The sequence below is a fragment of the Camelus dromedarius genome, chromosome 8 (assembly GCF_036321535.1).
Source record: "Camelus dromedarius isolate mCamDro1 chromosome 8, mCamDro1.pat, whole genome shotgun sequence".
In the NCBI taxonomy this organism is placed as follows: domain Eukaryota; kingdom Metazoa; phylum Chordata; class Mammalia; order Artiodactyla; family Camelidae; genus Camelus; species Camelus dromedarius.
Window position 1 is genome coordinate 60318343 of NC_087443.1, and position 143572 is coordinate 60461914.

A 143572-nucleotide genomic window follows, 5' to 3' on the forward strand; every position below is an offset into this window, starting at 1 on the left:
ATCTACTAGCATTGCTATTTCATGAAAGACAATTGTAACACCAAAAAAAAAAAGAAAAAAAAAGAAAAGTAGGAAAGACATAATCTCAGAATAAAAGACAGGACTTTAAATTAAATTGAGCTTAGTAAAAGAAAACAACACTACCCTTTTCTGGTTTTTCCACTTCATCTTGAGTCAGTGGCCGAGGGCCAGCCCTGGTCTGTGACTCAGCATTTGGCTGACAGCGCTTTACAGGCCCTTGTGAATGTTCCTGGACGCACAGGCCATTATAGCGAACCACCTCCCTGAATGTCCAAGCCTCAAAGCCAGGACTGAACATCCCAAACTTTGCAAAACTGAAGGCATTTGCTAATGATCCCAGAGAGCACTGCTGTGCTCAGAGGCGATGGGACACAGGGAAATGGGGAAAAGTTATTTTAGTTGTTCAAATAGCATTTGATGGGGTCATTTAGAACCATGGCTCCAATTCCAAGGAGCCAAGAAAGATTCAGCTACCCAGTGTTGTAGGAAAAAACCTCCAATTTCCACCTGTGTTTCTCCTTTATTCTCACACCACTGCCACACTCAGGACATGTCTGACACCAGATGTGTGGGGTTTTTCCCCACACCAAGCAATTCTCTGTGACACAGTGGAGTGTTCCACAACTGAACTCGATTCTGATGCTATAGCATCAGATCCCATGGGTTAAGGGCTCAGTCCCAGGAGGCTGCCCCCACCCCCACCAGGTTCAGATGCCAATCACAAGTATTTGGCCCCCGGGTTACCGACAACTTCTGTCTGATTTGGCTACAAATTGGAGGTTCCCATGACCTCCTCTCCCTTGGATTTGATTATTTGCTAGGGCAGCTCACAGAACTCAGAGACACATTCACCTACATTTACCAGTTTACTAAAGGACACAATAAAGGATACAGATGAGCAGCCCAATGAAGAAATACACAGGGTGAGGCCTGGGAGAGTCTGAACACCGAAGCTTCTGTCTCAGTGACGTCAGGGTGCATCACAGCCTCCTGATATGTGGCTGTGCTCGCCAACCTGGAAGCTCCCTAAACCCCATACTTTCGGGATTTTTATGAAGGCTTCATCACATAGGCTTGATTGGTCATTAATTCCATATCCAGCCCTTCTCCTTTCTTAAGAGAAGGGGGGCAGGGCTGAAGATTCCAAGCTTCTAATCATGGCTTGGCCTTTCCAGTGACCAGTGTTCATCCAGGAGCCATGCAGGAGCCCACCCAGAGTCACCTTGTTAGAACAAAAGATACTTCTGTCACCCAGGAAACTACAAGGGTTTCAAGGCCTCTGTGCCAGGAACCAGGGAAAGAGGCCAATATATGTTTTCTGTATCTCACACTGGGTGGGCAGAAGGTTTCTTCCCAGACACAGTGAGAGGCCACGACAGCGGGTCAGGACCGGGGGCTGTCATGCTGACCCTGCTGCTAACCCACTCTGTAGTTTCTGGTGAGGGCCTCAACCATTCAGAGATGTGTATTTCTCTTCTACAAAATGGAGGCAGCAATGCCTGCTCTGTATTTCTCAAGGTCATTTGGGAGTCAAATAAATAACAGCTGTGAATACGGTGTGACATGTGAAAGTACCATAAAGGAACGTACATTTGTGACTCTCAGACCCCACCACCTTCTAATAAGGGCCCCAAGTTTCCTTACTGAGTTTACACTAAGAATCCTTCCCTCCTCCTTCTCCTTCAGCCTGACTAGGACTCCACAGTCCTCGGGAGACTCCTAGGCCTTGGGTTAGAGCAGTGGGGTAGGGAGAAGCCATTTTTTTTTTTTTTTTTTTGGTATCAGAGCCCTGATCCCTCAGGTCTCTCTGGGACGAAGCGAGCTGTTAAGTATTAAACACTCAGGAATCCACAGATACTCTTGGAATTCCAGCTTAGAGAGCTTGTCCGATAATGCTTCCTGCTAAACTAACAAAGGGTGATAGCAGAAGAATGCTGAGAGACATTCCATCCCCCCCGGCCTCCGAGGAACCCTGGCCACTCAGCTGGTTACACCAACGTGTCCTATCTGGAGGAAACTTTAGATCAGTGGTTTTTAAGTCTGGCTGAACATTAGAATCATCAAGGGAGCTTTTAAAAAATACCTTAGCCTGGCTGCACTTCACATCAATTAAATGAGAATCTTTGGGGGAAGGACCTAAATATCAGTATTTCTAAAGCTCCCCAGGTAGCTGCAATGTGCAGGCCAGTTTGAGAACCACTGCTACAGATGATTCAGGTCAAAAATCTCACTTTACAGAAGGAAAAACTGAGGCCCTGGGAGTTTTAAGAATTTTGTCCAAACTCAGAAAACTGATTAGAGTTTGAGATATCAATTCAACAAGTTTGTCGTAATAATAGCTCATTTTTGTTGAGCATTTACTCTGGGCTAGAGTGAACACCAAGCACTTTACAAACATGATCTCAATACATCATCACAATAATTTTATGAAAAACCAAGGCCTAGGGAGTTTAGCTAGTTTTCTCAAGGTCAAAGCAACTGAACAGGGGCAGAGACCCCAGTTCAACTGTTCAACCAAGTTTGAGCAGCATGCAGATGACAAGAAAAAGACAGGGCCCCTGCTCTTAAGGAGGCTATAGTCTACCTGAGGGGACAGGACACAGATGAGCCAACACTTAAAACACAGTCTGATAAATGTTATAGTAAAAATAAACAACGGAAGGACAAAGAAGGAACCTAATTCTGGGAAAAGTCAAAGAAGTCTTCCCAGAGGAGGAAGTACTTGAAGAAGTCTTAAAATGTGAATGAAAGGTAGTTTAATGAAAAGCCACGAGGAAGAGGAAGCGGGAGTGAGGCAGGGAGTAGACAGGATGAATGTTCAGAGGTATACAGTAATTCATAATGACTTGACACGTACATTTGGGTGGAGCTATTACCAAGAGGTGGGACTGAAGAAGTACAGAGGCTAGATCATTAAGGAGTTTGAAAGAGGGAAACATAGCAGGATTACAAATGGACACAGGAAAAATATAAATTTATGTGTTTAAAAGATTATTGGAGTATATGACACCAAAAGCACAGGAAACAAAAGGAAAAATAGATAAAGTGAACTACTTCAAAAACTTTTATACATCAAAGTATACTGTTAAGAGAGAAAAAGGGGGATTCATGGAATGGGACAACAAAAAAACAAATGGTGGGGAGGTTATAGCTCAGTGTAAGAGTACGTGCTTAGCATGCAGGAGGTCCTGGGTTCAATTCCTGGCATCTCCATTAAAACAAACAAACAAACAAACAAATACCTAATTACCCCCCCCATTAAAAAATGATTTAAAAAACCCAGCTTGATTCATAAATGGACAAAGGGCTTGAATAGACATCTCTCCAAAGAAGATACACACATGGCCACAACCACATGAAAAAATGTTCAATATCACTAATCATTAGGGACATTCAAATCAAAACCACAATGAAATACCACTTTACAGCCAGTAGGATGGCTATAACGAAAAAAAAAAAAAGAGTGCTGGTGAGAACGTGGAAAAACGAAACCCTTGTGTATTGCTGGTGGGAATGTAAAATGGTGCAGTGTGGTAGAAAACAGTAGGGCAGTTCCTCAAAAAATTAAAAATAGAATTACCATATGGTCCAGCAATTCCGCTTCTTGGTATGTACCCAAAGGAACTGAAATCAAGGTTTCAGAGAGATATTTGTCCACTCATGTTCTTGGCAACATTATTCATAATAGCCAAAAGGTAAAAGCAATCTGAGTGACAGATGAATAAATAAATAAAATGTGGTATATACATGCAGTGGAACATTATTCAGCCTTGAAAAGGAAGGAAATTCTGGGACATGCTACAACATGAGTGAATCTTGAACCTTATTATGCTAGGGGAAATAAACCAGTCACAAAAGGACAAATACTGTATGAGGTGCCTGGAGTAGTCAAAGTCTCAGAGACAAAGCAGAATGATGGTCGCCAGGTGCCAGGGGGACTGGTAATGGAGAATTACTGTTTAATGGGTACAGAGTTTCAGTCTGGGAAGATGAAAAAGTTCTAGAGATAGATGGTGGTGATGATTGCACAACAATGTGAATATACTTGATGCCACTTAACTCTCCAGGCTAAAATGGTAAATTTTATGTTATGTGGATTTTACCACAGAAAAGTTACTGGGAAAAAATTATTGGCAATAGCATTAGTAGATTAGTGGGGTGAGAACTCCATGAGGAGACCAGTAAAAAGAAAGCTAATGCCTAGGGGCAAAGAACCAAAAAGAGCCTGATAATATAAGCCAGGGGTAGGGGGAGATGCAGGGGACAGATACTAGAGATTTCTAGGAAGGCAGTGGCTGGATGGGGTGTGAGGAAGAATGAGGAGCCAAAAGGCTACTCCCACAGTCCTGACCTGAGGGACTGACGAACAGTGGTGTCCATCACCTGGACAGGGCCCGCACAGCTGGTGGCGGAGGGACAGTTGTCTGAGAGGGTAGTGAGTTCAGCTCTGGATGAGCCAAGTTTGAAGTACCTGGAGAATATCCAGGTGTCAATATCTTAAAGGAATCAGATATACTACAAATTGATCTCAGAAGATTGGATATTTGTTTAAGTATGATAATAGTACTGTGGTTATTTTTTTAAGTTTGTATCTTTGGTAGGGAATAGGGGTGAATGGGGCAGGGCTAGCCATGGGGTGATGGTTGTTAGGGCTCAGGCTTGGGTACATGGAGATTCATTATCCAATTCTGCCTACTCTGGGGACTGGTCAAAAATCACCATAATGAAAAGTTTTAAAAGCAATAATAAAGAGAGGTGTAAACATACAGGGCAGAGATAAAGACACTGTTATATTATTAATAATACAAACTGCTACCATTTAGGGAGTCTCTGTAGGAGGCACTTTGTTGGGCCTTTTATGCACATCCATTGTAATTTTCACAACAACTCTCATTTTACTAAAGTTCGCAGATGGACGGTTTGTATAACAAGTGGCCAGCTTTAGATTATATGAGCTATATCAGAGGGAGCAGATAAAAAAAGAAGATAAAAGGGCTAAACAAGGGAAAGTGAAGACTCCTGACATTTGAGCATAGGAAAAGGACCCCAAAAAGAAGGCGGCTGGTAGAGTGATTTGCAAACCAAGGAAGAACAGAGATTCAGGAAGAAAGGAGTGGTTAAATGCCACACAAAGTGTAGGCAAAGTAGCAACTAAAAACTGTTCATTGGATTTTGCCATTAGGAGGTTGCTGTGCTCTTGGGAAGAACCACTGGGGGTTGGGGGGGGGGCGGTGGGCAGACAGAAACGGGGTTAGGAGTGAGTGGGTAACAAACTGGGCCTGCTCTTCTGATAAGCTATGCTGTGAAGGGAACTTGATAGATTAGTGTGATATTGTGATTTATAATAAGAAATACGTATTTGGTCCTCATCTGTTTCTGGCACAGAGCTTCTAAAACCCTTGGAATTCTCTAAGTAATGAAAGCAATAGAAGTGTCTTTTGTTAATGAGGTGACTCTTGGACCATGACTAAGGATGGGGACTGGCTGCCAGGAGAACCAATCATGTGTTAGAGGGGTGGAACTTTCCCACCCTCTAACCCCAGGGGTGGGGGGCTGGAGGTTGAATCAACCACCAGTTGCCAATGATTTAATCAATTGCATCTATATAATGAAGCCTCCATAAAACCCCACAAAAACAAGGTTCAGAATGCCTCCCAGCTGGTGAACACGTGGAGGTCTGGGGAGAGTGGGGTGTTAGGAGAGGGCATGGAAGCTCTTCACTCCTTCCCTATACCTTGCCCCCTGCATCTCTTTCCATTTGGCTGCCCCTGAGGTATATATCCTTTCATAATACACTGCTGATCTAGTAAGGAAAACGAGTCTCTGGGTTCTGTGAGTCATCCTGGAAAATTAATCAAACACAGGGAAGGAGGAGGTTGTGGGAACCTCTGCTTATAGCCAGCTGGTCAGAAGCACAGGTAACAACCTGGGCTTTTGACTGGCATCTGAAGGTGGCTGGGCAGTCTTGTTTGTGAGACTGAGCCCTTGACCTGTGGGATCTGATGCTGCCTCTGGGTAGACAATGTCAGAACTGAGCTGAATTGCAGGAGACTCAGCTGGTATTGAAGAATTGCTTGGAGGTGTGAGGAAATAAATCCCCACACATTGGAATTGGCTCCAGACCTTAACTGGGACCAATTAATAGCTAGAGGAAGGAAGCCACAAAGGTGAGAGAAGCTTGACTATGTTTATGTGTGGTAGGGCAACAGTCAGAGGAGAGACTGAAAATGGAGGAAAGAGGGGTGATGAGGTTGTGCTGAGGAGTCAGGAGGGATGGAGTCCAGGGCCCAAGTGAGGGATTGCCTGGCACAGGAGGAGGGGAACCTCCCTGCGGAAGGGGAAGAAGAGAGGAGGCCACCTGTGGGCTGGGACTCAGAAAAGAGCTCAGGGAGTTATGATGTCAGAGAGCAAGTGAACTGGGAGTGGGGGAAGTGAGCAAGCTGAAGGCAAGGGAGTTCTGGCCTGAGCTGAAGCAGTCATGACAAGGTCCAGGGTGTGCCTGGCTGAGGTGGCAGTTATGGCACTAGTTAAAAGGTCAGCAATTATGAGATGGATGATCCCTAGGAACAACTCTGAGATGGAGAAAAAGTCTGGTGGGGTCTATCCTCAAATAGATCAAGAGAAAACAGTTCTTTGGTCTAAAACAGAATCACATTTTGAGATTTTAAAAAATAATTCTAAGTCCTAACTCATAGCCAGTCTAAATACCTCTCACCAAAACGTTAATCCGTAGCTTCCCCAAGAGTAGACCAAATATTTAGATCAAATAGCAGACCGAAACTGTGAAGCAGGAAACCTGCACGATTAACCTGGCTCCATCAGCTACAAAATGGGTTAAATCTACTTTTCTGAGTTAGACTGGGGGTTAGTCTCATTCATGCACTCAGCAAACATGCCTTCTTTCTGCCAGGTACTCTGCTAAGCCCGGGGTATTAAAAAATGAATTATCATAGTCTTTGCGGAGCTCACGAACAAGCACAAGGAGCCACACCCCGGCAATATGAAAATTCTAGAGCAGAGGTAGGTAGAAAGTGCAGTGGGGTTGCATGACAACAAAGAAAAGAACCTAGATTTGGGGGAAGCAGCACAAAAAGAGCTAACTCGAGATGAACCTTAAAGAAGGAGGAGAGTGCACCAGCCTGGGATGTGTAGGAAGGGCATCCTAGGAAGAGGCACAGGATGAGAAAGGGCATCGAGGGCCCAGAGAGTCATGAAACTTCACAATCTGGTTGGGCAGAGCAGTAGTTCTTAAACGGCAGCTGGCACATGAATCAGTCTCAGTATCATCAAAATGCAGATTCCCAGGCCCCAGGTGCAAAGGATCCAGTAGGCCTGGGAACCTGCATTTTAAAACAAGTGTCCTCAATGTTTCTGAAGAAGGTGGTCCATAGTTCATACCGAGAATCCTTGGGCTAGAGTTGAGGGTACCCAGTGGGAGGAAAGAGTTGGGGTTGGGATGAGGTAAAAATTTTGGTCAGGACCACATCATGCTAAGGAGTTTGAAGGTCAGTTTCTAAGTCAGTCAGGCACCTTTTGGGAGTGCCCTGATGACATCTGTTCTGGAAATTCCAGTCTGGAGGTGGTGAGGACAAGACCCTGAAGAGAGGGTGGGTAGCTGCATCCAGGCGGGACATGAGGGGCTTGATCAAGGGAAAGCACATTATTCCGGGATCAAACCACAACAAGGACTCTGATTTTACCACCCACCCGTTGGCTGGGGGCTGCCAGGACGTCCTTGGGCTCCTAGGAGACAAAGTCTCCCCTGAGGAGACAAACAGCAGCAGCCACAGTGGCCCGCACAGCGGAATCCAGGCTGGGGGGCTCCCTGGGGTTCTGAGGCCTGTGCTGGTGCTGAGTCATCTCTCACTGGATCTTGCTTCACATGCTGCTGCTTGGCTTCCCCTTGGTTTCCAGGCCAAGGAAGGAGAAAGAAGAAATATTAACCAAAGGTGTTGCTAGGGCTGGGTGCCCAGGGCCCCTACCTTTGCCGCTCTCCCCTTGCTCCCCACCCTGGAAGCTAGGACAAACTGCTGACTTCCCAGTTTTGTGATCCTCTGGGTCGCTCCTTCAGAGAAAGGGCAGAGGTGAATACCTCTTGGAAAACAGCGGTGGTGGGGAGGGACTTGATGATAACCTGTATTCTAGGTGGGGCCCCTGGCTGGCTAATGTGCAGCTCCTGTCACCACCCAGGCCTTGCTCCCACCACACCAGACTGCTTCTCAGAGCAACTTCCTGGCTGCTTGGCACAAAGGGTGACCTTGCACAAAACCACTCCCTTTCTTGGGCTTTGGTTTCTTTTGTAAAAAATGATGGAGATGGGCTCAAAGAAACTTATCCAGTCCTGTGACTCCTGGACTGATTGCACTGAACTGATTGGGACTGAGAATCCTCCCTCCAACGTCCCCAGGAGGGCCAGGAGCTGGCTGACGCACTCTCAAGGCACACCCTTCTGTTTACTTATTATTTCCTGAACACTCTACTATGTGCAAATAAGAATGGCCATAATTCTCAAGTACTTACCATGTAGTGGCACTATGCTAATTATTTTACACTTATATAGCTTATTTGCTCATCACAACACGCTATGAAGTAGGTACTATTATTATCTTTATTTCACAAATGAAAAAACTGAGGCTCAGAGAGATGAAGTGTCTTCCCCAAGAACATTCAGCTGGTAAGGCAGCAGAGCCTGTGTGAGCTCCAGGTCGGTCAGCTCTGAAGACCATGGCCGTTCCACCCCACCACACTTTACAATGCTGGTCAACCCAGGATTAGTCAGGTGCAGGGCATAGCCTATTCTGGAAGTTGTGGTGAGGAAGAGAAGGAGGAAGAACAGATCAAATGATGAAATTATTTGTTAATGGGAATCATAATAGTACCTACTCAGTTGGTGGTTGTGAAAATTAAATGATTAATACATTCATAAACACTTTAGAAAGAAGCTACTAATATTAACATTAAATATTATTACTAATGCATGTTTTATATATACATTGGTAGTAATTGCCATTTTTAAGTTGTGGTAACATATACATGACATAAAATTTACCATTTTACCCATTTTTAAGTGTACGTTCAGTGGCAAAAGCACATACACACTGTTGTGCAACCATCACCACTATCCATCTCCAGAACTTTTCCACCTTCTCAATCTGAAATTCAGCCATTGGTTTTTAATAAGTATTAATATAACTCATTGTTATGCTAAATATTTGTGTGCTTCTATCTCCTTGACAAAAGGTTGTAGGCTGTAGCAGATGATAGCCCTGAGTTCAAATTCGGAGTCCCTCATAGTCTATTTGCACCTAAAACCCTCACCGTTTGCTCCTCCATGGAGAAGGAGACCACACAGGGTTGTGGTTAGTATTAGATGAGATCACCGAGGGAAAAGTACATTGCAATCTCCATGCAAAACGCTCCACAAACGTTAGACCCCTAGATTGGTAGGTAGATACTTTTAAGCTCCCACCTCAGCTCTTGGTACAAAGTAGGAATTCAGAAAAAGTTCTAAATGAACCGGAGTTCTAAGCCGTTTGGCCATACTGCCCCCTGGTGGTAACCCAAAACCGTGCAGCGTCCCTAATCTCCCGGGTGCTTTTTTGGGCTGATTGGGTAAAACCGGGGCCTACAGGAAACCCAAGGGAAACCAAGGGTTTCTGCCTGGGCGGGCTTTTCCTTCTCATCTGAAGACTCCTTATCCTGAGACCTTCGCCAGGCTCAACTCCACGCTCCAAACGGGTAGGTCTCCTTTCTGTGCTGTTAACTTCCTCTTACTGCGTTTGCTCACTTGCACCACTTCCCCGCCTGTGGCTTATTCAAACTCTAAAACTCCATCAGACCTGCTCAGATCCTGCCACCTCCAGAAGGCCACCTGCGAACACTCCTCCAAGCTCTCCTCCACCCCCTACCCCAAACTTTAAAAAAAAATTGTTTTTATTAAAGTATAGTCAGTTTACAATGTTGTGTCAATTTCTGGTGTACAGCACAATACTTTTTTTAACCACTACGGAACTTGTACTTAATTATCTCTGTGTGTAGTTCTCTCCCAGCTTTGGTTTCTTGATATTATTTCCTGGTTTTCTTAATGTTTCCCAGGGTCTCCAGAGCATGAACTGAAGTTATGGACGGGCTCCTTAAAAGTTGCAGTTGGTTTTTGGTTTTTTTTTTTTTTTTGGTAAATAGTTGATTTGCAATATTATACTAGTTTCAGCTGTATGACACAGTGATTGAAAATGTTTATAGATTATACTCCATTTAAAATTATTATATAATATTGGCTATATTTTATATAGCTCTGTGCTGTACAATATATATCCTCATAGCTTACTTATTTTATACATGGTAGTTTGTACCTCTTAATCCTCTACCCTTACCTGGCCCCTCCCCTCTTCCCTCTGACTGCTCCAACCACTAGTTTGTTCTCTATATCTGTGAGTCTATTTCTGTTTTGCTATATTCATTCATTTGTTTTATATTTCAGATTCCACATATCCATGATAACATACAGTATTTGTCTTTCTCTGTCTAACTTATTTCATGATACCCTCCAGGGCCCTTCATGTTGTTTTAAATGGCAACATTTCATTCTTCTTCTTTTTTTTTTTTTTTCAAAAGCCCAGCTCTTGGTTTCATAGATTTTTTTCTATTTTTTTAATCTCTATTTTACTTATTCCCTCCCTCTTCTTTATTATTTCTTTCTTTTTGCCAACTTTAGGTTTTGTTTGTTCTTTTTCTAATTCTTTTAGGTGGTAGTTTAGGTTGTTTATTCAATTTTTGGGGGGAGGAGGGGTAACTAGGTCTACTTATTTATTTACTTTTAAGAGAAGGTACTGGGAATTGAACCCAGGACCTTGTGCATGCTAAGCATTTGCTCTGTCATTTGAGCTCTACCTCCCCCTAGGTTGATTAGTTGAGATTGTTCTTATTTTTTTAGGAAGGCCTGTATCACTATGAACTTTCCTCTTAGGACTGCTTTTGCTGTATCCTATAGATTTTGTGTGGTTGTGTTTTCATTGTCATTTGTCTCAGGTATATTTTCATTTCTTCTTTGATTTCATCGTTGACCCACTGGTTTTTTAGTAGCATGTTTAGTCTCCATGCAGTCGTTTTTCTCTCTCTCTTTTTTTTCTCCTCTCTTTTTTTTTCTCCTGTGGTTGGTTTCTAGTTTCATGCCATTGTGGTCAAAAAAGATGTTTGAAATAACTTCTATCCTCTTAAATTCGTTGAGGCTTCTTTTGTATCCGTATATGTGGCCTATCCTAGAGAATGATCCATGCACACTTGAAGAGAATGTATATTCTGTTTTGAGGGGAATGTAATGTCCTAAAAATATCAACTAAGTCCACCTGTTTTACTGTGTCATTTAATATCTCTGTTGCCTTGTTGATTTTCTGTCTGGAAGATCTGTCCAATGATGTTAGTTGGGTGTTAAAGTCTCTTACTATTATTGTGTTCCCATCAATTTCTCCTTTTATGTCTGTTAGTATTTGTTTTATATATTTAGGTGCTCAAAATTTTATTCTTTTTTACGGCTGAGTAGTATTTCATCGTGTGTGTGTGTGTGTGTGTGATCTTTATCCATTCACCTGTTGATGGACACTTGGGTTGCTTCCATATCTTGGCTACTATAAATGATGCTTCTATGAACACTGGGTTGCATGTCTCTTTTTGAATTACTGTTTTTATTTCCTTTGGATATATACCTAGGAGTGGAACTGCTGGATTACATGGTAGTTCTATTTTTAGTTTTTTGAGGAACCTCCATACTGTTTTTTTTTTTTAACAGCAACATTATTTATAATTGCCAAGCTATGGAAGTGTCCTAAGTGCACATCAATAGATGAATGGATAAAGAAGATGCAGCATACATATGTAATGGAATACAACTCACCCATAAGAAAAAAGGATATTTTGCCATTTGTAGCCCTTCATTCACTTTTTTTTTTTACTTCAAAAACCAGAATTTTATAACTGGCATAAACATTTCCATTGCATCAAAAACAACAAAATACCTAGAAATAAACTGAACCAAGGAGGGAGGAACCTCCATACTGTTTTCCATAGTGGCTGTACCAATTTACACCCCCAACAAGAGTGAACGAGGGTTCCCTTTCTCCTGCATCCTCGACAACATTTGTTATTTATTGTCTTTTTGATGATAGCCATCCTGACAGGTGTGAGGTGATATTTCATTGTGGTTTAGATTTGCATTTCTCTTATGATTAGCAGAGTTGATCATCAAAAGCTATACATTTTTGAGTGCCTAATATGGACCAGGTAGAGCTCTGGGTTCTTTTACAAACACGCCTTCAACCCTCATGATAATTCTAATGCAACTCTATGGCAAAATACATATATTTCAATTTATAGGTAACAAAACTGAGCTTCAGAAACTCATACAGCTAGTTAAGTGGTAGAGTATGAGTTTGAACCCATGTGTGCCTGCTTACAAATCCACAGATTATATTTCATCTCCCATACTGACTCCTCTCAATTGTTAGCACCTGCCTGGAACAGCGACTTGGGAAAGAATTGAAAACACCTGGGCTTAGAGAGCTCTGTGGTGGGTTTGATTAGCAATGTCTGCCATGAGTGAGGAATGGTGAGTGGTGATGTATGAGCCTTGTACTTGACGTCCTTCGATTACCCTATGCTGGACAGGTCCATGGGGGGATACTCCATCTTATTCTGAACATGGTTTTAAGAAGGCATAATATGTTGAATAAGCATGAGCTTTAAAGTAAGACTGACCTGTATTAAAATTAAGCCCCATCAGTTTCTGGAACTTGGAAATGTGACTTGGTCCTTTCTTTAAGCCTTAGATTCCATATGTGTGAGATGTGTATAATTCACACATGGGTTGTTATGAGGGTTCACTCTCATTCACCCTGGGTTGTTATGGGGGTTTAATGGGATTAATTCCATAAACACCCTTGGCATGGTGTTTGGAATGAGTAAGTGCTCAACTGGTGTTACTTCCCTCTCCCTTCCTATTAGACAGAACCTGATTCATCTCATGCACTAGTTTGGAGGGTACTGTCTTTCTTAGGAAATAATAACTGTACATCAAAATTATCACAAATATAAGGCTTTAACATGATGAAACCAAATGTGAGAAACCAGGAGGGACAATACTGTCTATGTGATATTCCTCTCCTAAGTCTCTAACTTGAATCTAAACATGAGGAAAGAATCAAAGACAAAACAGTTGGCCTGGAGGCTGAAAAAAAAATCAATGTAAAAAATACCAAAAAGACCGGAAAACTGTTTCAGAATAAAGAAATTAGAAGAGATGCATCAGCAAGTGCAATGTATGATCTAAAAACAAAAAACAAAAACAGCTATAAAGGACAAGCAGGGGAATTAAAATATGAATAAATATCAAATGTAGCTTTATATCAATGATAAATCTCCCAAGAATGATAATTATGTTGTGGCTATGTGGAAGAACATCCAAGTTCTTGGGAGAGGTTTGCTGAAGTATTTAGGAGTGAAGAGTCAGGATGCCTACAACTAACTCAATGGTTTAGGAAAAGGTGTATGTATGTATATATGTTTGTATAAAGAGTTAAAGCACATATGGCAATAAACAACGAATTCATGCAGTAAGCACAGGGAACTATATTCAATATCACGTAGTAACTTAGGGTGAAAAAGAATATGAAAATGAATATATGTATGTTCATGAAAGACTGAAGCATTGTGCTGTACACCAGAAATTGATACAACATTGTAAACTGACTATACTTCAATAAAAAAAATATACAAAGAAAAAAATGTTAATGCATATAAAATTTCAAAAAAAGGCAAATATGGCAAAATGTTAACAATTCAATCTAAGGAAAGGACATCCAGTGTTCATTGTATTACTCTTAACTTTTCTGAAGATTTGAAATATTTCAAAATAAAAAGTCAAGAATAAAAATATATATATTCTAGTTAGCAAAGTTTTAAAATTATAATGCTCCATGTTGGTGAGGGTATGGTAAAATGAATATACTAATAAATTCCAAATGATAAACTGGCACAACTACTTTAGAAAACAATTTCATAACACATGTCTGTACACTTTAACACAGTGATTCTGCTTCTGGGAGTTTGCCTTAAGTCAATAACTGAAATGAAGGGAAAAAATGGAAAAAATATTCAGTGCAATGTTTTTTACAGTGGCAAATATTGGAGAACAATAACCCTAAATGTCTAGCTACTGAGGAATGACTAACTAAATTGTATCAACTTGATGGAGTATAATGCAGCTATTAAAAGTGAAAATTGTGAATAATAATTTTTAAAATATTTGAAGATTGGGAAAAATGAAAAAGTTAAATTTTACAAAAGCAGAATAGAGAATTAGAACAAAGAAGTGGGAGGAAAAATAAACCTTTGTTCTTTTTACAAGCCTGGGTGGACGCTCAGTTTGAGACTGATTTCTGTCATTATCACAAAAGCCCGAATTCTGAGAGAATCTCTGAAGGAGTAGCTATGGTCTACCTAAGACTTTGAACCTATTTTTATGAGAAAGAGGGAATACATCATTCTAAATGAAGAAACAAAAGGGGAAAATGCATTTGAATGCCTAGGTCCTGACACCGCCTGCGTGTCCAGGAAACACTTTAAATGCACCAAGTCATTAAACATGAGCTCCTAGAGCAGGAATAATCCATCCTAATTAATTTATTTGAGCAATAGAAATGATGGATCACTAAACATTCATTACAGAACACTCAGCATGTGTCCAAATACAGGGACTGAAAAGAAGCAACAAGGATGGAAAGGCTGGGAAGAAAACTGTCTCAAATGATGAGAAAATCACTTATCTGTGGTGAGCGGGAAGGGCACATGGTCACATTTTATAGGATACTAAGATACACAGGGGCAGTCCTCTCTGAAGTTTGAGGGCCCTTCTGTTCACTTTAGGATTCCAATTCTCCACTATCCTAGCCCTGCTCTCCAAAGAAACAGGGAAAGAAATAATGACAAAAGATATAAGGCAATTGTTTCTCAGAAGCCCAGTTTTAATTTGTTAGTAACCAGTGTGACCAGAAACAACCAGGATCTCCAGCCCAGGAGACAGATAAGGTCACATCTCTTCTACTTTTCAAAAGAAAACCAGCTTGCTCACCCTCATGCCAGATGAACAAAAAGTCCAATATCCCTTTCTTCCCTTGAGTTGTCCAGCATCCCTGGTTTCACACAAACCAAAGGGGCCAGTGTTGTTTCTAAGTGCTTTAAGGACAGAGAATGGAAGACACGTTTCCATTCACCAGAAAACCTGTTTTGGGGAGCTGCCGCCTCTGTCACTGCCACATGTGTGGCTGATGAAAACCCTCCGGAAAACACATCTCCGCTTCTTCCTGCTGCAAGGAGCTTGTTGCTCTGAATCTCTGTGGTGCTCTGTGCTGGGCTCCCAAAGTCACCCCCACATGCTGAAGTGTGCACCCCCCACCCCAATTCATGTGTTGAAGTCCTACCCACCAGTACCTTACAATGTGAATGTATTTGGAGATAGGATCTTTAAAGAAGTTACTAAGGTTAAATCATGTCATTGCTGTGGACCCTAATCCAGTATGACTGGTCTTGTAAGGAGAGGAGATAAGAACATAGGTACACACAGTGAAAGACCAGGTGGAAACAGAGGGAGAAGATGTCTATCTACAAGCCATGGGGAGGGGCCTCAGATGAAATCAACTCTGCGAACACCTTTATCTTAGACTTCCAGCTTTCAGAATTGTGAGAAAATATATTTCTGTTGTGTGAAGCCATCTAGTCTATCGAATTTGTTAGGGCAACACTAGCAAATGAATGTAGGTCAGCTTTGTTCCTATGTATGCATCTATAGTGTTGTCCCAAAATCACTTGTGGAAAAGACTATTCTTTCCCCATTGAACGGTCTTGTCAAAAATCAAGTGACCATACATGAAAAGATGTTCAATGTTGCTAATTATTAGAGAACTACAAATCAAAACTACAATGAGGTATCATCTCACACCATTCAGAATGGCCATCATCAAAAAATCTACAAATAATAAATGCTGGAGAGGGTGTGGAGAAATAGGAACCCTCCTGCATTGTTGGTGGGAATGTACATTGGTGCAGCCACCATGGAAAACAGTAGGGAGGTTCCTTAAAAAGCTAAAAATAGACTTACCATATGATCCTGTAATCCCACTCCTGGGTATATATCTAGAGAAAACTCTAATTTGAAAAGATATATGCACCCCAATTTTCATAGCAGCACTATTTACAATAGCCAAAACATGAAAGCAACCTAAATATCATCATCGACAGATGAATGGATGAAAAAGATGCGGTATAGATATACAATGGAATATTACTCATCCATAAAAAAAGAATGAAATAATGCCATTTGCAGCAACATGGTTGGACCTAGAGATTATCATACTAAGTGAAGTAAGTCTGATAGAGAAAGACAAATATCATGTGATATCATTTATATGTGGAATCTAAAACAGTGACACAAATAAATTTATTTACAAAATAGAAACAGACTCACAGACATAGAAAACAAACTTATAGCTACTAAAGGGTAAAGAAGGGGAGGGATAAATTAGAAGTTTGGGATTAACAGTCTTGAGATTCAAGACTGAAGAAGTACACACACACACACACACACACACACACACACCCCTGAATCACTGCTGTATACCAGAAAATGACACATTGTAAATCAAGTGTAATTCAATAAAAAAAAAATCAAGTGACCTTAGATATATGGGATTCTTTTTTTTTTTAAACGGGATTCTTTCTGGACACTTAGTTCTATTCCATTGATTTATATGTCTATCCTATGCCAGTACCACACTGTTCTGGTTACCAGTTTTGTATAAGTTTTGAAATCAGGAACCATGAGTTCTCCAACTTTGTTCTTTTTCAGATTGGTTTGGCTATTCAGGGTCCCTTGCAATTCCATGTAAATTTTAGAATCAGTTTGGCCATGTTGAGCTGCAAAAAAGGCAGCTGCAATTTTGATAAGGATTGCGTTAAATCTGTAGATCAGTTTAGGGAGTATTGCCATCATAACAATATTAAGTCTTCCAATGCATGAATATGGGATATCTTTCCATTTATTTAGCTCCCTTTTAATTTCTTTTAATAATGTTTTATAGCTTTCAGTGTGTAAGTCTTGAATTTATCTTGTTAAATTTATTTCGTTAAATTTATTTCTAAGCACAGTTGACAACATGGATTTGAACTGCATGGATCCACTTGTATATGGATTTTTTTCCAATAAATACTATAGTACTACATGATCCACAGTTGGTTGAATTTGTGGATGTAAAACTCCAGAGGGCCATCTATAATGTTACATGAGGATTTTCAACTGTTAGCACCCCTAACCCCCACATTGTTCAAAGATCAACTGTATTTATTCTTTTTAATGCTACTGTAAGGGGAATTTTAAATTTTTAATTTTCAGAATGTTCACTGCTGGTTCATAGAAATACAACTGATTCTCGTACATTAATCCCTTACATCCTGCAGCCTCAATGAACTTGCTTAGTAACTCTAATAGTTTTTTTGTGGATTCTTTAGGATTTTCCACGTATAAAATCATGCCATCTGTGAATGGTAGTTTTACTTCTTCCTTTCTAATCTGAAGGCTTTTAAATTACATTTTCTTGCCTAATTCCTTAGCTAGAATTTCCAGTACATGTTGGATAAACATGGCAAGAGTGAATGTCCTTGTCTTCTACCTGATCTTTGGTCTTTCAGTCTTTCACCATTATGATGTGAGCTATGAGTTTCTGTAGATGCCTTTAGTGAGGCTGAGAAAGTTCCTTTCTATTTCTAGTTTGTTGAGTGTTTTTATCATGTAAGGGTGTTAGATTTTGACAAATACTTTTTCTGCATCTACTGAAATGATCATGTGTAAATTTTGTCCTATATCCCACTAATGTGGTGTATTGCATTGTTTGATCTTCATATGTTGAGCCACCACTGCATTGCTGGGATAAAGCTCACTTGGTCATGAAGTGTAATCTTCATGTACTGCTTCATTCAGTTTGCTAGTATTGTATTGAGGATTTTTGCATGTGTATTCATAAGGGATATTGGTCTGTAGTTTTCTTTTTATGTATTATTTTTGGCTTTGGTATCAGGACAATCCTGGCCTCATTATAATGAGTTAGGAAGTGTTCTCTCTTCTATTTTCTGCAAGAGTTTGAGAACGATTAGTGTTGATTCTTCTTTAAACTTTGGTAGAACTCACCAGTGAAGCATCTGGTCCTAGGTTTTGTTGTTAAGAGATTTTTTGGATTACTAATTCAATCTCCTTATTTACGGGTATATTCAGATTTTCCATTTCTTCTTCAATCAGTTGAGGTAGTGTGTGTGTTTCTCCACTGCGAAGTTATTCTTTTTCCTTTCTGTATGCTCTTACAGAAGTCAGCAAACTATGGCTAGAAGGCCAAATCCAGCCCACTGCCTGTTTTGTAAATAAATTTTATTGGTACACAGCCACACTCAATTTTTTTAAACATATTTTCTGTGGGTGCTTTCATGTTACAACAGCAGAGGTAAGTTGTTGTGAAAGAGACTGTATGGCTCACAGAGACCAATATAATTCCTCCTTGGTTCTTTGCTGGCTCCTGCTGTATGCATTAGAAATCTATCACTAAATCTAGCCCACATTTAAGGGGAGGAGAATGAAAGTTTACCTTGTAGAGCGAGAAGTATCAAAGCATTTTTGGGGAAATGTTAACATCAAGATAATTAAATATTGTGGGGTCTATACTTTGAGGCTGTGCAAATATCATGTTTCTCCTGAAAGCTTTTCTCACCGCTGTTAGCTTCATCATTAGATCTTGCCTGAAGCAGTTATTACTGTGGTGCTCTAATCATGATTTTCTGTTTCTCTCATTCCTTTCACATGTATTAATTAGAATTCTTCTGTAAGGGAGGTTTGTTCCTCTTTCCTTCTTCCCCACTTATTTACTTATTCAGACTTTTAATTACCTCAGTATGGGCTCACAGATATTTATTTCAGTCTTTGGGTCATAATCCATTACTGTCACAATTTATTTCATGGTACAGGAGTTGAGGTACTTTCTCTAGTTGGAGAGACACCTGGTACAATGGAGAACACAGTACAAGGTTATATGTTAGAAGCCTGAATTTGTAATTTTTAGGCAAGTCCCTTGACCTCTCCTTCTTTTTATCATCAGCAAGATAAAAATATTAATAGCCACCTCACAGGATTCTTGTGAAAATGCCATTTGAACTAGGAGACAGGATGTAAATTTTAGATTCTTTGGTAATGTACTTCTGTTACTCCCATTTTCTTCTTCACTTTCCTTCTCTCCCCCTTTCCTTCCTCTTTTCTAATTCCTCCTTTTTTCCCCTCTGCCTATGTTGCACCCAACAGGGGTCCCCTGTGCCCTAGGGGTGAAGCCAGTGGGGTCTGAGTCACAGTACTTCTTTGAAGAAGGGCTTCACCAGGGGCCAGCCCAAATAACCAGCTTCCCTTTGCTGCAGTCCCCAGGAAGCCACTTCAAGGACTCCTTTGCTATTCTAAGCAGACTCCTTCCTGCACACATGTCCTTCGTACACCTCATCCCCTGGGAGGCAGAGACCTTGCCTTACATCTTTTGTAATTCCCTTTCCTCCCTTACTGCACAATGCCTTTCAGATAGTCTTCAATCAACCTGGGATGTGGATTTTAACACACACGTATTCTGCATTTTAACATACACATATTCTGCATGTTTCCATAATGCAAAACATAGGCATGCTACTACTGGCAAACATCACCACTGAAATTCATTTGGTGGTTTCTATCATTTTCCTGGAGTTTCATTCCTAGTTTGGAGATATTAGACATTTCACATCAATAGTCATTAGCTATGTGGGAGGCTATAAACTGAGTCAGACCTGCATGGTACTAAATCTCATGAGCCCACAGTACAGTTGGGGTGAGAGAATTCTGCACAAATAACCAACCACAGATTGTCAAGGACTTCAGATGAGACTGGGTGTGTGCAGGGTGGTATGGCTGTAGACAATCAAGGACTTCAAATGCCAGATATCACATGGACTTTGTTCAATAGGCAGTGGGAAGCTAGTGAAGGCTTTTGAGGACAAAAGTGATTCAATACCTGTTGAGAAAGTAGGAAGGCTGAAATGCAAGAGCCTGGAGACACTGAGGGGTGCAATTAGAAGGCTTTTGGAATGGCTCAAGTGAGAAAAAATATATCCCAATGACAGTAAGAATGGAAAAAAGTGGACAGAAACTTTGCCTAGGAAAAGTCAACAGGATACGGGTCAATTAGGAATCAGAGAATCTTAGAAGGTGACCTTTGAGACTCTCTGGGGCAAGTCTTAGGTTTCAGAAGAAGAAGATGAGATCTGAGGACCCTGTTACCTTCCCAAGCTGACACTGTTGGTTAGTGAATGTACCAGTCAAGGGGACACAAGGCTATGCTGCAGTAACAGTCAAACCTCAGTCTCCAGGGCCTAACCCATAGAGCTTTTTTTCCTACTCACAAAAAGTCCTCTGCAGGCCAGGAGACTTCCCCCTTAGGGCAGCACCCCATTCTAGATGATGACTCAGGGATCTAGTCTGATATTGTGCGTTATGCCAACCCAACTTATACCTTCTAGGAAGAGAAATTATGGAGAACATGTATCCCTTCCTCTCACAGCCCTTTGGCAGGATTAGTCTCATGCCCCAGCCTAGCTATAAGGAATTGTAGAGGGAAGAGAGCTATCCGTGTGCTATTTCACGAGCACTGCATTCTCCATCACAGTCACAGAACTAGGACTGGCCTGATTCCTGTGATCTGGGCATTTTCCCCACAGTTTATAGGAAGTGGAATCCACTTCGTGGATTTGCTAACACCTCAGTGTACCCTGTGTTCTGAGTATTTTCCTGTTACTGCAGATTTGGCAAGAGAACTGAAAACAGATTGTCAGTCTTGAGAGAAACAACCCCATTCAGAAACTGTAAGTGGGCAGCTTGACATAAGTTAGGGATATTTCAAGCAACTCCAAACTACGTATTACCATATGGCAATTATTTGTACAGGCATACCTTGTTTTATTGTGCTTCACTTTATTGTGCTTTGTAGATACTGTGTTTTGGTTTTTTCCTTTTTCTTTTTCCTCCTTCCTTCCTTCCTTTCTTTTTTCTTCCTCTTCTTCTTCCTCCTCCTCCTCTTCTCTTTCTTCTTTTTTTTTAAACAAATTTAAGGTTTGTAGCAACCCTGCATCGAGCAAGCCTATTGGTGCCATTTTTCCAACAGCATTTGCTCACTTCATGTCTCTGCATCACATTTTGGTAATTCTCACAATATTTCTAACCTCTCACCAGCAAAAAAAAAAAAAAAAAAAAAAAAATGTGACTTGCTGAAGGTTCAGATGATGGCAACAAAGTATTTTTTAATTCAGGTATGTACATTTTTTAGATATAATGCTGTTGTATACTTAATAGACTACAGTATAGTGTAAAAGTGACTTTTATATGCATAAGGAAATAAAAAAATTCATGTGACTCACTTTCTTGTGTTTTTTGTTTTATTGTGATATTCACTTAATTGCAGTGTTCTGAAACCAAACCCCCAATATCTCCAAGGTATGCCTGTATAATCTAAAAATAAGTACAGAAATATCTGCATAGTACACATCAACCCAAACATTTACACCTCTGCTCCATGACTTGAGAAGTCACAGATGTAGATGCAGGCCATAGGGTTAAAGTGCAAAGACATCCCCATAAAAGAGGTGGGGGAACTGATGAAGAAGAATGAAGTCAGTGACTCTCTGGGTGTCTGCCTGCTGGGCTCTCAACCTCCTCCTGAGAGAGGCAGGTCATTACCACTAAGAGCCATACTGAATAGCATTGGACTTAGCACCCTGGCCACAAGTGATCAGGGCAGAGGAAGATGCTTGACTCGAAGGCAGCTAATTTCTGGGCAGGCAGGTGGCTTGGTGGTATGGTATGAGACAACTGGAGACTAACTAGGCCAACCAAAAAAGAGAATCAGATCATGGGATAAGGTTTGTCAACTGACAACAGTCACCAGAGATGAAGGGCACAGAGGGAGAAAAGACAGCATATCACTGAAGTGGTAGAACTCTGGAGTCAGCAAGAGCCTGAGCATTGCTTTTCATAGAGTAAGAAGTAGGTAGTGCCAGACCATACAGAAGCTGGGGAAGCAGACTACTAAGATGGCAAAAGGGCCAAGCATCAGGAAACAGCAAATTCCTGCCACTACAGAAGCAATGAGATATTTTGGTCCCTAGAGCTGTGCTGATCAGATTCCAAACTATATTTATAATCCCCAGTAAGCCCAGCCATATGGCTACTCCTGAACTTCTAGCCTCGTGGCTGAGATTTCTGTCTTCCTTAATTCTATAAGGTTGCTTACAATAACCCCTCATTACTTCTTGTGGCCTGAGTGAATCTGTCCTTTGCAACCACAGGACCCCATCAGGTCATAAAAAGAAATGAAGTTCTGGTACCCATTACAACTTGATGAACCTTGAAAACATTATGCTAAATAAAATAAGCCAGACACAAAAGAACAAATACTGTATCATTCCACTTATATGAGGTACCTAGAATAGTCAAAATCAAAGAGACAGAACATAGAATAGAAGTTACCAGAGGCTGGGGGCTCAGGGAATTGGGGCGGGGGGAGTTATTATTTAATGGGTCAGAGTTTCTGTTTGGGGTGATGAAAAAGTTCTAAAAATAGATAGTTGTGATGATTACACAGCATTGTGAATGTACTTAATGCCACTGAATTGTACACTTTAAAATGGTTAAAACAGTAAAATTCATGTACCACACACACACAAAGACCCTATTAGGGATACAGTGTGATGGAAAGAATACCAGCTTGGAGTCAGGGAAACTGGGTTCAAGACCCAGTTCTGTCATTTTCCAGCTGTGTCAACTCTCAATGTCTTGGTTTATTCATTTGGAAAATGTACGTAATAAAACCCTTTCTAAGTTTGTTGAGGAACAATGAAGACAAAATGCAGTAAATCATTACATAACTATATTTTGAAAATGAGTCTAGTGAGTCTTGCTATGTGTATTTGGAAGAAGAGGCAACAAGCTTCTGTTTTCTCATTTTAAGAAAATGCAAGGCTTCTTCTTGGACTCTCTGTCCAGGGTATACTGGTGTGAGCAGTGTGAAGCTCTCCACGCCTGACTTCAAAGACCCCAGACTTCTCTGAATGCCCCTCTTCTCCACTTCACCCTGCCATTTCCTCTCCAGCTGCTTTTGGGCTCCCAACGCTCTGTGCTCTCTTTTCCTCTAGTCCCTTAGGAGGCATTATTTTCTCATTCAAACTGGAGTCGCCTTGTTTCCCTTCCCACAGCATATCTGTATTTAGGCCACATCTCTTTCTAGGTAGGAAAAAGCCTGATCCATAGAAGTCTGCTGAATTGAACTGAAGGATTTTTTTAGGCATCAGCAGACACAGACGCATAGAAAATGCTGGGGGAGAGGGAGCCCTCCAAGTCCTTTGTGTCTCCCACAGCCAGGTAGTTTATAATCCTGAAATATTTGCTGAGTGGGATCCTTTCTCTAGGCATCATCAAAAGGCGGGGGGGGGGTGGAGTGGGGAAGGAGGGGTGGATCAAATGGTTTCTCAAGTTTGATTCCATTCTGACTTTCTTTAAGGACTAAAAAGTAGGCACCCAGACCAGGAAGGCTGGGGAGCTGTCCTAGGTCCTGAAGTGTAAGAGTGGGCGAGCCTCCCTGTTTCTCCTATTCCTGGGGCCCGGCAACTCCGAGTCTGCCTAAACTCAGATTTAGAATAGGTAAACGATGAGCTAATTCTGGGAAAGGGGAAAGGATGAGAGAGAGAAGTATACAAACACACAGCTTTCTGGATCAGCCTAAGCATGGAGAGATTGCTAAAGGAAAAACATAGAAACTTTCACTTTTCTTTTATTTTTAAATAAGAATGGTTACCAAGGAGCCCCTAAGCAAACATATGGAACAAGTGAAAGGGGACAAAAGGCTGTGCATCAAACAATGCAACACAAAATTGTGTAAGCACCAATCTGTGAGCAAAACTACAACCACATAGATTGTTGTGTCACCATCAACTGAGCCACACCAAAGGACTCACAGCTCTTTTATCTTTTCTTGTAGATTAAAAACAGTTTACTTTTTATGGACAGAGGACAAACAGGAGTACGACTTGGCTTGGTGTCATGTTCTTTCACATGTCTTTGTTAAAAAAAAATTCTCCCTTCTCCAGAAAGTCTGGGGCATGATCCTCCCCAATTGCATTACTGATATACTCATGCAAGCATCTTTTCATGGGGACTGAAGAAACTTTGCTGAACAAATATTACGAGTGTAAAACCAGACACAGAAAAGGGGCGGATTTCCCTCTAAGTACTTAGCACATATGGTCTGCAGTCAAATACATACAGCTTTATGTAGTCCGTAAGTTAGGACTTCAAATTAACCATAACTCTTCAACTAATCATAAGCTCCTTAGAGGCAGTGACCATGTCTCATGTCTTCTCCTACACAAACTGACACAAACAGCATAAACATGTAGCTGGGCACACAGTAGGTGTTCAATAAATGTTGGTTGGTTGACTAATTAAAGCAAATTAGAGCTGGAGGCTGTATATCACTCAGGTAATGTATTATCTTATTCTTTCTTTTTGAAAAATCAGGGTATTTTTTAATAGAGAAAAACTAAAAAATAATATAAAAGTCCAAGAGACTGATTAAATAACTTATGTCACATCCACATAACTGAATACCACACTGAACTGTAAAAAGAAGTAAGTAGATCTATATAACTGATGTGGGGAAACAGCTACAACTTATGAAGTAAAAAAATGAATGTTGTAGAACAGTATATAAAATGCATATGATTCTATATTTACTAAAAATTTAATTAATTAAGAAAAATGACACTTCTAGCTATACTTATTGTTATAATTCCAGAAGCAGGCACATAGCCAGGGTTCAGTAAATAATTGTTAAATGGCTATGGTAACACCAAGGACTCAGAATAGCACTTAAAATACTTCCAACAAATTCTGACCTTTTTCTACGACTCTCGAACAAGCAGGATTTTCCTATCTTTGGCCAGGAAATGGGGAGAGGACTTTATAATTAGACAAAGTTGGTAGAACCTTAGATTGAAGGTCATTGGTTCAATCCCAGATTTGAGTGATGTATTCTTTTTTGCTTACTTTATCTATCTAGATACCTATCTATATACGTATTAATCAATTTTCATAACTTTTTATTCTGAAAAATTTCAAACCTATAGAAAAGTTGCAAGGCTAACACAATGCACATCTGTATTCACCAACTGTTAACTTTTTGCCACATTTGCTTTATCTCACCCATCTGTGTGTTTGTGTGTGTGTGTGTACTGTTTCTGCCAAACTACCTGAGAGTAAGTTATATAAATCATGACATTGCAAACCTAGATACTTCAGCATATATCTCCAAAGAACATTTGCCTATTTTTTCCATGTATATGATTTTCAAAGAAGTATTTCTCGCTTTGAAATATTTTAAGACCCACAAGAAGTTGAAAAAATAGTACAGAAAGTTCCCAGTACCATTCACTCAGCTTGTTCTCCATGATAACATCTTACATAACCTTAGTACAATATCAAGACCAGAAAATGACACTGACACAACAAATTTATTCAACTACAGATCTCGAATTTCACTAGGTTTCTTGGTTTCTCTCTCTCTTTCTCTGTCTTCTTTCATTCTATGAATTTTTATCATGTGTATAGATCTGAGTAACAAAACTGTTCTGTCACAAAAAAACAACCTTCATGTTACCCCTTTAACATCACATCCTCCCCCAGCCTTAACCCATCAACCACTGATCTGTCCTCAATCATTCTGTCATTTCCATAATGCCACATAAATGGAGTCATATAATATTAACATTTTTTCACCCAGCATAATGCCCTTGTGATTCATCCAAACTGCTAAGAATTATTCATCAATAGTTGATTCTTTTCAATACTGAGTCATTTCCATTGAATGGCTCTATTATGGTTTGTTTATCCATTCACCTATTGAAGGGCATTTGGGCTGGTTTTGTTTTTGTCTATTATAAGGAAAGCTGCTGTGAACATTCATATAGAAATTTTTCTGTGGATGTAAGTTTTCAGTTTCCTAGGCTAAATATTCAGAAGTGAGGTTGCTGAGTCACACAGTAAGCAGAGGAACAGATGAGACAGAAAAGTTAAGATCAAGAAGTGGGCTGAGATGGAGAGGCTAGAGGGAGATGATATGTTCACTTTTAGATAATAGCACTTGAAGAGCAGCCAGCATTTATGAGGAGATGTCCAACAGGCAGTTGGATATGTGGGTTTGGGGTTGGAAATTTGAGGGAGAAGGGAAATAGCTCAGTGGTAGAGTGCATGATTAGCATGTACGAGGTCCTGGGCTCAACCCTCAATAACTCCATTAAAAAAAAAAAAAAAAGAAGACAAATAAAACTTAAAAAAAAAAAAACCAGAAGAGTATAATGGAGTTGGAAATTGGAAACAGGGATTTTAGAATCATCATCTTCAGTCAGGCCTTTTGTTATATGCCCCACAGCAACGTGTACTCTCCTTCAGAGCACTTGTCACAATTATAATTAACAATTAACTGTGTAATTGTTTAATCTGTCTCTCCTGCTAGAATTCCAGTCCAATGGAAGCAGAGTCCTAGCACCTAGTCCAGTGCCTTGTACTCAGTAAATATTGCTGAACGGATGAATGAAAAAACTTGCTACTTCCAAGAGCCACCATTTATTGAGCATGCACAGCAGGCACTGTGATAACCATTTCATATACGTAATCTCATTTAAACCCTACAGTAATTTCATGAGATGGGGGTCAAGGGTTCTCAAACCTAAATTCAATGGGTCTGGGGTAACTCCTGGGAATCTGAATTTAAGTTCCCAGGTACTTCTAAAGAGCAGTCAGGTTTGGAGACCACTCAGGTGGATGGTTTTATTGAAATTTTACAGATGATGAGACTAGGGTTCAGCAAATAATAGTGACTTGTTCAAAGTCCCATGGCTAGGAAGAACCATGATGCAAAACTAGATCTCTTAGGGAGAGAATTTTACCACAAGCCTCCCTGTGGTAAAAAAAAAAAAGAGTTTATGAGGAAAGAGCAGAAGGCCAAAGAGGGAGTCCTTGAAACCAAGGAGAGTAGTGAGCACTGCCAAATGCCACAGAGAGGTCACAGAGGATGTGGTATCAGGGAGAACCTGGGGACGACCAACCAGAGTGTCTGCAATGCCTGGGTCTGACATTACAGGAAGATGAAGACATAGCTCATATAGGACAGGGCACTCCCTCTGGAGACCTGGCCAGCTGGAAGGAGCTGTGGTTTGAGGCTCAGCCAAGATCACTCCTTGGTAGTAAATCTTTGTGCTAAAATTATTAAAGTCAAATATCTGGGCCTGTGAGGTGGTATGCCAAGAAAGGAGGGGCAGGGAGGCTTAAGTCTCATGGGGGAATTTCAATTTGGAATCTCAAGTAAGCTATTCAGAAACTGCAAAATGCAGCCCACTTCAGATTTTCCAGGGCCACTACTCCTTTGCTGGATTATTCAGGCCTTGCCTCACTTTCTTCTCCTCTATGTGTGATTTGCCTTTGGATTACTGCTTCTATTGGAGGATGGAAGGAAGAAGAAGGTTGAAACTCCAACTAGGACACTTTGCTGATTTTTGGTAGTCCTGAATACCATGGATGAAATGAAACTAGAATGATAGCTCAGAAGTAAGACCTTCTAATTATCTGTTTCCACATAGCCACACTCATGTTGGCCCCTGGTACTATAAACATTCAAGGTTGACAGTATTCTCTCTCTCAAAGGGCAGCCTGGAGACCTGTGCAAGGATATGGTGGGTGATAACCCCATCACTAAACCCAACTCATATGCTGTTGATGGTAGATACAAAGCAATGTGTGTTATTTGAAAAAGGACAATGATGACAATAACCCCTTATACCTGTACAAAGCACCTTCACATGCATCAACTCAATCATTCACGACCTTGAGGAGATAGGTATTGTTATCCCCACACTTAGTGAGTGGAAGGAGCCACAATTCAAACCTATCACCTCTGATTCTTTAAATTACAAACCAGCCTGCTACTTTGTTATTGGTCAAAACTTTTCTGAAGCCCACATAGCCTTATTCTGGCTGCATGGAAATTAAAGAGACATTAAGAGTCTCATTGCTCTAAGAAGGAGAATTATGCAGTGAGGGAAAAAATATATGTTTGTTTGCTAGTGATCTCATGCAGAGTGCTGCAGCTAAGCCTTGGTTTCTTATCTGTAGAATGGGGGTAAGGGCCACCTTGAAGAGTGGCCAGAAGGAGGTAAACCTATGCAAAATTCCTGGCACAATGGCTGGCAGAGAACATTCATTCAGCAATGTTAGCACTAGCACTCTTCCATTCTTCAAAGCACCAGGTATTTCAGAGCCCACAAAATTGAGAGCTCTCACAAACTCACAATTGAGTCCCTCTAGCTTAGGTCTTGGTCTCTGATAAGGAACCATGGGGACAGGCTGTGGCAGGGCCTGACCATCTTACACAACATAAAGCACAAAGCCAAGAATATGCTCCAAAGTCCCATAGGACTTCATCCCCCTCCCCTTCCTTTAGTGGTCTGTCTCAGGTAACACTTCCCTCATGAAGGTAAAACTTATCCTAGAGCTATATCCTTCAGATTCCAAATTCCAGAAGGGCTTTCAGTTTGGAATTCTGGAATCTACTAAAAATTCTTCCTTCTCCCTCTCCAAAGCCATAGCCACATCCTGAAAGATTATAAATTTGAAAGTGAGTGCATACTGCAGACCCCACACTAACTCCTCCCAGCCTTCATCTCTACAGGTCGCATTCTATGATTCCCACCACTGTGTGATGATGATGGAGGCCAGCTTAATCACCAGCACTATCCCCCACTTTTGGAGTTTAATCTGTTTGCAGGGACCTCTTTTGTTCAAAGACAGATCTCCACAAGAAGGGGTCCTCCTGAGCCAGATGGAGATTTACACAAACTGAAATCTCAAATGCCTACAGGGCCAGGCAGGTAAAGTAGACGACTTAAGAAGGCGGACATTATTCAGTGCAGAGTGCTGCAGACTGTGGTGAACAAGAGAGCACACTTATACAAGTGGCAGGGGAATCTCAGCTCTGCCCACTGCAGCCATCCAGCTCTTTCCTCCGCTTCTCTCCACTCTCTGCAACTCAGGCCCACGCTCTTTACCCACCTCCCTTCTCTTCCAGGGGCGTCGCAGGCTTTCAGCGCAGCCACCAGCCCCGGGCGCTCCTGATAGCTACAGAGGAACAGCTGATGAGCTGCTCTGACGTAGACCCACTTTTCCCCTGGGAACCCCGAGCAGGCCGAGGGAGGGGACAAAGCCGCGCCCTGAGGGTCCCCACTCTATCTGGGAAAACAGGGCCTCAAGCTTGAGAGCTCTGGGGTGAGGATGAGCGAACAGCACACCTCCCAGAAAACACTAACCTCCCGGTGGCTTAAAGGGGACAAGGGGGGTAGGGTCAAGGGACGCGACAGAGCCTCGTGGTTTCTGGATGGGAAACGCACATCGTTTAGGCACCCCTCCGCTCAAGTCGCTTCCAAACCAGGTGATTCTTGGGGAGGGGAGTTTCGGACAGCGGGGGGGGGGGGGGGGGGGCTACGCAAATGGCTCTGTCCTCGGGCGCTGCAGTAGTCACTGCGCTTCCCCGCCCCCGCTCCAGAATGCCACCCTTCCCTCTCTCCGCCAGACCCAGAGCAGGAGCTCCGCCCCCAACGCACCGCCCCAGTCCCCCTCCCCCGCCACGCCTTAAAACCCAGTGCACACCGCCCAGGCGCGCCCTGCCCGGCGCACCTCTCCTCTCCTCTCCAGCTCCAGCCGCTCTCCCGGCCCTGGACCCGGCACCATGAGTTTCGGCTCCGAACACTATCTGTGCGCCGGCTCCTCCTACCGCAAGGTGTTCGGAGACGGCTCGCGCCTGTCTTCGCGCCTCTCTGGGGCTGGCGGCCCGGGTAGCTTCCGTTCGCAGTCGCTGTCCCGCGGCAATGTGGCCTCCTCGGCCGCCTGCTCCTCGGTCTCGTCGCTTGGCCTGGGCCTGGCCTACCGCCGGTCTCCGGCGTCCGACGGGCTGGACCTGAGTCAGGCGGCGGCGCGCACCAACGAGTACAAGATCATCCGCACCAACGAGAAGGAGCAGCTGCAGGGCCTCAACGACCGCTTCGCCGTGTTCATCGAGAAGGTGCACCAGCTGGAGACGCAGAACCGTGCGCTCGAAGCCGAGCTGGCCGCGCTGCGGCAGCGCCACGCCGAGCCGTCGCGCGTCGGCGAGCTCTTCCAGCGCGAGTTGCGCGATCTGCGCGCGCAGCTGGAGGAAGCGAGCTCGGCGCGCGCGCAGGCCCTGCTGGAGCGCGACGGGCTGGCCGAGGAGGTGCAGCGGCTTCGGGCGCGCTGCGAGGAGGAGAGCCGCGGGCGGGAAGGCGCGGAGCGCGCCCTGAAGGCGCAGCAGCGCGACGTGGACGGCGCCACTCTGGCCCGCCTGGACCTGGAGAAGAAGGTGGAGTCGCTGCTGGACGAGCTGGCCTTTGTGCGCCAGGTGCATGACGAGGAGGTAGCTGAGCTGCTGGCCACGCTGCAGGCGTCGTCGCAGGCCGCGGCCGAGGTGGACGTGGCTGTGGCTAAACCAGACCTGAGTTCGGCGCTGAGAGAGATCCGCGCTCAGTATGAGTCCCTGGCCGCCAAGAACCTGCAGTCAGCCGAGGAGTGGTACAAGTCTAAGTTTGCCAACCTGAACGAGCAGGCAGCGCGCAGCACCGAGGCCATCCGGGCCAGCCGCGAGGAGATTCACGAGTACCGGCGCCAGCTTCAGGCACGCACCATCGAGATCGAGGGGCTGCGTGGGGCCAACGAGTCCTTGGAGAGACAGATCCTGGAGCTGGAAGAGCGTCACAGTGCCGAGGTGGCTAGCTACCAGGTAAAGGCTGGAGTGCTGTGTAGGGCGGGGCACCCTGTTCTCCCCTGCGCATATTTCCCGCACAGTTGCGGCCCTAGGAACCAGGGGGAGGATAAGGGAGGGGAGAGAAAGAGTCCCGCCTGGAGGCGTTGGCAAACAAAAAGCCCTGGAGTCTCTCCCGCTAATTTTAGGGGTCTGGACGCTCTCTTTCCTTGCCCCTCACTTACGTCCCTGTCCGAGCCCTTCTAACAAAGAAGCCATCAAGCTTCTGTTCTTTGGAGTCTGGAAATCTAACTCACGCCTCCCTGTCAGCAAATGGGCATGAACACACTGGCGACCCCACCCCAAAGTATGAGTGAGCCCACAGCCTCCTCTCCATGGTTGGCGGTGCTGTTTCCGCTGTCTGGCTTATTTGGTCGACCTCGAAAGGCTTTCGGTGTGCTCTGGAAATATTTATGGAGTAGGTCTGCCCTTGGGTTGGGGGAAGAATGCCGGACTGAACTGGGAAGGGTCCTATCCCATTGTCTTGAGTTGTGCCCTCAAAGGAGTAGAGATTTGGAGTGAACGAGATGGGTGATTGGGCTAGTAATAACCACCCTGCTCTGTCCTCCCCCAGCACACAGACGGTTCCCTTGTCTCCCGACTGATGGTATTTCTTCCTAAAGAAAGCTTTACACGAGAATGGTCGGGCGCTGTCCTCGGTGCTGATCTCGAGTTCGGCGGCTCAGAAATTTACCTCCTGTCTCATGTCCCAGTTACTACTCTCTAGGCAATTAACTGCTTTAACTTTTTTTTTTTTTCTTCTGCAACACCAACACATCAGTCTTGGTTACCTGCAATCAAAGGTCACCTCGTGGACAGCATCAATTTGCACTTTCATGGATGGCTTAGCACGTAACAAAAACCACTTAATCTGCTCAGCAGCAGTGACGTCCCACTTGAAAATGCCCATTTCCTTAACATTTTTCCATCCTAAGTGCATGTAGTAAATCACAGAGATAGGTTCATCTTTCTTATAGGCCACTTTTTTTTTTTCCATCTTTGCCTGTCCTCTAAGCTCCTGTGAAGGTTTTGATCGGTTCTTTCCTCCTTTTCTCTCCAAACAAAGGCCACTGCATCTTCGGTTTTACTATATAGAACATTCTGGGCTTATGACCACAAAGGGCACAGAGGCAGGTGAAATGTGTAGAAAAGAATCTAAATAGTGTGGTTCAGTTTCAAGGTGCAATAAAAGCTTCATTGGATAGAATGCTAATAATTTGGAAACTTGCAGTAATCCATTCTAGCCAAGATCCAAGTTTACATTTGATGAAATTAATAGGATTTGAGAACATTAATAAAATGTAATCAAGAAAGGAGTGAAACCTCAACATACTATTTTAGTCTGGAGCTAAAGAATTATTAGTGGTGTGCAGTATTTGCTGTTCATTATACATGACTCCCTTTGATAAAGGAAGAAAGCTTGCTTGGACCATTTGTTTTGGTGTTGGGAATTACAGTAATACTCAAATAAATACTTCTATTCTGCTTCAAAAATCTGTAACTTGAACTTTTCACTATGTGGCCTAGCTTCTGGATGGCTTGAATTAATCACATTTAGTTAATTGAGACTTCATGTTTTCTTCTAGAAGCTCAAAGGATGAGCTAGGTGGTCTTCTGAAGGGCTAGCCCAGTATTTCTACAAAAAGGATAATTTATCCATCAACTACCATCTGAACTGGACTTTGCCATGTCCTCTGTTTGCTTGTTAGAGCTCCTACATTCTAAGAGCTAGTGATAGTATTGTCTGGCTTGTTTTGTTTGCTTTAAGGGCTTTCAATGCTAGACAATAGTAGGGTCATCCAGACCTAATCTGCAGGAAACAAAAAACAGAAACTGTGGCATCTGCAGCTCTGCAGTGCTGCCCCCATCAGCTTTAGCCTCAGAGCCTCAGTGGACCTGCTATGAGTGGAAGAGGAGTTCAGACAACAGATATATCTTTATAGATATATAGAAATATCTTACCCTTTGGGACCTAAGGCTGAGGAGGGGCTCACATTGTCACATGCGGATCCTGAAGGCCTGAAGCCACAAGGGTGTCATCTGGCTATTCTCTCTAACAGTCTTAGCAGTGCTGACCGAGATGAGAAGCGTCTTTTCCCATAGTGAGATTCAGCCATTGTTTTCTTGCCCTCTCACCCCCTCCCCCTCCCCTTTCACTGCAGCAATGGGAGGCTGTTCTCTTTCTTCTGCTTCAGAGATTAGTGGTAGGCCCATTTTCCTTTGCAAGTTTCCCACCCTCTTAGAGGCAGAAGAAGGCCCCATTAAAGTCACATTTTTCCTGCCCCAGAGAGCTGACAGCCTACTAGAGGAAAGAAAGCTTATTACACTTTTGAAAGGGTAAAGAATGGTTCAGGGTGTCTTAATAAGCATACAATGGTGTATGAGAGAGACTGAATCAGGCAACAGGAGAAATTATGAGGCACTAGGGTGGTTGTCTTCAGAAGCCAAATGCAGCCACCCTCTTTAGCTGAAGGCTTTTTCATTTCTGACATAGGGTGATTCTGGTTCAGGTCATAGCTGCTTCACCACAATTAGAGTGCCTGTTCTGCCAAAGATGTCTAAGGACATCTTTGAAGGACATCTGGGGGCCCTGGCCCTTCACTATGGTCAGTCTTGGAAAGCTTCAGCTTTCCTTGAAAGACCTTGATGAACAATCAAGATCACTATTAGTTAATGCTCTCCAGGGAGATGAGCAAGTATGCCCTCTTCTCTCCAGTATGAGATTGGAATGCAGCCTAATTAAATAGCAAGAAGGGGTTGGCCCCTTGGAGATTGGGGGTGGCAGTGGCTGCTTATAAATCTATAGCTTGATAGATCCATTTCTGAAATGAGAATTCAAGGGAAAAAAAACCTTCCTTTGGTCCCTATCTCTCTCTCCTTTTTTTTCGCCCCAACTCTTCCGTGTGCTTTTTGCTTTGTGTTGTTCTGTTTTTGCCCCTTCTATCTCACTGTATTATTGTCACCTGAGCCACCGTGATAGCTCCTTTACAGAAAAAAAAAAAAAAAAAGCCAACAAAAATCTCAAAGAAACTAGTGGTTCCTAATAAACCCATTGACCAACCAAGGTTACTTAGGGGCTTAACAAAAAGATTCTCAGGCCCACTCCCAAAGATACGGATTCAGTAGTTCACAGGTGGGGCCCAGAGAGATGCAATAAAAGCACTGTGTCCTGTCATTCCTCAGACTGATTTTTGGGGTGTACTGACTTAAATCACATTTTCCAATGTAAATCAGCCTATAGGAATACATAAAATGCAAAATTTTAAAGTATGGTAGAAAAAAAAAAAAAAAAAAAAAACAACCAAAGATGGGATGAAGCAAAGACAAGAGTGAGAATAAGGTGACCTGCAGGTGTACCACGTATAGAAATCCTCTCTCCCCACCATCGTTTATCAGTCAGAGCAGTAATTCTGAATGGCCTCTTTCAATCAGATTGTGCTGCACTCACTACTGCTCACCTGGCTGAAGGCCCCTAAAAGTGATGGGACCCACAGCACTGTTTGCTGTTCCCAGTCTCACTGCAGATGCTAGTGTGGCCAGTTCTCTTACTCCCACATCCTTCCAGCCCTGAGGAAGATGCTCAGCACTTATATCAGCTACTCCAGGAGAGACCCCCGCTGGAGCTGGGAGTGCCTCTCTCCCATTCCCTCAGGCTAAGCCAGCAGCAGCTGCGTGGTTGGGGGAGGGGGCAGACTGCAGTGCTCTGCTCAGATTTCGAGCTGGAGGCCATCTTTGGCAGGGCTTTTGAAGGGCAATGCAAGACAGCCTCTTGTGGGGAGAACGCAAACAAAGAGACTAGACGTTGAAGAGCAGTGGTCAGCAGTCAGCACAATTCCTTCTGAAAGGAGCAAAGTCGTGCTTTTTGTCTACTCTGATCCATAAAATAGACATGTGAAATATGTACCAGAAAAAGTTCAAGAAAATTTCATCACTCTAGAACTCATGCCCCCAACAACCTCTTTTGCAGAAAACACAGGTATGAGACAAAATAGTTTTTTTTTTTTTTTAAAAGGGCCTAATTAACCTACTGATGAGACAAAACGTCATCTGTCTCTAAATCACATATCAGGAGTTGGCCCTTCTGGTGCCCCAGATTATTTATTGTCACTTTACATGATTCTAAAGCACTTTGTTCTTTGGATTTCAAGCCTGCAACAAGACACAGAAGAGGAACCACTGGAGTCAGGCCTCATCAGGAATGAGTAGCAGCAGATTAGTTCAACTTTCAGGACGAAGAAAACAAATAAGTAGCAAACACTAATTCAAACACTGCTCTAAAGGACCATTTAGGGTAGAAATGAACAGCCTAATATACCTTAGTTGACCTAAAAGATAAAAGACATTACAGGATTATAGAAAAATAATTGATCATTACATAACCCTTAGTTGCTGAGAAAGTTTGCATTATGTTTAATGTCCTAAGTAAGAATAGTACAAACCACTTTAGAAAGGTTTTTATTTTAAATTTTTATTAAAAATTCTTTTTAAATTATTTTTGGGGGGGAGGGAGTATTTAGGTTTATTTATTTACTTATTTATTTTTAATGGAGGTACTGGGGATTGAACCCAGGACCTCATGCATGCTAAGCACACAATCTACCACTGAGATAAGCCCCTCAAATTGTTATTTTTAAAAAATGTGTTATGAAGATGTACATCTTCGTGAAAAATTAGAAAATAAATATCCGATGCTTTAAGGGATATGCCTCCAACTTGCCAATATTTAAGTTTTATTATACATTGCTTTCTTTAGTTATCTAAGGGGTTGTAGGGAGGGCTCAGGATTAGTTTGTCCATATCATGAAAAGGGTAGAGAGTCACCTGGTATGATATTAACAATAATAAAAATCACTAACGTTTTTTGAGCAGTTCCTATGTGCCAAGTGCTGTTCTAATGCCCATTATCTAATTTAATGGATAATGGACTCATCATATAATAATGTGAGGAACATTAAAGTGGAATCCTAACTTGAAGATCTCAGAACACCTCAGAAAAGAATAAACATTATAATTTCCCATATACAAAAATGAAAGTTTTGAAGAAAGTAAAATATAGAAAACTGACTGAGGTGTGTTAGATGTTTGTGGCAGAAGTGCAAGGGGCAAGAAATGCAACCCAAAGATCTTCCTGAAATCCTCTTCTTTTCTTCATATAACATTTCTCTTGCTCCTTTGTAGAATGAGAACATTTCCTTTTTCTTTTACCCTAGGCTCTTTCCCCTCTAAGCAGAGTAATGTTGATTCTCTTACCCCTAATATATCACTAGTAGACTTGCCTGTAAGTTAGTTTAACCTCAAATATAACAACCATCAAATAAAATTTCTTGGTGAAATTCCTTTTAAACATTTTGGAATATTTCCATCACTGTCCAGTGTATCATGTATTTTCCCCACTGCTTATCATCCCTTGCTCTGTACCTATCATTTGAGTCTCTTCATTGCAGTATTCCTGTCAATATTTACAGAACAGATAGGTGGGATGAATTTTAATTCCTTCTGCAGATACCCTTGATTTGTAAGTTTGCACCGTCTGATGTATCAGCCCTGCCTTTCACCATCACTTTATCACCTCCACACAAGGGTCTCTTAGCACTTGCTTTCTTGAGGTTTCTGATATGTTTATCTGCATCACTGTTTCATGAAAATAACTGTCAGTCACTTTGCTCTTCATGTTGATAAGAGTTGCAGCTGAACTATATGAGTTATTTGCTCATACTTTTTCAAGTCATAAGAAAAGAAATGTTTATGTAGCATTATTCAATCATTCATTCAACAATTATTCACTGAGTATCTGCAGTATGCATTTTGCTAGGCTGTGAATTTCCAGAGGTGAACTAGACAGAAAAGGTCCCTGTTTCCATGTAACTTACACTCTAGTGTAGAAGTTTCCTAACAGGACCGATTTGCCTGCTCCGGGACGTTCAGCAATGTCTGGAGACATTGTTGGTTATCTCAATCGAGAGGGAGAGCAGGTGCTACTGGCATCTAGTGGATGGAGGTCAGGGATGCTGCTAAAAATCCTATAATTCACAGGACAGACCCCTACAATAAAGAATTATCCAGCCCCAAATGTCAGTAGTGCCCTGGTTGAAAAACCCTGTTATAGAAGGAGGTAACAGAAAGTAAGTGAATAAGGTAATTTCAGATAATGGTAAGAGCTAAGAGCAGAGTGGCTACTTTCAAACAGGGGCTTTTTTCTAACTGGTGAGGACATTTGAACTGAATCTCAATATGACGGGAAGTCAGCCATGTGAAGACCCACCCCAGAGCATTCCAAACAGAGGAAGAAATAGCCAGCCTAAGGGGCCTGGGATAGCAATGAACTTGGTATGTTTAAGCAGCAGAAGAGAAGGCCAGGGTAGCTGAAACACACAGAGAAAGAGGAAAAGTATAGGCCAGGCTGAGCAGTTGGAGGGTTTTAACCAGATGAGCAACAGGATCTTCTGTGTTTTTAAAACATCCTCTGGCTGCCCAAGGATCACAGATTTAAAGCTATTTTTCTTCTATGCCTGGGTTTGCACCTATAGGAACTTAAAGCAAAAGTATTATATAAATTTACTTTCTTTTTAAATAATATTATAATTTCAGTCTGCCATTTGGATTAAAAAAAATTCCTTGGAGTATTTATGCTTCCTCCCTATCTGTCATGTGAAACGCATTCAGTAAAGTGATTGAGTAGCAGATTTCCAGGAAACCATCAAAACGAATGGAGGCAGAGAAGACTTCCCGTCCTCTCTGTGCTTTCCACAGTTGGAATTTTCTGAATCTAAGCTCCTAACCTGAGGCTTTGGTTTTGGAAAGGACATGAACCAACTGAGTGACTCAGCAGTAATACAACAAGCAAGGGAGGGATGGTAAGTAAGTAAAAAATAAATATCTCCCTGGTGTTCAGTTGAGACCCACGTGCCCCGTGGTAGAAGTTCCTAACCCTCACCATGTGTCCACATGTGTTCTGGGGACCTTTATGAAAAAAATGCAGATGCTTGGACCTCACCCCAGAACAAATGAATCAGAATCTGGGCTGGGGGAAAGGTCTGGATTTTTCATATGCAGTCAGGGTTGAGAATCTGTGCTTTCTCAAGCTCAACCACAATGAATTTCAGCTGGTTTGGCCTAAGTATGTTGAACATGTTGCTTTTCAGGATAACATTGGGCAGCTGGAGAATGATCTGAGGAACACCAAGAGTGAGATGGCACGCCACCTTCGGGAATACCAGGACCTGCTCAATGTCAAAATGGCTCTTGACATTGAGATAGCAGCTTACAGGTACTCAAAGGGCATACTCACCCAGGCAGATCCAGTCACCTGGGCAATGCTACCCAAATAAGTGGTTTTAGTCTCTCCAGCTTCTGATGGGTGAGAGGTGGGATGAGGAAAGACATCATGGCCCTTTCCAGGTGAGCTGATCTCTCTGCCTTCAACTTGGTTATATCCCAGCTCCACGTTACTGGTCCTGGAGTAGTCTACCTACCTCTGCTAGGGCTTAAGGAGATAATGTGAGTACACAGAGGTTAAAATAAAACCCATCAGACCCTAAAAATAGGTTTCATATAATATAGAAAGTCCCAATAGGTAAGGTATCCCCCTGGATTCCACATTTACCTTTATGAAAGTTAAAAAACAGCAGGTACTATTTTTTGAATGACTACTGTGTGCCGAGTATTATACTGCATATAAATTATCTAGGTATCAGGTCATATTCCCATTTTGCAGGTGAGGAAACTTGAACCACAGACTGACTGTGTAACTTACTCAAAGTCACAGTGCAGGTAGATGGAGGAGCTCAGACTCAACCCCAAATGGGAGAATTTTTTTCTTTTTTTTCCTTACACTATGTGTACTACTTTAAAACAAAGCTCCAAGAGGATTTGATAGTGTTTTGAGTTTCTGATTTAAAAAAAAAAGGATGAAAGGATGATAAAAATAATTAGGGTCATGAGAAAAAAGGTATTGGGGGCCATTCTTTTATGATGCTGTTTAGGCCAGGCTGGGGGAAACTCTGGAATCTGAAACAGCAGTATTCACTGGTTTCTGTTATTGTTGATTCCATTTCCTTTGCACCCTAACACGTTGGAAAAATACAAATCTCAAGTTCAGGCTGAATTAGGCAGTTCCTTTATGGACCTCTTATCTTCTTATCCCTGTTGCACTTAAGGTGTTAATTAGTAAAATTACTTCTCCTTAGAGCTTTGTAGACTCTAAGTGCCAAAAATGGGTGTGATGAGGCCAAGAGGAGTTGTAGATTTTTTTTCTCAAATGTATCTACGAATAGATAGGTTTCCCGTTGACAGTGGCTTAAATGCAGCTGGTGCTAAAGATATGTGAGTGATGTATGTGAGTAATGTGTGTGAGTATGTGTGTGCACGTTTTGGATAAAGTCCAAGTCTTTAGCCTTAGAATTCAATATTTATTGGTCTCAATCTCATGAAGAAACTGTGAAATCTCTCTAATCTGGAATGAATAGGGGCTGGAGGGTTAAGTTCTTTAAAAAAAAAGAAGTTACAAGCTGATTTCCTAAGTTTTTCTCTGTCGGATTTACAGGAAACTGCTGGAAGGCGAAGAGACACGTTTTAGCACCAGTGGATTAAGCATTTCCGGGCTGAATCCACTTCCCAATCCAAGTTATCTGCTCCCACCTAGAATCCTCAGCTCTACCACCTCCAAAATCTCATCCACTGGGCTGTCTCTTAAGAAAGAGGAGGAGGAAGAGGAGGCTTCTAAGGTAGCCTCTAAGAAAACCTCCCAGATAGGGGAAAGTTTTGAAGAAATATTGGAGGAAACAATAATATCTACTAAGAAAACCGAGAAATCAAATATAGAAGAAAGCACCATTTCAAGCCAAAAAATATAATTCTGTTGCTTAAAAAAAAGTTAATGCTTAAGAAGAGATAATATGCATTTAACTTGCTAAGCAGCCTATTCCTGATCCAAAACACCCGTCACCATGATACAATGTCTTCAAGGCTTCAGTCTCATATTTAGCATTAAATACTTTCTTTCTCTAATAAGAAAACCACACCTTAGATTGGAGCAAACCGCAGTCCTAGAGCAATCACAGAGGAGTCATCTAAGTGTACAGCTTTCTCACCTAAAGCTCAGGCTTCACAGCGATAGATGATTCAGGTACAGAGGAAGTACAAACTGAGGTGCTAAATCTGTGATCATTATCATTTTGCTGTGAGTTGAAATTAAAAACTGTATTCACTCACTATACCCAGCCGTTATCCAGCTATATAATCTCACTCTAGATACCTAAAACATAAAATCACTGCCAAAGATAAACCCACGGTTCACACCCAACACCACTGACAGAATTGTTTCACACATGATAGGTGTTTGTGTAATGGACACTTTCCCTCCCACCCCCCTCAAGTCCATATATCCTTTTCTTCCATATGGGGGAAAAAAGGCTAGTGTAGTTTTTGTCCCATTTAAACACATTTAGATTCTTCTCAAAAGAACTTGCCCCGTTTAGCTCTCTTTGCTCAATAGGTAGGATTAGATGCATGCTGACCATTTCTATGATTCGTGTAACGACTTCTCCCTGCCCATTTCATATCCTTCTAATTCTGTAGTTTAAAAAAAATGGCAGTGATAAGTTGTAAGGGTTGCCCCCGACAAATAAAATAATGAAAACTGTTCCTAGATTTTAGGCTCTCAGCTTATTCAAATCCATTTAATTAGGAAAAATGAATACTTTATTAAGAATGTAGCTTTTCACTTTTAGAAGCACAGTCTTAGTTAATTCCAAACTGTGATTAAGCTGACCTTAGATTTAGCAGTATAAGCTGGAAGAGGTATTTGTATGAAGGGGAAAAGCCAAGGTCTCATTTATCTGTGTCAGTTCATTTGTGGTGGTAAAGAATTAGCTGTTTCATGCCCTTACCCTTAGACAGAATCCACATATTCCCCTTCCCACTAGTCCAGGTCCTAAAGAGGCCTCGTTTTCACTCCTATGCCTTTTAAGAGTGTTAAGTGTAGATCATGTTATCACTAGGACACACTGCTACTGCCCCAAAGTAAAAGAAGTCACTTCTTGTCAATCATTACTACCAGCAAGTATAAAAAAGAAATATTTCTCTTTTCTAAAAGAGTCTTACCCAACAGTTTTCCCACTGATACACGGTTGGTAGGGTCTCCCTTCACTGTTGGAGAGGAAGAGACACTCAGACCAGAGAAGGGCACACGTGCTCCTGCTCACATGCAAGGAAGTAGATTCCACAGAGTCAGGTTTTCATCTGCCCTACTGTGTAGCAGCTGCATTGCCCAGCCTTCCACGTTTGCCCAGTTTGATGCAGGATTAGTTCTCTGTTGGAGTCACTTCCACCAGATCTAAAGAGTTGCTATGTCTCTGTCACATCTCTCCATTAAGAGCTCTGTGGTGATGAGGACGTGATGCTTTTACTGAACTTTCTTATTCTAGCACCTGCTTCAATTATTCAAGGAAACTTGAAAGAATACTTTTCTCCCTTTCCCTTACTCTATCCCTGTCTTTACTCCCCACACTTAACTGTAAAACAATAGTAAAATAAGAATTAAAAGTCACACGAATCCCACCAACATAACTTGTGTTCTGTGGTTTCTGCTGCTTCAACTGAGAGAAGTGCTGTTTTGCTTCAGGGAGACAGTTGTATCCCAGATAACTCAGAAATCATGTTCTCTGTTCCATGCATCCACATTTAGTTTTGTTTAGTGTTTTTTTTTCCCCCCTGCCAAAGCCTTGGGGCTACAGTCTGCAGACTGTCTGGTCTGAAACACATAATGCACTAAGTGGACAGTTCATGGCAGGAAGTAGGAAATCAGATCAGATGAAAGATAATAATGCATTCTGTGCCTGGATGATTTAATTAGCTTGGTGAAAATTTCTGGGAATGAACTGGCAGAAAGCACATGATAAAAAGTTCTTCAAAATAATACGAATCTTTTCCTTCTTTGAAAATGAGGCTATACTTCTGCAGAACCCAGAAGGGTTCTACCCTTTAGGCAGAACATGGGCAGCAGTAATGGAATTTGCCTCTACTATAATGATTCTTAAACTTTTTTGGGATTAAACAGCTCTTGGAGAAAGCTGTGAACCATTTTCCCAAAAAAGTACACACACAAAACTGTACCCATCAAGGGGCTTGTGACATCTCTAGGACTATCTACTTCTGGTATCTAGAATGTGGACATCAAGTTGAGGCTGCCTAATGCCGTGCCAGGATCCAGGATGGAGACCAGAAGTGAGGGGATAAATGCAATTCACAGCTGATGCTGATGGTTGAAGATGGAGCTTGCTGAATCCTGAACAGTAGCATCATTCTCAGTCCGTCTGCCTAAGGGAACTTGCATAGTCAATGGTACTGCTAGTGAAAAGAGTAAGTCATACACTAACCATGAGCAATTTATTATAATCAAAATATCTTTTAGGGCCTCTTAAGGAACAACAATCTCATCAATACATTTGCAGTATAGACACTGGTTGCCACTTCTAAGAGTAGTACTATATGGTTAATGGATCCTTCTCTATGCAAAACCAGAGAGCTTTTTATTAATTTACATAATTTCTGGCTCTGACTAATTTGTGTCTCCTATTTTCAGTGAGTCACCACTAATTGCCATGAGCTCATTTATAAAAGAAAGACATTAAAAGCATTTTATGGAGTTGATAAATTATTAAATCAGAACAATTATAGTAACAGGGAAGCACAGTGTTCAAAATCATAAGGCAGGGAGGAGGAGGAAAGGGAAGCAGCAACATCAACTGTTATGATGGAACAGGACAACAAAGGGAAGCTTTCCTGTCCACAAAGCACGTGAGTGATACCCAATATGACTTTCAGAAGCACTCAGTAATGAGATCCCCTGCATCCTGGGCCTTATTAACAACAGCTGTGACTTATTCAGTACCTATGTACTGCGTGTCAGGCACTGTACTAGGCGGTAAACATAGATGATCTCATTTAAACCTCACGACCCGTTAGCTGTAGTGTTTGTATACCTATTTGACAAATGAAGGACTAGAGCCTTGGAAGAACAAGGTTAAAACCCTCCTCTGATGCCACACAGTGAGGAACACAGCCAGGAGTTGAGCGTTGGTCTTCTAACTCTGCTGTGCTTGCTTTTCTTTCCTGTGTTACCTCTCTACGTAAAAGAGCATCCCCTCATTTGAGGGAACAGAAATCTTTCTATCTCCTTTTTCACCCCTTCCTCACCAGGTTTCACTCAAGGTTTCTCTGCCCCAGAAATCCGTGGCAAAATCAAATCCCAAAGGGAAACTGCTACATTTTGCAGACTTCCTGAGCCTACTGCCCTTCTGCACTGCAGTGAGGTGGTAGCAGCCCCGTACTGGGCTCTGGGCCCATCCAGCCAGGAGTCATCTCTGCTGCTGCTAACAATTACAAGAATTGGGTGGTATTTAACTATTTTTTAAAAAGGGGTTTCAAAATATAATTTTGCAAAGAAATTCTGTAGTTCAGTATCAAAGGGCCTGGAATTAAGGGAATATTACAGAAGGGACAATTTCTCAAGAGGTAATAAGTCCAGGATACTTACAATTCATTTTACTGGACTGGCTAAAGACGGGGGTGAGATTTGAGCAATTGTCTGGAAACTAGTGTCTAAATTTTACCTCCAGAGATAATGCAAGTTACATATAGTCCTGGGGATAAACTTCTAGAACTTACCTGTGAACATAAGCAGGGAGCCCAGAACCACCAATCATGACTCTAAAGGAAAACATGAAACAGGTTTAAAAATGTATTTAAAGTTCATTGGAACAGAAAGTAGATTGGTAGTTGCCAGGGCTAGAGAAAAGGGCCATGGGGATAGGATTTTATTGTGGAATGATGGAAATGTTTTGGAACTAGATAGAGGTGGTAGCTACACAACATTGTGAATGTACTAAATGCCACTGAATTGTTTACTTTAAAATGATTAATTTTATGTCACATAAATCTCACCTCAATTTAAAAAATCCATTGATAGAGAATTTATGAAACTATCAGAAAAATAAAATTACAAAGTCTCCCATACCTTCTGCTCCAGCTGAGACCATTATGTACAGCCACCTGGGTCAACCCAGTTAGAAGGAATTCCATTAGGACAACATTAGCCAGATCTAATAAGAGTAGTATTGATTTCAAAACAGAGTCTGGAGAAAAAGCCAGAAATCTCCTCGGATATAAGCAAAAGAAAGAATAGCTAGAAATATTGCTTGCTTATAAGCAACAATCACTGATTTCCAGCTAACTTTATTTGTATTATTATCAGAAATCTCTAAGGTTCTTAAAAGCATCTAAATCATAAGAATACATTTTTTTTTCTTAAAGCCAAATAAATTGGTATACCTGAACGCACAGTACTAATTTAAAATGGAAATAACTGAGGGGGAGGGGAGGAGCTTTGTAGGATCTTAAAATAGAGCTCCTATGTGCAATTTTATTTTTCCTTATAAAATATATGTTACTGGCTTTGCTGCATGTTCAAATTTAGTGTACAGGTTAGACTGATGTCTTTGTTATTTTCAAATATCTCACATGGGTACGCCATTTGCAAATGGGGTGAGTGCTCCTGAATCCAGCCAAACAAAGGACTGTTTTTATTACATTACCAACCCCTGCTGCATGCACTTAAAGGGTGAAAAGAATGGTTACTGTGTAGATCAAGGGCTTCTGTCCTCCTCTATTGATTTCCTAGATGATTTGATTGCCCTCACATTTTATGCTATTTCACAAGCTTACAAGGTGAGAGGGGGGAATTGCTAAAATTTATAAATTCTTTCTTACAGTCCCTTGCAATACACACACACACACACACACACACACACACACACACACACACACACACACACACACACACACACACACACACACACACACACACCAGGACTGTAATAAAATGGAGTGAGTCACACCACAGATATTTAAAGATTTATGTTTCTTCCATGCTTCAGTAATTCTGAATAAAACAAAATAGAAAAAGCTCAGGCTACAAAGAATAATGAAGATTGACCTTGGAAGGGTCTCCAGCCTCACTTTCTCATTGATTAATTACTGTAGGTCACCGCAAGGCTACTCTCTCCCCTGATGAGGTCTCTGTGCTGAGACATTTCATTCCGGTTCTATCATACGCTCCTAGGGGTTATAGAATGCTCAGCAGAGTGTAACCAAAATCATTAGCATAAGGGTGGGAATTTTCGTATACAATCAGTAGCAGGTCTAGTTAACTGCTGATTATTGCACAGGACAAAAAAACATTTTTCCCTAAAAGTGCTTATTAAAACAAATTTAACTCAGTTTCATCTGCTATGCCATAAGTATGAATAAATGAGAGGGGTAACTTGCATCCCCCATGATTTCCTGGCATAAGGATTCATACATGACATATAGATTTCCTGATGTCCTTTAGGGCTAGATAATCTTTTTATCTTAAGCCAGACATGAGCTTAACAAAAGGAACTCCTTTCTGGTAACTGAAAGTTTCCATGGACTAACCTAGTCTGAGAAGTAGAAATACCAGAGCTAAGATTAGATGTAGGGTGAAAGCAGAATTCAGATCTGACTCCAGAGTCTATATCCCCATCCTTTTCCCAGTTATTAATAGGAGGTGGATAGAGAAAATATGTAACAAAGAAGGAAAAAAAACAGACGGTTTAAAATCAATCTTTTAATATTAATAGACCTACTTATTCATTAGAAACTAACTCTGCAAAGTAAGAAGTGACCACATAAGGACCATATATGAATTTGAAAATAGGCTAAAGCCAGACACTGTTCTGAATGCTTTACATAGTCAGTAATTCTTATAACAAGTCTTTGAGTACCATTGTCCCCATTTACAGTTAAAGAAAACTAAAGCTCAGAGAAGTTATATAACATGTTCAAGATCATATAGTTTGCAAATAGCAAAGCTGAAAGTCAAAGCTATGCAGTCTGACTTCACAATTCATATCCTTAACCACTGTGCATACTGCCCCTGTGTCTTTTTTGGGGGAAAAAAAAATCTGTTCCTGGTAAACTTTGTCTTCTTTATCTTTTAATTTAAAGTTTTATTCAACCAGCTTTTCTCTTGAGAAAACATTTTCTTAGAAACATTGGAAGAAAAAAACTTTTCTCACTTAAATGAATGTAGTATCATAATAATAACCTCTGTAAAACCACAGACACCATCAAAAGGAAATCAAAATAAGGTAAAGATCAAACCACAATATCCATTCCATGTAAGTAAATACTTGGCAACCTTTCAGAAGATCAATATGGCATTTCATTTGTGTATGGACTATTAATCTCAATAGGTATTAAATTTAGATTTCATCAGCCCAGTTTTGAAGAGAGGCCAATAATCAAACTCACATACACAACAACATATTAAAAAAAGGTTAAAAATGAGTACTTACCCTTTGGTTATGATCTACTGAAGACAGCAAAGGTTAACACTAGGAACCAGTATCTGTTGAATTTTCTGTTGCTAGGGCTTTCCAAGATAAAACACACCACAGAGGTTGCAACTATTAAAACTTTGAAGGGGAAACATTTTTTAAATTAGTCACACGTCTAATAAGCAATTATGACCTGGTCATCCTTCAAGAATATTCATCCTGGATCAAATCACCAAGTATATACTTTGGGCAGGCTGAATAGGACATGTAAACTCGTGAGTAGCATTACTTTCAAGAATCCAAAGTCAGAGTTGCTGTAGGAGAGTCACTATGTGAGTGTGTGCAAGGTCTGTGTTAACTTGGAGTCCAGAGGAGGGATCATCATGGATAAGAATGTATCTGACTCAATCAGAAGGGAAGGGCAATGAGTGGAAGCAGTGGGGAAGCTCAGTGAAGCCCAAGGTCAGAGGAAATGACTTGGGTCAATACTAGAGAGAAAAGATTGGGATGGCATCTGGGGAGGAACTGAGACATTTGCCAAGCACACGTTCTGCCAAACTACAACTACCACAGACTAGCAGCCCTCTGGGCATCTTTGCTCAGAGAGGACTTAAGCAAAAACAAAGGGATCTGCAAAGCTGTGCCAATCAAACAAATCTTTCTCTAGCCATTGATGTTAGGCTCTGGAATCTGTACTTCATATAGTCCTATTTGTGAAGATTTGGGCATTTAGTTTTATTCCTGCTTATGTTCCTAGCAAAAATTCCTCTTGAAAAACATTTGATCCTATCTCAGCTAAACTAAATACATGCTGCTTGTGGGGGCAGTAAGGCTAACTCAAGGCAACAAGACAGGGCATTTGTTTGTTCTTGCTTATGCTTTTCCCTCGTCTAAGTCTTTGACCCTCTGGTTATTTGAAGATAGCTACCATTGCCTCTCACCGTTTTTTTGCTTCTCCAAGATAGACAGCAATTGTTCGATGCTTACTCTTGTTTTGTCTCTCCCTCTGTCTGTTCCCTATCCCACTGCCTTCCCTTCTGTCAGTATCTTTGAGGTATGCTAACCAGAACTGAACACAAGATGCATTAGAGATTAGAAGTATTAACTATCTTGATCTGAAACTATTTCTTTTGATGTAGCCCAAGGTCACATTGGTTTTGGAAGCACAGATTTGTAAACCAGTCAATCAGCATTCTTACTTAGTTTACTGCCTGGTGGTAACAAAAGACCAAATAGAAATAACCAGATACAAATTCATTCTTGGGGTTCTTGGGGGTCAAGCCCAGGAGGGAAGGAAAAAAAAAAGAAAGTGTAAAGTTCTTTGTGACTCTTACAGTATTTACCAGTATCTACCCTTTGTTAAGATTCTGAGAGACATATGTAACCCACAGGCTGTGATTTCCTTGAAGGTAGATCACCCTCCTTTAATTTTAATCTTGTTGTCCACACAATGTGTAACAAGGGATGTTCTTTTGACTTGTTCACTGCAGAAATGTTTACCAAATAATTACAGTTAATATTCTACTTTAAAAAAATAAGTGCTTTCCCATGTTACTATAAATCATAAATTTTAAGCCCTTGGAATATCCTGTCTTTGTATGCCTGAGTCCTTGGGCTGCACCAAATAGTTCATGCTGACAATGTGATTTATGGTAAAGGCCCATTTTTGTACCCCTGGGGCTCAGGGACATGTTATATCAGTTTGACTGCTGGGTAGGTGCTGGGGTCTCAACAGCTGAGTCAAACACAGGCAGTGCCCATGTGACTGATTCCCAGTAAAAACTCTGGACACTAGCACTCAGGTGTGCTTCCCCGGTTGGCAACACTTCACATATGCCACATGTCATTGCTGGGAGAATTAAACACTGTTCCTGCATCTCTACGGGGAGAAGACAAATGGAAGCTCCTGGCTGGTGTCTCCTGGACTCTACCCTATTCATCTCTTCCCACTGCTGATTTTAATTTGTATCTTGTCATGGTAATAAACTGTAACCACAAGTATAATAGCTTTCTGGATCCCATGAGTCCTTCTTCTGAACCATTAAAACTGAGGGTTGTCTTGAAGATCCCTGACACAGGTATATTAACATGAGACAAGAATAAAAGTAGTAAGTAATTTGTGCAAGAAACATTTAAGAGGCAATGAACTCCATAATTGCTATTCTGTCCGTTGTCAAATATAGGCATCTAGTATAGTCAGTGAAGGTAAAGATGTTTATAACATATCTATCTGATGGCACAGTTAAACACTGATTCTGATACCTTGTCTCTTAAAGAGTTTTGGTTACTTTTAAAAAATCTATCATAAACATGAACATTTTTCCAAAATAGGTTAAAATAAATTTTTATTAAAAAATTGTATTAAATGTTAGAAGAGATTTATACTCCACAAATTCTTTATAAAACAATTGCCAATCTTTATCCAATTGTAATTGTTTTTATGCAGACTTGAAAATTTTGCAGTGAAGTAAGGTCTATAAAATATTTCTTTTAGAAAGCATCACAACACTAATTTTAGGCAAATAATGTTTAAAAGTGAAATCTTTGCATGCAAGTGAGTGAGCTCTCAAACACCCGTATTCTTTATCCCAGTGACAAAGTAATGGGAAAATAATCATTAAGCTGACTTACTGAGAAAACAATGAACATATAACAAGCATTCTGTAAACTTCTCAAATTCAAAGTTTTAAATTACTTTCAAAAGCAGTGCCATTACAAGGTACTGACAAACACTATGTACTCAAAATGAATGTTAATTAACAGTCAAAGAATCAAATATTGTTGCAAAGAGGCACCCTTCATTGTAAGATATGTTAAAGAAGTCTTTTACTACATTGAAGGCTTATGGTACGGGCCATAAACCCCAAAGGAGACAGTCTCTTCACACAGAAAAATTATAATTCATCCCTTTTAGAAGTGAATAACAACTCTTTAGTAGTGTTGCTGGTTGAAAAACCAAACCAAACCAAACAAAAAAAAAAAACAATTTCAAAATATGATGGCGACATACAAAAGTGGCCCATAGTTTTGGTCTTGGTCTCAGAGGTACATTCTGTAATTTAACAAAGACTGGTTTTAAATCTTCAGTTCAAAAGCTCTTTTCTTTACCAAAAGGATGACTGCCCAACTGGTGCCATTCCAGAGAGCAAACTCCTACCCAGGAACTTGAAAGGGGTATGGCTCAATGAAGACAAAAACAGTAACCAATTAACCTCAAAGATTAGGAAACAAAATCAATGTCAAAGTATTTGAAATCACAAAGAATTTAAAAATTCAATGCTTTAAAATTTTCCCCCTGAGCTGCAGATGCTTTTTATAGATAGTCTCTAGTAAAACAGATGCATTCTATCATTCCAAGTTGTACTTATAAATGCTATGATTCTTGGTGCTGAAAATAGATAAGTTATGTCTTGAACAGCACAAAGGGATAGCAATTACACGTTTCGTGGAAATCTTTGGTGAGATGCAGTCCTGCAGAAGCCTCCTTGTTTTGTTTCCCTCCCATCATAATCCTAGAATCTTCAAGTAATTTTCAAAGGAGAAACCACAAGACCATAATGAAGAACCAGCAGACCATCCTGAAAAGTAAAACAAAAAAGAGTGTTTCGCAGTTATTTGAAAACCCATGTAAATGATCAAGTCAAAGATAGTTTATTTTTTATAACCTAACACAAACGTGAAACTCTTTGATTTAAAGAGAATAAAAGGTCTCAGATAAATAAACTTGCCTATTTACTCACCTCATCACCAATCCCTCCCTGTCAATGTGCCTTTTTAATGACTCTCAGAAGAAAATTCTGAAACTACCAGGTATCCAAAGTTAGCCAGGACTGTTATGGCTAAACAGTTCTCCAAAAAGAACTAAAAAAGATACACCATTCCTTCTGCACAGACTACTTAATGTATCATCCAAGCATTGGGCTTCTCTAAAAAAAGATTCAATTATCATAAAGTAAATGGATCTGCTAAGAAATAAAATGTTTATTTCCTACATAAATGCAGCTCACTACTAAAATAAGTGAGAAAACGTTGGAACTCTTACCCATTTAATGTCATATATTTTACTTCCTCCTCGAAGACTGTTCAATACAATTTACCCTTTCTTTGACATCCAGAGTCATCATCATGAACAGTAACTATACTGTGCTGTAACACAGTGATGGCCTCTGGGGTTGTTGGGCAACTTAACCATTAGACTTTAGACTAAATGACTCCAGATATCATGTTTCTGAGTCTTTTTATGTCTCCTCTCTTGATATCAGGTCTTAATTCTTTGTGCTCTCACCGAGGCTGCATCTAGCATGCAATCTAACCTTTTAAGGTGCTATTTCTAATCTATCATAAACCAGAACACTAACTTAAAAGGAAGACTCATTGGGGAAGTGCGCCATGGGCAATGGGCCCACCTGGAGCAACATACAGAGAGAGTGGTGGCAATGCATGCTTTCCATTTCCAACCCTGCTCTAGCTATTACTCTTTCATCTTTCCTAAGCTTTTTCATGGCTCCACTTCCTCATTTCTCATTCACTACTCAACTCATTGCAATCTGGCTTCTGTTACTGGCAACTCCAGCAAAAACTCACCAGAATTCTACAAAGGGGTTCACAAATTCAAATGCCCACAAAGGCTAGAAAAGTAATATAAATGAATATGTGAGTTAGGTATGTGAGTCAATAGGGAATGTTGAGACCAGTGGTAAACCAGAGAGCAGATGCTTAGCTAAAGGAACTTAAACTTAAAAATATTTAAAACACAGAATAAGTCAAATAAAGCAGAATCCCATACCATGTTTGGCCCATAGACCATAAGATCTGATCTAGACTAATTAGTCTAATCAATGTAAATGAATTTGTATTCTAACACAAATGGAAAGATTCTATTAACATTTTAACATGAATACAAAATACACTTTACATAATGTGAATTTTTTGCATATAGTTATGTTTCAGAATTACAAGCTGTTTCAAAATCTCAAAACAACTTCAATACATGCATAAAATCACATTCTATGAAATAATACTTTGTAATTCAAATTTATATCTACATGTCTATTATGTTTATATTCTATATAAAAATATAGGAATATATAACTATTATATATATTTTATATTTAGATGTCTCTATTTATGGTCTTCTTAAACTATCCACCAGAGTGAATTTTCTAAAAGGCAAGTCAGATTATGTCACCTCTGTCCCTGGCTCAAATCTCTCCAATCAATAGTTTTCCACTTTACTCTATTAAAATCCAAAATTCATACTATGGCCTTTAAAGTCCTACATAGTTTTATTCCAACTGCTCAGATCTCAGCTCCTACCAATCTCTCCCTCACTTGCCACATCCTAGTCTTCCCACTGCAGAGATAATGTTATTCATTTAGCTAAGAGGTCCTGAGATTCCATGACACTTAAAATTGTTATCAATGAGGACTTTAATTGTATTATAGGCTATTTAAGTTCTGGGACTTGCTCATCTCTGAATCTCCCCATCTGTCTAGAATAGTGCTCTGTAAAGATTTTTTGAATTCAAGTCATATTTCTGCCCACTCCACTGACTTTGGAGTTTTACTCCTAGATTTTTACATTTCTAATCAAGCTTTTTTCGGAAAACTTACCCATTTTATTGATGCATTGCTATTGCTCTACATTTTACCATATTATGTAGAAAATACTGAAAATACAAGCTACTTTGTAAAACCAAAGACAAACATTGAATCCAAAGATAAACTATGTTTTACACAATGGACCCTTTTCCCCTAGTTAGTATTAAGTTTTAGATATCTATTTCTTTTGTTAAAATGATTATTTTACATACTCCCTAAGTACATCTGCATTACAAACATAGCTCAGTAATTCTCAGAAACTGTTTCTAGAGGCTTGTTGTAAAAGGAGGCACACAACCAGAAAAGGGAGAAAGCAAAAAAAGTTTAAAATGCACACAATAATGAGCATATCAAATACATTTAACAAAGTTGGAATCCCATTGCAATATCAAGACTTCAAAGCAGAAATACTAACATTACATATAATGTGCATAAAATGTACTGCTACATGTAGTAAGATTATTTTTCAAGCTGAATCAAAACCACACATATAAATAGCACAAACAACCATGTAGACCTGCTGCACCACCCATCAGTTTAAAAAAAAGAAAATCGAAATAGGAAGCAGGCTTGGGTTATTCCTGTCACTGAGAGGCAATTTCATATCCTATCCTAAAACAAACCATCCTAACCAGCGGGTATTTGCCTAATAATGCTGAATGAAACACACATTACTGTGCTTAATGAAGCTTAATTTTTAAAAAGGCAATCATTTTCTAAGATTTCTGAAGTTTGATTTTGCAAAAATTTTAGGAAATATTTCATATGCCTCTAAATACACTTTACTTAGCTAAGAAATAGTTTTGCTTTTATGTTTTATGAAGAATCTTTTGAATTATTTATTACTAAAATGTAGACAATTGGTATGGTGCTATATTTCTAAAAACATGTAAGAAAATCAAATAATCATCTGAAAAAGTATTCAGCTACCCCTCTATTAAGAGCCTGAGCTTTAAGTTCAATTTTTTCAATAGGTGAATCTTGATTCTACTACTAACTAGCCAAGTGACCTTGGGCAAATTACTTAATCCCTATATACCAGTTTCTTCATCTATAAGATCCACCAATGGATTTTAGAATTTAAGGGCAAAGTTTCAGAAGAAACAGGATGTCTGCATAGTTTTAAAGTATCTCTTTCCCACAAGATATTTATTAATTACAAAGAGAAACATATACCAGTAGGAAGACAAATTGACAACATGTATCCTCTGATATGATACTCTGAGAAGGGCACATCACTTTTGTGGCATTCTTGGCAAAAATGCATAACCTCAATCTAGTCATAAGAAAACATCTGACAAACCCACACTGAGGGTACTCTTCAAAAGTATCAAAGTCATGAAAAACAAGGAAGGACGAGAGTAGAGGGAGAAGACACAGAGACATGACAAGTAAATACAACGTGGAATCCCAGATTTGGATCCTGGGGCAGAAAAAAGACAAAACTGGGAAAACTGGCAAAATCCAAATGTCTGCAGTTTTTATTAACAGTATTACAGTAATGCTAATTTCTTAGTTTTGATGCTTGCACTATGGTTATGAAAGAAGTTGATATTAAAGGATGTTGGGTAATATTTATATAGGAACTCTCAGTACTATTTTTGTAAGTTTTCTCTTGTCTTAAATTATTTCAAAATAATATTTAGAAAAGAAAAAAGGGGATATTGTTCTTATCTTTTAAGATTGCTGTGAGCCTTACATAAGTAACATATGTTCTTTTACACCTAGAATATAGTATGTTGGATACAGTTAGAGCTCAAGAAATGTTAATTATTATTACACTGTCTTTCTTCTAGCTCCCAGAAATTTCATATATGTGTTGTTTCTCAGTTAACCTGGCAGGCTTATCAATGGATTTCCCTTTTTCTTTTCACTTTCCAACCGAAATAGCTTGAAGACTTTTTTTTTTAATGGATGTACTGGGGATTGAACTCACGACCTTGTGCATGCTAAGCATGCGCTCTACCACTGAGCTATCCCCTCACTTCCGAAGACTTTTTTTCAGTAAGTTCTAACATCATCTTATTCTATCACTAAGTTGGCTGTATTGCAAAGATAGTTTATATTTCATGCTTCTTCATGTCATTTTTGGAAATAAGAGAACTGTTTCTCAATGGAAAAGCCAGTCTCTTTTACAAAGAAACAAAAAGATGACTAAGTCCCCTCTCTTCTTTTTAAAAACACACATAAAATACAAGTTAGTAATAATAGCCATTTAAAAAATATGATGGTCTAATCATTTTATTGCCAATTATCTTTACTATTCTGGACAAACTATTATCACAACGTAAGTATGCCTATAATTTTTATCAACAAAATTATCAAAACTTGTGATTTCTTTAAAAACTCTAAATATCATTAAAAAACAGTTATGAAAAACTGTAAATGACCATGAAAGCACTACTAGTATTAATTTGGGTTCCAATAAAATGTTAATGAGTAAGTGAATATGTAAGTATGGAATCCTCAAATAATGAGGATCAGCTGTATATTCTTTTGGGCCTTGATGCTTTTGCTATTATGCCTGTGAGATTCATCCATGTTGCTGCATACGATAGCTGTATTTAATTGCATGTACATGCCACAATTTTTCACTCATTCTTCGTTGGATTTCGAGTTGTTTCCAGTTTGTGGCTATCATGAATAAAATTACTATAACCCTTCTTGTACATGTCTTATAGCAGACATATCATTCATTTCTATTGGGTGTATATGAAGGAATGGAATTGCTGAGTTATAGAGTATATATACACGTGGTTTTAGTTGATGCTAACACCTGAGTTCCACAGTAATTGAATCAGTTCGCACTTCCACTACCAATGTATATAAATTCTAGTTGCTCCACATTCTCATAAGCACTTACATTGTGAGTCTTAATTTTGGCCAATTCTTTTGCATTTTGCTGGGTCATCTTAGCCAAATTGAAACTATATTTCCAGGAATTCTCTTCTCTCTTGGGTTAGTCAATTATTTAGCCAATAGAGATTTGCACAAGACTTGGAAAGTGGAAGGAAGCAGAAGCCATTACTCTCAGAAGGTCCGTATAGGGTAGCACTTGCCCCTCTAGCTTATGCATTGTTGCTGTGGCTCACATTGTTGGCATAGGGCAGCAGCCAGGCCTGCAACTCCTCCTGCCCCATCAGAGCTCCATCTTCAGCTTCTCTGAGTTCCAGGCCAGCACCATGGCAAAGACTGCTAGCTTTGTCTACAGATCACCCACATCATTGAGGACGGAGGTGATGAGACACAGATTCCAGTTTCTCCTTCTAGTTTCCAGTTTATTCTTGCTCTTCCCCACTTCATGTCCATCTTTTCTTCCAACTGCTGCCCTTCTGGTTTACAATGACTACTGTAACTACCACCAGATGCAGGCAATATCTTTCCATACACTTCTTTACCAATCCCTACAATTATTTAAGGGGTAATCCCTTATTCCATAACATTCATATTGGTTATATTTCCCAGATGGAATCCTAATAGTTAAAACTTGTGAATCCAGGGAAAGAGTAGATGGATGTTTACTGTACTATTCTTATGACTTTTCTGAAGGTTTAAAATTTTTCAAAGTACAAAGATTATATTAACAAATACCTCTGTAACCAGTACTTAGTTTTATTGAGTATTAACATTTTGCCTTGTTTGTTTCAAATCTTTTTTTAAAATGATAAAAATTTAACATCTTCTTATCTATAATAGCAAAATGTTGATACTCATTAAATCTGACTGGTGGGTACAAGGAAATCTGTAGCAAACTAGCAAAAAGAAAATCAAACAAAAAAATGAAATAAAATTCTCCACAATAAACTATAGTCAATAAGGCTGCAGAAATTTCAGCCATAGTTCTTTATAGATTGGTGGTAAAGCAGTGCCACAAAAATCACAGGAAAATATAGTGATTCTTTGTTTCCTGTCAAACTAAACATAAGTCTTCCCTATGATCCAGTAATTCCACTCCTAGACATTTATCCAAAATAAATGAAAACATATGTTCTCAAAAAAAAAAAAACTGTTTAAAAAAGAAAATGAGAGGGAAGAGGAGGAAAAAACTTGCATAAGAATGTTCACAGCTAAACCATAATGAAGAAGGAATATGAAAAACAATGTATCTATGCACAACTGAGTCACTATGCTGTACACCAGAAACTAACACAACACTGTAAATAACTATACTTTAATAAAAAAATTAAAAACCCACTAATTTTTAGAAAATAAAAGAATGTTCATAGCTGCTTTAATTATATTAGCCTCAAACTGGGAAGAGCCGAAGTGTCCATGGATGGCAGAATGGATTCAATATGGCATATTGTATAATGAGATACTATGCAGCAATAAAAAGGAACAACTACTGCTACATGCAACTACATGGATGAATTCCAAAATGTATGCTAAGTGAAAGATGCCAGACACAAAAAGAGTACATGTTCTTTGGTTCCATATTTATATGACATTCAAGAATAAACAAAACTAATCTGTGGTAAACATAGGTATAAATACTTATAACCTTGGGTTAGGCAATGGTTTCTTAGATATGACACCAAAAGCACAGGGAACAAAAGGAAAAACAGATAAATTGGACTTCATTAAAATTAAAAACTTATGTTTCAAAGATCACCATGAAGAGAGTGAAAAGACAACCCACTGAATGGGAGAAAATTTTTATAAATTTATGTCTGATAAGGGACTAGTATCTAGAATATATGAAGAACTCTTACAACTCAATAATAAAAGGCCAAAAAAAAAAATCTAATTTTTAAAAATGGAGAGAGGATCTGAATAGCTATTTCTCTAAAAGATATACAAATGGCCAATAAACACATGAAAAGATGCTCAATGTGATTAGTCATCACGGAAATGAAATCAAAACCACAATGAGATACCAATGAACACCCAGTAGAATGGCCATCACCAAAAGATAGATAATAAATAAGTGTTGGCAAGGATGTAGAGAAATTGGAACCCTTTACACTGCTGGTGGGAATATAAAATGGCAAAGTTGCACTGGAATCAATCTAGTGGTTCCTCAAAAAGTTAAATATAGTTACCATATGACCTAGCAGTTCTGTTCCTAGGTTTATATTCAATGAAAATAAAAACATGTCCACACAAAAAGCTGTAGATTAATATTCACAGCAGCACCATTCATATTAGCCAAAAAATGGAAACAACCCAAATACCCATCAACTGATCAATGTTTAAGTAAAATGTTGTACATCCATATAATGGTATATTATACAGACATGAAAAGAAACCAAGTACTGATACATACTATAATACAGATGAACCCTGAAAACATTATGCTAAGTAAAAGAAGCCAGTCACAAAATACCGTACAATGTATGATTCCATTTCTATGAAATGTCCCAAGCAGATAAATCCACAGAGACAAAAAATAGCACAGTGGTTGACAAAGGCTGGGTGACTGGGGTTATTTGGGGAGTGAGCACCAAGTATGGAGTTTCTTTTTGCTATGATAATGTTCTAAAATTGATTGTGGTGATAGTTTCAGAACTCTTTGTAAATACAACAAAAACCACTGAATTGTATACTTTAAATGGGTAAGTTGTATGGTATGTTACTTCAAAACAAAATAAAACAAACAAAAACAGGAAAACATTTATCTATGATGAGAAAAAAACCAGAACAGTGTTTGCCTCAGTCTTGGAAAGAGGGATTGACTGGGAAGGGGCATGGGAGAACTCTGAGGGTGATGGTAATGTTCTAAATTTCAAGAAGGGTTCTGAATTAAATAGGTATATGCATTTGTCAAAACTCGGGCCTTTCATTATACGTCAATTAAAACACATATGTATGTATGCAGATAAGAGTGTGTGTGTTTCTGTGTAGTTGTTCATTGAGCATAGGCAATTATGGCAAAACAAAGATTTATATTTCTAACAAGTTAAAAAATTGTTAAGCTGAGAGCTGTTCATCAAATCTTTATCAGTACTTTATAAGCTTCTCAGAGACATACAGCTCTTAAAACAATTTCTCACTCTAGGTTCAGTGATATGTTAGAATATGTGTATCTTGCTTTTCTCTTCATTAAAATAGTATATCCTATCTTGCTTTTCATTTATCCTAACTAGACTTCACATTATAGGCTAATTAAAGTATCAAAACAGTTACCATGGCTTCTTACCTATTGTGCAAGAAATGGTATGTAAATCTCTACAGCCTAATGAGTATCTGCAAATTTTTCTTAAAGAAATGTCCTAGCAGACATATTTGTCCAGGAATCTTCAATGCTCCACTACAGTACTGGACAGAGGAAAAAGAGCAAGGCCTCCAGAATCAAACTGCCTGGCATTTGAGCCCTGATTCACCCACTAACTCACCATGGGTAAGTTATGTGTCTTTTCTGGACCTTGGTTTCCGTATCTTTAAAAAGGAGGATAAAAGAATATCTACCTCATAGAATTGTAAGAAGTAGGAGAGCTAATCCATACAAATCACTTAGAAAAGTGCCTGACACACAGTAGTCATTCAATAAATATTAACTTTATTACTTATAGTTCAGGTAATTTTAAGAAAGTTATAGAATATTTATTAAAAATTTATTGATAACATGGAACTTCTTTCTTTCATTGAATAACGTACCTGTTAGGCATAGATATCCTGAAGTCTAAGACCTACCTGCATTGCTGCATCACCTATTGCACGTCGAATTTCCCTTAGAGTTTGATATCGCTCCAACAGGTGATCACCACAGATGATATCTACCTACAGGCAAACAACAGTATAAGATTGCTTTCCCGCTTCAAAAAAACCGTATGAAGAAATTAAGAAAAATCAACATAATTATTTCTAGACTAGATTTTGCTTTTTAGACTGATTAAACATTCTCAAGAAAGATTTTAGAAACTTAAGTAAAATAAAAAGAGCATTAGAGGACATTGCAGAAAAACAAAACACTAAAGCAGATATTCAAAAAATGATTTCCTTGAATCTGTGAGAACAAGTTAAATTACATCTGATATATTCATCATAAGAGGAAAAGGAAAGTATATATATTTTAAAGTTCCATGATATAATGGTTAAAAGGGTATATAATGCTTAAAAAGGCAATCTTTAGTTATGTGAAATTTTTCTTATCAAGGAATATCTCATTTTCCAACAGTGGAAAGTCTAACACTGACATAAATTACACAGTAAGGGAACTGTTTTATGGATGGAACAACCTTAACAAGGTCTTTTCAGCCTTTTAGGAATGTCAAAGCTCTAAGATAAATCTACTTTTATGTAAGATTCTCTAGAAAGAATGATATGGTAGTATAGTTATATACTTTAGTAATATGATTCCAGAATACTTGCTTGCTAAGATAGAAATGCAAATCCTTATTTCTTCTCTTTCACTGAATACTCCTTTCCCATTACCTTAAAATGGGATCAGGTCCTCAACATCTTATTAATATATATCACTTAACTGGCTCCATCTTCTAACGTCCCTATTTCGTTTATAGCATGAAATTTATCCTTACTCTAAATAAGAGTATCACCTCTAACTCCTATTTCTCCTTTTCCTTTCTTCTCACAACCAATCAATCAGTTACCAAGTCCTGTTGCTTCTTTCTTCATAATCTCTCTTAAATTCGTATCACTCTTTTAATTGCTGCCCTTAGGCTTAAATCACTGAAACCACCTCCTAACCAGAACTCCTTTCAAATTCTGTTTTACTCAAAACACTGCCAACATGTTAATCTCCCTAAAGCCTTTAGCATGGTTGAGTAAGAATAGTAAAAGCAGTTGCATTTAACTGAGCTGCCACTGTGTATACCACATGTTCCACTATGTACTTGACATATGTTATCTAACTTTCACATTCCTGTAAACTAGGTATTATAATTCCCATTTTACAGCTAGGGATACTAAGAGGTAAAGACAATAAATTTTCCTAAGGTCACAAAGCAAGTAAGTAGCAAAGCCCAGATCTGAACTCAGATCTGTCCCCAGGTCTATCTTTCTCTGAACATAAGTGTGTCAGGAGTTGGCAAACTTTCTGTAAAGGGTGAGATAATAAACATTTTAGGCTTTGAGGGTCATAGGATCACTGTCACATGTGCTCAATTCTGCCACTGTAGCATGAAAGCAGCCACAGTATGGCTGTTCCAATAAAACATCTCATTTATAAAAACAGATGGCAGGCTAGATTTGGCCCATGGGTTATAGTTTGTCAAGCCCTGCATTATCTCATAATGCATAACCTTTAATTAGTAACAACTTTTGTACTTTATGCTTAACCGTTTTAAAGCTGGCAGAGCAATACTTGTTTGCAAAATGACTTGAAAGCAGATCTTTCATACAGAAATTACCTCCATGAAAAATTTAAGAATTTGGAAACTAACACTATGTTTTTATTAAATATTCAACAACCCAGAGACCATCACTTTTAGTAGGCTTCACCACATGGTAAACATTTATGATTTGGTTACTACATTTTTTTATCAACTTAATCTTAACCCCTAGAAGTTAACCATTTACTAACAATTTAATGTGTATGTTCCTAGGTGCTCTTTGTGCATGTAGGGTTTTTGTTTTCATAAAAACGGCATTATGCTACATATTTTGTTCTGCAACTTCTTAAAAAAAACAAACAAAAACAAAAAAACCTTAATAGACCATGGACATTTTTTACAGCACATAGTAAGCTCTCTTTAATAGCTACATACTGTCCCATTTTATGAATATATCATAAATTATACATTCCCCTGATAAACATTTAAATTGTGTCTGATTTTAACATGCTTATTTTTAAGTCATTTGACTGCAAATATTTCATAAATTAGTTCACTTAATTAGTTCATTCAGAGTCACATCTCTGAGGGTGCTGCAAACATGACCCACATATTTGGTAATTTGCTAGAAGGACTCACAGGACTCACCATGATCACAGCTATAATTTATTACAGCAACAGAGCAATGATACACAGTCAGATCAGTAAGGTAAAAAGATGGAGGTGGAATTTGGAGAAATCCATGCATTGGCTTTCTATGCTCTTCCCTCCCAATCCAGTAGGCAATACACCCACAATATTCCCTTCTCTAGCAGTGGGAATGTAGCCAGCTTGTGCAAAGTTTGTGCCCAGGGAAGTCCCTTTGAAGCTCAGAGTTTAGGGTTTTTACTGAGGGCTGGTCATGTTGGCATTCTCTACCAAGCAACCACCAAATTCAAGACTCCCAGAAGCAAAGCAGGTATTCATCATAGATCCATTGTTTGTACAGTCTAGGCACAGTGAAACACTCAATAGTTAGGGGATTTTCGTATTAGTGCAGGAAACTTTTTGCAAGTCAAGTTCCCAGCTGCTAGGCAAGGGTCAACCTTGTAAGCCGGCCCTTCTAAAGGCAGCAGCCTCAGGTCTGCTTTGTTAACTCTTTTCTGCATAAACTTTCTTCCCTCTGGAGTATCAAGTCTTAGATATACAAAATTTCTGAATCTCAGAGCAGAAATCAGAATGTGAAGGTAGTCTTAAGGGAAGAAAAACCCTTATCTTTTTAAAAGCAAGATCACACTAAAGCTTCCAAGACAGGGTTTTTCACTGAATGAGCCAGTGCCACCACACTCACTCCTCTTTGTTCATACTCTGGTTTTTTTGTTTCTGTTTTTGATAGAAAGTTCCTTTTTCTTTGTCTGTCTGGCAAAAAAAAAAAAAAAAAAAAAAAAATCCATTCTTCAGATCCATTCTTTGACCGTCCGAAGTTAAATCATTTACCCTTGTGCTCTTGTGCCATCATATCCTTTTGTCAGTCAGTTGTTTACTTCTATATCTTCCTCACACAACTCTGACTCCCCTGCCGGCATGAATTTTTTGTCTCATCTTTGTACTAAGGTCTGGTACAAAGATGCTCCATTTAGTATCAATGCGTAATAAATGAATGGTAGGGCTACACCATAGGAAACTCTACTATAAAAAGGAAAGAGCCGGAACTGGGGCTCTAGAAGCTCTTTAACAGTTCTCATAGCCTCAGCTTCTCTCTGACACCCACAGATGGTCATCAATGGCAGTAAGAAACAGTAAGTCAAATGTGATTAAACTGGGGGGTCGGAATCACCGTGCACCCATATTCAGTTAGCATTCATAATATCCACAACATCATAAAACAAACATGATTGCAAGAAATCCTAGAGACAGTTCTTTCTTCAGTATGCTAAAGGTAATCCCACAACTTCTCCTGTCTTTTTACACACATGGACTCTACCTGACAAGCTGGATCAAGACCCATTTTTCTTCTGAGGAATTTTTCTACATGCCCAATAGTTGCTTCTCCCGAAACTCGGACAAACTTCTTTTCCAATGGCTACAAAAGTGAACAACAACAAAAAAATCTATTTTCAGATTAAATATACATAAAATGTATAAACCTTAAAGAAAATTTTATAGCAAAGATGATTCAATAGATTTATTACAGAAAAGTTACTAAGAAATTTGAGTTAATTTACCTATCAAAGGAAAAAAAAAAAGAATTTCTGCTCAGTTTCCCCTCTCTGAAAAGTGTCACCAATTTTTTTAATAGAAAAGCTTACTGATTTGTTTTAATACCTCGTTAAAAATAAAACTTAGAGTTAAACTTATTGACAGAATACCCATGATTAAATGTCTAAAGCAATCTGCTTTCTTCAACAAAAAACTGCAAAAAAAGAAAAAAAAAGAAAAGACTAAAAAAGATAGAAGGGCTATAGATAAGACATGTATCAATCAATATATATATCTTATGTGGATCCCAATTTTTAAAACACTTAAGAAACAATTTTCATGAGACTATCTAGGAAATTTAAACAGTCAATAGTATATGGATATTTGGTTATGGAAATTACTGTTAATTTTCTAAATTATAGTATCATTATTATGTTTTTATAAAAACTCCTTATCTTTTAGAAACAAACTGAATTATCTGCTGATAAAATGACACAGTCTGAGATTTGCTTCAGTATTATACAGGAGGAAAAATGATGAAGACATAGACGAAATGAGATTGGACATGGTTTTATAATTATTGAAGTTAATTGATGTGTACATGGGCATTCATCTTACTAGCCTACTTTAGTATGAGTTTGAAAATTTCCATAATAAAAGGTCTTCTTTTTTTTAAGTGGAAAATAAAAAGATTAACATCTAGATGTATATGGCTGGAATCTGATTCAATGGTCTGAGATGACAGGTAGAGAGATAATAGGATTTTAAAGTAGAAACAAATGCTTACTCAGCCACTCTCTCTGAGGTAATTTTAAGGATACTACTATTAACACAAATGAAAAGCTGCAGAAATGAGAACTAAAAGGGTAATTTTTAGAAAAACTTGAACCATATGTTTCTAGCACTAGCAGAGAGGGAACCCAGAATTGCTACTGAGGAGGTTGTTCCATATAACAGCACTCAGCTCTCTTATCTGTAGTTTGGTTTCTTAATACTGAGCTATAATATGAAAAGTTATAACTACAACTCCATTATAAACACAGAATTAAAAGAAAAATGGTAAGATTGCCAACTTGCTAGCCAAGAAAGTACAAAAGACTGTTTCCAAAAAGTAAAAATAGTCTCAAAATGCAGAATAGGATGTTTCTGAAACAATACACTCATTACCTCTCACAGACACAAAGCCTGCAAATTAACATCTGTATCATTGGTTAACAATAAAAACTTAATGCCTCAAAACTATGAAAACAGTATAATAAACTCCTATATACCTATCATCCAGCTTTATCAACTCAAAGCCAAACTTGTTTTAAATATACTTCACACATTTCCTACTCCAACTACTTCCTGGTTCCCATTCTCCAGATTTGTTTTGAAGCAAACCCAAGACACACCAAATTTCATTTGTAAATACTTCAGTATGCATCTCTAAAAGATAAGAACTCTTTTTAAAAACATAATATATTATTATCATATATTAAAATTTCTTGATATGGGGGGTGAGGAGTGAGTATAGCTCAGTGGTAGAGCACATGCTTAGCATGCATGAGGTCCTGGGTTCAATCCCCAGTAGGTCCACTAAAAAAAAAAAAGAAGAAGAAGAAGAAAAGAAATTTCTTGATATCAAAAATACATAGTAAATGTACAAATTTCACCAATTGTCTCAATTTTCTTACCTAGTAGAAATGATTTTGCTTTTAGGGCTGTCATTACAAAGAGAATAAAAATAAAACAAAGATTCCACATACAAAAAATATAATAACTACTGATGGACTCAAGCTAAAATTCTAATTTATGCATATATTATTTTTATCAGATATATTTTTATATTCTCAAAATATATCATAAACAATGCTTCTATTCAAAGTTTCTATTGGATCTTGGCTTTTTTTTTTTTAATGTAACAGCTTTATTGAGGTATAATTTACATATCATTAAATTCACCATTTTAAAGTGTACAATTCAATGGTTTTTAGTATATTTAGAGAGTTGTGCAACTACCACCATTATCTAATTTCAGAACATTTTCATCACCCAAAAAGAAACCTGTACCAATTAGCAGTCACTCCTAATTTCTCCTCTCCCCCAAGCATCTGGCAATCACTAATCTATATTCTGCCTCTATGCATTTGCCTATATTGGACATTTCATATAAACAGAATCATACAATATGTGATCTTTTGTGCCTGGCTTCTTTCACTTAACATGTTTTCAAGGTTTATCCATGTTGTACATGTATCAGTACTTCATTCCTTTTAATTGCCAAACAGTATTCCATTGTATGGATATACCATACTTCTTAAATTAATCACCATAAATTTGGTATTTTACAACTTGGAAGAGGTTAAAAGTTACCAAATCTAACACTGCATTCCCTCCATCACACTGATCTCTGGGAGAAACCTATAATATACTTCACCCAGAGAAGTATCCATCTGTTCCTGTGCTTCAACTCAAGTCCTAAGCCACTGTTGTCACAAAACACTATACATATGTATAGTGTTTTGTGACAGGTATAATTCATCCTAATTTTAGAATAGACTTTGACAAAGTCACTGAAAATCTAAACAGATCAAAGTCAACTATTTTCTTATATATTTACAATCCCAGGTAACAATAAGGCCTGATTTACCCCTTTTTAAAAAGTCACTTTTGTTGGGGAGGGTGTAACTCAGTGGTAGAGTGTGTGCTTAGCATGCACAAAGTCCTGGGTTCAATCCCCAGTACCTCCACGAAGATAAAAACAAACAAACAAATAAACCTAATTACCTTCCCCCCAATTTTCTTTTTTTTTAAAAGTCACCTTTTCCTGAGTGACTCATTCTATAGGAGCAACACTGTTTACAATGGCACCTGTGATACTGAGGTCTTTAAGACAACTCTGAACTTAAGTATGTTACAAAGGAGTTTATTCTTACCTCTAAAGTTTCAGTAAATGATTGAAGTAACAACTTAGGGCAGGTTAACTTGAACCAAAAATGTTACATGCAAATAAAATTTTAAGCTCGTATTTAACTCCAAATGCCAACTATGCAAAAAAATGCTTTGAAAAATTTTTTTTTTACCACCAAACTAACACAGTATTTGGTTTTAGTATTAAAAATCATTCATTTTTCATTAGACCACAGTTTTGAATCAATAACAAATCCCTACTTAATAACTCTTTTTTATAAAGCTATTATAAGAGAGCACTATTGAATGTACTTCATATTTCAAAAAGTTTTATTTATAAAACACTTTTTACTGTAATTGATGAAAGTCTTCATGATTGCTAATGTGACTTAAATTTGTGCACTTAGGGTCCTCTTGTGAAGCAAATGAAAAATAAAAGTAAAATACCTTAAAATGTCCCGTGCCTTCATTAGCACTGAAAAAAGAAAGCAAAATTAATCAATATTTTAGACTATATGTTTAATTATACATCAGAGAAATAACATAAATATAAACACTTGAGGAACATCATTTTAATTTAAAACAGGGTCACCTAACTCTTTATGAAATAAACAAATGCAGTTAATTCTCATATCTGCCACCTAGTGGTAAGGCAAAGGCAGTTTAACCAAGTATTTTATATTGTTTTGAGTATTTACCTACAGCAGTTAAAAGTATATTCTTACTAATTAGATTTCTCCACATCTAGCATTCTAACATTTTCCAGCTTAAAGTAAAACTTCTTTTTTCTATCATAATTAATGTGGTTTTTCTCTATAGTAACCTTTACAAGATAGAGTTCTTGCAAGCAAGCTGCTATATTTCCTGTTGTTTTACTTGTAGCAAAATCACCTGGGTATGATTTACTCAATTTGCCTTTCCCCTAGAAGTGCAGGTTTTGATTAAACCAATTACTTTTATATCATGAGAAGACAAGGAACAAACTTCGTTGAACATCTACTAAGTACCAGGCATTATATTAGGTCTTTACATATTATGCATGTTTTTCATTCAGTCCTCACAGTAGCCCTGTAAATCAGGTTTTAGTCCCCATTCAACAGATGAGGAAAATCAGTCTCAGACAGGGTGAATAACTTGCTTAAGGTCACAGAGCTAGCAAGTAATAAAGCTGTACAAATCAAAGCCCTCTTTCTTCCCTTTCATGCTGTGAAGAATACACAAGACCACAATTAAAAAAAAAGGGGGGGGGGACTATATTCAGTATCTTGTAGTAACCTATAATGAAAAAGAATATGAAAAGGAATATATGTATGTATATGGACTGAAACATTATGCTGTACACCAGAAATTGATGCAACACTGTAAACTGACTATACTTCAATAACAAAAGTTAAAAAAAAACCACAACTGCGTCATCTACAGAGTATTCTTATAATACAAACATAATAGAATAGTACACTAAACTGTAATATATGTTATATTATAAACATGTATTTACAGAATATATAATAAACATATATGTATGAAACAAATTTATACATACATATTATGTATAAATGTAAATCTAAGATTATAATATAAACTTAAGAGTTATAAAATAAAATATCCTATTCTTTATTGCAAGAATTGTCTCTATAGAATCCATGATGTATGGGTATCTGGCTTCTGCTTGAATACCTAAAGAGATAGCTTAACTGACAAGCCAGGTCATTCCATTTGTGGGCAAATTTATTTATAAATTGCTTGCTTGCACTAAATCAAATATGTTTCTCCCTGTAACTTATTCCTATTGGTCCTAGTTTGATAATAGTTTAGACGTGTTAGGAATACTATATGTTCATTCTTACAACAGTCCTGTGAGTTGCTTTTATAATCCCCAATTTAGAAAGATTTCTCTCCCTTTAGGGGTCTTTAATATCAGTTAAGAACACAGGATAAATACATAAAGATAAATACAACACAGTACAAGATAGGTACTAAATAAATGATACAAGTAACCTAGAGTTACAAGAAGGAAGTGACTGAGAAGTCAAATAGTCATCGGTGACATAAAATAGAAAATCTAGATTTTCCAAGAAAGGCATTTTATTTTATTCTGCAAACTATGTAATTATTTTGAAAACTACAGTTTGATACAGGCCAACTCCATGATGACACTCTGCTTAACAATGTAGCAGTATAATGGAATACACTATATGCTACAGTGTTTGAAAGAAGCAATTTACATAAATTAGGGAGATGTCCAACTACTTTACAGAACAATTTGGTAAAACCAAGTAAAGTTGAAGAGGAACATATCCCAAGACTAAGCAAATCTACACTCTCAGAGAACTATCTCACATATACACAAGGAGATATGTACACAATGTTTAAAGCAACACTGTTTACAATAGCAAAAAAAACTGGAAATAAGAGTTCCACAGTACAAGAAAAGATAAATTATGGTATATTTATTTTAAGGGAATACCAGGGAATGGTGAAAATGAGTGAACTAGAGCTACACATTTCAACATGATGAATCACACAATGCTGAGTGAAAAAGCAAGTGGGAAAACACAGTATGATAACATTTAAAGTTTTTAAGTGGGCAAAAGCAATTCTACATACTGTTTAGGAATAAATACACATGTGGTAAACATATAAAAAAATGCATGGGAATGATAATTATTACTTTTAGGAGAGTAGTTATTAACCTTTAAGGGAAGGGAGAATGAACAGGAAGAGGTAGCCAAGTGCCTTATGCCATATTAGCATGGTTTATTTCGAAAGCCAGGTGATAAGAGGTATAAATGGTTATTGTACTACTCTTTAGACCTTTTCCTAAGTCTTAAATACATTAATTTTTTTAAAGGATATCAGAAAAATTTGATGTTACCTGAGTTCAAGTTAATTTCATAACTGTTGGAACTTAAATTTTTTTTTAAAGTTTAGAGGTAGAGATTTAGGGTACTTACCCAATGAACTCTAGTAATAAAGACATGTCAAGTTCAGGTGGAATACGAAACACTGATTCTAAGACTTTCTTAGATCTTCCTTTGCTTGAAGGGACTGGCTGTGGAACAGCTATTTGATAGCCAAACAAAAAAGCTGAGTTAGAATAAAAGTTCCATGAATTGAGATCTTTGAAAAATAATTACACAGATTTAACTATGTTGACTATTTAAAAGATCATAAAGCACTCAGTCTCCCTTTCTTCAGTAACATCAGCTAATCTGTCAAATCCAGTGAACTTAGAGACAAGCCTGGGGACCACTGCGCAGACACGTGTGGCTGGTTTATTGGGGCCACAGAGCTCAGCACAACAGCAACATCAATTGTAGAAGCGCTACTATGTGCCAGGGCTCATGCTCAGGAGTTTACATGCACCATCTCTTTTAACCTTTATTATAATTCCATGACATAGGTTCTATTGCTACTTTTTTTTTAACTGTAAAGAAAATGAGATTACTGTTTAGTGAGATCAGGCAATTTGCCTAAAGTCACACACATAGTAAGTGTAAGAACGAGGATTTAAACCCAATCTATTTAACTTCCATACTACAGCATTACCATCATCATAAAAACTAATATTTGAGCAGTTACTATGTTCCAGGCACTGTTTTAAGTGCTTTGTATTACTCAATGTAACCTTACAACAATTTTATAAAGTGCTATCATTATCCCTGCCTTACAGAAGAGGAAACTGAGATGTTGAATAATTTGCCAGTCATACAGCTAGTCAAGTGGCAGAGCCAGGGTCACACTCAGACAATTCTGCTCCAGAGCCTGCATTCTTTAATGCTTGTAAATAATTAAATTGGATTACAGTAAATCATTAGCTTCAAAATCTTTCTCTCTTTGATCATAAAATAACCAGCTACCAGCAAAAAGAACCTCAAAGGGAGTAAATTTTATTAAGTAAGTATTCTTTAATCTATAAATACATTATGGTATACACCCAAACTTACCAGGTTTAGGTACTTCTAGACCTCTTTCTTTATAGAAATCATGCATTTGCTTTTTTTCTCCTAAAAAATGATAAAACACAGACTAAATTACACTTAAAATGTAACTCATAGAGTCAGCATTGATTCTGGGATTCACAACTATGTAATAAAATAAACTTACTTTCCTCTAGATTGATCACTAATTTGTACACTATGTCTTGTAACTGTCGGTCCAACCTAATAAAAGGAAAGGATGGAGAATGCCTCAGAATTCAGAAAAAATGCACTTGGTACAGAGTGAATGATGTTCTTTGTAAGTAACTGTTTTCTCTTAGAAGTGGATGTCTCCTTTCTCAGAGATGAGTTGCTTTTAGGTAGCACTCATGGTTCTCATCTCTGAGAACATCAAGTAATTATAACTCTTGAGCAGTTTGCTAAATTGTTCCATGTGTACTAGTCCTATTCCCTTGATAAGAATGTGAGCTTGAGGGCAGAGACTGTGTTTTGAAATTCTGTCAACTGCAAAGCACTCTTCTAACAAGGTAGTAAAAACATAATAGCATTTGCTAAACAAATGAAAGTAATCTACTTTCAGTATTTTTCTTCCCTTAGGAAACTGAGCATGAACTGAAAATTTGATTAATAAGCCACAATGACCTATGATAGTTAGGTTTTTCTAAAGAGGCCAGTTATTTCAAGTATTAGTTTTAAAAATAGAACTCCAGATATACAGAAAATGACAAGCCTACTTAAGCCTCATTAACTTGAGTGATAGAACTAAAATTCTCAAGAAGAGGCCTGTGCCTCTTTTTTTTTTTAAGTCCCCAGCAGATATCACAGTGCCTGGTACACAGTAAGTACTCTATTTGTATTTCTTTAAAGAATGTGTAGTTCCCTTTCTCATCATTTTGAGATTGGTCAAGATTTTATTACCAACTACATAACTTCAAGCTTTCAGAAAAAGTATACTTAGAATATAAATTTTACTTATATAGTTTTCTTACCTTATGTTATAAAGAGGTTGTGTCTGATGTACCACTATGTTGCATTTTGGACATCTGTTGCTATAGTAAAAGTGTCTTACAATGCAGCTTTTACAAACTGTTGGAAAAAAATGTTTAAATTAGGATGCCTTCAAGACATTTCATAAATTGAATACATTATTCGAAAATGTGATGAACTATTTGCTTACATGTATGAAGACATTCTGTAATGGTAGTTGCATCTATTAAATAACCTTTGCAAATGGAACACAAGATGTATGGGGTCAGCTCAGAGAGATTAATCAGGCGCTGCAAATGCAATGGAAACAGTTTTAAAATACAAGTCCTTGCCTTCTCAAATTCTTAAGCCATAATCCCCAAATTATATTATCAACAATGTATAGCTTACTTTGCAACATGGATAAATGTTACAGTACCGCCAACCCTTCAAAATACTGCTCAAATTTACACAATATAAACCAATGTTTCAAAAAGATCTCATTCTTTTGGATATACTGTATCTTGCCAGATCTTTTCATGACGGGCATCTTACTTTAGGAATTATTGCAAAATGGACAAACTTTCGGGATACTGGTGTTTAAAATATTAATTCCTACTGGCTAGGATTACTGCCTAACTTGATGAAGTATGCAATGCCCCATTAAAAAAAGGAAATCTTTCCAATTAGAAATCTAGGTGGCGAAGGGTTGACCATCCTCTCAACATCCTGTAGAAATGGGCTGTTCCTCTCGTCCCACTGAAAGCTCCTGGAAGGCGAGAGGACGGTACCCTCGGCGCCTACCCACCCTGGTACGCAGTAGCTTCAATAATGACTTGGACCCAGAGAACCTAACTGACTGCAGGAACCTCACAAAATGAGTCGTTAGGGAATCCGGCCGGGACAGAAGGCCAGTCCGCGCCACAAGCCAGGGAGACGTGGGGGTCCACGAAAGTGCCAAGGGCTGCAGCGGCGAGCTGGGGATCCGGCCGGGCCCTGACTGAGGAGGCCCGGCGTGGTCGCACACGGGCTTTATCAATACCTCCTCCTCGTCATCGGACTCCGGCCGGCCCCCCTCCAGCCTCAGCGAGAAGTGGCTCATCTCTTCCTCCTCCTCCTCCTCCTCTTCCTCCTCCAGTTCCTCATCCTCTTCCAACTCCTCGTCCTCGTCCTCGAAGCGGCCCCTCAAGCGGCCCAGGCTGCGCTCCGGCTCCAGCTCAGGGGGCCGGGAGCCCGAGCAGCCAGGAGCCCCCGCCTCAGGCAGAGATCGCGGGCCCTCCTCACCCGCTGCGGGCGCTGGGGTGAGGGCAGGCGGGGAGGCGGGAGATGGGGGTGGCATGGCTGCGGCTCCCTCGGCCTTGGCCGCGCCCGCGTTCCCTGCCGTTACAGCCGGGACCCCCTCCATGCCCGGGGTAGAGACCAGGCGAGGCGAGACCGGGTGGCTGGATAGCGCGGGAGTTCCGCCCGCCTGCCTGAGCTACCAGTGCGCAGGCGCGGGAGACCTGCAGGGCCCGCTGGGAAGTGTGGTTCACCGCCTCTCACCTAAGTCGGGGAGTAGGCGGAGCCGCTCAGGTATATGGGGCGGGGTTTGCGGGCAGCATTTTAGAGGAATCGCACCCTTTTTTTTTTCCTTTGAAATGCTGACGCTCTCTTCACTGCCTGCTAAAAACGACAGAACTGGTACTTTCAGACAATATTCTGTTTGCATCGACTGATGCGCAGAGCACTGAAATAGATGCTAAAACGATGTTAGGTTTTTAGATGGGGTTTTTTTCAAAAAAGATGCTTAGAAAAAATTGGTTGGCCATTTCACAAGGAAAGAGTTAAAATAGCAGGTCTGGTTGCTTATTCTTCCCTATCTTCAAGGGAACCTAGAACCACAACTGACCTTTTGGAATATGACCCTCAGATTGTTTTTTCGTGTCACTGATTGATGATTTTGCTGTGTACACCTGGAGCAATGGACCATGCTGTCCCAGCTTGTCAGATTGCTTTGCACAAACATCAACACCGATGATTTGTATGCACCTGATTTCATTGCTGGTATCCAGTCTGTTGCCACAGTTGGCTGTGTAGCAGGATATGCCTCCCACATGACCAGCTCCCTCCCATAAAAGACTCAGACCCTAAATCTCAAACAAGATTCCTTGGGCAGAGGCATAGCACATATGCTTGTAGTTTGATGCTAGAGAGAGCACATCCCATGTGGCCCTGGATGGGAAAGATGCAGAAGCCTGTGTTTGTCCTCTCTGGACTCTGCTAATGTATATCTTTTCCCTGCTGCTTTTGCTCTGCATTTTTTGCTGTCATAAACGTTAGCCTTGAGTTTAACCCTCAATTGAATCTGGTGAATACCTTTTTTTTTTTTTTTGCAGAACTTGAAGAGGTTATGTGACTTCTAAAACAGTTTTGAAAAAGATAAAGTTAGATCCATACCTTACACCATATACAAGATTCTGTCCCAAACTGAGCAGAAAGCTAACTAGAAACTATACAGGCTCTAAAGGAAAACAGGAGTGAGTTCCTTAACTTGGGTGAAAGAAAAGGATTTCTATCTAGATTTTAAATCCAGATAAAAATAAAGATTGATAAGTTTGACTTACTAAAAAAAAAAACCTTCTGCATAGCCCTCAAAATATAAACAGTATCAAAACACAATGGAGAAACTGGGAGAAAATATTTGCAACAGTTATCTTGAATAAAGAACTAATAGACCTAACAGATTAAACAAATTTTAAATTAGAGGAAAAAAAGACAAAACTTGATTTCCCAAAGTAATATAAAAAACAGCTCCCCAAATATAAAAAGATGTTCAAACTCTCTAACAATAAGAGAAAATATAAATTAAAATGACACTGGGTTCTGGTTCAGATAATAAGCACTTTATTTACTTTGTACTTCCCACTGAATACAGGTAAAAACTCTGGACAGAATACATGGAACAGCTACCTGAAGACTGTAGAATACAACTGTTAACAGGCAGGTTGGGGAAGGAAACCAGAACTCAGAGTACTACTGAACCAAAATGGAACTGTGTTCTCCATTTTGTTTTTCCTCTGATATCTCCTGGCTTGGACTCAAAAACAATCTGAAATCCAGAACTGCGCATCAGACAGAATTCCAGGAGAAATCCTCTATTACAGTCTGAGGGTCAGGAAAGGGGGCCTCTTTAGGTCATAGAAAGTGAAGGGAATCCAAAGTTTCCTTTGTTTTTGCTTTCCCATTCTCTCCCACACCAGTCCATAGGCAAATCCACATTGGCAATGGAGGGAATGATGTGGAGGCCAGGCCGGTACCTAAAACTGAGAGGAGAACTCTGATCCCAAGAGCAAGGGGGCATCCCCAGTGATGTTTTCACTGTTTACCCTCTTGCTTGGTCCCAAGGCAGTTGCAGTTGCAAGGAATGCATGGCCCAGCAAGGAAACTAAACCCTACTCCCTTTCCTAGCTAGAGGACCAGAAAGTTAATTGTTGGGGAGATTAAAGAGATCAATAAAATGGCCCCATGGAGTTGTGTATGAACTTCTGGGCTCATCTCCAAGTTGCATGTGCATAGACCTGAATCTAATCAATGTTCCACAGGTTTTGAGAACTAAGATACAAGGTATATCACTGCCCAGGAATTTCCTTAATTGGATAAAGGGCATTTATAACCCTACAGTAAACATTATACTTAATAGTAAAAAACTAAATGCCTTCTCCCTAAGATAAGGAACAGAGCAAGCAAGCACCTCACCACTCATATTCAACACCATATTGCAAGTTTTAGCCAGTGCAATAAGGCAAGAAAAATAAAAGGCATACAGATTGAAAAGGATATAATAAAAACTAACATAATTAGAAAGATATATTTTGTTTCTGCCCCCCCCCCCTTATTCCTTGGCATACAACTCCTAAAGCCTTTGGAATCTCTGAAATAATAAGTGTCTTTTTGTATGCCAACAACATAACTGGTGGCTGAGGACTCCTGGATAGCCTCAGGATGGTCTAGTTGCCAAGGGAACCAAACATGTGGTTAGAAGATTGGGACTTTCAGCTCCATCCTCCTGATCTCTGGGAGGGGATAGGAGCTGGATGCTAAGTTAATCACTAATGATCATGATTTAATCAATCATGCCAACATAATGAAGCCTCCATTAAAAATCCTAACTGAAGGGGTTCAGAGAGCTTCTGGGTTGGTGAACACATGGAGGTGCTAGAGGGTGGTGCACCTGGAGAGGGCATGGAAGCTCCATACACCTTCCCCCATACCTTGCCCTATGCATCTCTTCCATCTGGATGTTCCTGAGTCATAGTTGTTTATAATAAACTGGTAATCTAGTAAGTGAACTATTTCTCTAAGCTCTGTGAACTGTCCTAGCAAATTATTAAAGAGGAGGCAGTTACGGGGACCCAAATTTATTAAGTGATTTAAATAAGGTCACAGGATACCAGGTCAACATGCAAAAATCATGATTATTCCTATATACTAGCAAAGAACATATTTCTATATACTAGTAATTTGGTATTTTGTTATGCCCCCTAGGAAACCAATACAGAACAGTGAAAAGATAAACTGTGGTAATCCATACAATGGAATTTAACAATAAAAAAAAAAATGAAACACTGAAACATGAAATAACACGAATGAATCTCAAAGGCATTTTGCTGAGTGAAAGAAGCTAGCATCAAGAAGCTACATACTGCATGATTCCATTTATACGACATTCTGGAAAGGGTTAAACTATAGGGGCAGAAAAGAGATCAGTGGTTAGAAGTTGGGGAAGGATTTGACTCCAAAGAGCCAGCATGAGGGAGTTTTTCAGAGTGACATAATTGTTCTGTATCCTGAGTGTGGAGGTAATGACACAAATCTACAAGATGTGTTGAAATTCACAGAACTGCATGCCAAAAAAGAGCCCAATTTAATTATATGTAAATTAAATAACAATGTTAATGATGTTGGTGATAATAAAACCACATTGAGATACTACTCTCACCAATCAGAACGGCACAAATTAAAAAGTAACAACACATTCTATTCATGAGACTGTAAGGAAACAGTCATTCTTGTACATTGCTGATGTGCTTAATTGGTACAAAACCATATGGAAGAAAATTTGGCAAAGTCTAGGAAAACAACACGTGCATTTGTCTTCTGACCTAACAATTGCTCTTCTAGGAATTTATTCTGACATGTAATTCAACAATACGAAAATACACATACAAAAGGTTATTCACTGCAGCTTTGCTTATAATTGCACAATTTTGGAAACCAGCAAATATGCCCATACACTGAAGAGTTGCTGAATAAATGACTGAACATCCACCAGATGGAGTACTATGCAGCTCTTAAAAATGACAAAGTTCTCTAAAAACCTTTGTGGAGTGATTTCCAGGATACATTGTTAAATGAAAAAAACAGTACAAAAGAGTATGCACAGCATGCCACCCTTTGTTCAAGGAAGGAGAAAGAAGAAAATATACATGTACCTGCATATCTGAGCAACAATTAACACAAGAAGGATAAGCCAGATACTATTTAAGACTTGTGTAACCACCACCACACTCAGAGTGTGGTTGGAACCGCTGGGTGTGGTTAGAATGGGGTGGAAAGGATAGAGGAAATGGATATGATACTTCTCTGAATATACCTTTTTACATAGTCCTGACTTTCACATTAAAAAAAAAAAAGAAATCAACAAGGATGGGGGAACCTTTTAAAACTGAATAGAAAGAGAGAGAAATGAATCAAGGCATATTTCCAATGAAAAAGATAACCACTATGAAGGGTGTGGAGGGGGAAGAACTAACCCAAATTACTTTTGAGCACAGGTTTTGGGCTACATGCCCTTAGGCTAAAGACAAAAAGCATAGAAAGTCCTCACTTTGCTCAGTTCTAACATGCATGAATTTCACTTTCCACAGGTTAGTCAAATAAGACCAACCCCCTAATTAACAACACTCAAGTTTCAAGTTACCATCATATAAGCACCATGAATAAGCTTTGCCACCAGTGCTTCACTTCACAAATTTCTAAGTAAACAGCAGAGACACATCGTGATCAGTGACACCTCACTACTTTCAAAATTGGCTGGTGAGTCAGAATGGCCATCATTAATAAGTCTACAAACAATAAATGCTGGAGAGGGTGTGGAGAAAAAGAAACCCTCCTACACTGTTGGGAATGTAAACTGGTGCAGCCACTATGGAGGACAGTACGGAAGTTTCTTAAAAAAACTAAAAATAGACTTAACATATGATCCAGCAATCCCACTCCTGGGCATATATCTGGATAAAACTATAATTCGAAAAGACACATGCATCCCAATGTTCACAGCAGCATATTTACAATAGCCAATTCATGGAAACAACCTAAGTGTCCACTGACAGATGAATGGATAAAGATGTAGTATAGATATACAATGGAATATTACTCAGCCACAAAAAAGAATAAAATAATGTAATTTGCAGCAACATGGATGGACCTCGAGATTGTCATATTAAGTGAAGTAAGTCAGACAGAGAAAGACAAATATCATATGCTATCACTTATATGTGGAATCTAAAAAAAAAGATACAAATTTTGGGAGGGTGGGAGTATAGCTCAGTGGTGGAGTGTGTGCTTAGCATGTGCAAGGTTCTGGGTTCAATCCCCAGCATCTCTATAAAAAAATCTATTAAAAACACAAATTTTATTTACAAACCAGAAATAGACTCACAGACATAGAAAACAAACTATGGTTACCAAAGGGGAAGGAATAAATTAGGAGTTTAGGATTAACAGATTCACACTACTATATATAAAATAGATAAACAACAAGGACCTAGTGTATCGCATCGGGAACTATATTCAACTTCTTGTAATAATCTATAATGGAAAAGAATTTGAAATATATATATATATTTATTATTATTATATTATTTATATATTATTATTCAGTTATATATATATATAACTGAATTGCTTTGCTGTACACCTGAAACTAACATTGTAAATCAACTACACTTCAATAAAAAAAATTTTTTTTTTAATTGGCTGGGATTGGTCACTGCACTTTTATTATCAGTTGTAGTTGTCTCCTTATCTACCAGTGATATACTCACTTAAAAGTTTACAAAAATGGATAATTGAAAGAAGAAATTGGGCAACAAAGATGAAAGCATAGCAAAAAAGGCAAAGTAATAATGCTGGAAGGGAAATTCCAATCAACCACAAATAAAATCAGTGAAAGCAAACTTACGGACAGAGAGGAGGAAAATGGTTGTGATGAAAAATATGATGTCCCACTGGGATTTCAAAACGTAGAACAGATAAACAAGATTGTACTGTGTAGCACAGGGAAGTATATATATATAGGATCTTGTGGTGGCTCACAGTGAAAGAGAATGTGACAATGAATGTATATATGTTCATGTATAACTGAAAAATTGTGCTCTACACTGGAATTTGACACAACATTGTAAAATGACTATAACTCAATAAAAAATATTTCAATAAAAAAGAAAAATATGATGTCCCAGAGGAAGTCACCAGCATACATTTTTATACTAAAGGAATTCTCGAGATATTTCACAACATTGAAAATACAAAAGATAAAATGTTGGAAGTTGATCCAGACTTAGAAAGGAGTATGACAATTTGCCAAGGCATAGAAAAGACGTTCTGTATTGTAAGTTACATGAGAGAAAGCAAACACTACTCAAACTAAAGGTTTTTTTTTTAAATAAAGAAATAAAGCACTTTAATCTTCATTATTTCTAAAGTTTTAAATGACAGTGTATCAAATAACTATTAGTTTTATTATGTTTTCATTTCTCTATACATTTATAGCCATCAGTAATACAGTGTTTAAATTTTTTGAGGCATAGTTTTAAAGGTAATGGAAAAATTGTAATGTTTCCCATTAATTATTAAGATCATTTTGCATGGTTTCAACATGCGTAATTATTTTCGTACCCACACACTACTTATGCAAAGTGAGAACCGCCAGCACTCTAATAATTATTGAACTCTTAATCAGTAGACTTCTTTTTTGTAGAAATGTAGGTTAGCAGTTCTGAAGCTGTTTTCTATATATCCTAGGGTTGAGCAAATAAGTAAATGTATTGTGAATGACGAAAGTCAGATTTTTCACTATAAGAACAGGGTGTTAAAAAATATGGAAAAGGAGAAGGAAGGATAAATTAGGAGTTTGGGATTAGCAGATACACATTACTGTATATAAGATAGATAAGCAACAAGGATTTACTGTATAGTACAGGGAACTATATTAAATTGCTTGTAATAAGCTGTAATGTAATAAGCTATAATGGAAAAGAATCTGAAAATATGTATGTGTATGCACATGTATAACTGAATTGCTTTGCTATACACCTGAAACTAACATTGTAAATCAACCACACTTCAATAAAACTTTTAAAAAATAAGGAAAAGGGAAAGGATAGAATAAACTCTACTTTGCTGGATTGGAACTGGATATATTCAAGGTGAACTCAGAGACAGACAGAAATGGATATAGATGTGTGTATGTGTATACGTACATACATATGTGTACTTCTCAGCTTTGTCAACTGAGAGAGACTAGAAGCAATGACATGCCTAGCATCTTGTTCTTGGTTTCTAATACCAATAAAAGGAACCAAGTTTCCTTGGAGAAATGGCTGATTCCAGGTCTGGAGCAGGGAAAATACTCCAAGGGGAACCTAGAACCTCTTATTGTGCTAAAAAGGAAGAAAGTGCTCAAAGAATGATGGCCTAGGTCAAAAGGACAAAGGAGCCAGTTTGAAGGAGCTTCTAAATGCTAAATCTGGGACAACATGAACATCAAAATAAAAATGATGATAGTAATAGATGATAATGTATTGAATATACTAAGAATCCATTAGTCCACATTGATAATAACTAACTGAAAAAATAAATAGGAAAAGAGAAAGCTCTTTCTTACATTAGAAAGCCAACTGATAAATGCAGAAGAAATGATGGATTAGAAAATCACCATTTGGTAACTACATTAATAATTTATGTAGGCAAGAATCATCAATGGATGCTAAAACTAGAGAGTGAAAGTTTGACAGGTAACAGAATATTTATATAGTTTCAAAGTATCTCCCTATAATATGGTTACAATGGAGAAATCTGGCAGTTGCCACTTTAACCAAATTATTAAAGTTAGCATTGACAGTAATGGCAGTAATCCACAGCATATGCTTCCTGATACCATGCACTAGGAAGAACTTAGCATCATTTCTGTAATATGCCTGCCAAAGATACATAATCTGAATCGATCCATAAGGAAACTTAATACAATCTTTAATTGAAGATCATTCTACAAATTAACTGGCCCATACTCTTCAAAAATGTCAGAGTTATGAAATGCAACAAAAGACTCAAATTAAAGGAGGATAGAGATATGAAAACTGCATGCAATGGATAATCCTGGATTTTCTTTTGCTATTAAGAATGCTATCTGGACAACTGGAACAATCTAAATGAAGTGTGTAGACAATTATTGAGACAGTAGTGTTGTAAATGTTTATTTATTGACTTTGGTAACTGTCCTGTGGTTATGTAAGAGAATGCTTTGTTTTGAGGAAATATACAAAGAAGTATTTAGGGATAAAGGGATAAAATGCCTACAAATTTTCATAAATCAGAAAAAAAAATGTATTTTTTTTCCTGAACTACAAAGAGTAAGTTGAACTGAACTGAACCACTAATAAGTCTGAACTCTATATCTACATAAAGAGCGATCTCTCTCTCTATCTAGAGAGGGATAAAGTGTATGGAGGAAATGTTAACATTTGGGGAATATGGGTGAAGGGTAATTAGGAATTCTTTGTACAACCCTTGCAACTTTCCTGTAAATCCAAAATTGTCAATTTTTAAAGTTTTAAAAATGAATTAAATCTGGGGGGAAAAAAAGTGAGGTGGAGGAAGAGGGAGTGGCAAGGGAAGAGTCAAGGAGTGGCCAGAAGAAGCAGGAAAACGAGGAAAGGTTTCGGTACCAAAATTGAAAGGAAAAGATAAGTTCAAGAACATCTGAGTGGTGCCTGGATTTGTCTTTAAATATGGATGCTCCTCAGAACTCTGTTCTAGACCTTCTTCATTTCTTGCCCTGTACACTACGTGGAGTAATCCTATTCACTCATATGACTTTAATTACCACTGATACACTAATTTCCAAATCTCTGTTTCTTGTCCAGATTTCCCCCTTTACTCCTAAACCATATGTGCTTCTGTCTACTGCCTGGCTGTCTTGCACACCTCCCAAGAATCTCAAACTCAACATGTCAAACTGAATTTATAATTTTTCTCCCTAACCAGGTTCCAACCAGGATGGAACTATACCACCATCCTTTCAGACACCTGAACCAAATGCCCGAAAGTTACTCTTTTTTTTTTTAAACACTTTTTATTGATTTATAATCAATAAAAATATAAATGTTGTATCAAATTCCAGTGTAGAGCACAACTTTTCAGTTATATATGAGCATATATATATTCATTGTCACATTTTTATTCTCTGTGAGCTACCATAAGATCTTGTATATATTTCCCTGTGCTATACAGTATAATCTTGTTTATCTATTCTACATTTTGAAATCCCAGTCTATCCTTTCCCACCCCCCTGAAAGTTATTCTTAATACAATCTTTGCCCTCATCTCTCACATCCAACTATGAAGTCCTTTGTCTCCAAAACTTACATATTTTGTGGATTTATTAACATGTCCTCCTCTAATAATACCGCTAATAATAGTCTAGTCTGGGGTTTTCAAACAGCAGATCAATTTAAAATTAATTAAACTAAAAGCAATTTAATGAGTCACACTCAACGTTTTATTTGAAGAATAGAATATAAAATATAAGAATGCATTTCATGTGGTAATTATACATATTATTGTTTCAGAAAACTTTAAAAATATCTTATAAATATCTACCTACATATGTGAGTTTTGGGTTATGATGTTAAATATATTTCTTACTGTGAATCATGGCCAAAAATGCCTCAAAGATATTGGTCTAGATCAGTGCTGTCCAATAGAAATATAAGATGAGCTAGATATGTAATTGAAATTTTCCAGAAGCCACATTAAAAAAGCAAAAACAAACAGGTAATTAATTTTAAGAAAATACTTAACTCATATCAAGAATACTATCCTTTCAACATTTTATCAATATAAAAATTATTGAGCTATTTTACATTGTTTTTGTACTAAGTCTTTGAAATCTAGTGTGTATTTCACATTTACAAAGCATCTCAGTTCAGAACAGCCACATTCAGTGGCTGTGGTCAATAGCCACATTGGTGGCTACTGTAGCAGATAGTAAGGTCAGGTTTTACAACCACCTCCTAATTGAACTTGCTAACTCTAGCCTTGCTTCCCTCCAATCCATTCTTTCAATTTAGCCTGAGACATATAAACATATAAATCTGTTTATCCCCTTCCTCTGCTTAAAATGTTCCAATGGCTTCTTATTACCTTTGGGATGGAGTCAGAACTCTTGAACAGGATTGATGATTTATGTCAGGACCCAAACCTAATTTATCTTTCTAGTCTCATCTCTTCTCTTTTCTCATGCTTGATGCTCCAGCCATAGAGTATTGTTCCATTTCTTAAATATGCTCCCAGCTCTCTCACCTCTGGTCCTTTGCACATCCCACCCGCACCCGCTCCCACAGCCCTCTGCCTCAAGGTTTCTATCTAGCATGGTAAACACTGTTACTGACTGGGATCCATCACTCTCTGTTTGCCAACATACGTGCACATGTGTAAGCACAGACAGACAGGCAGATAGACATAAAAACTCCTCAGTAACTTCCCTGTGGTCAGTAGCTACCCTAGACATTCCTCTTCCCAGAGTGAGGTGAGGATGAGACAAATGCAAATAAAAAGCTGTTTCCCAGACTAACTCGTGTTTGTGGTCCCCTGCCCCCTTCCATTTTGAGCTGCTATTAAACACACACACATGTTCATGCACAAACATCCTCAGGGTTTTCACAGTTTTCACAGATCAATTTCAGTGCCATCTCTAGGGTTGGGTATGATGGGGAAGCCAGCCACTGGTGTGAGTTTACACCTAGGAACTAAACAAGATAGTAAACTCACACCAGTGGCTAGCTCCCCCATCACACCCAACACTAGAGATGGCATCAAAATGGATAGATTTGTGAAAAATGTGAAAATCCTGAGGATATGTGTGTGTGCATGTGTGTGTGTGTTGATAAACAGGGAGTGGTAGAGCCCAGTGATATCACAGGCTTTCCTGCTTCGGGTGCATCCCTCACCTTTTCCCTATGCTGGGCTTCAGTCTCTCCCTCTGGGTATACGTATCAGTCAGTAGCCCTCCAGGGAAATGCAAATTCAGGGAGAAGAGAACGAGACGTTGAAGGAGGTGCAATTCCCATTAAAGCAAGAAACTGAAGAACCTAGACGAGAGGAAACATTCAATGCGTCGAATAGAAAGATATCATATACTCAAAGTGAAAAGAGTTCATGTTGGTTACATTGGGGTTTCTCAACCTTGGCACTATTGATATTTGGGGCCAGATAATTCTTTGTTGTGGTGCGGGTGGGGCTGTTCTGTTTATGGGACATTATGGGACGTTCAGCAGTCTCTGACTTCTACCCACTAGATGCTGGTAGCACCACCTCAAGTTGTGACAACCAAAATGTCTCCAGATATTGCTAAATGTCCTGGGCAGGGGGTGAGGGCAAACACTCAACTGGGTTACATGAAGCAGGAACAATGAATCATGAGGAACCAATTCAAAAAACTGTGAAAAATATGGTTGAAGTAAATAACTCAATAAATGGGTTATGTAGCAATATGGATCTAGGCCAAGAATGAATTACTGCACTGAAAAATCCGGTAAGGAAGTCTTCTAGGAGGGATCAGGAAGGGGTAAACATAAAAATATGAAAGTTAAGGAATCTAGAGGATAGAATTGTAAGTATTAATATCGACATCATAAGAATATAAGAAGGGGAGGAAGGATAAATTGGGAGTATGGGATTAACAGATGCACACTACTATAAAACAGATAAACAAGGATTCACTGTATAGCCCAGGGAATTGTGTTCAATATCTTATAATAAACTATAATGAAAAAGAATTGAAAATAAAAGAACATAGATATGTGCATATATGTTATAACTGAATCACTCTGCTATATACCTGAAACTAACACAATATCATAAATCAGTTATACTTCAATTAAAAAAAGAATATAAGAATAAGGGGAAAAATAGAAGGGAGGAAATATTTGTAGATACAATGCTTGCTAAATTCCCAGAATTAAAAAAAAAAATCTCAGATTGAATGGGTACATAAATGGCTAATCAGGATAGACAGGAAACATCTACTCCTAGATATGTTAGAGTGAAATGAAAGACCATCAAGGAGAAAGAGAAACATCCAAAGAAAAAGAGCAGCTCTCCTATAAAGGAACAAGATCCAGATTGACACCAGACTTCAGAAAGTAGTCCAAGAAGACAGTAGGAGAATGGGAGTAGGGATCAGAAAGGAAGGGGAAAAGAAAAACAAAAATTAAAGGTGGGCTTTGTAGGCATTCTGCATAAACTTATCTCTATAGTGGTATAACAAAAAAACCACTCTACTTGGGGTAAATAACCTTGGCTGAAGCCCCAACCCAGATTCTTTGGAACTTGAGACAAAGCCAGGAGAAAGGTCAGACCCCATAGAAGGAAAGGGGGTGGCTGTATTTTTGTGAGTCTCAGTATTTGGGCTTCAGCTGTACAGGTGGATCCAGTTTCTAGGACTTGATTCATGAGACTGACATATGCATCAGAATGTTAATTTACTCTTTCTAATGCGGTAAAACATCTTTCCATGGAATAGTAAACACATCTGGGCTTGCTATTCGTGGCATCTTTCATCTATCTAAGTGCTCAATTAATTACCAACTAATTATATACCAATTAGTGAATACTGAATCAGAAAAGTTAGTTAAATGATCCTGAGGAAAAGGATGAATTCTGCCCATCTAATAAGGTTAGCATCTGATTTTGTCTCTCTCTTGGCCAGTGCTGATTAAATGCTAACCAGTTCTTGCTCACCTCCCACCTCCCACCCCCCAGGTTTCATTTTTCTTCTTTAGGTGTCCAATTAGATTAGTTTTGTATTTCAGTCTTGAGATCACCCTAAACATCATGATTGGACTTTCTTACCAAACATTTACAGAACACCTCTTAAGGTTAAGTAAAAATAACCAATAGTCATTTATTATGTGTTAAGTATCATATATACATTATCTCATTTAATCCTCAAACAACTCTGTGAAGTAGGTACTATTACTATCCCTATTTTAAAAATTGGGCAACTGGGGTAGTGTGAGTTAAGTAACTTTTCCAGGTCATTCACCTAGTAAGCAGGGTCAAGGAAAGCCAGTAAGACCTCAAAATCAACAATTTGCATAACTTCCCCATATCCCAGGCTCACTTTTCTTGTCTGCACCTAACCCACAGAGTTGTGAGATTCAAACGAGATAAAATATGCAGCAGGGTTTTATAACCTATGAAGCATATTGCAAATGGTCACATACAATCTTAAAATATACAATTAAAATAGTCTATTTGTAATGATGGATAACGTAGCACAAATACAAAATATACTTACCTTACAATCACAAAATTCAGGTCCCTAAAAACTTTTTATTGAAAAATAATATATATCTTGTAAAGTTCATAAAACTTAAGCATGCCGCTCAATTTTTACAAAAGTATAAATTGCAAAAAAAGAAAAAAATTAAACATTACCGAGATCAAAATATAAAACATTACCAGTATCTCAGAATCTTCCCTTTGGTAAATGGTATATGCTTTTAAGTTAAAGGCCTGGACTGGAATCTTGATACTTTCACTTTCTTTTTGCGTGATTTTTTTTTTTTTTTTAACCTCTTTGGGTCTTTGTTGAACCATCCTGTAACGTGATGATAACAGTACCTTATAAGATTGTTAAATTAAAGGAGGTCATATGTAAAACTTTTATCGTAGTGCCTGAATATAGCTTGCGTGCAATAAACGGTAATTATTGGGCAAATGCAACAGGCCGTACTCAACTCCCACTTCCTGCCTTTTTGTCACTCACTTTTAAAAGTTGCTCCCGCTCCTATTCCTTCTTCTTCTTCTTTCTCGCCCCTCCTACTGCCGTAAATTGCCTCCCAGAGCTGTCGTAAAACGCTCCTCCCCGCCCTCCATGTGGCGAAAACGCAATCACGCTTGACGGCGCGAGGTGGCTAAGCCGCAAGATGGCGGCGCTGGCGGAGGAGCAGACGGAGGTGGCGGTCAAGTTAGAGTCTGAAGGACCGCCGGCGCTGCTACCTCCACAGGCGGGGGACGGCGCTGGCGAGGGTGGCGGCGGCACAACCAACAACGGCCCGAACGGCGGCGGTGGGAACGTTGCGGCGTCGTCGTCGGCCGGCGGGGATGGTGGGACCCCCAAACCCACGGTGGCTGTCTCCGCCGTTGCCCCGGCGGGGGCGGCCCCGGTGTCCGCCGCTGCTCCAGAGGCTGGCGCTCCTCACGACCGGCAGACTCTGCTGGCCGTGCTGCAGTTTCTACGGCAGAGCAACCTCCGCGAGGCCGAAGAGGCGCTGCGCCGTGAGGCCCGGCTATTGGAGGAGGCAGTGGCGGGCTCCGGAGCCCCGGGAGAGGCGGACGGCGCCAGCGCTGAGGCGGCTAGCACGCTTCTCAGCCGGGTCACCGCCTCGGCTCCTGGTCCTGCGGCCCCCGACCCTCCGGGCAGCGGCGCTTCGGGGGCCGCCGCCGTCCCGGTCTTAGCAACAGGTCCTGCAGCTCCGGGGAAAGGTGAGCCGCGGGGTCCCGGAGAGGCAGGACCGGCACGGAGGGGAGCTAGCCGGGAAGGCAGAGGCTGGCAGGCCTGCACCTCTGCGGGCTTGTTTTGAATTTCCTGGGCCCGCCTCTAGGGCCACATGCCCGCCCCTTTCCCTAGTGCGCCGGCTGCGCAGTCAAACCCTCTTCCGAGCTGTCAGTTCCAGCGAGAGGCTGTGGAGAGCTCTTGAGCCTAGGGATGTATGAGGACGGTGGGCTCGGAGAGGCAGAGACCTTCAGGCTTTCGGTCCCTTTCCTCTTATTTGGGCTTTTGAGCCTTGGGCAGGGGTGCATTAACGATATTTGTACAGCTCTGTACTACTGTCATTTTACTATAAATACTTCAAGTTATACACCTTAATTCTCAGAGTTCCACTATGAGGTAGACCGTACCTCTATTTTAGAGACGAGAACACAGACTGAGAAAGGCCAAGGGACTTGCTTTGGACCACACAGCCAGGGAGTGACGGAACATAGTGTAGCCAGTATTTCTCAAAACGTAGGCTGACTATCGTTAGTTTAAATCATTTAAGGGAATGCATTTTCTGGGCGTCACTTCAGACTTAGTGAGTCAGACCCTGTGCAGGTGGAGTCTGGGAATCTGCATTTTTCTAGTCCATCGCCTTAACCTCTTGGCCATGACTACAGCTTGGGAATCTGCATTTTTAAATAAATTCTTCCAAGCGGGTATTGATGTATGGCGAAGTTTGAAACCATTCATTTAGGAACAATCTTTGGTTGGACAGACCGGAGTTCAGTGTCTGTGTTGCTTTTGCTTGTGTGGTGCTGATTATTATTCTTCCAAAGCTTGAGCTTTTTTTATTTCCCTCTGTTAAATGGGTTATTGTGAAATTTAGTTATAATATATGTAAAGTGTCTGACACTGATAAGCTTATGCCTAGTATCCATTACTGACACCTGAGGCTCCCCCTTCCCCCCTTTTCCCAGCAAAACAACACAAAACACTATAAAGTCTCAAAGGTGATCCTGAACCAATAAGAGATGTAGAGCCTCTAGCCAAATTAATCTGTATTTATGAGACCTAATCTTTGCAGCATTGCCAGAAGCGAATGAATACGTAGCATTGTAAGCCATAAGTAGAAATGTGTGCAAATGTGATTGAGAGAAATCTTTCCTAAATGCAGAGTTTTGTGAATGAACTATAAGATGGATGAATTATGTTGTTGGTTATTTTGCTATAATCTTTCATCTCTTCAGAAACGACCTATTTTTTATACTGTATCTCAGAAACCAGTAAGGAGGAAAAGAGGTCATCAGAATAACCAAAAGTACTTATAAAATTTGTGTAGTAAAGAGCATAACAGTAGTGTAATTGCAACTTTAAAATTTCCAACAAACTGATTCAATTGACAGATGTATCATAGTTTGTTATTGCTATATTAGAAATAAATATTCATGTTTTCTGCTTCAAATGGTGGTTATAGAAATGTTTTAAGCATATAAAATAGATTTATCTTTTAGAAATATAAATAAGGCAAATTCTCCTCACTATTAACATGTTTATATTTTATACAGAATGATAGATGTACATATGTGAAGGTAACACAGTATGGGATGTGTTACGGGAAAGTTACAAAGTACTTATGTAGCTCAGAGAGCTAGGAGTGTTAAGCCAGGGCTTGGCTTGGTGGTAGTGGGTGCCATTTGCAACTGAGCCTTGAGAAAAGATTAATACACTTTTTTGACTTGCACATACCATGTTTTATAAAATTTGTCTTTAAAATAAGTAGCTCCAGGAAAAATACTGAATCTTTTTGTTATTGATTTGAAAATTTTATTTTAAGATACGGACATACCGAGGGAGTTTTGAATGGGTGACAGAAACAAAGTGAATCCCATTAAAAGATTATGTGATCGTGTTGGAGAAGAGAGTTTGAAAGGAAAGGGACAAACATGTGAGAAACAGTTCACCTCTGGACCTTAGCAAAACAGCCTTAGTCTCTTGGTACGTGTCAGGTCATTTTCTTGAAAGTTGTTTTTTGTTTTTTAAACAGTTGGAAGTGTAGCTGTGGAGGACCAGCCGGATGTCAGTGCCGTGCTATCAGCCTACAACCAACAAGGAGACCCCACAATGTATGAAGAATACTATAGTGGACTGAAACACTTCATTGAATGTTCCTTGGACTGCCATCGGGCAGAGTTATCCCAACTCTTTTATCCCCTATTTGTACACATGTACTTGGAACTCGTCTACAATCAACATGAGAATGAAGCAAAATCATTCTTTGAGAAGTATGTGAATTTATATATATATAAAATATGTATATATAGCACATATATATAATGTATATACACATCTGTAACTCCACAAATGTAAGATTGCAACTCAAAAAGTACTTTATGAAGAAGAGGTACCTGGTATTATGAGAACTACAGTGAGGGGTTTGATCTAGTTGGAGAAGTCAGGGAAGGGTCCCAGAGAAGTGATGATTGATATAAGGTCTGAAGATTGGGTAGGAGTTAACCAGAGAAATAGAAAAAGGAAAAGCATGTGTGACAGCTCTATGGCAGGATGGATCATAGTAGGTACAGAGACAAAAGAAGACCAGTGTGGCTGGAGGAGAGTATAGGGGTGGGGGGGTGTGGTATAACATGAAGCTGGACAGTTGGTTAGGGTCTGGAACAGGCAAGTTCTTGGGCCATGCTAAGGGTTTTGTTTATCTTAATAGCAGTAGCGGGTTATATTGGGTAGGATTAGATTTGGCTGAGATTCGCTGAAAATTCAAACAATACTGACATAAATAAAAGTTTATTTTTGCTTTTATCCTAAGAGCAATATGAAGCTGTGTTAAATTAGACTGAGAGTAACTGGAAACACAAACAATAGAGGCTTAAATATGATAAAAATTTGTTTCCCTCTCTCTTGAAGGTAGGCAGTCCAGAACTGGTATGGAGTCCTTGATTATCAAGGACTTAGACTCTCTCGATCTTGTTGCTTTAACATCCTTGTCATACAGTTCCACCTGTGGTACAAGGTGACTCTCCAGCCCTAAGCACTCACGTCAGTGTTACAGTCTGCTGTAACACTGGAGGGCATACATCCTTCCTGGAAGTTGCATATACTTTTCCCTTTTTAATGTCATTAGTCAGTGGCCACACCTGCCACTGGAGGTAGGAAATGTGGTCTTTATGTAGGTGTCTGTGTGCTCAGCTAATATTCAGGTGTTCTGGTGTGGAGGAAGAAAGAAAAAATGGGTATTTGGGGACAGTGAGACATCTCTGCTACAGAAGTCATTGAAGAACCTTGTCCTTATTAGATTTCCATTTTGAAAGGATCTTTATGCAGTGAGGAAAACAGATGGTGGGGGAACTATAAAGTAATTATAGATTGACCATTTTGGAGGTTATTGTTGTGGTTCTCAACTGGGGGTAATATTATTCCTCTCTCCCCTAGGCTATTTGAAAGTGGAGATGTTTTTGGTTGTCATAATGACTAGGCTGGAGGATCAGGTGGCTTAGGGATACCAAAAGTTCCAGTATGTGCAGGTAGTCCTTAGGAAAGAATTGTTCTGCCTCAAATTCTATTAGCACCCCTGTTGAGAAACAGTGAACTAGGGTGTGATAGTGTTGGTGAAGGGAAGTAGACATATTTGTGAGGCACTTGGTGAAGGATTGGCTGTGGAGGTAAGGGAGATGAAAGTGTAATTGATTACCCCTAGGTTTCTGGCTACCCTAACTGAATAGGGGTGCTCTTCACTGAGATAGAAAGCCCTAGAAGAGTACTGGGTTTGTCAGGGTTTGGAATAATCTGGAGTTTAGATTTGAATATGCCTTTGACTCGTTTAAGAGATGTCAAGTTGATAGATGGATGATATATAAGGCTCTGGATCTCAGAGGAGAAGTAGAGATGGAGCCATAAATTGGAGTTGTGTGCAGTATTGATGGATAGAGATGGGCTTGTCTAGGAGGCAGTATGAAATAAGTCAGTGAGTGGGCTAGGCCCGAACCTTGAGGAATTCCACCATTTGGAGTAGAAGAGATGGCCAAGTAGAAGAGAGATAAAAGGAGAAGCTAGTAAAGCAGGAAGAAAACTAGGAAAGTGTTGAGTTAAAGAAGCCAAAGAAAAGGAGTGTTTAAGAAGGAGACGGTGCTTAACAGTCTGAATGCGAGCTCTTTAATACAAGCATTAGACCCAGAAGCTAGGACTTGTCAGGTAATGAAGGCTGTGGTAATAGAGGAATAATAGAACTCAGGACTCCTGCTTCTGTGCCATTATATTCATTCATCATTCTACAATGCCTAATAGAAGGTATATAAAGCAAATGTTCTGTAGCTCAGTGTATTTGGAAAAAAAAAAAATTAAGGCTGATGGTGACAGAATTTGTAAGCTAATTTTTCTTACTGTTATTGAAAAACCTCTTCCTCTTCCAGTGTCATGGTGCAGTCATCTCCTTACATAGGAAGCTGGAATCTCCTAGGGGATTCTGTCTCCTTGTCATGGACAGTCTCAGCCCTTGCCAGGACCCCATGCTCAGTGAGGTTATGAGCAGTGACTAATATAAACACCAGGAGGCTGAGATTTCTAATTTTATTCAAATCTTGGACAGAAACTTGTGTCTTGATGAGTCATAATAGAGTAACACAGGTAACAGTTTAGGAATCCATAGGCTATGTGTCTTGTCAGTGCTAGAGTCCTAGTATCTTATGTTTAATCATTGTTTTCTAAATGTTTTTGCATTGTTTACTGTTCTTAGTGAATGTCAATATATGATCTTTACATTTGACTTTATTAGGAATTAAGATTTGTAGAAATAAAAGTACATTTAAATTTACTAATTGTCATCAAAGCTGAAAGCTTTACTTAATTGCCTTTGGTAATGATGGTAATGATGAGTAAATGGGAGTGCTTACTCTTTGATATCAACATGTTTGTTCTTAAGTCATGTTATTAAAATAGTGATGTTTAATATTTACATCTGGTATTAAGATAAGAAATTATTACTAATGGTTGGTTTTATGAGCATGTCATGCATTAATTATGGGTGAGAGGCTGGGTGATTGGTATATTGAGTCATTATACTAGTTTCTACTTTTGTATATGTTTGAAATATCCCATAATAAAAAGTTTTAAAAAGTGGGTTTTGAGAGAACATAAAATTTAGTAGAGCAAAGATTCTAACGTTTTCAAATGTCTACCAATGGTGGCATTCAAATTAGACTGTCTACCAATGATGCGTATCTTATCATTCATTCACTTATGGTATTTATTTCAAATTCTCTTAAAATGTTTCTAATGCATTTCATTAGAGAATTAGATTGGTCATTTTTAGGATGAATTCAGAAATGAATTGTGATCATTTTGAAATGTGTTACTTCTGATCCTACAGCTTAGTCCAGGATTATTCAGACTACTACGTTGAAAATATTCTAGGATGTTTATAAATATATGGGGGAGAGGCAGATCCCTTAATGATTACATTGAAAAATGACTTTTTAAAATCACTGAAACAGGTTCCATGGAGATCAGGAATGTTATTACCAGGATGACCTACGAGTATTATCTAGTCTTACCAAAAAGGAACACATGAAAGGGAATGAGACCATGTTGGATTTTCGAACAAGTAAATTTGTTCTGCGTATTTCCCGAGACTCGTACCAACTCTTGAAGAGGCATCTTCAGGAGAAACAGAACAATCAGATATGGAACATAGTTCAGGAGCACCTCTACATTGACATCTTTGATGGGATGCCGCGTAGTAAGCAACAGATAGATGCGATGGTGGGAAGTTTGGCAGGAGAGGCTAAACGAGAGGCAAACAAATCAAAGGTATGGGAATAAACCTAAGAACTATATAATGCAGATTATGAAAAACTGTAGCATTTCCATCTACATAATTTACACATTTTTCTTATAGCTAGTTTGGGAATAATTTTACACTGTATACTAAGTTTCATGTTCTAAGGATGATGTATATATTAGTAAGAATTTGGGAATGGCTGCCTTTAACAGAACCCTGACTGCAATGGCTGAAACAAGTAAAATGAATTAAAGAGGAAGACCCTCCTAGACTGGTGTGAGGGCTCCATAGTGCCCTCAAGGACCCTGGCTCCTTCTACTTTCTGCTCTGCCATCTTCAGAATGTGACTTTCTTCCTTGTGCTCACAGATGGCTATTGCAGCTGTAGCTTTACAACTGTGTTCCAGGAAGGCAGAAGGGGGAGGATGAGAGACATATACCTGCTGAATCTCTCTCTTTTTATCAGGAAAACAGTTTTGTTTTCTAAAGCACTGCCCAGTATATTTGTGTGTACATCTGTTGACCAGAATGATATTATATGGCCATTCCTAGCTGCAAGGAACTTGGAACAGAAATGATTTTAACTGAGCATAGTGCTGCTCCAACTAAATCAGGGTTCTGTTAGTAAGGAAGAAGGGGAGATTGGCTATTGGGTAGACAAGTACAGAATCTGCTTCAGGATAATAATGACCATACTGTAATTGTGATTCCTCCTATCAAGATAGGAAAAGGATGTATTAATGAACAAAAAGGTCATTTTAAAAAATTGGCTCTTTTTACTCGTAGGTATTTTTTGGTTTATTAAAAGAGCCAGAAATTGAGGTGCCTTTGGATGATGAGGATGAAGAAGGAGAAAATGAAGAAGGGAAACCTAAAAAGAAGAAGCCTAAAAAAGATAGTATTGGATCCAAAAGCAAAAAACAAGATCCCAATGCTCCACCTCAAAACAGGTGAGGGAAAAAAACCTCACGAACATGTGTAGAGGTATAAGGCGATACATTATAGATGGTTCAAGTTTCTTAATACTCAGAGTAATTTCTAGTCTGTTTTTCTTTCACAGAATCCCTCTTCCTGAGTTGAAAGATTCAGATAAGCTGGATAAGATAATGAATATGAAAGAAACCACCAAACGAGTGCGCCTCGGGCCAGATTGTTTACCCTCCATTTGTTTCTATACATTCCTCAATGCTTACCAGGTTGGTAAAACAGTTGGGCAGTGTCTGCCTGGAGAGTCATGTTAGAATGGTGATTACCATTAAAAGAAACTTAGATGTGTTAACTAAAATGGAGTTTTCTTATTTAAACTCTTGATGTAAATATGGCTTAAAGCAGTTAGGGAAGGAGAATTAGATACTGCTCAGAACAGATAGAAGGTAATGTTTGAAAGACCTTTAACAACTTGTAGGTCCTAAAATCTTGCTTATTTGTGGCCTTTGTTTCACTGATCAGAATTCTGCTAGCCTTTAGAAGAAGGAAGCTGTGTGGTTCATCTCTCTTGAACTTGACTTTAAGTACTTACTGTAAACTTAATAATTCTTCGTATCTTTATAGACTCTATATATAATAGGGTGCGAGGATATATTTAGTGAAGTACAAACATGACTAACATCTGCACTCCAAACTTGGAGGGCAAAAAGCGGGTAAATGATTGTATGTTCTCAAAGTACATGCTTTCAAACGATGGATTTCATAGGAGAATGAAATCTCAAATAATCTTTTATATGAGAAAAATGCCTATCATTATGTATTCTCTAAGATGTGATTGTAATTTTTTCCCCAAAAACAGTGTAAGGCTTTTTTCTAATTAAAAAATTTTTTTTAACATTTTTATTGGCAGGGTCTCACTGCGGTGGATGTCACTGATGATTCTAGTTTGATTGCTGGAGGTTTTGCAGATTCAACTGTCAGAGTGTGGTCTGTGACACCCAAAAAGCTTCGTAGTGTCAAACAAGCAGCAGGTAACTGAGATGACTTGTCAGGATGTAAATTCATCATTAGTTTACACCAATCTTGATCCCATGGAATATACATAAGACATTGTAATCTCAGCAGACTTTCACTTGATTTTACTTTTAAGTCAAAATGGCTAACAACATTCCCAACAGTGAAAAGTGCATTGGAGTGGCAATCAGGAGACTGGGGTGCTACACTGGTTTAACTTTTTTGAGCCTTGGTTTTCTCATCTGTAGAATGAGGGGATAAGGCTAGAAAACTCCCTAAGGTTAAAACTCTCCTATTTTGGTTGTTTTTTTGTGAATTTAAAAAAAAACCTTTAAGTAAATGGGAGAGTACTTTCTGTTTTAGCCATAAAAATGGCTAAAATGAACTAATAAGGTTAGGATTTCATTTTAAAGAAAGTTTCTTGCTAATTGTGTTGTTTAAACTAGATAATACATTTTTGATAATTTAGTATTTCTGTAGTTTTATAAATTTTTGAAACATTGTGATATAGTTGACAAATTTGAGTTTCAGTTCTAGTTTCAACACTAAGCTGTGTGCACTCTGGCATATAATTTAACTGTTCTGAACCTCATTTTTTTCTCTTATCCACTGGGATGATAGCAGCTAATTTAGAGGCATTTGCACAGTGGTTGGTATGTAGGAGAAACTGTTCAAATGTTAGTTGTTCTCTTAAACTGTGATGTAATTGTCTTAAAATGTTTTAATTAATGTCCTTTTAAAAATTAATATTTCTGGACCATTTTAGATCTTAGCCTCATAGATAAAGAATCAGATGATGTCTTAGAAAGAATCATGGATGAGAAAACAGCAAGTGAGTTGAAGATTTTGTATGGTCACAGTGGGCCTGTCTATGGAGCCAGCTTCAGTCCGGATAGGTAAAATACCAAACAATAAAAATTAAATACTGCAGTATTACGTTGGGACTATATGAGTGTTAACTACTGGAAACATTATGCAAATGTTGGGGAAAAATCTGTTAGAAAAATCTCATGGTTGCCTATTATTCATTATCTTTGAGAATCTTGCCATCTGCTAATTCATCTTGGGGTACTAATATACAATACCCAAATTTACAGAATCAAGATGAATAGCTTCAGGGTTTGCCAGTTATAAAAATTAGCTTCAGTTTTGTAACTCCAGTAAGGGTTGAATTGCTTCTTTGGGTTCCTGCCTTGGGTTTTGTGGCTACTGCTATCAATTGACTTATCTTTGTATAATCAGAAGAACTAGGGGAATAGTGTAAAGGGAATTTAAAACCCACAAAAGGTGTTTGCCTATTTTTCATGATCTCTAACATTCTGTAGAAATGGGGGAGGGTATTTTGTTTTCATAATACTACCTATATCTTATTGGATAGATAATAGCTTTCAATCCATCAAGATTTTCATCTTTATGAAACTGAGAATGAGGATTTTTGTTGTTTTATAGGGTTTAGCCAGATAGTACATTTTTACTCAAGGGAAACTTCTGATTTCAGTGAAAACCTTATTACTTTCTGAGTAGTTCAGCTTTTGTATTTAGCCCTGATGAAGGTAGGGTATTAATGGCATGTCTGTAGTGTTGTTTTTGCTTTTTTTTTTTTTTTTGGTCCAAAAGATGTTTACTTTAAAATTCTTACACAACTTGTACAGGATATGAAAATTGCATCTCCATTTTAAAGTAAAAAATTTACTGAGTTTTAAGTGACATATCACATTTCTTAGAAGCCCTTCTCAGTTTACCAATCTGACCGTACTTTTTGTCATTACCTGTTGGTATTTTTTTTCTCCTAAAGAATTGTGATTTTCCTTTTAAGAGATATGTTTTTAAAATAATCTAACCTCATTTAGTAGGTACTCAGTAGATACAGTGTTACGACTAACAGTAGTTAGTACTTTCAACTCTTGTTATCTACTGTGGATTTCATGTATAAATTAAAAGTGAGATAAGTAGCATGTCAGTTAGCTACATTTAATACATTCAAATATATGCAAAAGATGGACAGGTAACTAAATTATTTTAGGAATCAAATATATTACTTTCTCTTCTCTCAGGAACTATCTGCTTTCCTCTTCAGAGGATGGAACTGTTAGATTGTGGAGTCTTCAAACATTTACTTGCTTGGTGGGATATAAAGGACACAACTATCCAGTGTGGGACACACAGTTTTCTCCATACGGATACTATTTTGTGTCAGGGGGCCACGACCGAGTAGCTCGGTAAGAATGTTGTGATCTTGTGACGGGGTCTGTTCAAGGAACAAACAGAATTTTTCTTGTGGTAATTGCAAACTCCAACCAAACTCATTTTCACTTTTATTCAGTAACAACTTTTTGAGAATGTCAGCATTTATAGGTCCTTATTTGAAAATGAATTTGGGATAGGACTCTTACCTTGTCTGCAGTCATGTCTGTAGAGTCCATGCTCTTCCCCTGCCCGCCACCAGATGCGAAACTGTCTTTCACAACCACTGTGAGCACCTTTGTTTTCCTGTCATGTCCTTAAAAGTTCAGAATTGAGGTAGCATGGGTTATAAACCATGTGGTGATCAGAACTAGGGAAAAATACTTTTCTGCGGGTTAGACTAAGAGTTGAGTGAGGTACGGGGGTGTACATACAGAGAACTAAAGGATTATAGGATTAAAAAACTTTTGTACCAGATCAGTTTAGTTCTTAAGAATGTTTAGTCTCAGACATTCCATCTTTCTTCGCTCAGGTAACTAATGAGGGGGACCCATTTGGAGCTAACATTTCACTTGGATGTTTCTATATTTATTTTGGATAGGATTTTGGTATTTCACAGTTAACTGCTAATTATCTTTTGTTTTCAATTTTTTTTTTTTTTTTTTGAAGGCTCTGGGCTACAGACCACTACCAGCCTTTAAGGATATTTGCTGGCCATCTTGCCGATGTGAATTGTACCAGATTCCACCCAAATTCTAATTATGTTGCTACGGGCTCTGCAGACAGAACTGTGAGGCTCTGGGATGTCCTGAATGGGAACTGTGTAAGGATCTTCACTGGACACAAGGTATTTTACACCTTTATTATTCCAGCATTCAAGGTTCTTTTTGAGATAAGTTTAAAAAATAACCAGTGAGACATACACATTAAAGATACTGTTCATACCACTGAACTTTGTAATTCTAACTTTTGCCTTACTTTCTTAGGTATTTTTAACCCTACTTCTGATAACCTTTTTTCCAACTTTTCTAGGGACCAATTCACTCCTTAACATTTTCTCCCAATGGGAGATTCCTGGCTACAGGAGCAACAGATGGCAGAGTACTCCTTTGGGATATTGGACATGGTTTGATGGTTGGAGAATTAAAAGGTCACACTGATACAGTCTGTTCACTAAGATTTAGTAGAGATGGTGAAATTTTGGCATCAGGTAAGTGACTAGAAATGGCTTTGCAGTAATGGGTCAATGGTACATTTAAAGGAAACACAATGTTGACAATTGCAAAATTAAGGTCTGCTGTTTTAGGTTTTGCTTCTCCTTAGCAATGATTCCAGAGTGTCACCTACATGTATATTGACTTCTCAGGTTAAACTACTGCTTGAAATGCTTCTTTAGAGGGAAAAGAGTTGTTAACCAAGTTCAGATTTCTTCATCAGAAATACACAGTAAATGCATAAATTACTTGACAGAATGTCAGCATCTAAATATGGTAGATGCTACTAAATGATTTCCTTTGATTTCCTCTTAGGTTCAATGGATAATACAGTCCGGTTATGGGATGCTGTCAAAGCATTTGAAGATTTAGAGACTGATGACTTTACTACAGCCACCGGCCATATAAATTTACCTGAGAATTCACAGGAGTTATTGTTGGGAACATATATGACCAAATCAACACCAGTTGTACACCTCCATTTTACTCGAAGAAACTTGGTTCTAGCTGCAGGAGCTTATAGTCCACAATAAACCATCGGTATTAAAGACCTCTGGAAGCTACTGTTTTAAAAAGGGAGACTAAAAGCAAATACCTCAGTGATTAATATTTAAGCTACAAAGAATGTTTTGTCTATATGGATCTGGAAGTATGCTGCTTGGAAAATCTGAACAGGACAGTTCCACGTTTCTATAGCAACCACATTTAACTAATTTCCGTTAGTTGAATAAGAGGTATTATGTTCGTGGAGGGGACATTTATGGTGCTTTGGATTGTGTGGAAACTATGCATTTTCTGTTCAAATGCTATTTTAATTTATTATGTCTAGAAAAAAAATCAAGTGATTTCAATAATTCATCTTGCTTCAAGATTCAAATTGAGTAATAATAATACCATCTTGAATTTTAGCTGAAGAATTCTATGAGCATGTATGTTTCTGCTGTAAAAATGTAGTTACTGTATGGCACTCAAGTACTATGTTAAATGATCCACTAACATTTTTGCTTGGCTCATGATTAGTGGAATGTACGTAACTGGGTAGGTGAACTACAGTTCCTTTCTGAGAAATAGATGAAGTACAACCATCCACTGACATCTGAATTTATACCTTTTGGATTTTGAGTGCACCCAAACAAACATTCTATAAACCAGGTGAAGAAATTAACTTCCATGTTCTACTTCAGCTAAAATGGCTACATACAACCTAGGACACTTGAAGTCAGACAGACATTTCAGTTGCTTACCTCCAGTACTGAGCCTTGCTTTGGGAAACTAAGAGATTTAGACCAAGTCACTGCCAGTTTTTTTGCCTTTGTTGCATTTTGTACAATTTTTATATTTTTGATATCTTGTAAATAAAGACAACCAGCTTTTCCAGGTTCATAATTTATTGTACAAATTGAGTATCACATGATGAGCTGACATTAGCTTCTTCAGGCGTGGGAACTTAACAGATGAGGTACAGTTTAGGATCCTATAAACAAAGTAAAAATAGTTTAGACACAAATGTGTTCAACTCTACCTTTAAGACTTAGTAATTACTCGTACAGGACTATCCAGGAACCTCCCCTGAAATTAATGCAAATTCATTAGAATCTCAAAGGAGTCAGTTACCCCTCAAAATTTAGGTGTCTCTCAGCTTAACACAGTTTAACCTAACACTCCATCTTGAACAAAAAGCTGCCAATAATTCAGAATGATCCTAATCATATACCATTGGAAAAGCCTAGTACATAAAGTAACATTGTAAACACTAGAAAACAGAGAAGGTGGTAGTATCCTCATTAGAAAAACAAAATTAGGAGGTACCTAATAAGAAAAACGGGGCAAAAAACCACCTGTTTGTCAAGAATAAGTAACGGACCACACAGCATTCTAGGATACGCAGTCCCCTAAGTCAACAGTTTTGGGATTGGAAAAGCTTTTAATAGTGGAAGAAAATTTTTCTGTTATAGATAACTACATTAGATCTGGGTTTTGGGTTTTTTGCACATCATCTGCTAACACACCAAATATTTATTCACTCAAGCAAGGGCAAATGGAGACTGGATGGCACTATAAGAAAACAAAATCTGAGGGATTTAAGGAAAAGACAGAATTACTTACATAAAAATTTGAAACTAGCAAGCGAACTAGTAAAAACATTTGCAACTGATTTAAAAGGTTGATTAATTACTACAAAAAGCATATCGAGAAAGGTCTTCACAAAAAGAAAGTCCCCATTGTTACACGAGAAAAACACATGAAGAAAATGTTAAAAATACAAATGGCAAACAAAAATATACAACTTCATCAAAAAAATTATTTTTACTCATCAAGTGAACAAAAATCAGAAACTGACATTATTCAACATTGCCACACACAGAGAATGTTAAAAATGTAAATGGTAAACAAAAATACACAACTTCATCAAAAAAAATTTTCACTCAACAAATTAACAAAAATCAGAAACTGACATTATTCAACATCACCTGGGGCACAAAGCTGGGTGCCCCACAACGCTTTGGGAAAACACTTCAGCCTAAGAGAACAATCACAGATATAAAAACTTCATGCTCTAAAGTGTTCACTGTAATGTTATTTATATTTAAAAAAATTCTAATAGGAGACATTTCCTCTGTAAAATAAAGCATATATCCATGAGCACTCATGCATTCAAATTACAGAAAACACATGTTGTAAGACAAAATTACAGATATGAATCATAGCCATTGGAAACCAAATACATAAAAAAAAGTTAACACAAGTTTTCAGGGTAATGGGACATGGGCAATATTTTTCTATTTTTTTCTTTAATAAATTTTGCACAATGACAAGACACTTTTATGGTGGGGGGGAACCCTAACATCAAAAGGCTTAGTTATAAACTTTTAAATGTTAACTCCTTACCATTTATGTTGCTTTCACAGCTGGAGTTTTTTTAGACCTTAACTTGAAGTATAAGACTAACAAAGCAATGCTTCCATACGTGGCCAGAACACACTGAAAAAGAAAGGAAAAAGTAAACAAGGCTGTTGTCACACCTGTATTACTCTAAAACATAACTGCTTAAAGGTATCATTAATACTTACATTCATTCTCCCTGTGAGAGTGTAAGAGTTGAAATATTTTTTGATGCCAGTGAAATGGAATTGGGCATCAGTTTCTGGACCTGCCATGATTTCAGTCTTTTAAGAAAAGAAAGAAAGGAATACATTGGTTTGGATGCAATTTAAAAGAAAAATTTTTAATTAAAAAATTCAAAAAGTCATTGCATATAAATATTGCAAATTTTATATATGCCTCACCCAACAAAGCAGCAAAGTGGTGGAAAAAAATCTTGCTGATAAGAAATTTTTGGAAAGAAGGACTTTGTCTTGGTTGCTATTACTCAACACTCCAGAATATACATCAAATCACTCAGCATAGGAGGAGAACACAGTAGTCTCTTAAGTCCATCGTCCAACCCAATGTAACCTGCTTTCATTGCTGGCTCTATCTATGCCATAGTGTACTGTACATGGAATTAGTCAGTTTTAAGACTAGTTGAAAGCTAGTGGAGCTTGTGATACTTTTCAAAGTTTCTCATAGAGGTAGCCAGCAACTAAACAGCTCACCTTGCAACCCTTCTTTTTACAATTTTTCCTATAACTATTTTAGGACCTCCATGTGAAGGGAGAGAAGGGATCATTTACTAGATTGAGTTGATACATACTGCTGGTGGTGAGGAAGCTGAAACCAAAAATGCTGAAAAATACATGGGTAAATATTTTAATCATCTTAGGCAAGAGAAAATACAAAGGTGGCCAAAGTAAAAATGTGAAACATAGAAAGATAAACGCATGATCAAAGAAATGTAAAATGAGACTAAAATCTAACTATCAGAGTAGAAAAGATAAGTTTATAGTAAGCAGTAGTAGTGAGAATGTGGGAAAATAAAGTCCCTCTGTTGCCTGGAGGGAGTGTAAATAAACTGGTGTAACATTCTTAATGTGCAATTTTGCAATATCTATCAAATTATAAAATTCGTAAACCCTTTCATCTAGCTGGCTCATTTGTTCTCTAGGAATTTATCCTTTTAGAAATGTTACAAAGTGGAACGATGCTAATGGTTCAAGGATGGTAACTGAAATGTAGTTTATGAAAATAAAAAACTGGCAGAACCAAAAATCCACCTACAAGAGACATAAATGAGTTTCCATTGGAGGAAATAAAATGCATATAGATCTTTATATATAGACAGGGAAAGATATTCCCATGCACATAGATCTTTACGTACTGACACAGAACGATGTCCCTATGTAATGTTAAACATTAAAAAAATCCTATTTCTGGACATTATAGAGCACATCAATGATTCTCAAAGTCTGGTTCCTAGACTGTCAGCATCAGTGAAAATTTCTTAGAAACCCAATTTCTCAGGCCTATTGAATCAGAAACTGGCACCCAGCATCTGTTGTAATATGCCCTCTGGGTGATTCTAATACATGTTAAAGTTTAAAAACATTGCAGTAACAGAAATAGAAAACCAAATGCTTATTAGTGATTACATATTAAAAAAACAAAACAAAACCCTGTAAGAACATATAGCAAACTTTTAAGACGGGCTACACCTATAGAACGTATGTATTTTACAACAGCATGTATTTCTTTCAAAATTAAAAAGATAGTAAAGGCATATTCAAAGGTCATCAGAACACCACTCGAAAATTCGTCTGTATGACCGCCTATCTACCACGACCGACGCCACGCCGAGTCGGTTGGCAACATAGACGAGCCGGTCGAGGTCCGGTCGAGATTGGTAGGCAGTGGCAGTGACTCAGCTGGCTCTTGATGAAAGAGTGGGAGACACCTCTGAGGAAGCTGTTGCTATGGAAACTGGCACTCTCCTCTTTACCATTCAAAGGCCTCCAGAGGCATTCACGTGCATAGAATTGGCAATGAAAATGTGGACAAATGATCTTAATCGTGAACGGTTTCAAGGTTCATGGAGCAATGAAGGATTCCAAACTTCCTTAGGCCTCCTCAGGAGCCTTGGCCAGTCCAGTCCAAGGAGGAAAATCTCCATTAAAAGAAATCTTTATGATGTAGCTTTTATATTATCTCATTTCAGCCAATTTACTAAAAACATGCTTTTCTATTATCTTCAGGATAGATTTTTGGATTCTTACAGCATCAAGTGGGTTTCTAGGAGAAACTACAGAAAACAAGGGCTTAACTTTGTCAAATTATTAACTAACAATCCCCACTACCTTGTGTCTAACAAAAAATTTCAGGAGAATGTGGTGTCCAACTTAAAGAATATTAAGGTGTTTTAATTTATCTCTACACAATATAGAAGGAAGGCTGGTGTCACAGAGAACTAATTCTGACTGCAGCGAAGGGCATGGTATAGGAATTGCAATTTAGTCTAGATCTTAAAGGAAGACTCTTCAAACGCTGAGATGGAGGAGGAAGTGGAATGTTGCTAATAAACAACTGGACCAAAGCCTGCAAACTATTGATTTGTACCGTCAGCAAACTGCAGGTACTTTTGGGCAAAGATCAGGAATCTTTGTGTTAGTGTCCTTTGTGGAATAATTGAACTGATACTTGCTTTTAAATCATACTTAAGAAGACATTAATGAAGGAGAAAATTACCTAAGGCTAAAAATAACCATACTAATTGTTAAACGGAAGCCTATGGCAAAATCTAAGCGATAGGATCTTCCCTTTTGTTTCTAATTAAGAAGCGAACCACTATTCAATACATTTAATTTTTCATGCCTCTCTTCACCAGTGAAATGGGCATTCCAGAAAAGGCCCAAAGTTTTGACCAACTGCCTTTTCCATTTTCTGTTTTTTTTTTTTTTTTTTTTTTTTGCAGGGGTTGGTAGTTAGGTTTACTTATTTATTTATTTTTAGAGGCAGTAGTGGAGATTGAATCCAGGAACTTGTGTATGCTAAGACTGTGCTCTACCACTTGAGCTACACCTATCCAACCCATTTTCTGTTTCTTGATACTGCTGTTTTCCTGTATGGACACCTACCTGGAATGCTGAGATCATTAAGTGAAGGAGGCAAAAAAGAGTGAGAGCCGCTCAGGTACCAGAAGCAGCCACCTGCACTTCAAGTTTACAGCTCTCTGTTCTCGCTACCTCCTAGAAAATGCCTTTCCGCTGACCAAACACAGACTGAAATTTAACCCGCTTATCGCGGGCCTGGCGAAGTGCAGGCCCGCTTGACAAAGACGGTAGCACAGCCTGGCTAAAGGAGGCCTGGCTGGCCAGCTTTCTAAGCACAGCTCACTGGAAACAAACTGCTTTGGGCATACAGAGAAGAGGGTCATTTAACCGAAGGTAGGGTCAGAAGCCTGAGTTCTCGTCCAATGTTAACGTCACTGGGTGACCTTGGGGGACTCCCTTCGCTGCGCGCCTCATTTTTCTCCACTGGAAAATGTATCCTAAGGGCTTTTAGGAGCTGGGGGTGGAGAGGCCTTTACCTCGCACCGAGGCTTCCGGGTCACTGTCCGAACCCTCTCGCCCGGCCCTAATTTTCCCTAATTTTTTTCGACTCACCACCACTCTCACCCCACCAAAGCAAAAAACTCGCGGTGTGCCCGGACCAGGAACAAGTCGGATTCTAGGCAAGCCTCGCAAAGCGGACGCGCGAGGTCCAAACCCGGGCTCCCTCCCCACCTACCTTCCAAAAGACACCAACTCCGCAGCCTGTGTCCTTCAGTGTACGCAGCTGCCCCTAGGCCCACCCGGAAGAAGCCGCCTCCCCCGCACGCGTTCAACAGGCCTTACCTATTCTGCCTTCCGCGTCGATTGGCTACAGTTAGAAGTCCCGCCCTTCCGCTTCCGGTATCTCAATCACCTCCCCCTGCCCTTTAGGACTTAGTACCGTGTAGTAACGGAAGTAGGGCGTTGAGCCCGCCCACGCTTCCGGAAGAGGAGCGTTGGGCTTCCGGTGTAGTAGACTCCGCGTGCGTGATTACAGTGGCGCGGCCTCCAAAGTAGAAGTGCTGGCGTCCCGGGGCTGGTGAGTACGGGCAAAGGCGACAAAGGAGGAAACGTTGTGGCTTCCAGATCTGTCCCAGGACTAGGTCCTACGGGTCCCTGCCATGTACCTGCAGTGCCAGTCCCCGCTCAGAAGCCGGCTCTGCTCGAGTGGCTCCTGTAACGTCAGGATCTGTCCCCGGGGCGTAGCTTAAGTCTCTGCCCCTGGGTCGCTTTACTCTTTGAAGCTTCAGTTTCCCCTTGTCTGAGATGAGATTTAGGGTCAAATTCCCAGCAAACTGGACCCAACTGCATTTTCCTGTTTCTCAGAAACACACATCCACTCCTGATTCCAACTCCTAGACTGCTTTGAGTTCCCCACCTCTTACACAGTCTCAAGCCTTTCTAGATTCTTACTCCCAAGTGTCTCTCAGAACCAACCCCTCTTATATTCCGTTCTCACTTATACCCAGTTCTGGTCTCATGGTTCTCTGTTGTACTGTAATTGAATCTTTCTACCCAGCGTACCTTCCTTCAGTTCTTTCTCTTCCTGTCCAATCTGTACCCTGCAGTACACATATTTTTTGACTACTGTTCTTTTACCCTACTTAAGGCTCTGACTTGCCAAAGTAAACGTTAATTTACTCATATCTAATTAAAGATCTTCCACACAAAAGCCTAAGCTCCTTTTTAAGCTTTATTCACCTTGTGGTCTAGTTGAACAGTTCTTCAAAGGCAAAAGCAGGCTTTTGAGCGGTTGTTTGACAGACATATTGCTGGTGCTTATTGAAATTGGCTTTTCCTATTCCATCCTTTTCCTCACATTCCTTCTGCTTTTCCCTTTCCATCTGTCCAAATCCTGTTCATCTTTTAACATTCAGCTCAAAGGCATCTTCTTTAGGAAGTTTGCCTCCTTTACTGAAGCCTCATTATTTTCTATGTTTTGTCAGTAGTTTATAATCTGATTTATACTTTAACTTATTTGCATAATTGTATTATCCTCTTAAAAGTATGCATGTTCTGGGGTGGGGAATAGCTCAGTGGTAAAGCAGGTGCTTAGCATGCATAAGCTCCTGGGTTCCTTCCCCAGTACCTCCATTTAAAAAAAATTTTTTTTAAATATACATATTCTTTGAAGGTAGGGGGTTATATGTTTGTTTGTGTATCTGTGACTTAACTGAAGCTGCTTAATGATATTTACTACATTGAATCTATAACTTCTTTTTCTGGAGGAAAATGTGTGGACTTGTGGTGTTGAATCAAAGACCTTTGGAAAGATAAATTATGGATTATCTGTTGCCTGGCATCAAACCATCTATTTTTTAGTCGTGAATGCTGTCTAGCACTCTGGTGCTAGAAGGCTCTATATCTTGCCTGTGGATCACAGCCTTTAGGAAATCTGATGCCAAGGTTACATCTCACCAACTCTTTGCATTGTTTTTAGGAGGCCCAAACATGGCAAACATGGAAGAAAGCTTCCCCCGAGGGGGTACAAGAAAGACCCACAAATCAGAGAAAGCTTTCCAGTACTCAGTTGAACATGACAACTTATTTGATGTAAGTGGTGTGCTTTTTTTGGTAAGACTCACTGAACACTTTCTCTCTGGTGTCCTTATGAAGAATGTGCCTTGTCTGAGAATGTATTATTTCCCAGACTGGCTTATTTTTGAAATCCACTTTTATAAACTGAACTTGTTAGAGAGTCCATACCACCACAAGGCTATATCTTTTGAAACATGGTATTTAGTATTTGAGTTTGCAGTGCTGTTGTTTCTTATTCTTAGGAACTTTGTACCATGTTGGTTAAGGATGGAGAAGAAGCAGTTTGATCATTGCATTTTAAAATGAGGTTCTTGTATATAAAATGATCATAATTTGCTTTAAAATTTGAAATCTTCACCTAGAGTAGGCTGTGCTCCAAATGCAAGAGGGAAGGGAACTAACATTTGATTGTATGGCCTTATGTCTATTTTATGTAATCTTTCCAGCTGTACTGAGAAGTAGAGATCACCATTGCATGGTGAGGAGCTGAGGCCCAGAGAGGTTATATAATTTTGCTGAAACCCCACAGCTTGTTATGGTGGAGATGACAGTTTAACTTGGGTCTTTGTGACCCCACCTTTTATTTTCGGACATTGTTCCAAATTGCTTCTTCTGGAACCCCCATGTCTATCCCAGTTAAGGGAGGAAGAACACAGGAGAGAAGGGGCTTTTGAGAACAGATTTTGAAAACGGAGCTCATATTTTAGGCAAAGGGAGCATTGGAATGGAGACAGGAATTAAAGGAATAGTTGGGAGTGGAGTGGAGTGGAGGAGTAACAAAGCAAGATCACAGAAGCTTGAGACTAGAGGGAAGGGCCAGGATTGCTGCTTTTCATTCTTTTGGATCTTTTTTCCCCCTTTAGATTTCTACTGAAGAAGAATCCACCAAAAGGAAAAAGAACCAGAAAAGACCAGCACAAGCAAAAAAGTTGAAAATTGAAAAGAGAGAAAGCAGCAAGTTTGTAAGAGAGAAGTTTGAAATCCTTAATAAGGAGGTGTGTTAAAGCTTGATTTTGTTTTAAGCAAACTCTCTGGGTTGCTTAATTAAGTTTGTATATGTTCTTCTTCCTTCCTTATTTTTCTTTCATTCTTTTCATATGTATATAACTTGTGTCTGTAGAGATTCTTCCATTTTTTTGTTCAGAATTGAGCATCATTTTCCTCAGTTATTAATCAGTGCCTGTGATCATGTTTTTGTTGTAGTTTGTTTTGTTTGTTATTCTTTTTAATTGCTGAGTCCCTCATTCCAATGTCCTCAGGGAACATGTATTTTAGTAGATTCATAGGTTAGAACAATGAATCAAGTTAGCAGTCACTCTTATTCTGCCCTTTCGTTTTATAGACGTGGGAACTATCTCAGAGAAGTGAAGCAGTCTTATTATGTTCCTTAAATTTTTAGATAAGTCTGATCCATGTTAGTTGTAAAAAAGGAAAAAAAGTCAAATGATTCTGAAGGGATAGATTCAGATTCGGCCTACAGAAGTATTTTATTTGTCCTGTGTGCTACTTAAAAAAAAATGTTTAACTTGGTGCCAACATTAGAAAACTAAAAAATTTTGTATAAAAATTTCTGGCTTGTTAAAATTTGAAAGTGCTGACCATACAAGCTCACACTCCCTCATGTTTGTAGCCACACGGAGTAGAATAGTGATTGCACTGTTTAGACATGGCATGCACACTCCAGACTGCCATTGTCTCTGCTGGCCTGCGCCCTGTATCATGATGCCTGCCAGGCATTTGAATTTAGGTTGCTTGGAATAAAGGAAAAGGCGAGAGTGCCCAGCAGCATCCTTGGGCTGTAAACGCTGTTGTATAATTTAAGCTTTTCGTGGTGCTCAGTCAGATGCTTGATGAGTGTACTGACATATACACATGTGAATCTCCTGTGGCTTTTATATGTCAGAGTTGGGACATTGGTACCAGAAGCCTGACACCCCACCCCACCCCCAACCTCCCCAATCATTGTTCTCCTCCCTGTTGTACATATTTCACTCTTTCTCTTCTAGTCCCTATGTGAGGGGATGCGGATTCTGGGTTGCGTGAAAGAGGTAAATGAACTGGACTTGGTGATTAGCCTCCCCAATGGCCTCCAGGGGGTTGTGCAAGTGACTGAAATCTGTGATGCTTACACTGAAAAGCTGAATGAGCAGGTGGCACAAGAGGAACCTCTGCAGGTAAGGGAAACCTGGATGAAATCTGTAACTGGAAATAAGCAGTACACAAAGAGATGTAAAATTACACCTTTGCTAAGCATTAAGAAGGAAAGGTACAAGGTACCTGAGGAAAGGAAGCCTGAGTTGAGATGGAAGGATGAGGTTATGCTAGAGAAAGAAGGGAGGGAGTTGAGGCAGAAGGAGCCTGATGTGTAGCAGAGAGAAGGCCAGTGCGGCTGGAGCAGAGAGAGCAGGGGCTGGTGGTGTGTGGGAGGCTAGAGAGCTGGGTGGAGGGCAGACCGTGTTAAAGATTGGTTTTTCTAGAATCAATGGGAAACCCTTGAAATGTTCTCATTGGGTTAGGTGACATGTAGACAGCATAGAGAATAAATTGAAGAGGCACGAATATTGCTTAGAGACTAGTTACGAGGTTATTGCCATAGTCCAGTCTCTGAGATTGATGGCAGCTTGCGTTCAGGATTTACTGAGGACTGAGGAGGTAAAGTCAGTGCCTAGTGGTGGAGTTGATATGGGTGGTGAGGCTGTGAGAAGTGTCGAAAATGAGTCCTAGATTTCTGTTCAGCATGACTTGACAGTCATGCTATCCTGAGATGTGAAACCCTGAAAGGGGACCGGATTGGGAGAGATGATCGTAATTTGATTTTTTTGTTATGTTGAGTTTGAGGTGCAGTTGAGACAACCAGTAGATAGGTGATCCTGAAGCTCAAGGGAGTCTGGGGTAGAAATATGAGTGTGTGAGACTTCTTTGTATAGGTAGTAGTTGAAACTGTAAAGGGGGAGGAAGTTGCTCAGAATGAGAGGAGACTGAAAGACTGAGCCAAGAGTAAATCCTGTATTTTAATTGCTGGATAAAAGGAGGAACATGGGGCCAGAGAGGTAAAGAAGAAAATCAGTGATTAAAGGGTCTTAGAAGACGGGAGGAAATGTTTAAAGAGAGAAAGAGCACCGATGTTAAATGCTTTGTAAAGGTCACGTAAGAGAAGGAGTGTAAGATGGACTGCTGGATTTAGCAACATGGAAGTCATTGATAGATTTTCTTGGGGGATGAAGTATGGAGTGAGGGCGTGGAATGCAGACTGTCGGGAGCTGAAGAGTGAGTAGGAGGTGAGGAAGTAGGAGGTGAGGAAGTAGAGACAGAAAACGTAGAGGATTCTTTTGACAAGTCATCTCTCTTTTACCCATTGTGTGGAGATGTTTGGAGGCCTTTTGCTGTAATTTAAGACTGTGACTTGGCCACAGACCCATCCTCCTTTGTGGGCGAGCAGTTACTATCTTCATCCACCTTTTGGGCTCTTTGGGATCTGAGGATAAAAAAACATTGAGCCAGAGCTGTGCAATGAATTCTCAGTTCAGGGGAAGGGTGCGTATCAAGTCTTCCTCATTTGTATTATGCAGGACCTGGTCAGCTTGCCTGAGCTCTTCTCACCTGGAATGCTGGTGAGATGTGTGGTGAGCAGTCTGAGCATCACTCAGAGGGGCAAAAAGAATATCAAGCTATCTCTGAACCCCAAAAATGTCAACAAAGTGCTGAGTGCTGAAGCCCTGAAATCCGGCATGGTACGTATCTGGGGCCAGGGAAGAGGAGCAGGCGACGTGCCTTCTCCCTTTCCTGCCTCCTTGGGTGTGTGTAGACTGCCTTTCACTTTCAGCTTAACTGTTACACATGGGGTGGGTCTTTCCCTGGGGGTGGGGGTTCTCCAGAGTGTTTTGGGCTCTTGATGGAAATTGAAGGCTTGAACCTAATCACATTACTTTGGAGGGTAGACAGGGAAAGCAAGTCCAAGATGTGCTGGTAGGAAAAAAAAATGCCTCCAAGGAAATCTTAGTAAGGGTGAGAAGGAGTTCCTTGAAGTACCTTATCTTACCAAGACTTCTTCACAGATAAGCCTTAAGCCATTGGCATTTGGGGTGTATGCTTGAGGACTGCTCTCTGAGAACAAGAGACAGGGTAGACAGGGCAGTGAGTCTGTCAGTTGTACTAACAGGTAGTCTGCCACTGAACCTCCCGGTCCTGTAGAGATTCAGGGGAAATTCATCCTCGCTCAGCACCTCCAAGTTAAGTAGGTACAAAACACACTCATGAACTATACTCACTTGAGAGGAAGGAGATCAATATGATTTTGTAACGTTTGGTTAGAAGCAGTGGAGTTTGGGACAGGCCCTAAAAGTTGAGTAAAAAGGGAAATAAAAGTAAGCCAAGTTGTAGGAAATTGACAGGTGCTGAGAAGCTGCTGTTTGATAGGTGCTGTTCCAAAGAAATTTTTATAGCAACCCTGTGAGGCTGATAGAGATCCTTCTTGTATGTCTGAGAAAATAGACTGAATAAGGTTTAAGTGGCCAAAGACCAAATAGCTCATAAGTGTCAGAGCCAGATTTGAATGCCACAGTGCCTCCCATGAAATATAAAGGAGGTTGGCAAGATTTTTTTTTTTTAATGTCTTGGAGGTGCTTAGAAAAGTCATGATGACAGAAGAGTAGTAGTTCTGAATTCTCATTAGTCATGGCACTGGGAGTGACCGTGCAAGGCTGTCTGGTTTATCTCTCTTTGTATAACATGAAAGCCTTTCCTGTCTTTTGAAAATCCTCCAGTGGAGAGACCTCCACTTCTGTCATTCCATTATTCAACTCTTCACTGTCTGGAAACCATAAGATCCTCCAAATCCTGGGAGAATTAAGATGTCTTTTACTCTTCTATTCTCTAGTGGGATTGAGGGGTTTTTTCCTTTTCTTTAAAAAAATTTTTTTTAAATTGAAGTATAATTGAGGCACAATATTATGCATGTTACAGGTGTACAATATAGTGACACAGTTTTTATAGGTTATACCCCATGTATAGTTGTAATAAAATATGACGATATTCCCTGTGTTTTAGGGATTGAGGTTTTTTGGGTTTTTTTTTTTTTTTTTTTTAAGTAAAGACTGGTGACTGAACCCAGGACCTCTTGCATGCTAAGAACACTCTCTACCATTGAGCTATATCTACCCCTACTCCCTGGATTGAGGTTTAAAGTTAAAGTGGAAGGCTGCGTGGGATTATGGGATGATGTATGGAGATTGATGGTGGGAGCAGTCGTGTTTGGTAATGGATGTTTGTTCATATATCCTTTGACCTTTGACTTTTGAACTTTGGAGAATGCTTTTTCTTCCTCCAGCTGCTTACAGGCACTGTGTCCAGCCTGGAAGACCATGGCTACCTAGTGGACATTGGTGTTGGTGGGGCCAGAGCTTTTCTGCCACTGCAGAAAGCCCAGGAGTACATCCGACAGAAGAACAAAGGTGAGGGGATGAAGAGGGGCCGGTACATGGTTGTGTGGGGATTATATTTAGATGCCACTTCGGTAAGTAAAATGACGGAGTGGTGACCTTAAAGGCTGCTTGGCTTTGCTAAAATCAGCTGTTAATCTTAGCTGGTAGAAAAGGGAAGAGGTGTCAAGGGTCAGGAATGGCAGTCTCACTAAGATCTGATGGACCAGTTTCACTTTTGCTCACTTAGAAGATTCCACTGGAATTTGGGTCCTCAAAGCCTCTGAAGCAGCACTCTCCTGCCTTGTTGAGGTTTCCATACTTTTGCGTCACTTTGCTCCCTTCTTGTAGTTGGTCTCTGAGAGCCTGGGCACATAGGGAGTGTTGCACGGTAACCAGGCAGGTGGGCCATGGATCCTTCAGGTATTGCTTGAGCTCAAGTTAGGAGTCCTTCTCATAGAGGTATTTTCCTTTTGGGGGTTGGGCTTGCAGGTGCTAAATTGAAGGTGGGTCAGTACCTGAACTGCACCATTGAAGAGGTGAAAGGCAACGGGGGAGTTGTTAGTCTGTCTATTGGTCATTCAGAAGTTTCTGCTGCCATTGCCACTGAGGAGCAAAACTGGACCCACAATAACCTGCTGCCAGGATTGGTGGTCAAAGCCCAGGTACAGAAGGTAAGCCATTCATTGTTACTGCTATTTTCTAAGGTAAAAATCATTTTTATTGAAGTAGTGTGTGCACACAGCCTAAACTGTGCTGTCCAGTAGGGTGGCACTGGTCCCATGTGGCCATCAAGCACTTGAAATGTAGCCAGTAGCACATGTTGAAATAATATTTTGGATATATTGGGTTAAATAAACTACTAAAATAAATTTCATCTGTTTCTTTGCAGTTTTTATAATGTGACTATTAGGTAACTTGAAATTACGTATGTGGCTTATATTTCTGTTGGACAGTGCTGATCTAAAAGATCAAATGGTATTGAAAGGCTTATAATGAAGAACTGTCTCATCCCATCTAACCCCCGTCTTTAATTCTTTTAGCTTATCTTTTGAAATTTACCCCCACAGTTCTAAGTAATAAGCTTCTGCTGTATCTCATGGTTTATCACTTTTAGGCATTGAGTTTTAACTTCGTATCAAGGTAGGTGAAGTTTTGGCTCTCTTATGCTTCCCTTCCCTTCCCCCAACCTTTCAACAGGGGTCCAGAAAAATTTTGATTAAATCATTATTCAGTGTTTAAATTATTGTGACTACATAAATATATTTACTTGCTGAGCTGGGTAGTATTTGACTCTTTCTTGAACAGCTTTTTTTCCTGAAGTTGGTAATCAGCTTTGTTTTTGTTGTTTGCTGAATTCTCTTCCTATACCTTTCACTGTTTCTATTTTCTGTATCTTCAGGCCCTTTAAATAATCCTTGTTACTTTTTTTCCCCCAACCTGGAGATCCTTTTACTGTCATCCTGCTCTAATCTGGACTGGTTGCTCTATAGGGCTTCTGCATAGTTGATGCCCAAGGACTTTCCGTCACTGTCATCCTGGATCCTTCCCCATTCCCCTGTATTGGGTTTTTTTTTGAGGGGAAGGGAGGTAATTAGGGGTTTTTATTTTTCTTTATGGAGGTACTGGGAATTGAACCAGGACCTCATGCATGCTAAGCATGCGTTCCACCACTGAGCTGTACCCTTCCCAACTCACTCCCCTGTATTGCATAGAGCCTTCTTTTTCTTTTCCAGTGGGATTTTTTTATATTTTTGGTTGTACATGTATTATATTTTTGGTTGTACGTGTATTTTACCAGTTTCGTGGGGTTGCCTTAACAAAGGACCACAAACTAGGTGGATTAAAGCAACAGAAACTTATTGTCTCACAGTTCCTGGAAGGTAGAAGCCTGGAATCAAGGTTTTGGCAGGCTGTGTGCCCTCCAACACCGGCGGGGGAACCATTGCTTGCCTCTTTCTGGCTTCTGGTGGTTTGCTGGCATTCTTTGGCATGCAGCTGCATCGCTCTAATGCTGGGATAGAGCCTTCTTTGATTCCGTGTATTCCTCTTTTTTAGTTTATTTTAATGTATCACATTCTCCAGACGCACTCTCAGAAAAGCACATGGGAGGTTACTTTCTTGACCTAATGTATTTTGGAATTCCCGAGACCACTCCCAGGTTCGATGATTCACTGGGAGGACTCAACAGGACTCAGCATTGAGTGGTGCTCACAGCTATGATTTATTACAGTGAAAGGAGGCAAAGCAGAATCAGCAAAGGGAAAAGGCCCATGGAGCAAAGTCCCAAAGAAACCAGCTTCAAGCTTCCAAGAGTCCTCTCCCAGTGGAGTCACAAAGGCTGTATTTAATTCCTCTAGCAGCAAGTTACGACAACACATGTGAATATTGTCTACCAGCAAAGTTCATTTGAGAGTTTTTATTGGGGCTGGTCACATAGGCACCCTCTGCCTTGCATGTACCAAAATTCAAACTCCCATAAAGAATTCGAGTGTTTAGCATAAACCTTATTGTTTGCACAAATAGTTTAGGTACAGTGAGCCACTTAGTTCTAGGAGCAGTGGGAACCCTCCCGAAATCTAAGTTCCCAGACACCAGCTCAGGGCAGGCTTTTCTAAGGATCACAGTCTAAGGCCTGCTAATTTAACTCTTTTCTGCACACCTACTATATCTGAAAACATCTTTATTCTGCTCTAACATGTGGTGGATCATTAAGCTGGGTTTAGAATTCTAGGTCAAAAATAACTCAGAATTTTGAAGTCATTGTTCCCATTGTCACTTGTTCTCTGGTGCTATTGAAAAGTCTGATGTTATTTTGATTTCCCTTCCTTTGTATGTTCAAGGATCTTGTCTTTATCCCTTTTATTTTAAAGTTCACAATGATGTGCTTTGGTATGGCTCTCTGTCCATTTATTTGTGCTGCAGACCTGTAATCCAGAAATGCAGATCCTTCAGTTCTACAAAAGTTTTTTGTATTGTTGGGTGTTTTTTTTTTAAAATTTTAAATCAAGATATAGTTTACATATAGTAAATTCACCCTTTTAAACTGTATAGTTTAATGGTTTTTTAGTGCATTCACAAGGGTGTGCAGGTATCACCACTGTTTAATTCCAGAACATGTTCATCACTCCAGAAAGAAACCTGGTACCCATTGGTTGTCACTCTACATTCATCCCTCTGTTGAGCCTCTGGCAACTACTAATCTAGTTCTATCTCTGAATTTGCCTATCCTGGATATTTCATATAAATTGAACCATACAGTATGTGGCCTTTTGTGTCTAGTTTCTTGCACTTAGCATATTTTCAAGGTTCATCTATGTTGTAGCAGGTGTCAGTGATTTATTCCTTTTAGGGCTGAATATTGTGCCATCGTATGGAGTCAGTGGACGTTTGGATTGTTCCCACTCTTGGCTATTGTGAATAATGCTGCTATGGAATTTGTGTACAAATTTTTGTGAGGGCGTATGCCTTCATTTCTCTTGGGTATAGATCTAGGAATGGAATTGTTGGGTCATATGGTAACTCAGTGTTTAACTTTTTGAGGAACAGCCTAAGTGGCTGCAATGTTTTCCATCCCCACCAGCAGTACAAGGGTTCCAGTTTCTCTCCATTCTCGTGAACATTTATCCTTCTTTTTATCATAGCCATATTAGTTGGTGTGAAGTAGTATCTTGTGATTTTGGTTTGCATTCCTCTGGTGATTAGTGATGCTGAGCATCTTTTCCTGTGTTTATTGGCCATTTATATATCTTTGGAGAAATAGCTATTCAGGAGTCCTTTAACCACTTAAAAATTTTTAAAAATGGTATAAGGGTTCTTTATATATTCTAGATCCTAGCCCCTTATCAGATCTTTTAAAATTTTTAATATAATTTTCTTTTTCTGAATTTTTTTTGGGGTGGTATATGTACTGGTACTGAGGATTGAACCCTGGACCTCATTCATACCTAAGCACACACTCTACCACTTGAGCTTTACCCTCCCCCGGAATTTTCTTTTTCTGGAACTCCTATTAGTATGATGTTAGCCTTAATGAATCAGTTTTCTAATTTTCTTACTTTTTCTTCTCTTTGGTTTGATACATGCATACATTTATGTATATCCTGCCTTCTGGGAGAGTCTCCCAACTTAAACTTTCCATTCTCCATTGAGTTTTTGTTTTGACCACCATAGTATGAGTAAGGCACTAAAAAACTGCTAAGAGGTCTGTGTGCCTGGATGGGACTTCTTGACTGGCTGACTTCACTCTCAGGATCGGGAGACTAGCTGACTTTTTTTGAGCAACCTCCAGGTGTCATTGTTAAAAGTCTTCTCTGGCATATTAGATTTCTCTAGAAAGGATCTCTTCTGACTCAGGAGGGTGTAAGTCTGGCTGTTAAGAGCTAGACGGGAGAAAGGTGGTATGTCTGTATATCTAATAATCTATATGATATTCAGAATTTTTCTTAATCCATGTTTTCATGGTTTGCCCTATTCTGTGTTTTGAGTCTGGCGCATTTTCTGTGGTGATGGGAGAGAGGTGGACCCTGCAGTTTGAGGAGAGGACCTGGGGAATCTGACTTAGTTTCCCTGATTTCAATCAACCACTTCATTGCTCTCTTTTGATGTGTTTGTCACCTCTAATTTCTTAGCTTTGAGAGGCTCTATAGGGTGATTTGGTCATGGTCAGTATCTCCCTTCTGTAAGCATTTGGGTTTTACCTTCTTTGTCAGGGCACATCACCAAGTTAGTGACAATTTGTCCACGTTGTCAGGCTGGCAGTTCCTTGGGGATCCTTGTTACAAGGCACCTTCCATCCCACTGGGAAATCCCAAGAGTGGAAGACTGCTGTCCTCTCGGGCTGGAAGGGAGGTGAGCCTCCTGAATAGAGGGACACCCTGTGCCAGGAGTTGCCTTGCCATTTGATTTTATAGGAAGAGAGATGATACAGGTTAGCAGGGGGAGGAGAGACACACAGTTATCATGGAAAGTGTGGCACTGAGTGCTTAGTATGAATGATATCTTGAACATTCTTGGTTCTTTCACAGAGATTTTTTTTATAACTGGTTCTGTTTATTTCTAGGTGACTCCACTTGGCCTTACACTGAAATTTCTCTCATTCTTCACTGGCCTGGTTGACTTTATGCACCTGGATCCCAAGAAAGCTGGAACATACTTCTCAAATCAGCCAGTAAGAAATGTTGCACTTACCTTTTCTTGATTTCAGTTGTGTCCCAGTCAGCTGTCGATTATCAGCAGTGAGCTATGGTCAGGTCCTGGGAATGCGTGTGGACAGATGTCAGAGAGGCGGAGAGGGGAGTGAAGTGTTGTGGAAGGGCCACGAGAGACCACCAGTGGTTACTTCTGGGGCCTGCGATTAGAGAAGGAGCATATGGAGAAGAAGGCAACTTGTCGTTTTTATTTCATGTTCTTCCATATGGTTTGACTTCTTGTCTTTTCTTTGGTAATGAATCTTTTGCTTATATAATGTAAAGTGTTTTGGAAGAGTATTTAACATAGGAGAACAAGATATATGTTTAAATAGAAATATATAGTTTAAAAAATACTGTAACATAGATTTAGTTTTTTTTAAAAAAAATCTTAAAAAGAGTGCACCTGGTTAAAATACTGGACAATTATGCAGTCAGGCATTAGTGATTAAGTCTGGGTGATTTTTCTACCCTTATTTAAATATTCAAATTTTCTACAATGAACATGGATATTTGAGAAGAAAATCTCAATATATGTTAATCAGAGTTTTATTAGAAATCCCCAAATAATTTATTTTTTAACAGTAACACGTGCTAGTGGAAGCTGTAGAAGCTTTGTTGTGTGTGTAGTTTTTTTTTTTTCAGTAAAAGTAGGTTTTCCCAACACCTAGTGATAGTATTGTTAACTTTCTGGTGAACCTCCTTCTAGTAATTTTTTTCCTTATAGTCATATTTGTGTACAGAGTTGAGACATTTTACATGCAATGACCTTATGATCAGAGTAGACTGTTTCTGCTGTGTTTCAGAGGAGCTTCTGACGTAGTGACGCCAGTACATGGCTTCTGTTGCTTGTATATTATTAGCCTCATGGTGTTGAGGAGACCTGGTATATATTTTCCTGGTCTTGAATAAGCATTGGTTCAGTCGGACATAGTTCCTCTGGGATATCATTTGAACTTTCCACATGCTGCATGATTGCATGAGCTGATTTTATTTAAATTTTTCTTTCTACTTTTTTTCTTTTTTTAATGGAGGTACCAGGGATTGAACCCAGGACCTCGTGCATGCTGAGCATGTACTCTACTACTGAGCTATTTCCATCCCCCGACACAAGGTGATTTTAGTACTTCTGTCTATAGCTTGGCCAGCGTATGGAGAATCTTGACCCTCCCAAAAAGTCCTCTCCAGAGTGTCTTATCTCCAGTGTGCTTTGTCCTGCTCATTATGCCCTTTTCCTCGTTTAGGTAAAGGCCTGTGTCCTCTGTGTCCATCCTCAGACCAGAGCTGTGCGGCTGAGCCTGCGCCCCATCTTCCTGCATCCTGGGCGCCCACTCCCTCGACTCTCTTGCCAGCAGCTGGGAGCTGTGCTGGATGATGTTCCTGTCCAGGACTTTTTCCCCAACACTGGGGCCACCTTCAGGCTGAAGGATGGGGCTCTGGCCTATGCCTGGGTAAGGAGGCTCTTTGCTTCATTGAGATGTTACCCAGAAGGACTTTTGGGGTCCTTTAGTTAGAGCAATTATTTTAACAGGTAATCAGAGTACTGTTTTCAGGGTAGGTGATAAAGGTTTTGAGTCATCTCTATGTCTGATTTAATGTCTGATTGCCCCAGACTGTTGTCTCTGTTTTGTTCTTAATCACTTCATACTTTGTAGCTCAGCCATCTCTCCAACTCTAAGAAACTCTTCAAACCTGAGACCTTCAAGCCAGGAAACACTCACAAGTGTAGAATCATTGACTACAGCCAAATGGATGAACTCGCTTTACTCTCTCTGCGGACGTAAGTCTGTCATTAACTCACATGAGGTGTAGAGGTGTGCCCCTGTGTGGGTGCATGGTCACAGTGTCTCCTGGCCTTGCTTGGTGACGGTTTCCTTTCTTGCCAGCATGATTTTGGTAGCTCTGAATTTTAGGCAGCCTCTACCCTAGTTTTTAAATCTTGTATTTGCGTTTTGTTCTAGGTCTATTATTGAAGCTCAGTTCCTTTGGTATCATGACATCAAACCTGGGGTCTTGGTAAAGGTAAGACCTCAGGTGTATAATTAGATACTCCCCCACTTTCAGACAGTCTTTAGTTCACAGGTTAACTGTCAGCTTATTAGTCCTCATGTGAACACTTTTAAAGTCATGCTCCTTGCTTCTGCCTGCTAACTGGAATTTGTTTTTCTTCCCTTGGGTAACTTGTAATTAATTTTAAGGTAAAGTCTTGCTAGCACCTCCCAACTACACAGAGGCAGTAGGTCATCAATTTTGGGATTCGGTGGTGTTTATTAGTCCAGGTCAAAGTTCTATGATACTTGAGACACCTGGGATGTTAGTAAAAAGCCAGTTCCAGTTGCCTCTCCTGTCCAACCACTTAGCCCCAGTGGAAAGCTCCTCTTCATATGGAGTTCATTCCTTAGGAGACCCAGTCCCTTCCATTGGAGAATGTACTTGTAAGGCAGACAGAAAGAACATGCTCATACATAAAGATGTGAAGTTTCTCATAAATAAATCCTACTGCCTCTGGATCAGTGTGGGGTGGGTGCTTTGCCCCCATGAGATCTGGAATAGCAGGCCCAGTTAGCCCAGGAAGGTGGCATTCGAAAGAGAGGTGTGAGATGCTGTGTTGTAAGTAGTGTAGGAAAGACCATTCTTAAGGCATCATGGCATCTTTTCCTTGGACTCTCTAGGGCACGGTGCTGACCATAAAGCCATACGGGATACTGGTGAAGGTGAGCAAGCAAGTCAGAGGCCTGGTACCCCCTATGCACCTGGCTGACATCCTTATGAAGAATCCAGAGAAGAAGTACCACATTGGGGATGAAGTCAAGTGCCGGGTGAGCCTCCTGATGGGTCTTTGTTGGGGTTTTGGCCAGATGGGAAGAGAGCAGTGCTTCTCAGCTGGAGTTTCTGCATCTTTCCACAAAATGGCCACATATCGTCTGCAGGGCTGTGCCTGGCATTGGAAAGAGAAAACCAGGTTCCTGCCCTTTATAATTGTGTAGTATAATTGAGAGTTAAAATAACCATACATGAAGAGAGCAGGCCCACATGGTTTGGCGTAGGCTGTACGCTGTGGTCATATTTCACAAAGGGGAGGTGAGGGTAAGCTGGGGCGGTAAGAATCATTGATAATGATGATCAGTAGCAGCTATCAGGTATCATGTGCCAGTTGCTATGCTAGGCACGTAACATGCATTATTTCATTTAATCCTTAAAACAGCTCTGTAAAGGGAATACTGTTACCCTCATGTTGTAGGTGGGGAAATTAAAGCTTAGGAAAGCCAAGTATCTTGCCCAAGCTCACACAGCTAATAAATGGCAGAACCAGTTTTCAAATTGATCTCTATATGACAATAATGTCTTCTAGATTTCTGACAGAGGTGGGACATGAACTGGAAAGGAGGGTGGGTAGGATTTGGAAGGTTGAGGAGGAGGAATGGATTTGTCAGGCACAGAAATAGCCCCCAAAAAGCTACCAAAACTTGAGTGTTTCATGACAAAGACTTGGATCTTCAGAGAAGCTTCCTGAAGTTGTGAAGATTAAATGCGATAGTACATAGTAGTTAAGGCTGGGTATGTGCAGGCACTCAGAATGTTAGAATTTTCTTATTTTCATTTTATTTCATTATTGAGTCAGCAAAGGTATTGATTACTTATTGGTACAAAATTTCATGCTAGTGGGGTCAGGAGGTTGGAAATAGAGGAATTTCTCTGCCCTCAAGGAAATGACCTGAGGAATGAGAGGTGGTTGGATCTCTCAGTGTTAGTTTATAGCTAGCACACAACAGTATGGAGGTGGAAACTGGCTCAGTCATTCATTCTGTTAGACAAGATGCGGTGGGGAGAGCGCTAAGGCAGAGCAGAAGTAGCCGACACAGGACTCTGAGGGTGCATGGGATAATGAGTGTTGCCCTAGGCCCAGGAGGGAACTTAGGGGAGGAAGTACATTTGAGATAGAGATGAATGCTGCCTAGATTGTCACTCAGCAGGAAGCAGGGAGGCTTTGTGGCTGAGATTATTCTCAGAGGGGAAGAGATAGCAGGTTCTTAGGGACTGACTATGGCCTTTGGTCTTGAGGGGGTCAGGGACTCTCTTGATAGCAGATAACTTGATGATGGCCAATATCCTTCCCTAGGTTTTACTTTGTAACCCTGAAGCCAAGAAGCTGATAATGACCCTGAAGAAGACCCTGGTTGAATCCAAACTGCCTGCCATTACCTGCTATGCTGATGCCAAGCCTGGGCTGCAGACACATGGCTTTATCCTCAGGGTCAAGGACTATGGCTGCATTGTGAAATTCTACAATGATGTGCAGGGACTGGTGCCCAAGCATGAGCTCAGTGCCGAGTATGTCCCTGACCCAGAGAGTGTCTTTTACACTGGCCAGGTAACCCTTTCCCTAGACAGGCTCCTACCCTTGGAGACCCCATGAACACAGATTTGGTGTAGGGGGTCTACTTTTTAAGGGATGTGGAAAGAGAGAGCGTGGGGCCTAGTGGACCTGAGCCAGCTAAATGGAGGAGGTGGGAACAGAACAGAGAGAAACCCTCAACAGGGTTCAGTGGAAGCTGGAAACAACAGACATCAGGCCCTCAACCTGGAAGAAATTAGTCTTTACCTACAATGCGCTGGTGTCCGTCCTATCACAAATTATTCTGAGGCCACTGTCACCACAAGGGGGTGCTGCCATAAAACTAGTGAGTCTGGGTCTGTCTAGGAATAATAATTTTTTAAAACTGGGGGTTGTACCAAAAAAAATTTATTCATGTCTTTTTTTTTCACCCTAAAAACTGACTTGTGGGGGTTCTATGTAGCCCTCAGTACGTTTCTTTTCACTGCCTTCTGATCTGATCCGGGGTCTTGGTGGATCACCCAGGGCCTCTGCGGCACTTGTTGGGGGCAGCTCTCTCCAGGGCCTGGAAGGCCTGCTGGGGGCAGTTGGCCAAGCAGGTGTGGTTTCTCACCAGGTGGTGAAGGTTGTGGTGCTGAGCTGTGAGCCATCCAAAGAGAGGATGCTCTTGTCATTTAAGCTGTCAAGTGATCCAAAGAAAGAGTGTGCGGGACACAGTCAGAAAAAAAGAAGAGCCATTAACACCGGGCAGGTACCTGGACTTCTCCAGACGAGTTATTTTAGTTACTTGTCACTAAACACATAGGGTGCCCCTGACACAGTGGGTCCTGGAACCCATGGAGTGGAAAGATCAAAGGAGCTAGATATGGCTGTGTGTCAGAGCAAATGGAAGGAAAGAGAGGTTCTGTTACAATGTGGCGTGTCAGCGGTGTACTGCTGCCCTCTGTCCTCTCTGGTCCCTAGGGCCGGAATGCAAGGTTGTCTTTCCTTTGGGACCCAGTGAAGGGACTTGGGAGAGGAGTGATGTGAGCCCACAGATGGGTCCTACTGTGCTTGTGGGTGTGTGTGCCTGCTGGGTCTTTGGGGGTGGTGGGGTGGTGGGTGGAAGGAAGCTGCTTCTCTGATTGTGACCTCTCAGTCTTCCCTGGTGCTGGAATTTGATGCTTCTGATCTCTACCTGACCTATAAGAGGTTGCTCTCTGCTGAAGACAAGTACTATTTTTTGTCTTTCTCTTCCCTGGATAGTTGGTGGATGTGAAGGTTTTAGAGAAGGCCAAAGATGGGCTGAAGGTGGCTGTCCTGCCCCACAACATCCCTGCCTTCCTCCCTACGCCTCATCTGTCAGACCACGTTGCCAATGGCCCACTGTTGTATCACTGGCTCCAGGCGGGCGACACCCTTCACAGAGTCCTGTGTCTGAGCGAGCATCACGAACATGTTGTATCCTTTCCTGGGATCTGGGAGTCATGGAATTTGGGGAACCGTGGGCCCTAGGGGGATAGGGAACTCCAGGTCAGGCTCTGCTCTTAGTTGGAAACTCCATGGAGAGGAAACTGGCCGTCTGAATTCAGAAATACCTCCGTAGTACCAGTCCAGTGGCCACGCCTGCACTTTGCCTCTGTTCCCCTGGGTGGGGAAGCAGAGCAGGGTCAGGGCCCTGCAGGCAGATGCCGGTGGTCAGGGCAGAGTGGGAGTCCAGGGTGTTGGGGAGAGGCCCTGTGGCACGCCAGGGCCCGCAGGACACTCCCAGCGGTGCATCCGGCTGTCTCGGGGTGCTCAGTGCTCACCCCTTGAGTTAGAACAGTTAGGAAGGTAACTGCTGTCCTCCTTTCTCCCCTCCCCTTCCCCACTGGTGTACAGGTCTCAGAATATTCCCTTCGGTCTTAGTGTGGGCGCTTAGAAGGAAGACACTGCCTCCTTTCTCACAGAGTGTAAAATAAAATCTCAGAGAAGATAGGAGAGGAGGCAGGGTTGATTAGTGTGAAGATGGAGGCAGTGATACACAACTGTATCATGGCCAAGGCAGCTGCCACACCACAGGGATGAGCCATTCTCTGTAGTAATCTGGAGATGAGCTAATGAGGAACGGAATAAAACAGTGATTCCCAAACTTCAGTGTGCGTCAGAATCACCTGGAGGGCTTGGGCAGCACAGCTGGCCCAGCCCCACCCCAGTGTCTGATTCAGTAGGTCTGGGTGGTGCTAAAGGATATGCTGCACTAGCTGGTTCCAGGTGACGCTGCTGCTGGTTGGCCCACTTAGAATCACTGTAAAGAGGGTGTAGAGTGGAGAAAGGGGACGGGAGAGGTGGACAGTTCATTTGCGCTTTCTGGAACATTCCTTGATGAAGTGCCACTAGCTCCTTTGCAGGAAGCCAGCTTTGGTCTCTGCAGTAGAGGGTGGCCAGGATCCCAAGAGCTTCTCAGAAATCCATCCCGGAATGCTGCTCATTGGTTTTGTGAAGAGCATCAAGGACTACGGTGTGTTCGTCCAGTTCCCCTCAGGTCTTAGTGGACTGGCCCCCAAGGCTGTAAGTTCAGCTCCCTGCACAAGGGCCTTTGAGGGGAGACAGCAGGGCCACGGAACCTGAGGGTTGGTGGGAAAGAGCAGGATACTTTAATCTCTTGAAAGATTTCCAGGGATGTGACATAAAGGCGCCTGACTGGCAGGGAGTAGAGCTGAGATTCAGTCCACCCTCTTGCCCAGCCTTGTGTCCTGGCTCAGAGCTGTGTCCTGGAGGAAAGGGCGCCTTTTCTATGTCACGCTACAGCTTTGGGTAGGTCATTGGATGGCAGGCTTTTTGACCAGAAAAGATCCTAGCAATCTCATAGTTGAACCCCCTCCCAGGCCTGCTGAATCAGCTGAGACCCAGAGTGGGGAGGAGTCTCACCAAAGCCAGCGTACAACAGTGGTGAGCAAAGGGCTCATCCCTCATTCCTGCCACACAATTCATAAATATGTCTTCCCTTCTGAAGGTGTGTTCCCCTGATGTTTCGCCTGCGCAAATCTCATTTGCATCCCCTGCCAGAACAGTTTTTAAAATGGGTGCGGTGGGGAGGGCCCCAGAAACATGCATAGTGAGGGGAAGAGGGTTGCCATTGGGTGCTCGACAGCTCCGTGGCCCTCTGGCTTGCAACTATTGTGTCTTCTCGGCTGGGTGGCCTTAGAAGGCGGTGGTGTTGGCAGCCAGGGTCTCTCCTGTGTTTTTATGGAAGGGGAGCTGAGCTGTGCTCAGAGAGGGCTTGGGGAACTTCATAGGTTCCATCCCCCTCGGCCTACACCTCTTTCTGGGTGTGTTAAGTGCATTGTCTTATAGAGACGTTCTTTCTTTTTTTTATTTTTGTTCACTCTTTCCTTTAGATCATGAGTGACAAGTTTGTGACCTCCACAAGTGACCACTTTGTCGAGGGGCAGACGGTGGTGGCGAAGGTGACCAATGTGGACGAGGAGAAGCAGCGGATGCTGCTGTCACTGCGGCTGTCGGACTGCACCCTGGGGGACCTGGCCACCACCAGCCTCCTCCTCCTGACGCAGTGCCTGGAGGAGCGGCAGGGTGTCCGTAGCCTCATGAGCAACCGAGGTGGGGGCAGGAGGGCAGAGGATGAGGGTCGGGGGTGGGGAGTGTGCATCCTCAGTTATGCCTGTCTGTTCCAGTGAGTTTTGGGGCTTCCTGAACATTAAAAAAAAATTGTTAAACTTTTTTTTAATGGGAGTATGGCTTTTATAAAGGGCACACATCTTTTAAGGTGCAGCTCAGTAAATGTTTATAAAATGAACCTCCCTGTTAAACTCCCACCCAGATTGAGATAAAAGATCATTACCAGTATCCCAGAAGGTCCCTTGTGCTCCCTCCCAGTCCAGAATGAAAATTTTCCTAAGTTCTATGGCTTCAGGTTTGCATTTGTTGTGAATCCATTCACCTCTTCACTTTTTGTTCCTGTATTCATCGACTATGGAGTGGATGAGAAAATGAAACAGGGACCTGCTGGATTTCCTGAGGGGTGATTAGTCTGACCCTCCTGAGATTTGAACCATTGTGTGGGATTGTTAGAACGCTGATGGCATTTGGGAGTCAGAAGCTTGAGAGGGTAGATTCCAAACAGAAAGAACAAAAATTCTGAAACCAAGGGGAAGCGTGTGTTTCTGACGTTTGTTGGCTATTTTCACGAATTATGGCCAGGTGGGATTAGCAAGAGGCATAAGTCTCTGCCTGTGGTAGGAGTTTTAATGGATACCACACATTTTTACCAAAAGCGATTTTACCCTCACAGTGGTTCCAACACTCCGCATTGGAAATGTCCTCCACGTAGCAGCATGTTTCCAAAGGGAAAGAGTGGTGAGTGTTGTCTCATCTTGCTAATCCCTGTTTCCTGTGGTCTCTGGCAGACTCTGTGTTGATCCAGACGCTGGCCGAGATGACTCCAGGGATGCTCCTTGACTTAGAGGTTCAGGAGGTGTTGGAAGATGGCTCTGTGCTGTTCAGTGAGGGCCCAGTGCCCGGCCTGGTGCTGAGGGCCAGCAGGTATCATCGGGCAGGTGAGTGCTTCTGTCTCACCCATCGTGGTTGGTGGGGGAACCCTTTGCCCATTGCTTCCTCTCTTGGGTACAGAATTTCCAAATACATAGGCTAGATAAGCTGATTTAGCAGAAAGTTTTGGCATGCTTTGCTTGTGTGGACGCAAATCAAGACAACAGCATACTAAAGAAGGTTTAGGTATGCATCTCTTTATTGTTATAATTGGGTAAATCTAGATTTTTATGTATCAGGTTGCATAAATTACTGCATACCTGACCTTGACTTACGGAGCTAGACGTTTGACCCACATAGACCCAGGACACAGGTCGTCCTCTTTTCTTTTTTCTATCTAAGGGGTGCAGGGCTGTTGGAGAGATACTATTTCCCTTCCCTCCTGCTCCAGGAGGGTGATCACATTGTGTTTGGTTCTGCACTGCAGGGCAGGAGGTGGAATCTGGGCAGAAAAAGAAGGTTGTAATCTTAAACATTGACATGTTGAAGTTGGAAGTACATGTTTCTCTCTGCCATGATTTGGTGAATAGAAAAGCTAAAAAGGTAAGCTTGCTAATAGATGACTTCTATTCCCATGGTTTCAAAGGCATCATACACCCCTTCAACCCCACACCCTCTGTAGAGGCCTGTAGATAGGGTAACTGACTGTAGGCCTGGATTTATCCGGCTCATTCCAGTGTACACATCTCGTCCTGGGGTGGTTGTTAATAGTGGTGACTTTCACTCTGGTTCAGGGGTAAATCATGTGCATGCGGTCATTAGGGCCAAGCAGGGACTGTAGTTGAGAGAAGTGGGTGGGGCGGCTAGGGAGCGGTGGCAGCAGGATGCCGCTGGACTGAGGGCTGCCCGCCCTGCCCCGGAGGAGCAGAGACTTCACTCCATCTGACTGTTGCCACATCAGAACATCTGGGTGTAGTGTTGTTAAGTCTTTGGTTTTTAAGAGCAGGCAGAATTTGAATTTTTTGAATCGGAAATGAAGGTGGGAAATGTTAGAAACTATGATTTTAAAAAAAAAAAAAAAGTATGTGTGAACAAACAAAACATGTGTATGGGTAGTTCTGACCTCCGGGCTGCTCATCTGTGTCCTATTCACTTTGTGTGGGAAGGGAATGGGTTCAAGGGAAATCTCAAAATAATGAGTGGAATTTTTCTCTGGGTAATGTACGTATTTTGTCATTGTTTAAAGTACTTATTAAGCTTCTAATTTCATAAGGTATGCTACAGAGAATTATATAGGTGTAATCCTTAACCTCTGGTTGCTTATAGTTTTAAGACTTTGAGAGACAACAGAAATAGAGAACAGTATTTACCCCTCACTAAGCTTTGTAGCAGGCCCCTATTCCATTTTATCATCCAGGTGAAGCTGGTGCATGTAGGGCCGTGAGCACAGTCTGGATGTTGGGGAGACAGGCTAAATGCCTTGTGCACAGTAAGCTCCCAGTAATGACTCTGCTGAATGACTGGGGATGAATAAATTGGGTGAACTGCTGTAGGACTAAGAGGATCAGGAGCCACAGTGTCTTAAAGTTGGAGAACCGTTAGAGGTCGCCTGACTTTACATCAGTCACTAAAATAACTTTTAAAGTTCTCATTTCACTAGTTCTAGGATAGGACCTAGGAATCTGAATTCAAAACAGAAGTTAACTCCAGGAGATTCTGATGTGGTGCCCTGAGTGTAGCCAAGTCATCTCAGTGTACAGGAGGGGAAAGCTGGGTCAAGGGAGTGAAGGCTAGTTTGTTACAGCTCAGGTTAGCCTTGGGTCCCTGGGACTCAGAGGGTTTCCCCAGTCCCACCCTGCCCGGTGGGTGACAAACGAGTGCTTGTGCTCTATAAGAAGCAGGGACAGTGGGTTTTCTGTTTTCCAGCTGAAGAAAGGCAGTGAGCACCAGGCGATCGTGCAGCACTTGGAGGAGTCCTTTGCTGTTGCCTCCTTGGTAGAGACTGGCCACCTAGCAGCTTTCTCCCTGACCTCTCACCTCAATGACACCTTCCACTTTGACTCAGAAAAGTTGCAGGTGGGACAGGGTGTCTCTTTAACCCTCGAGACCACAGAACCGGGAGTGACCGGTCTTCTTTTGGCCGTTGAGGGGCCAGCTGCTAAGAGGACCATGAGAAAGACCCGGAAGGACTCTGAGACAGTCGACGAGGATGAGGAAGTGGATCCAGCTCTGATTGTAGGGACTATAAAGAAGCACACCCTGTCCATTGGGGACGTGGTCACAGGGACTGTCAAGTCCATTAAGCCCACCCATGTGGTTGTGACCCTGGAAGATGGCATCATCGGCTGTATCCACGCCTCCCACATTCTCGATGATGTTCCAGTGGGGACAGCTCCTACCTCCAAGCTGAAAGTTGGGAAAAAGATCACTGCCCGAGTGATTGGCGGGAGAGACATGAAGACATTCAAGTATGGAGGCTTTGGGGGTGGACTGCCTTTGAGGGGAGGTTGCTGTAATCATGAAGGAAGGAATTGGAACCGAGGCAGTTTCCAAAAAGTTGCATATAAATGAGACTTTCTTTTAGTTAACCAAAACATTCAGAAAATCCTTTTGTGTGTCTTTGTTTTTTAATAGTGTATAATGTAGTGATTAAGAGCAATGATTTAGAGTCAGACCTGGGTTTGGATTCCGGATTTGAATTTTGGACTCAAAATTACGTGACTGAGTTAAGTAGTTACTCAACTTTCTGAATTTTATTTTCCTAGTTTGTAAAGTGAGAGTAATGATAGTGACTAGCTCGCTGGGCCATTGTAAAGATTGAAAGAAAGAATATCTAGCATGTAATGTGCCTAGTGGGGTGTCTGACACATAGTTATTGCTCAGTATGTATCAGCAGTTACTGTAATTCATCCTCCACTGCATACTTTAGTTACACTCATTTAGTTTAAATCTAGTTACGTTATTGGAGTAAAAATACTTGCTGTAAGAAAAGCAAAAAAAGAATTCAAAGCCTCGCCAATAATTTGCATATTCATTTCAGTAACTAACTGTGGGATCTTCACTTAAGTCACTTATTCTCCTTGGACCTCAGTTTTCTTATTTTTAGAGTGGAAGACTTGGAGTATGTAGTCTATAAAGAAAATTCTTTTCAGGGTTTAATGTGATCAGTGAGCCTAAAAAGATCAAATGAGCCAGCTTCTTAACATTTACTGCAGAGGATGAGAATGGAAACCCTCAGGCCTGACACGTTACCGGTGGGTGGTGTGGCTTGGTTTGGTGGGGAGTTAGAAATTTTGGTCTCCAAGTTACAGTGTTACAGAGAATAAGAGAAGTGGTTTGAACCCTATTTGTCTTTCCAGGTTTCTCCCAATAAGTCATCCCAGATTTATTCGAACCATCCCGGAGCTGAGTGTCCGGCCAAGGTGAGAACTCCAGCAGCACGTTCTCGTGGTGAGGACAGTGGGCTTTGGAGTCAGGAGCTGAGTTGTCAGCACGGTGATGGTGACTTGCTTTGCCTCTGTCTGTCCAGGTTGTCTTATTTCTCTAGTAGGGATGTTTGGCTCTCATGGGGCTACTTAGTGGGATTATATGGAAATTAATGTAAGGTCTGTATTCAGGGTTTAAGTATCAATTTAAAGGCTGATTGTAGTTCTGTTTGTTGGCATGTAACAAAAAGAAACATTTTTGCTTTCAACCCAGTTTTCTAGAACTCAGTATTTTTCTAACACAGTGTAGCCAAGGATGCCTGTTTGAATGAAGATTACTGCTTGCTGACAGAAGTTTTAGGCCATACTCTAGTGAATTCTGCAGAGGGGTGTTCCACAAGGGGTTCTGGGTGGACTAGTAGAACTGATAGTTCCATGTAGCAGTGAGTCCAACTTGTCTGGGATCATTTTTTTCAGAGGATCTTAAGCATTTTGACCCATGGGCTTATCTGCTTCTACTTCCCCCATTTATAAACAAAAAACAAACAAAAGAAACCCCAGCCTCTCAGAGTTGTTAGGCCATCAGTGAATGAAGCTGGATACACATGACTGTGCACGTGTCTCTGCATGGTCAGCCCCGGTACCGATCCAGGTTGTAGGTCTTCTGTGCCAAGGGCTGTTACGGAAGGACCTTGTAATTATGTCTTAAGGACCTTTCTGAGGATAAAGTTTGGTCAGTGTCCTGAAAGGGTCAGGATACAAGTGGAATATTTGAGAAGGCTTGTGTCTGAGGTCTGGCAATACTCCTGGAAGCTTGATTCTAAATGCTAACTGCACTCTTGGGACTTCACAGAGAGCCTGTTAGTTCCAGAATAATGAGATTTGGTGGATGCACACATTCTTATTTATTTAATCTGTGGTTTCCATATTCTTGTAGATATGATTGTGTCCCTGTGTTATAAAAACAAGGCACCTCCTTGTATTCCTTGTTTTAGTCTGTAGTGTCTTCACCTCTGAGGTGTGAGGTCTTGTTTAACTTACGGTTGAGGTCAAGTCGTTTATTCACGCTAAGGGTGGGTATCTCACATTAATGAATATTGCAAGGGTGAGTCGGTGAACATTGTGCGACAACTCCCTGCGATCCTCATTAGCTACCCCTGCTGTTGGCTCACCCTCCTGTCTTGGGAGACTGATGTGAGCCAGAGTGGTGATACCTGACTGTGGCAGTGTGGGCCACGCCAGGAAACGAGTACATTCACAAATGAGAGATGGAGAGTTGTAACAACAGACAGACAGATGGACAAGTAAAGTGATGGCACATCTTCCACCTCTTCCATGCACCTGTGTTGTATTGTTAATTATTCTTTTAATCAAAGCCCCTGAGAAACAGTACAAACATAATCGTATTATTGCCATATTTTTCAAATGCTTTGTGTTTTAAAATAACGTACTTTGAAGTCAAGAGAAAAAAATATTTAATCAATCGATGGTGTTGACTCACTGAAGAGATGTAGTCCTATTTTTGTTCTCCCTTTGTATATGGAGACCTTGTGCACAGAGAGAATGTTGTGTGTCCTAGAGATCAGTTCAGGGTTGATGAGGTCACCCAAGCTAGATAAGATGCTCCCTCATCAGTTCCTCCTTTGGACAGGCAGGAGTTAGGAGAGCAGAGCAGTTCAGGAGTCTTTAGGTGGATCTCTGGGATTCCTTCTGGTCAGTGAGTTTTTTCTTAGCATTGATCAGTTATGCTCACCCTTCTTTTTCTTGTGGCTATTCTCTTTAGAGAGGCAGTTTAAAGTCATTTTGAGGAAAAAAAAAAAAAAAGGATGACACATACTCGATGTGTGTGTGTGTTTTAGTTTTATTTTTTTTTAGCTTAAACAACAGGTGTCTATTTTCTCACTGTTTTGGAGGCTGTCAGTCTGAGCTCCAAGGTACCAGCAGGGTTTGTTCTGCTGAGGCCTCTCTCCTTGGCTTGCACATGGCTGTCTTCTCCCAGTGTCTTCCAGTGCTCTTCCCTTTGGAAGTATCTGTGTTCTGATCTCCTCTTTTAAAAAAAAATTTTATCGTGGTAAAAGCACAACATAGATTTGCCCTTTTAACAGTTTTTAAGCATACGTTATGGTATTGTTACCTATATCCATGTTGTTATGTAATAGATCTCTAGCACTTTCTCATCTTGCTTGACTGGAACTCTGTCTAGACCCACTGAGCAACTCTTTGTTTCCCCTCCCCTGACCGAGCCTCTGGCAGTCATCATTCTACTTTCTGTTTCTTTGAGTTTGGTTACTTTAGATACCTCATGTAAGTGGAGTCATGCACAGTCCTTCTGTGACAGGCTTATTTCACTTAGTATAATGTCCTCAACGTGCATCCATGTAGTAGCATGTGGCAGGATTTCCTTCTTTTTTAAGGCTGAGTAGTATTCCATTGTATGTATGTGCATTGTCTTTATCCATTCATCCATCATGGACATTTAGGTTGCTTCCACATCTTGGCTACTGTGATTAGTGCTGCACTGAATGTGGGTATACAGATAGCTTTTTGATATCCTATTTACAATTATTATTATTTTTTTTTTAATTTTTATTGAGGGGGTAATTAGGTTTACTTATTAATTTTTAGAGGAGATACTGGAATTGAACCCAGGACCTCGTGCATGCTAAGCATGTGCTCTACCACCGAGCTGTACCCTGCCCCTTCAATTATTTTTGATATATACCCAGAAGTGGGAGTATTGAATCATATGGTAGTTTTTTGAGGAACTTCCCTAATGTTCTCCATAGTAGCTACACTCATTTTACAGTCCTACCAACAGTGTACAAGGAAGGTTCGCTTTTTCCCACATCCTCACCAAAACTTACTTTCTGTTTGATAAGGGCCATCCTTACAGATACGAGTTTAATATCTCACTGTGGTTTTGATTTGTGTTTCCCTGATTATTAGTGATGTTGTGCACCTTTTCCTATGCTTCTTAGACATTTGTGTGTCTTCTTTGGAGAAATGTCTGCTCAAGTTCTGTTTTTCCATCGGGTTATTTGTTTTTTTGTTATTGAGTTGTAGCCTAATTCCTTATAAGGCCACCAGTCAGTCTGGATTAAGGCGCATCCTAATGACCTCATTTTAATTTAATTGCCTCTTTAAATTCCATATCTCCAAATAGTCACATTCTGAGGTATTAGGGGTTATTTACTTCAACATTATAGGGTGGGTGGGGGACACAGTTCAGCCCATCACAGAGGCATTCTGGTATCAGCTATTGAATCAATAAATTTTTTTATCCTAACTATGTAAGCATTATAGATAATGAATGTAAATTGTCTATTAGACTGCCAGGCAGAGAAGTGTTCCCTTCCCAGGCTTCTCTCTCTGCCCCCAAAGGATGAATTCTCCATTATCCGACGTATATCTAGCTCTGGCTTCTGTACTTTAGTTATATATACAGATATATATGAACTTTTACATATATGTATCTCTACAAAAATTATTGTGTGCTTTTTTCAAATTTTACAGAAATAGTAACTTTCTGCAAGTCTGCAACTTTTTTTCACTCAAAATTTTAAGATCATTCATTTTTGTGCCTAGAGTTAAAATAGTAATCCATCCTGTGAATGTGCCAAACTCTGTATTCTCAAACTGATGGAGGACATTTAGGATTGTTTCCAATTTTTTTTCTTTTATAAACAATGCCACAGTGAACATCCTTAAACTTGTTCCATTGTGCATCCATGTGAGGATTTCTCTAGGATGGAATTACTGGGTCATAAGACATGTGTATTTCAACTTCACTAGTGAGAATCCTGTGTTTCTATATTCACCAGTACTTGCTATTATTATATGTTACAGTTTTACTAGTGTTACTTGTACCATTTTATTGGTGAGTTCTGTTTTGTTTTAGAAATTTGAATTGGTAAGCAGGGCTGGGTTGGAATGATGGGAATTCTTTGATTCCTTCGAAGTGATTTGTGGACTGATAACTCTCAGACCACATCCCTTGTTGCTTTTCTGAGAAGAAAAAGAGAATCAAGTGATAATGACACGGTAGCCTAGGGGACCGAGCCCTAGATTTTTGAGTCAGAACTCTGACTTCAGCTCCTGGGCCAGTAGCATAAAATGAGTTTAATAACATCTATTTTACCTAACCCTATTTTCAAACACGGGAGAGTTGTCACATTCAATGAGAGATGATTTGTGAAAGCAGTTCTGCAAACTGTAAAGCAGTAGCTAAAATACTGAAAGAAAGAAGTAGAACAATTTTGTTCTGAAAACTTATGAAGATTATTGTTGGCTACCTACTTTACGACTTGTTCATACCTGAATGAGTGAGTTGGAAAGGATTAGCGTTCATGCAGGTATTGTGAACATTCATTCATTCCCCTTTATGGATGTGTGCGTGGTTGTGCTTGTGTTAGGGGCATCCTGTACAACTAATCCATGGCTGCTTGGGGGAGATGGTTTCAAGCTGGAAGCTGACCCAAAGGTTGGTTTACTGTTTCCATCATCTTTCTGCGCACAGTGAGCTGGAGAAGGATGGCCACACTGCTCTCAACACTCACTCTGTTAGCCCCTTGGAGAAGATTAAACAGTACCAGGCTGGTCAGACCGTGACTTGCTTCTTAAAGAAGGTGAGTAGTGCATGCCCTGCAATGCGGTGCCATCCTTCTTACAGAAGAAAAGGGGGAGAAACTGTCAATGACTGTTAGCTCTAGGCTTTGATTCTGTTTGTTACCACGCTGGTTTGTGGGAGACAATAGAAAGCCTCCACTCCTAGAAAACTCTGAGTCTCATCAAGGAGCTAAATTGATGGCTTACGAAACAGCTAGCAAGCAATTCACATTTCCACATGTTTATACATTAATTGTACAAAATGGAAAGATTATACAGCAAGATTTTAAATCTAGTACATCATTTTAACTAATGTAAGATTCAAATTTCAGTGTCCACAAGTAAAGTTTTATCAGAACACACACACACACATTCACACACACAATAAAAACAGAAATATTTTATTTTATAATAAAGTATTGGAGTTTAGATTCTTGCCTTTTGTAAAGTTCAGGTACAGTGCAAAACAGTATGTAATTTGGTGCCAGATTGTATGTTCTAACCCCAAGTGGGCAGGAGTTGACTAAAGGGAAAGAGACCATAAGAACTGTACGAGGTGGAATACATCAGAGAGAAGGTTGGTCTGGGCTTGATCTTGAGGGATAAATCCTCTTCACTACTGCCAGATTCTTCCTCCATAAGCATCTGTCTATGTTCGTGGTGCTTGATCTCTTTACTTACCTATTGTCTATAGACATTCATAAACCCAAGATGCCTTAGAGTGGATTTAAGGCTCTTTATAATCTGACCTCACGAATCTGGTGTACCAGTCACGCTGAAACCCTCCTCTATCTTTTTCCCTTCTTGTCTTTATTTCTACACTTGGGTGCCCTGTATTCCTATGCCTACAGCCCTTCAAGGACCAGCACAGAAAACCCTCCCTCCTTACTAGTTTTCCCATATAGTCCCCGAGTGTATTGTACTCCTGCATGCTGCTTGCTTCTCTAGTTATGTGCATTTGACTTATTCTTTGCAGACTGTAATTCTTTGAAGGCAGGGCCTGGCTTTTATTTATCCCTGTCATGCCATATGCGTAGTGGCTGCTTGATAAATGTTTTGTTGAGTTGACTTGAAAATTGGGGTATATATTTAGGGCAGAACACTGTGTCAACAGTGAAATCAAAATTGATTTAGAAATAAGATATTAGTCCTTGAAGATGGTTAACAATCACTGGGCACAACTGAACTTGGAGGAGGCAACAGAGGTCAGTGGGATTGGTCCTACTGCTTGAGGACATCTCTGAGGTCCTTTTTGCTCTTAATCAGCTGAGGCACTGGGAGGAATACATGTTCTGCTGGGCTCACAAAGGCTCTGAGCTAGACTCTGAGTGAAGCCTGCAAGAACTGGAGGTTGGGCAGGGGCAATGGGATGTAGGAGTGGGCTCCTGTTTCTTGGGAAAATGTAGGATTAGGGCCCTTTCAGCCCTATGATTTTAGGAGAGTCTTTTAATGAAGGGAAAAGAAGAGATGCTTGTATCTGCCCTTTTCCATTTCTCCCCCTATTTTTTTCCCCCAGTACAATGTGGTTAAGAAATGGCTTGAGGTGGAGATTGCTCCAGACATCAGAGGGAGAATTCCGTTGTTGCTCACTTCTCTTAGCTTCAAGGTCAGTGTGCCTGAGATCCCTGGAGAGGAAACGCCAGCTCCCTGAGCTTGATTCAGTATCTGGTGTATGCTTACAGTGGTTACAGGGAACCGTGTGCTTGTTCAGGGACTGGTTTGGGAGATACTTCAGTATGCAGACTTAAATGCTGTGGTTGTGACCTTTCCTCAAACATTAGAGGAATTTTGTCCTTTCAGGTTCTGAAACATCCAGATAAGAAGTTCCGGATTGGCCAGGCCCTGAAGGCCACTGTGGTTGGCCCAGATTCCTCCAAGGCCTTCTTGTGTCTCTCACTCATAGGTGTGGTACTGAAATGGGACCTGGTCGAGGAAGGGAGTGGGTAGAAAGGAGCGGGAAGGGCTCTTCGGCCATTGACCAGGGTGAAGGATGCCTGCAGTATTGGAGTTGAGTCCTCAGAAAACCTAGTGTGGTGGGTGGGTGTGTTCTTGGAACAGTTTTTCCCTCGGGGCTTTGCTCTGTGGCCTGTGTCCGAGTCCCCTTTACCTACATAGTTGATCTTCTTAGGTCTCTCTGAACGGGTTGTCCACCACATGGCCCTGGGATTCCTGATCACGTGACATGGTGATCTGGGTCTGTGCGATCCTTCTGGTCCACTCAGCCCAGACACCCCAAGTCTGGTGCTTCCACCTCCCCTGGCCTGTGATTGGCCAGCATCCCAGCCTCTTTCTTGGCTCATTTCCCCTTCCATGAATCTGGTTCATTCTCCTGCCAGGTCCTCACAAGCTTGAGAAAGGGGAAGTGGCCATGGGCCGAGTAGTGAAGGTGACTCCCAAGGAGGGGCTGACCGTCTCCTTCCCCTTCGGGAAGATCGGAAGAGTCAGTATATTTCATGTGAGTGACTCCTACTCAGAGACGCCCCTGGAAGACTTTACCCCACAGAAGATTGTCAGGTAGGCTGAGTGTTCTTCTTCTTTTCAGCTATCTGTGGGACTGGTGTATTTTTTGTTTTTACGATGTAATATGTGATTTTCTACCAGAAAGCAATTGTATTTAAAATAAATAGAAAATGAAAATTTCTCTTACTCCTCTCTTTCTCCACTACTTTTTGCCATTGTGTACTTTGATCTCTGCTTTCAAGACTTTAACATACATAGGTAATTTTTCCTTGTGTAAGAGTAGAATTTTGTTTTATATACTGTTTTGCAGCTTGCTTTTTTTCTCAGAGCAGTTTGTTGTGGGCTCTTTCTTTTCCCATGCTAGTCTGTTTAAGTCAACCTTGTTCTTTTACCTTATTTTTTTACATTTTTTTTTAGTATTCTATCATGTGCTTTGGGTTTTTTTGGTTTATTTCTTATTTTTTATTGAGGTATAGTCAGTTTACAATGTGTCAGTTTCTGGTGTACAGCACAATTCTTCAGTCATACGTGAATATACATATATTCATTTTCATATTCTTTTTCACCATAAGCTACTACAAGATACTGAATATATTTCCATGTGCTATACAGAATAAACTTGTTTATCTATTTTATATATGCTAGTCAGTATGTTTTGTTTTTTTAATCACAGTTTATTTAAATAATTCTGTTGATGGATAATAATGTTGAAGTAAATATCTTCACACATATGTTTAGATACTAGTGCAAGTATATCTGTGAAATAAATTCCTAGAAGTAAAAGTGATGGGTTAAACAGTGTTACACATTTTGCCAAAATACCTTCCAAAAGGACTGTGCTGATTTTTATCTCCATTAACAATTAGCAAATGTGACTATTCATTTCTCTCACCCCTGTCAACACTGGATAGTCTTCATTTTTATCTTTGCCATTGAATAGGCTAAAATTGATCTCTCATTTTGAGTTGCATTTCTCATACTGGTCATTTTTCAAGTTTATCGGCTCTTTATATTTGTTCTGAGCTTTAGTTGGCCAAGTTGCTTCCTCATTTTTATATTAAAGCGTCCATCTTCTTAATTAAAAAAATTGATCTGTAGGTGTTGTCTATAAAAGGGTAGCAGTAAACTTTCACAGTTGGGGTTGCTTTGTTTATGAACTATTTCAGATGCACACAAATGAACCTACGTCAGAGTTTTAAAACCATTTGATAGCCTGAATAAACTAACATTGAAGAGGTAGATTTCAGCATGGTACAATACAGCCTTTCTGAGAATCAGAGTTAGCCAGCAGTGGAGCAGATGCCTTCAGGAGGCAGTGACTGGAGAGTAGTCATCTCTCTTTCCCATCTCGAGTGTCCCAGTCACCAGCACCTGCCTAAATTCTCAACGACTTATCAGAGCTAACCTGCACAAAAATGCCCAGGGCCTAGGAGGGGAAAAAGAATGAGTCAGAGAGAAATCCAGGATCATCTCCCCTTTGTCTCCTGGAGGCTTACAAAATGCAAGTGTGATTTTGTAGCAAAATATTTTTAAAAATACATTTATTATAGTTAAACGTATGAGTAACATTCATTTGTAGTTCCTTCATCTGTCAAATGTGGATAATAAGTTAATTGCCTAAAGGCAGACAGTCCCTCCAGGTCCTTTCCTACTTTAAGGGCTGTGATACCCTGGTAGAAAAGGCAGACGCCTGTCACGGGGAGAGTTTGGACTGTATTGCTGCTGAGATCCCTTCTGCTGATAAGATTCTATACTTTACCACTTCGGGCTGCTACTTGCCGTGTTAGATGAAATGAGTTTGGAAACCCACCCAAAGAGTAAACCCTCCCCAAAGCCTCCCGTGCTCAGGCCTCACTGATGGGCCTCCTGTGAACTGCTGCTGTGAATCTGCAGTGGTACCAGGCTGTCCCCTGTCACAGTTTCCTATGGTGAGTCTGTCTCCACTGAGATTGGACCCTCCCAGCCGCTGACACAAGCTGGTCCCGTCTCCTAAGTACTCACCGCAAGGCTGTATGGGCCTCCAGAGGGCTTACATCTCCTTTTGTCCTCCCGGCACCTTCCTTGGGTAAGAAGAGCAGGTAGTGTTATTTTGACTAAACAGACTAGTAAACTCAGGCCCAGAGAGGGGACTTGTCCCGAGTGTCTCGGCAGGGTTCAGCAGGGTGAAGAACAGAGCCCTCACTTCCTTCCGCCTGTCACTCAGCCTTGTGGAGAAGAAGCCGAGGCTCTCTCCCATCTCCCAAGGTGCTGGCTCAGCGTTTCCTTCTCTTCTGCTCTCATTCCAGGTGTTACGTCCTGTCCACCACGGGTCCTGAGTTGACTTTGTCGCTGCGATCGTCCAGGTGGGTGTCTGTGTCATTGGGACAAGAATTAGGGGGAGAAGCCCAGGACTGAGGAGGGGCTACGTGGACCTGACACAGAGCTTTGGGCCTCCCAGCTTGCTTCTCTGCTCACACCTTATGCCCTGCCCTGTTGTTACCAGAAAAGCTGAGGACACTCAGATTGTAGACGATTGCTCAGGCTTTCGTTTCCCAGGGAAAGTTTCAGACATCCAGAGTGGTGTTCGAGGTTGCCAGATGGCGGCCCTGCTAAGGGGAGGTGATTTAGTCCCCAGTTCCGCAGTAGGGGTGAGTGTGCTGAGAAGAGGATTGGCCCAAGGTCCTGATTTGAAACGGATGTTTATGAGACCAGAGCTTTAGGTCTGACCTCCCTCTGGTTTGCTCAGCCGCTTGCTATTACCGTTAAAGCCAGTGCACTGACACATCCCTGGCTGATAGGACTTCAGGAGAGAGCAGGGCTGGGCTCTGAAGGTGATGCCCTTCTGACAGGTCCAGAGTCATATTCTTGCCAACCGTGATGATCACAGATGAGTTGGGGGTGAGGGTGGGGAAAAGGGGTTAGAGGTACGTGTATAAGTCTCTTATTCCTTTAGGACGAACCCGGAGACGAAAAGCAAAATAGCAGACCCTGAGATTAACTCCATCCAGGACATTGAGAAAGGGCAGCTCCTGAGGGGCTACGTGAAGGCCGTCCAGCCGTCCGGTGTGCTCCTCAGGTGTGTGAGGTAGAGCCCGGGGAGCGGGCCAGTGCTGAGGGCCTCCTGGGGCCTGTCCTGGTCTGTGGCCCTTGCTTCCCCCCTCATTGTCTCTGGAGGGAATGTGATGGGAGGAGCGGCTGAGTTCCCACCAGTGTTTTATGTTCCAAGTTTCTGTATACTTTAAAAAAAGTTTTGAACTCTTCTTGTTTGGTATTTTGGACAAAGAATGTAGCATGTCCGTGGTCATGATTTGTACATGTTCCATGAAATCACAGTGTTCACAGCCACCAGCTGTCACACCTTTCCCTGCTGTAATTATGCATCCGCATTTTCTTCTTGTCTTTCTCGCAGCTTGTGATTTGTACATTGTGATGCTCTGATACAGGGTGAAAATATCTGTTGGTCACATCTTCATTATGCTCAATAGCTTTTCCAGTTTACAAAGCCCTCTTTATTTTATTGAATGCCAGGAACCTTGCATCTGTCGTAAATCCGTCACACTTTGGGTCTCTAGGAGAGGGGAAGTGCTCGGCTTGGCTGGGACTCTGTTGTTGTATTTATAACCACAGGACCCTTGTCTCTGTCTCCTGTCAGCCTCGGTCCCTCAGTTACGGGTTTGGCCCAGTACCCGCACGTGTCCCAGTACAGCCCAGCCAAGAGTGCCCTGTATGACAAACACCTCCCCGAAGGGAAGCTGCTCACAGCCAAGGTCCTAAGGTAGATGCCTACCCTCCTTCTCCCACCCCTTTCTCTGGGAGCCCTGGGAGGAGATTTAGAGGTAAACTTTAAACATAATGGCTTAGGTACTGGTGAGTACAGTAATCAGATAAATCCCTCAGCTCCTAAAGACAGATGTGGAGGCTTTTCTCTGCACAGGCACCTGTTGTTGGGGATGGAGGGGGGAAGGGGCAGCACAGCTGCCCTGTGCATGTTTCTACTAAGCATGGTACAGTGTGCAACTGAATGGATTCCAAGGCAGAAAACTGTAGGCTGCTTGCTGTGCCTGTTGTCCTGTTATGTTGTCTTCATTGTCCACTCCCCGCCCCTGTCTCCCCTTCATAGCGTGAACCACCGGGGGAACCTGGTAGAGCTGTCATTCCTCCCCCGCGACACTGGGAAGCCGGACGTGTTTCCTGCCTCCCTAGGACTGCCCCTCCGAAAGCAGGAGGAGAGGGAAACAGGGGCAGAGGAGAGAGACCACAGAGGAGAAGAAGAGAAGGGGAAAAGGAAGAGTCTGAAGAGGAAGGAGAAGAGTAATACCCAGGGCCTGGAGGAGGTGCAGCTGCCCAGCAAGGAGAAGAAGGTGCCCCAGAAACCGCAGGCAAAGAAGCCGGGCAAGCGGCCACACCCGGAGTCTGGAAGTGAGCAGGTGCGTCCCTTGGGAGGTGGCCTCCCCTCACCTGGAAGGGAGAGCCTCTTAGAAGCCGGCAGGCAGCTGCCTGGCCTCAGCCTCTGGGACCGAGGGCGGCGTGAGCTGCTGCTGGGCGCTGGGTGCTGCCAGGAGGTGCGGGAGGGCACTGCCCTGGGGCTTGGCGGGCGCTCTCAGGGGCAAGAAGCATGGCTCTCCCCGCCTGTCACCCTAGGAACAAGTGAACAAGAAGCAAAAGAAAGCTGCTCCATCTGAGGAGGATGACAGTGGTGTCGAAGTGTATTACCGGGAAGGGGAAGAGGAGATGGAGGAGACGAGTGTGCTGCCCAAGGTGAGGGGCGGCGCTGAGCTGGGGAGTAAGGGCCGGTCTGGGAGGGACATCCTGGGTCTCCTGCTTGAGGGCCGAGCTGTCTTCAGCACCATCTCTTGTCTTCGTTTTCTGTGCAATGTGAAAAGATGCGGTGACGAGCTTCCTCAGCTAGTCCTCAGACTCCTGAGGACAGGGCCCCTGTTTGACCTATTAGGTGGGCTGCCAAAGTCAGTTCTATTCAACATGTATTGGGTGGAGCTGAATTCAGTTAGTGGGGCGGGCAGAGAAAAGGCAGCTTAGCTTTTCTGAGCCTATGTCCCCTGAGACATGAGGACAGTACTGCTGGAACTGAGGACAGTGTGGAAGGGCTTCCCAGACTTCAGGTGTAACCTCCCTGCCACCCTCAGATCACATCATACCTCTGTCTTAGCTCTGTTGCTGCTTTATACATCGACATAAGTATGTATGTGCACATAAAGTTTTTAACAATTATTACTTAAGTTCACTTATTTACAAAAAAAGCTTTTATGTCATTACTATAAAGAAGCCTAGCCTGGCCATGGCGGGGGAGTGTCTGGGGAGCAGGGGGTGGCATGAACCCAGTGCTTTCCTCATGTGTACCTGTGACCCTCCAGAAGAAGCACCCCAGGCCAGCAGAAGCACCCCGGCTGCAGCTGTCCTCTGGCTTCGTTTGGGACGTGAGGCTGGACTCTCTGACCCCGGCCTTGCCACCTCACAGGGAGAGCTCAGACAGCGAGGAGGAAGAGAAGCCAGAGCAAGCCACGGTATCATATTTTCCAGGGCCCTGTCCTTTTTTCAGGGACCCTTGACACCAGTCTCCTGTGCTGTGTCCTGGCCTGGGTGGGGCAGGTTGGGGCCATCTCGGGCTGGGAGTGTTTATAGACTCGTGGACTGCCCTGCCAGTTCTTAGCTTTCACCGCTGACCTGCCCAGGGTCTAAGGATCAGGTCACTCACTCACTGTTGTGCCTTCCATAGCAGAAGAAAAGCAAGAAGGAAAGGGAGCTGGAGAAGCAGAAGGCGGAGAAAGAGCTGGCCCGCATAGAGGAGGCGCTGATGGACCCTGGGCGACAGCCGGAGTCGGCGGATGACTTTGACCGACTTGTACTAAGCTCCCCCAACAGCTCCATCCTGTGGGTGCAGTACATGGCCTTCCACCTGCAGGCCACGGAGATCGAGAAGGCCCGGGCTGTGGCCGAGAGGGCACTCAAGACCATCTCCTTCAGGTTCCTGCTTCATTCCCCTGCTCTGGGCCGAGTCTCCCCTGCCGCCTCTCGGCCATTTTCTCCTTGGCAGGCTTGCGGCGGTTTAGGTTTCTGCCACCGGGGCCCCTTGGGTTCACTGGCTTTCTCTCAGAGGTGTGCCGTCTGTGAAATAGATCTGCTCATTTATATTTTATAGTCCTCATCACTGAAATAGCCAAGGTTGACAGTTAAACGAGTCCCTGCACCTCAGTTAGGTGCCCCACTTGGAGCAGAAGTAGAAGAGAGGAAATAGCTCTCCACGTACCTGGGCGAAAACCCTGCCAGTGGCCATTTTCCAGGCATAGGGTAGAGCAGGTTTCCTGAAGGCTAGAGAACAGCCATGGCTCCCCTCTGCATCGTTCCCTTAGTTCAGAGACTCAGACCGCAGATTCTGCTCTGTCCAGCCCAGAGCTCGGGCCAGTTTGAGATTTGGTCAGCTTCCTTCCTGGGAGTGGAGGCAGAACTAGGGGTGCCCTAGACCCCACAGTTGGGGGTCCTGCTTCTGTGTGAGCTGCAGTGGGGACAGGGCCCCTCAGTGCCAGCACTTGGGGGGTGGGAGCTGAGGACATGGGTGGAGCCTGGGGAGGAGGGATGGGAGTAGGGGGCTTGCAGGGCTGAGGTGATGGTGCTGACTGCTCTCCCTCCAGAGAGGAGCAGGAGAAGCTGAACGTGTGGGTGGCACTGCTGAACCTGGAGAACATGTACGGCTCCCAGGAGTCCCTGACCAAGGTCTTCGAGCGGGCCGTGCAGTACAATGAGCCACTGAAGGTCTTTCTCCACCTGGCTGACATCTACACCAAGTCAGAGAAATTCCAGGTAGGAGGCTAGGCCAGGTGGCCCACCACCAGACAGTCCTCAGCCTCTCAGAAACTAGCTCCTGGGCGTCCCGGGGGCAGCAGGGAAGTCTCTGGGGAGAACCCCGGCCTCTGGGTCCAGACTTGTCCCAGGCTGGCTCCATGATGTCTGGGCCCAACGTGCTCATCTTCCAAGTAGGAGAAGTCGTGTCCCCCACCTCTGTGTTAGGGACATGGGGCCGACTGAAGGGGCAGCGGCCCCCTGTGTGTATCGCTCGGCTGCTGGTGGGTGTCGTAGATAGCAGGCCACATAGCCCCTTAGCCCCTCTCCGCCTCTCCTCCATGCCCTCGTCACTCTCACCTTCTCAAGGTGCAGGATTAGGAGGGAGGCTCTCCGTCCTATTAGGCCTCCTCGTGAGTTCTCCTTACCTCTGAGAGCCTGCCCTCTCCCCTCACATATCTGGAATTGGGCCCAGAGAGTGACTGGCGTCTGTGAGCCCAGGTCTAGCTTCTGACAAGCGTAGGTGCCCACTGCCTCCTCTGTCATACCACCCTCTCCTCAGCTTGCCCCGTCTTTCCCACAGGAAGCTGGTGAACTCTACAACCGGATGCTGAAGCGTTTCCGGCAGGAGAAAGCTGTCTGGATCAAATACGGTGCCTTTCTTCTGCGGAGAGGCCAAGCTGGAGCCAGTCACCGTGTGATGCAGCGAGCCCTCGAGTGCCTGCCCAAGAAAGAGCGTGAGTGCTCGTGCCCACCCACCTGCCCAGGGCCTGCACACTGTGGGCTCTCGGATCTGGGCAGAGGGGTCGGGAAAGCCTTGTGGAGGGTACAGCTATCTCTCTGTTCATTGTACACTCATGGACATAGCGCGTGTTGCAGTTCAAATGCTAAACTTTGAAGATAGAGGAATGAAAGATAATTAACACTGATTCTGTTGCCCCTGCCTGCCCTGCGGCCCACCCCCTATTCCTCTTCTGGACTCAGAGAGTAGAATGTCTGCCATGGGAGTCATAGATCAATGCCTGTCTGTGTATTTGGCCCTAATGTGCCTCCTGTCATCACTTAGGTCTTAGGACCCAAGGGCAGGGAGTCCGGGGTCAGACTCTGTCCCTGCACAGTGTGTTGTGATAAGGCTGTCTGTGCGTGTCTGAGCTGTCCTCTCCCCACAGACGTGGATGTGATTGCCAAGTTTGCCCAGCTTGAGTTCCAGCTGGGGGATGCAGAGCGGGCCAAAGCCATTTTCGAGAATACACTGAGCACCTACCCAA

At 40.6% G+C, this 143572-nt stretch overlaps 5 protein-coding genes across 11 annotated transcripts in view; 3 read left to right on the forward strand and 2 right to left on the reverse strand.

Annotated features, from left to right (window-relative positions):
• Window positions 1-29891: 29891 nt before the first annotated feature.
• On the forward strand, window positions 29892-40404 carry INA (internexin neuronal intermediate filament protein alpha). The gene is made up of 3 exons (XM_031461678.2): window positions 29892-31010; window positions 38174-38298; window positions 39574-40404. Exons 1-3 carry the CDS (start codon window positions 29946-29948, stop codon window positions 39881-39883), a joined length of 1500 nt encoding a protein of 499 aa, XP_031317538.1. The 5' UTR covers window positions 29892-29945; the 3' UTR covers window positions 39884-40404.
• Window positions 40405-48718: 8314 nt separating this feature from the next.
• Window positions 48719-72542, reverse strand: PCGF6 (polycomb group ring finger 6). The gene is made up of 10 exons (XM_010987130.3): window positions 71242-72542; window positions 70411-70510; window positions 70223-70319; window positions 69400-69455; window positions 69240-69299; window positions 68247-68355; window positions 65740-65767; window positions 62186-62284; window positions 58625-58711; window positions 48719-49968 (listed from the first exon to the last, which is right to left on the reverse strand). The coding sequence occupies exons 1-10, from the start codon at window positions 71602-71604 to the stop codon at window positions 49912-49914; spliced, it is 1056 nt and encodes a 351-aa protein (XP_010985432.2). The 5' UTR covers window positions 71605-72542; the 3' UTR covers window positions 48719-49911.
• Window positions 72543-85431: 12889 nt separating this feature from the next.
• TAF5 (TATA-box binding protein associated factor 5) lies at window positions 85432-98516 on the forward strand. 2 transcript variants are annotated; one of them, XM_031461681.2, is made up of 11 exons: window positions 85432-86009; window positions 88049-88286; window positions 91506-91821; window positions 92578-92741; window positions 92852-92987; window positions 93629-93749; window positions 94499-94628; window positions 95787-95951; window positions 96586-96763; window positions 96949-97126; window positions 97446-98516. In XM_031461681.2, the coding sequence occupies exons 1-11, from the start codon at window positions 85451-85453 to the stop codon at window positions 97661-97663; spliced, it is 2403 nt and encodes an 800-aa protein (XP_031317541.1). In that variant the 5' UTR covers window positions 85432-85450; the 3' UTR covers window positions 97664-98516. The 2 variants fall into 2 exon arrangements, with proteins under 2 accessions (XP_031317541.1, XP_064344447.1); XM_064488377.1 differs by lacking the exon at window positions 96949-97126 and having other exon boundaries at window positions 97446-97652.
• Window positions 98501-103934, reverse strand: ATP5MK (ATP synthase membrane subunit k). 4 transcript variants are annotated; one of them, XM_031461683.2, is made up of 5 exons: window positions 103791-103891; window positions 102281-102306; window positions 100202-100297; window positions 100020-100112; window positions 98501-98604 (listed from the first exon to the last, which is right to left on the reverse strand). In XM_031461683.2, the coding sequence occupies exons 3-4, from the start codon at window positions 100286-100288 to the stop codon at window positions 100023-100025; spliced, it is 177 nt and encodes a 58-aa protein (XP_031317543.1). In that variant the 5' UTR covers window positions 100289-100297; window positions 102281-102306; window positions 103791-103891; the 3' UTR covers window positions 98501-98604; window positions 100020-100022. The 4 variants fall into 4 exon arrangements, with proteins under 4 accessions (XP_031317543.1, XP_064344450.1, XP_031317542.1 ...); XM_064488380.1 differs by lacking the exons at window positions 102281-102306; window positions 103791-103891 and adding an exon at window positions 103898-103934; XM_031461682.2 differs by lacking the exon at window positions 102281-102306 and having other exon boundaries at window positions 103791-103912.
• Window positions 103935-104038: 104 nt separating this feature from the next.
• The window catches only part of PDCD11 (programmed cell death 11), a 40682-nt gene continuing 1148 nt past the window's right edge, over window positions 104039-143572 (forward strand). Inside the window, exons 1-35 of one of the 3 annotated variants that reach the window (XM_031461684.2) lie at window positions 104039-104132; window positions 105534-105646; window positions 106495-106626; window positions 107638-107805; window positions 109201-109362; window positions 110958-111081; window positions 111541-111722; window positions 116111-116218; window positions 117482-117688; window positions 117893-118017; window positions 118199-118259; window positions 118910-119056; window positions 120358-120609; window positions 121190-121324; window positions 121819-122013; window positions 122932-123102; window positions 123933-124152; window positions 124959-125108; window positions 125528-125643; window positions 126967-127508; window positions 128400-128462; window positions 132982-133090; window positions 134587-134676; window positions 134871-134973; window positions 135407-135584; window positions 137816-137872; window positions 138463-138585; window positions 139162-139284; window positions 139630-139936; window positions 140151-140267; window positions 140882-141031; window positions 141244-141491; window positions 142157-142325; window positions 142888-143041; window positions 143474-143572. The exon at window positions 143474-143572 is cut by the window's right edge and continues 67 nt beyond it. In XM_031461684.2, coding sequence (XP_031317544.2) covers window positions 105545-105646; window positions 106495-106626; window positions 107638-107805; window positions 109201-109362; window positions 110958-111081; window positions 111541-111722; window positions 116111-116218; window positions 117482-117688; window positions 117893-118017; window positions 118199-118259; window positions 118910-119056; window positions 120358-120609; window positions 121190-121324; window positions 121819-122013; window positions 122932-123102; window positions 123933-124152; window positions 124959-125108; window positions 125528-125643; window positions 126967-127508; window positions 128400-128462; window positions 132982-133090; window positions 134587-134676; window positions 134871-134973; window positions 135407-135584; window positions 137816-137872; window positions 138463-138585; window positions 139162-139284; window positions 139630-139936; window positions 140151-140267; window positions 140882-141031; window positions 141244-141491; window positions 142157-142325; window positions 142888-143041; window positions 143474-143572 — 5389 coding nt within the window. In that variant the 5' untranslated portion in view covers window positions 104039-104132; window positions 105534-105544. The remainder of the gene's footprint in view (window positions 104133-105533; window positions 105647-106494; window positions 106627-107637; window positions 107806-109200; window positions 109363-110957; window positions 111082-111540; window positions 111723-116110; window positions 116219-117481; window positions 117689-117892; window positions 118018-118198; window positions 118260-118909; window positions 119057-120357; window positions 120610-121189; window positions 121325-121818; window positions 122014-122931; window positions 123103-123932; window positions 124153-124958; window positions 125109-125527; window positions 125644-126966; window positions 127509-128399; window positions 128463-132981; window positions 133091-134586; window positions 134677-134870; window positions 134974-135406; window positions 135585-137815; window positions 137873-138462; window positions 138586-139161; window positions 139285-139629; window positions 139937-140150; window positions 140268-140881; window positions 141032-141243; window positions 141492-142156; window positions 142326-142887; window positions 143042-143473) is intronic. The other 2 variants (XM_031461685.2, XM_064488376.1) reach the window with 2 other exon arrangements.

Excerpts from the sequence above, each read along its gene's own strand:
- INA (XM_031461678.2), top strand. The coding sequence starts at position 29,946 with ATGAGTTTCGGCTCCGAACACTATCTGTGCGCCGGCTCCTCCTACCGC. Across the intron at positions 31,011-38,173 it reads CCGAGGTGGCTAGCTACCAG|GATAACATTGGGCAGCTGGA; the intron begins GTAAAGGCTGGA and ends GTTGCTTTTCAG. Across the intron at positions 38,299-39,573 it reads ATTGAGATAGCAGCTTACAG|GAAACTGCTGGAAGGCGAAG; the intron begins GTACTCAAAGGG and ends TCGGATTTACAG.
- PCGF6 (XM_010987130.3), bottom strand. The coding sequence starts at position 71,604 with ATGGAGGGGGTCCCGGCTGTAACGGCAGGGAACGCGGGCGCGGCCAAG. Across the intron at positions 70,320-70,410 it reads TACAGAATGTCTTCATACAT|TTTGTAAAAGCTGCATTGTA; the intron begins GTAAGCAAATAG and ends TTTTTCCAACAG. Across the intron at positions 58,712-62,185 it reads GTCTTGATCCAGCTTGTCAG|GTAGATATCATCTGTGGTGA; the intron begins GTAGAGTCCATG and ends GTTTGCCTGTAG.
- TAF5 (XM_031461681.2), top strand. The coding sequence starts at position 85,451 with ATGGCGGCGCTGGCGGAGGAGCAGACGGAGGTGGCGGTCAAGTTAGAG. Across the intron at positions 93,750-94,498 it reads TAGTGTCAAACAAGCAGCAG|ATCTTAGCCTCATAGATAAA; the intron begins GTAACTGAGATG and ends GGACCATTTTAG. Across the intron at positions 97,127-97,445 it reads TGGTGAAATTTTGGCATCAG|GTTCAATGGATAATACAGTC; the intron begins GTAAGTGACTAG and ends ATTTCCTCTTAG.
- ATP5MK (XM_064488379.1), bottom strand. Across the intron at positions 100,113-100,201 it reads CTCTCACAGGGAGAATGAAT|TGTGTTCTGGCCACGTATGG; the intron begins GTAAGTATTAAT and ends TTTCTTTTTCAG.